Consider the following 144,179-nt stretch of genomic DNA (forward strand, 5'->3'; position numbering starts at 1 on the left):
TTTTAGGGTTGGGGAGGTCTGGGTTGGGTAGGCTTGAGACCGCTGAATGTTTTTGCTGGGCGGGTGGGTGCCGCTGCTGTCGTCCCTGCAATGCCTTTGTTTCTTCCACGCCCACCCCAGAGCTCCAGCGACTGCCGCCCACCCTCCAACTGAACACTTATCACAGCATGTAGAAAAAAAGTGAAAAATGCAATGAAAAAAGGTCAGATAGCATATAAAACATTATGGTGGAAGGTTATACAGCCAGGAGACAGCTTTAAGTGAGATGTATAGGAAAATGTGTGTATATTGTATATTTAGAAATTTAAATAAATGAAAATCAATATAAAGACCCAAGTTAAAACTAAACTAAAATTTAATTGCTTGAATGTGAAGATAAAAAAAAAAATAACTTGGTTTCTAATATGATTATTTAAAAAGAGAAAAAATTATATGTATACACAAAGCATATTCTCGGAGGTGTCAAGCTAAGCCAAAAAAAGAAAAAAAAAAGAAAATATATTTCCCCTGCAATTACACTTATACAGAGGATGTCACCCACAATACTCCCCTCTCTTCCTCCATTACCTACTTTCAATAAAATTAATAAACAACATACACAATAGCCACAACACTCATGTTCTGTTATCTGTGAACCAGCAGTGAACTTTGATTTTATAAAAGATAAAATAAATACCATCACTCCTATTTCATAAAAAAAAAAGAAAAGAAAAAAAGAGAGAAATGTCTTTATAACTGCCGTCATGCCTATTTCAGAATGGCTTTAAAAACATTTTTCCAGAAAAATAAATTCCAGTTTGTAATATCAGTGCTATCTATAACAACTATGAACTATGAACACTATCTTGGCAACTTCTGCATGGGATTGCAGGTTTCATGAAGTTGCCAATCTCAGTCTGACTAACTAAAACCAAATGAGCCAATGCAGAGCCAATACTAAAGATTTAGGCCAAATGTAAAAAATTTACATAAGATTATTGACCCAGGTAAATTACTTATAACATGCCAATCATTTAATCACATTCAGTACTCTAATGGAATCACTGGACCAGAGGAACAGCCATAGACTCAAAATGTGAGTTTACACTCACAGGGTCATGCAGTATTTTCCAAAGGTGAGAGGTGTGCCCTGTTATAAGAGAGCAGATTTATTTAGCTCATAGCATCCTTGTTTTAATGACCCTTTTGACAAGTGTGAAAACAGGACGAATAATAATCAAGAAAGGTGGTCCCTGTACAGTGTGTTTACAAGTATTTCAACCTTTTTCTTTTGATGGTCATTGTCTCGTTTTCCTGCTTCAACATTACCATAGCAATCCATATATTAAATGCAACCTGTATCAAAATGTATAGATTGTAAAAAACTGAATGTTGGAGAGATTAGAAAAAATTATGGCTATTCATAACAAAAACACTTACAAGTGAATTCAAATATACAAAAATTATGAAAACGTAAACAAATGTAATGTTTTGTTTGTAATTACTAATTTTGTTGGCAGAGGGCTACTGGACAAACAAATCAACTGTAATAAAGTAATTTTAGTAAATTTTGGTTTTATCATTTGTATGCTTTAATACATTTGTCTGCTTTTAAAATCTACGTATAGTACTATAAGTGTAAACTTTCCTGAACATCCTTTTCATGAGGATTTTTTCATTGATTCCCCTTTCGAACATGGTGCTTTTGAATTCAGATAATGAGTCCAAAAATTTGAAAACCATCTTGCACACAGAGAATTGCCTCACTTGCTCCAACTGAATTTGTACCAAAAAAAAAAATAGATGGTTAAATATAGCATCTAATAGTATGGGCCAAGCTGTCAACATAATAAAGCCCCTTGCCAGTCAGTAGATGTCCTTTTTGTCTTTCAACATGTTCTTGATCTCCATTTTGTTCCCTTTATCTTCCATGGTGCCCTCCTAACTCATTTCCGCACAACTGTGGTTTTCACAACAAATTTCACAAAATAATACTTAAACGCAAAATTAAAACAAAAGTAAAAATTGTGTCATTAATTACTAACCCACATGACGTTCCAAACCTGTAAGACCGTTTTTCATCTTCAGAACAGAAATTAAGGTATTTTTGATGAAATCAGAGAGCTTTCTGACCTGGCATAGACAGCAAGGGAACTACCACATTCAAGGCCCAGAAACATAGTAAGGACATCATTAAAACAATCCATGTGACATCAGTGGTTCAACTTTAATTTTATGAAGCTACGAGAATACTTTTTGTGCACAAAGAAAACAAAAATAACTTTATTCAACAGTTTCATCTCTTCCGTGTCAGTTTGGAATGTCATGAGGGTGAGTAATTGACATAATTTGCATTTTTGGGTGAACTATCCATGTAAACATGTACTGTGCCTTTTTGTAGGAAGTTTAGCACTAACAATCTACTATGATCTTATGCTTCTCTCACTCAGTGTGTATAGGATCTATTCCAAGTAAAATCCTCCTGCTCCTCTTCAAGTGTGAATGTATCAGAGGGAGTTGAGATTGGCAGTCTTCATGAACCTAAGATGGGCCCTTTCTTTCCAGACCAAGTTTGTTCTTCTAGACAGCACGCCACTGTTGCTACAGTATGCCTCAGACTCTGGCTGCCACATTGTGCAATAACATCTTTGAAGCCTTTCTTCTCCTCTACCCTGAAGAAACCGGCAACTACCCTAAAGTATTCCAGCACCACAGAATGACTCCAGGAAGTAGTACCTCCATGACCATCCACATGCATAAAGCCGCAGTGTCCTCCCTGTTCCGTCACAGCCAGCAAGAAGTAAGGGCTATTATGAAAAAGTCCCTCAGGTACAGTGGAGAGAGGTGGAAGAAGAGGGTCATCTTGGCTATACAAACAGAGCACTGGCACTGCAACTTCATCTGCATCTCGTAAAGGTTCATTCCTCTCCCAGTAGCTTGGCCAGTCAGGCTTCATTGATAATCTGTGATCCGACTGCTTAGGAGCACAGAATATGAGCTCTTCCATATCTCTCAAGGAGTTGCAGTATAGAATTTTTGCTATATCCATCACAGAGCCCAAAGCAGTGGCGTACCTGTGGAAAGGGTCAAATGTATAAATTCAAAGAGCTTGTAATCCTAGTTGCCCTTTTCATGTGGTAGTTTTGCACTGTGGCATCTTGCAATGCCCTAACTTGGGATGCAGTTCTTGTCAAGATTCAGATAACCCAAAAATTAAAATTTGTCATGTCATTCCAAACCACAGATGTTCTTTTGTGGAATGCTATAATGATGACTATACATTATCCAACTCAATTGCAGGTCCTGTCTTTAAAAAATTACACATAGTGATTGTTACTCACATAAACGAATACAGACTTGCTTAAGATTTCCAAAAGTTTCGTTAACTGTCTGTGGTTGAAAAATCAGGGCTAAAATTTTGTAGTGGGCACTGGACAGCATAAAAGTCCATGTTACTTGTGTGCCAAGTGATTGCAAGATTGGAATTAAGGATTTACATTATGAATTGTCTAAAAGGGTTTGACATTCAGCATAATGGCATAGGATAGCTCTCGAAGTGCAGATGCAAGTTTAGCACAGGACACAAGATGCATGAGCGAATTTTATAGTGGTTTCTTCCATTTGTCATTTTTGGGTGAACTTTTCTTTAACCCAGGGGTGTCCAATCCTGCTCCTGGAGGGCCACTGTCCTGCAGAGTTTAGCTCCAACCCTAAATATACACACCTGAACTAGCTAATCAAGGTCTTACTAGGCATACTAGAAACTTCCAGGCAGGTCTGTGAGGCAAGTTAGAGCTAAACTCTGCAGGACACTGGCCCTCCAGGACTGAGTTTGGATACCCTGCTTTAACCTGTACTTATACAGCAGTAGATTCTGCAATACATAACAATTTAGCATAGATCAGTCAACATTTGTGAGAAATTTTCTACCTGTTTATTTGAAACTTGCGGTACATGAGGGCTATCCAGTGATAGAGCCAAGGTAGCTCATACTCAAACCACAGTTGTCCATGAAACACAGGAGAGATGCAAGCAACGGCTGTCGGGTAAGATGAAGAGCCACAGGGTTGCCCTCTGTCTCCTCTGCTCTTTGCTTTAGCCATCGAGCCTCTTTCTATCACCTTAAAAACATCTCCGTCTATATGTGGGATTCATAGGGGTGGCACGGAACATCGGGTTTCTCTGTATGCTGATGACTTGTTGTTGTATGTTCAAGATCCAGTTGGCTGTGTGAATGAGATTATGCACTTGCTTGACACCTTCAGCTCTTTTTCAGGTTCCAAATTAAACTTTACAAAAAGCGAATGTTTCCCTATAAATGATATGGCTAAGAAAATTTCTAAAAGCGCCCTACCCTTTCATTTCTCCCCTGCAGGGTTTCGATATTTAGGCGTAAACATTTCATACCCTTTCAGTTCTCTGTTTAAGAATAACTTCACAAATTTGGTTGATCAAATTAAGCTTGATTTAAAACGATGGGACAGCCTGCCCCTTTCTCTTGTAGGAAGAGTGGAGACCATTAAAATGAATGTTTTGCCACGACTTTTATTTCTCTTTCAGTCTCTCCCTCTTTTTCTACCTAAATCTTTTTTCAAATGCTTAGATAAAATCCTTTCTTCATTCATTTGGGCAGGTAAGATTCCTAAGGTTAACAGATCTATCCTTCAACGAAACAAATGTGACGGAGGTCTGGCCCTGCCAAATTTTATTTTTTATTACTGGTCCGCTAATATTTCTAAGATTTTCTTATGGTGTAATGCACCGGAGGTCAACTGGTGCACTCTAGAAGCTACTTCTTGACTTTCTTCTTCCCTCCCAGCACTAGTCTTTGCTCCTTTGTCTCTGCGTCCCTCTAGTTATACTAAAAATCCCATTGTGTTATCGACATTAAAAATTTGGAAACAATTTCGACAACATTTTCGTTTGGAGTCACTATCCGTCTCAAGTCCTATTTGCAATAATCACTTGTTTTTGCCACCAGGTATTGATCACACCTTTAAAAGATGGCGAGATAAGGGCATTGTTTGTTGTTTTCAGATCTTTTTATTGATAATTCTTTTGCTACATTTACCAATCTTATTTCCAAATTTAACTTACACTCTACAGGTTGTTCAGGTATTTTCAACTCCGTAATTTTGCTAAAACCAATTTCCCCAGTTTCCCTCTATTACCAGAAAAATCTCTGCTTGAGAAATTATTGTCAGCTTCTACAGGTGGTAGTCGTATATCCTCTATCCATGCCATGTTACTTTCATCTAGTACATCTTCTCTTAACTGCTTGAAGATAACCTGGGAGAATGAGTTGCAAATCAAGTTATCGCAAGAGCTATGGTCTGAGGCCCTTGCTAGAGTTAACTCTACCACTGTATGTGCTCGGCTAAGTCTCATTCAGCTAAAAGTTTTGCATCGAATTCATTTGACTAAAGCTAGACTTCATAAATTGTTCCCACAAACAGAAGACTCCTGTACCAGATGCTCCTTCTCTCCCGCTGATCACACTCATACGTTCTTTAGCTGCCCAAAATTGGCCTCATTTTGGGCTTCTTTTTTTGACTTCATGTCTAGGGCTCTGCATGTTTCTTTATCTCCATGTCCTATAGTTGCCATCTTCGGTGTGTCTCTCCTGTCTTCTATCACAAGGCAGAAAGCAGAGGTTATTGCCTTTGCTTCTCTTATAGCTAGAAGGTGCATCTTGTTGCATTGGAAGTGTCCAACCCCTCCCCCAACTACCTCTTGGTTAAAGGATCTGATGTCATTCCTTTCACTTGAAAAATTGAAATATGCTACTCGGGGCTCAACTGATAAATTTTATAAAACTTGGAACCCGATTCTAAATCTTTACGACTCCATGTCCTCTCTAGATTCCGACTAATTATATAAATCATGGGTGTGCAAACATTGAACTGATTTTTGAACCGGTATATGTGTGTATTGTTTTGGATGCATGTGTGTATGTTTGTATGCTTCTTTATACTATTTCCAATTAATACTTTACCATCCATATATACTATTGGTATAGTTGATTATACTTGTTTTTCCTTTTCTTTTTTTCTCCCTCTTTTTTATTATATGCATCTTATAAGTATAATTGTATACAAATACAATGTCTTATATTTTCTAATCCTCCTGGGGGTTCTTAGGGTGGGGGGTGGCTATGTCTATTTATTTATTTTTATTATTCTCCTTGTCTCTTTCCTCATTTAGTTATATGTGGGAAAGAATTGTGTAAAAAGGAAAAAAGTGCAGACACAGTTTTCTCTCTTATGATTGTTTGTTTTTCATTTTGTCTGTATAATAAAAATTGGGGTAAAAAAAAAAAAAATGAAGAGCCACATTCCCCCAGATAGGACAGCAATAACCCTGATCCAGACCTAGTCACTGCAAGCAAAATTGAGGTTGGATGATGACTCCGCAAGTATGCTAAAAGGTCAGAAGCATATTCAAACTCCTGGTAGTGTGGAGTAGTCAATGGTCACACACCAAAACAAAACAAAAAAATCAATATAAACATAGTTACTGGTAGCACAACATAAGCAAGTGTGGTGTTACTCTGCCTATGGCATTGGGAATTATAACAACAATAGCAGGATTACTAGAGTGATGGCCCAGAAATCTTCCTTCAGGATGATGATCCCTTTTGGCATGAGATTGTTGGTCTGTCAGACTCACAGCCCAATCCAGGGCCACAGTACCCCCATCCTTTAGGAGAAGGTAATCCCGTGTAAAGGACAGTTCAGCACCTTCCTTTGTGGGCCACATTAGTTTGGTTATTATCAGAAAATGAGTGTCAGCCTGACCCAGCAGCAGAGAAGGTAACAAGCAGAGGAATAAGTCCCACATTGCTCTCAAATCTGTAACCTATAGGTCTAACCAAGGCCACAAGGAACCTACCTTAACAATGAGGTTGGTGGACAATGGTTTTCTCAAAAGAGCAAACGGAAAAACTAAGTTGTTTTTGTTGTTTTTTAAAACCAAATTATCTGTTCTACTATCACTAGTGCATCAGCTTAAATGGACGTTCACCTCCTCCCCTACCCATAGCAGTCATTCTTCAGGAATCATTAACAATACTTTAATCAACAGTCTGTTGTTAGCTATAGGAATAGCAGTCCAATACCACTCTAATGGAAATAATTGAGGTTTTGCCACTTGGATGTCTTGAGATTCAAGTAATTCTTTCCCTTACTACCTTCAGACTCCACTTCAAGTGCTACAGAGGTAGAATGCATTGAAAAGTGACCATTAATAGCTCACCATCTGAACAGGGAAGAGACCTTGAGGCTATTGCAGCCAAACCAGTACCCTTTATTCCGGAGTTGTTTATATAATTAAACTGTGCTAGCTGTATGGTCCTGTAACTAAAAACTGAACAGAGACACAGTTTGCTATGTGCCTAGTAATAAATTAGCAATTCGCAGAGAGAGTAATTAACCATGGTGAATGTGTCGTGTGTGTACATGCATTTTTATGAGCAAGTGACTGTATGCAACACTGGCAACATTTTTAATACAAAAAGTTTTATTTAAACCATAATACTCACAAATTATCCTCTACATAAACACAAAACAATGTCTTTGGCTTTTTTATGTTTTGTTTTTTTATATAATATTTACATTTTGAAATGTTAAACAGAAGCCACATGAGTTTTAATTGGTTGGTCAAAGCTGGAAATGCAGAGGTGTGTAAAATGAGAGATTAGTAGCAATTTAAGATTCAATAATGCAAGCACTCTTACAAAGAGAGACAAATAGTGATGTTGTCTATGCAAACATCCTTTTGCTTTTGTTAAATCATTAGATTAACATTTGATATCTTTAAAGATTTCCAGGATCCACCTGCATCTGCCTTAAGGAAGTCCACCCAAAGATGAAAATTCTGTTCTCGTTTATCTAGAATGTTCAGACAGTTTTTTTTTATGCAATGAAAGTGTATATTGATGCCGTCAAGCTTCCAAGTTTTACAAATGTGAAAACAACAACAAAAACAGTATAATACTAATACACACACCATCACACGCATACACCATATGCAAAGTCTTCTGAAGCTATATGGTCTATATATAGTTTTGAATGAAGAACAGACCAAAAGCAGTTATTTTTAATTCCTTCAGCTGTAGAGCTCAAATGTGATACTGTATGTGCATGTTCTGATTTAAAGATGTTTAAATATGTGAAAACAGTTGTGCGAGAACGAATAATCTTTCATGTCGCTGATGGCACGATGCAGTTTGTGCTTGTTCCCCACAGTTATGTTAAGTCTTCAGAACATTTGGAATATAGACAAACAACCACAAACCAATTTTATGTTATTTTTTAATCACTCATTATACTTTTTGGGTGTAATCACTCATTCATTGTATGGAAAAGAGCAGCTCGGACATTTAGCAACAACTTTCTTATCTACTGAAAAATAAACTTAATAGTTTGGAACAATATGAGGGTGAGTATATGAAGAGTATATACTTTTTGGGTGAACTGTTCCTTTATGATAAAATGGCATGAAGTGATGTGCAGAACTCTCAAGCCGGGTATACACTACACTACATTTTGGGCCTGATTTTTATGGAGATCAGCCTTCATTCTGAGGGAAATTGGTGCTCGTTCATGTGGGTGACTATCATATAGTGTGAGGTCATATAGTGACGAAAACACTGATGCCTGAGAAGTAATTAGCAGGCTACAACACATTTCACTCTGCGACTTGCAGAGTAAATTGTGTTTTGACTAGAAATGACATTGGCGACGACTTGCAGCCAATGAGAGAACAAAATATAGTGCAAGAGAAGTCATTTTCTCAACCAGTCTCTCCTCCATATTTTTCTTTTTTTGTAGATCACAAGCTTCTTGTGGTTTACTATTTTTATTTGAAGAATTTGCAGTCCCATGCCGGAATTTTGTTCATACATGATCCTTCATTACCTGGCCTGTATCTCTTCTCGTGAATGCGTTTTGTAAACGAAACTGAGTTGTCGGGGATTCTTACTAGTGAAATTGTGACGTGTGACCCACAGTCACCGACACGTTATGTGCAAACCACAGCAACTTTGTGATACCCAAAAAAGTTAGTGTAGTGTGGCAAGAACAGCAATCCGATGGCTTGAAAATTGTGTAGTGTATTGGCAGCATTACTAAGCTCACTACTGTCCTGACATATCAAAGTCATGCCATAGATGTTGCATGTCCAGACCTGACCAAATAAGAGCTACATATGCTACCATCTGATCCCAAGTCCTGGTCTTTACAATGAAGTATGTTCACACCACTACCAAAGACACTGTGACTTTTAACCACTACAGAAAGCCACAGTTACATTTCTTCTGTCATTATTTGTCAGCATTTAACGTTAAAAAGCAGTAAGTACATTAAAGGATTTGTAAATCCTAAAATGAAGGTGGTTTTGCCTACCTTTTGCATAGCTGACATAAATTCTTCCTGATATGATTCCTTAAGCATTTAAGGAATAAAGCTAATATTGTGTACTACTACACAATATTAACAATTTTTCTACAAAGCATCAGCACGAGCATTATAAGTGCCTTTGCCAAATTAAATCTCCTAACTAAACAAAATGTAACTACTGTATAGGTGATTTATTTGCATTTAGAAAAAGCCTGTGAAGTCAAGAAGTCACCGGAGTTACGGTGTTGATAAAAGCTGGTGTGAGTTGAGGTGGCTTGGCCTATTTGTGCTCATACTTAAGTTGTAAGGGGTTAGCAGTGAATTGGGGAGTGTGCACTGGATGAGTTAGCTTTATTCAGACTGTACCATTAGTGTACTTAGAGAGCTTATTCTCTAAGTCACAGATTCGTTTCTCCTGAGAGAGAACTGTGGCCTTCAGATTTTGAATCTCCTCAACAAGCTTCTCCAACAACTGAGGCTAGATTTAGAAAGAGATTGAGAGAAAGCAAAGGAGAAGATGGCAGTTGGAAAGAGGAAATAGAAGAGAGAAGCATATTGACAGTAGAAGGAGGATGAATAGGAGCAAAAAAAAGAGGGAAAAAAGCAAAAGAGAAAGTCAAGGACAGGCTTAATTTGGAAACGAAAATAAATTTCTACCTCCAATTAACACAAATCAAAATAAAAAAAATGGTTTCAGATTCAGATTACACTTCCATTTATACACTTACACTGTGGTTTCCACAATTCAATTCTTCAAAGTACCAAATTTCAAACAATATTTAGTACAAGAGTCACAAGGTGTCACCAACTGATTCAGTGAGTTATTTTGTGATAGTGTGATAGAGTTATTTTGACTGTTTCATTAAAAAGAACCAGTTCATTTAAGTTGTTTTCTTATGATTTGAACTGATACACTGTATGTTTTTTGTTCCATGGACAATGTATTAAAAGACATAAAGTTTCAGCTTAAACATTCATCTGCCGTAGCATTATAGATTAAAAACCACAGAAAACATTGTTAGGGTATATTGTTATAATGTTCCAATGTATTTTCATAAAAAAATATATATATATTGTTTTTAAATGAACCCGAATCTGAATAAAATTCCCAGCCCTATTTGCTTCTTGAGAAATGTCAGAAAAGGAGGTGATGCAGGAGCAAAAGCTATGAAAGAGGATAAGCAACATATTCTACTTACGGGCAAACTACTTCCATCTATGACAGACATGCTTCTACGTGTTGCAGGTCTGGTGTCTAGAACATTCTTCTTGGCCACCTTTAGCTCTCTACTCTTTGGAGGAACATAGCCATCCCTCATGGACACTAATATGGGGTCTGCGTCTCGTCCATCCATCCATTCTTCAGGTTCCAGAGCTGGCTCTGGTCCTGCTGTGTCTGGGTACAGATCATCCTGGAACAGGTCAGACTGGCATCATAGCAAAAGAAAGAAATATGTAACTGGATGAACAGATTTTACATTCTTCATCATCATATAATCAACTTTTGGTTTCCAATACTTCAGTTTTGTTGGATTTGTGTTCATAGTGGTTCAAGATTGAAATAACCCTCAACAAAGAGTATGTGCTTACCTTTCTGGGTACTGTCATCATAATAGGCTCACACTTTCTTTCATGGAGTTTATATAATCTATATGAGGAATAATAAAAGTTTCAGCAATGCTCAATGTGAATGTTTAGAATAACATATACTGGTGAATTGTGCACAATAAGACACAAAATGAGTACTGAGAAAGTAAAAGGATCCATTTTGATTTCTTGTAGAGAAAAGTCCTTTCAAAAACAAGAAAATGTTTGAAAAGACGACAATGACACCAACTTCTATACTTTCCCTCGAAAAAAGTACATTGATTAAAAGTATGAGGAAGTTAAGATATTTCATTTTTTCAAGGCTACATATACAGGTCCTTCTCAAAAAATTAGCATATTGTGAAAAAGTTAATTATTTTCCAAAATGTAATGATAAAAATTAAACTTTCATATCTTTTAGATTCATTGCACACCAACTGAAATATTTCAGGTCTTTTATTGTTTTAATACTGATGATTTTGGCATACAGCTCATGAAAACCCAAAATTCCTATCTCAAAAAATTAGCATATTTCATCCGACCAATAAAAGAAAAGTGTTTTTAAATACAAAAAAGTCAACCTTCAAATAATTATGTTCAGTTATGCACTCAATACTTGGTCGGGAATCCTTTTGCAGAAATGACTGCTTCAATGCGGCGTGGCATGGAGGCAATCAGCCTGTGGCACTGCTGAGGTGTTATGGAGGCCCAGGATGCTTCGATAGCGGCCTTAAGCTCATCCAGAGTGTTGGGTCTTGCGTCTCTCAACTTTCTCTTCACAATATCCCACAGATTCTCTATGGGGTTCAAGTCAGGAGAGTTGGCAGGCCAATTGAGCACAGTAATACCATTTACCAGTGGTTTTGGCACTGTGAGCAGGTGCCAGGTCGTGCTGAAAAACGAAATCTTCATCTCCATAAAGCTTTTCAGCAGATGGAAGCATGAAGTGCTCCAAAATCTCCTGATAGCTAGCTGCATTGACCCTGCCCTTGATAAAACACAGTGGACCAACACCAGCAGCTGACATGGCACCCCAAACCATCACTGACTGTGGGTACTTGACACTGGACTTCAGGCATTTTTGCATTTCCTTCTCCCCAGTCTTCCTCCAGACTCTGGCATCTTGATTTCCGAATGACATGCAAAATTTGCTTTCATCCGAAAAAAGTACTTTGGACCACTGAGCAACAGTCCAGTGCTGCTTCTCTGTAGCCCATTTCCTGCACACGCCTGTGCACGGTGGCTCTGGATGTTTACTCTACTCCAGACTCAGTCCACTGCTTCCGCATGTCCCCCAAGGTCTGGAATCGGTCCTTCTCCACAATCTTCCTCAGGGTCCGGTCACCTCTTCTCGTGCAGCGTTTTTTGCCACACTTTTTCCTTCCCACAGACTTCCCACTGAGGTGCCTTGATACAGCACTCTGGGAACAGCCTATTCGTTCAGAAATTTATTTCTGTGTCTTACCCTCTCGCTTGAGGGTGTCAATGATGGCCTTCTGGACAGCAGTCAGGTCGGCAGTCTTACCCATGATTGCGGTTTTGAGTAATGAACCAGGCTGGGAGTTTTTAAAAGCCTCAGGAATCTTTTGCAGGTGTTTAGAGTTAATTAGTTGATTCAGATGATTAGGTTAATAGCTCGTTTAGAGAACCTTTTCATGATATGCTAATTTTTTGAGATTTCATGAGCTGTATGCCAAAATCATCAGTATTAAAACAATAAAAGAAATGAAATATTTCAGTTGGTGTGCAATGAATCTAAAATATATGAAAGTTTAATTTTTATCATTACATTATGGAAAATAATGAACTTTTTCACAATATGCTAATTTTTTGAGAAGGACCTGTATTTGATAAAAAAAAACTGTGAAATAGTATTACAATTAAAAATAACTGTTTTCTGTTTAAATGTAGTATAAAATGTATATATAGTTTAAAATGTAATTTATTCCTTTAATGGCAAAGCGGATTTTTCATTACTCCAGTCGTCAGTGTCACATGATCATTTGGAAATCATTCTAATATGCTGATTTGATGCTTAAAAAAATTTCTCATTATCCATACTGAAAATATTTGTGCTGCTTAATATTTTTGTGGAAACTTTTTTTTTTCTTCAGGATTCTTTGATGAATAGAAAGCTCCACAGAACAGTATTTATTTGAAACACAAATCTTTTGTAACATTACAATTATCTGTCACTTTTCATCAATTTAATGTGTCCCTGCTAAATAAAAGTACAAATAAATCTCACTGACCCCATGGTATTTCTTTACACCACATTTTAAAAGTAACTAACACATATCCAAATTAACCAGTATAACCATGCAAATCTGACCTGGCAATCTCACACTTGCTGACATCCACTCCTCTCTTGGGCATGAAGCCCATTCCTCTCTGTGGCTCCTTGCTACTGAATGTGCTGATGTAATGCACATAGGGAGGCTCCTCTGTGATCTCAAAATATCGAATACTGCTGTCACCCTGTGGAGACATGGAAACAAATTAACAGCACCAGCCTGAGTACGATAGCAAATGGAGATGAAACATGGAGTCATACCTTGCCGCTGAGATACACAATGTTAGTGTCTGGATCATAAAAAGGCAATAAAACTCCATTACTTGTGTCCAACTCCAATAGTGCTATGGGCTCTTCAAAATTAGTCTAAACGATGACAGAAATGAACACTGTCAGATATTAAAAAGAAAAAAACCAAAGAAAAAAAAAACATAAAAAAATATAAAAAAAAAAAAAAAAAAAAACAAAAAAAACAAATATTAAATAAACCTAAAACAGATAAATGAACATTTTGTCACCATTTAATCACCCTCATAAATATTCCAAACACATAAAACTGGTTAATTGAGACACAAATTAAGGTATTTCAATGTAACCTGAGAGATTATTTTCTGTCCACTGAAAGTCCAGGTAATCAAAACTTAGAATATCCAAAAAGGCCGCAAAGGCATTATAAAAGTAAATGTTTTAAAGAGATATGATCACATATGGAAAACAACAAGCTCAAACATGTATGTGTTACACAGGAGAACCAGTGAGGTTTGATCTATCATTTGAGACACACACAAGCTTCCATGTTTACCTTATTTTATGTGCTGTTTATATTTACATTTAGTCATTTAGCAGACGCTTTTATCCAAAGCGACTTAAAAATGAGGACAATGGAAGCAATCAAAAACAACAAAAGAGCAATGATATATAAGTGCTATAACAAGTCTCAGTTAGCCTAAACACAGTATACGTAGCAAGGGCTTTTAAATAATATAATAAATAAAAAGAAAACAGATAGAATAGAAAAAGAATAGAGCAAGCTAGTGTTAGAGGTATTTTTTATAATTGTATAATAAATTAAAAGAAAATAGATAGAATACAAAAAGATTAAAAATGTAGTTAGATTTTTTTTTTTTTTTTTTTTTTTTTTTAAATAGAATTAGAATAGTGAGTGAAAAAGTTAGAGGGTCAAATAAAGATGGAAGATATGTGTTTTAAGCCGATTCTTAAAGATGGCTAAGGACTCAGCTGCTCGGATTGAGTTGGGCAGGTCATTCCACCAGGAGGGAACATTTAATTTAAAAGTCCGTAAAAGTGACTTTGTGCTTCTTTGGGATGGCACAATCAAGCGATGTTCACTTGCAGAACGCAAGCTTCTAGAGGGCACATAAGTCTGAAGTAATGAATTTAGGTAAAGGGGTGCAGAGCCAGTGGTGGTTTTGTATGCAAACATCAATGCCTTGAATTTTATGCGAGCAGCTATTGGTAGCTAGTGCAAATTGATAAACAGAGGTATGACATGTATTCTTTTCGGCTCATTAAAAATTAATCTTGCTGCCGCGTTCTGGATTAATTGTAAAGGCTTGATAGAACTGGCTGGAAGACCTGCCAAGAGAGCGTTGCAATAGTCTAGCCCGGACAGAACAAGAGCTTGAACAAGGAGTTGTGCAGCATGTTCGGAAAGAAAGGGCCTGATCTTCTTAATGTTGAATAAAGCAAATCTGCAGGAACGGACAGTTTTAGCATTGTGGTCTGAGAAAGTTAGCTGATCATCAATCATAACTCCAAGGTTTCTGGCTGTTTTTGAAGGAGTTATGGTTGATGTGCCTAACTTGATGGTGAAATTGTGATGAAACGATGGGTTTGCTGGAACCACAAGCAGTTCTGTCTTGGCAAGGTTGAGTTGAAGGTGATGGTCCTTCATCCAGCAAGAAATGTCTGTTAGACAAGCTGAGATGCGATCAGCTACCCATGGATCATCAGGATGGAATGAGAGGTAGAGTTGAGTGTCATCAGCATAGCAATGGTATGAAAAGCCATGTTTCTGAATGACAGAACCTAATGATGCTATGTAGACAGAGAAGAGAAGTGGTCCAAGAACTGAGCCCTGAGGCACCCCAGTAGTTAGATGTTGCGACTTGGACACCTCACCTCTCCAAGATACTTTGAAGGACCTATCTGATAGGTAAGACTCAAACCACTGGAGTGCGGTTCCTGAGATGCCCTTTGTCAGTAGGGTTGACAGGAGGATCTGGTGGTTAACAGTGTCAAAAGCAGCAGATAGATCAAGCAAGAGAAGTATTGAAGATTTGGATTCCGCTCTTGCCAGTCTTAGGGCTTCAACAACTGAGAGCAAGGCAGTCTCAGTTGAATGTCCACTTCTGAAGCCAGATTGGTTGCTGTCAAGGAGGTTGTTCTGTGTGAGAAAGGTAGAGACTTGGTTGAATACAGCTCGTTCAAGTGTTTTTGCAGTGAAAGGAAGAAGGGAAACTGGTCTGTAGTTCTCTAAAAGAGATGGGTTGAGGGTGGGTTTTTTAAGGAGTGGAGTTATACAAGCCTGTCTAAATGATGAGGGGAAAACACCTGTATGAAGGGATGTGTTAATGATGTGAGTGAATGCAGGTACAACTGCAGGAGAAATGGCTTGAAGGAGATGAGATGGAATAGGATCAAGTGGACAAGTAGTAGGATGATTAGAAAGGATGAGTTTGGAGACTACTGCCTCAGAGAGTGAAGAGAAGGATGTGAATGAGTGTATGTTTGTTTGTGAGATGTGCTTGATGGATTGTGGTGTGGAAAATAGTGCACTGATGTTTTTAATTTTATTAATGAAAAAAGTGGCAAAGTCGTCAGCTATTAGAGATGAAGCAGGAGGGGGAGGAGGAGGACAAAGGAGTGAGGAAAATGTTTTAAAAAGCATGCAAGAGTTAGACGAATTGTTAAGTTTGTTATGGTAGTATGTCTTTTTAGCAGTGGAGACATTAGCAGAAAAGGAAGAGAGGAGTGACTGATACACATTAAGGTCAGTAGTATTTTTGGATTTGCGCCACAACCTTTCAGCAGCTCTAAGCTTAGAACGGTGTTCGTGTAGAACATCAGATAACAAAAGGGCTGAAGGGGTGGTACGGGCTGGCCTTGAAGACAAGGGGCAAACAGTGTCTAAACAAGATGTAAGAGTGGAGCAGAAAGTATCAGTAGCACTGTTAGCATCAAAAGATGCTAACAGTTTAGGGGAAGGAAGCGAAGATGAAACCATTGCAGATAGCCGGGAGGGTGAGAGTGAGCGTAGGTTACGTCGAAAGATGACATGTGGAGGGGTAAATGATGTGTCAGGAACCATCTTGAGGTTAAGAGTGAGGAGGAAGTGATCCGAGGTGTGCAGTGGAGTAACCAGTACATGATCAGTGGAGCAGTGTCGTGTGTAAATAAGGTCCAGTTGGTTGCCTGATTTGTGAGTAGCAGTAGTTGACACTCGGTTGAGATCAAAAGAGGCAAGCAGAGTGTGGAAGTCAGCAGATAGAGGTTTATCTAGGTGGATGTTGAAATCTCCAAGCATAACTAGGGGAGTACCATCCTCAGAAAAGGTTGAGAGCAGCACATCTAATTCATCCAAAAAGTTACCTAGTGGTCCTGGGGGTCGATAGACAACTACAAAATGTATTTTAAGAGGGTAGGTAACTAACAGAATGAGATTCAAAGGAACTGTTGATACCCAAAGATGGTAAAGGATTAAATTTCCAATCATTAGAGATGAGCAGACCAGTACCTCCACCTCTTCCAGTCAAACGGGGGGAGTGGGAAAATGAGAAATTATTAGAGAGGGCTGCAGGTGTAGCAGTGTCCTCTGGTTTGATCCAGGTCTCTGTCAGGGCCATGAGATTTAACTTTGAATGACTTATAATAGAAGTAATGAAATCGGCTTTGTTTATAACAGACTGGCAATTCCAGAGACCAATAGAAAAAGATAGTGTATTAGCAGACATAGGCAGAGTGTGCAGGTTGTTAGGATTGCGTTGCCTACATTGTGTGATGCGTGGTTTGCGAGTAGTAGTGATAGTAGGGATCTGGAAACACATAGTAAGAATTAGTTATACAAACTGAAACAGAAGTGAAACAAGTAGAAGGAAAAAGGAGTAATCAAAACAATACTTATATCCCTTGCCGGTCTCCCTACCCGGTGGAGTCACACGGTAGAGTCGATGGTCTTTACACTCTTCGGTCTTCACACGAGGAGGGCTTAACAGCAGGGCTGCCGCGACCGCTGCCGCGGTTTACTAACCTTTTTTGTATACCCGTCAGACAAAACGGAAATTGAATTCAGCTGAACACACTTTACTGTTTATCACAACAAAGGTCTAAGCAAGCGCACGAAAATGACAACGTATGCGATAAAGTACGAGAACAAACGCAGCACGTCTCAAAACGGTAAACAAACAAGTGTTTCCTAGCAACGACAACCTGCGCTAAACACTAATGAGACAAGAAATAAATACACTTATGATCTGCTTTTAACTTCCGCTGATTTAACTGCTTCTCTCAAAGGGTATTTCTGTACACTGTCTTTTGCTAGCGCTTGAACACACTTTACTGTTTATCACAACAAAGGTCTAAGCAAGCGCACGACACTGACAACGTATGCGATAGAGTACGAGACCAAACGCAGCACGTCTCAACATTATATATATGTGATATATAATATAATATATATATATATATATATAATATATAATATAATATATTATTTATATGTGAATAAAATCTTATAAAGATATCATATCTCTTCTTAAGTCTTGGATTAAACTGCTCAATTCATACATATTAATTTTATAATGATATGTAATGTTTTATTATTTTATAATGGATCTTCAAAGTTTCGGGTACCTGGACCTTCAGTGTAGAGACAGAAATTTCTCAGGTTTTACTAAATATATTTTAATTTGTGTCGAAGATTAGCCAAAGCAAACTAGGTATGGAATAGCATGAAGGTAAGTAAATGAACTATCCTTTTCATTTTGCTCCATTACCGGATCCCACAGGCCAAGCTCTCTCTGACTCATCCTGGTGAAACCTGTTGTGAAAATGTTGCCCTCTTTGGTAAAAATGGCTCTCATTGGCCGGATACCCTCATGTGGGCACAGTCTTTCCTACAGAAGAAAACAATGTCCATAATGTCCAAGTTTACCAACAGCCTTGAGGTTTTTCTTCTTTTCTCTACTTTAATACCTACCGCCACCACCTCGTTTTTCCGGGGATCGCACACACGAAGGCGACGGTCCTTGCAAGTGGTACAAAACAGGCTACCGTTGTAGTTCCAGCTGACGTTATAGATGAGATCAGGATGGTCATCCATTGTCATCAAGGGTTCTCCAGTGCCCACATTCCAGATGATGATCAGATTATCACCGCCTGAGACAAAAGCACACTGAATGGAAACCATCTGCATGGTGGGACAAGGACTTTCCACTGCTTTTAATTTATTTCCAATGCAATTAAGTATTCTTATTGTTATACAACACATTTAATGTAAGAAGTTGGTGTCAATTGTACTGATCATTACCTGCAGTGAGGAGTATGTTGCGGGCAGTAGGATGCCATTTAATGATGCCCACACGTTTAGAGTGACCCTCCAGCACCACAATGGGCTCACTGATGGGACGAGAGGGAGTGTGGTCAGGGATCTGCCATACCTAAGTAAACACAATTCTATTATCGAAACGGTTCTCACCTGGAGTGCCTCAACAAACTTCCAAGAATTCAATATTTTATTATAATCATTTTAATATTTTTTAGATCATCCTGCAACCTGGATTACAAAAATATATTTGTATTTTTTAACATAATTACTAAAAAAAATTTATAAACATAAAATAAATATTGTAAAGACATACAGACATGTTCATCTGCTTTAAACATGTTAGATTGTAGAAAAATCCCACACACGACTCAAACTTCATCAAGCCTGAGGATGGCTGATTGACCACAATGTTGCTTATAAACTTTTGTATTGATGCTAGTTGTATATATTGCAAATTCTTTTTTTGTTTACATTTTTCTGAAGTAACATAATACGGTAATTAAACAAGAATAATCAATTAGCCAAGAAAACCTTTGGTGTAGAAACAATTTTCCAATAATCTTTGTTTCATTTACAACTTCAAACCCAATTTTTTTTTTTTTTTTTTTTTACAGTGTACAAATTAAACTGTCGGGGTATACCTATATATTGGCTTGAAGATAAGTAGTATCATTCCTTTGGTATCCAGTGAGCACAGCAGCAATGCCAGCACAGATGACAGCTGCAATTAACCTCCTGTAACAGCAGTGCATGCAGAGCATGCCATTCACATTTGTAATGTAATGTAATGTAATGAAATAGCAGTAATAGCATCCATCCATATATTATAATCTGCATATTGTCTAGCTAAACTCTGGGGAAATGCATCCCACATCCATTTTCAATAGATTACATAATACTTTCAGCATTTATACTCAGATTTAAAATGTATGAATGTATGTAACTTTGATTTTATTTATTTTTATCTAATACAATGACATTTATACACAGAATTAAAACTAAATTACCCAAAAACTTCAAGAGTTCACTGAAAACAAAATTACTCATGCATGAGGACACGCACAATGACTCATCCCTATAGACAACTCAGACCCATCATTCCTTGTTTGTCATTACCACTGGCTCATTTGTGAGCAGGTTTCTGGCCAAGAGTGCTCTTCTAATATGTGTTTATAAATACCAGACCTGTCCCATGCCCAAACCGTTAACTCCAGTCATCACCCTTCATATTAAAACTATTGTCTGTCACTGTGATCTTTCCCTCCAGTGTGAGTAGGTATATATGGAGACATGCTTCATTTGTTAGCAAAAAATGCAACTGAAACATGTCCATGACTACAAGGCTAGCGGCTGGCAGGCAGTGGAGATGTTTATGAATGTCTGTCATGATGATTACCATAGCAGTGGTGTCTTCAGAGCAGCTGGCCAGGATATTGTCATTGTGAGGACACCAGTCAATGTCCAGAACAGGCCCTGAGTGTCCAACCACTAGAGGGTAATTTTTGTCCACTCGACCCACCTATAGCATAATAAAACAAGGAAAAAATGTTAATGTTAAGCACTGAGACACATATAAAGTCAGTATATGGTCTTAATATATATTTGGGGTCAGTAAGACTTTTTAATCTTAGTCTCTTATGTTCACCAAGGCTGCATTTATTTGATACAGTAAATACAGTATAAAAACTAATATTGTAAAACATTTTATTCTATTCTATTTTAAAATGTAATTTATTCCTCTAATGATATCGTTGAATTTTCAGCAGCCACTCCAGTCTTCAGTGTCACACGATCCTTCAGAAATCATTCAAATGTGCTAATCTGACGATCAAGAAATATTTCTTATTATCATAAATATTGAAAACAGTTGCTTAACTTTTTTTAAACAACTATACTTTTTTCAGGATTCCTTGAATAATAGAAAGCCCAAAAGAACAGTATTTTTTTCTTAAAAAAAAAAAAAATTGTAAGTTGCTAAATAAAAAATATATATATAACGGTAATTGATCTATCATTTTTTGTCGTCTTTTTAGCTGTATGCACATTTGCCATGCGGCCCTGTCACCGAATAATTTCCCCCTTAATAGAAATCAACATTTTCTGTAACTTCTTTTAATGTTAATTTTTTGTGTGTGTCTGTTGAAATGGTGTGAGCACGTGTTGGTTCTGTGTTCAGCTGCTCCTCCTCCAGTCATTCTCTTCCTCATCCTCCTTGTGGGTATTTATAACCCTGTGATGAGGCGTTGAAAAGGGAGTTTTTCTTTTGGCCCGCCTGAGACTGAGTACATGGCTAGCTGAGTATTTATAGCGTATCTTTCCAGGCCTGCTGATATATGCTCATTACTCAGCAGAGGCTATACTAAAAGGGCTTTAACTGATGATGGACCCTTAGAGAATCAAGACAAACTCACAAAAAAAAAAAAAAGATTCAATAATGTGATTCACTGCTGTGGATCAATATATTACCCTTGACTTTGATTCCACAAAGGTCACACATGCATTAGCAACAACAAGAAGTAATTTAAGATACTTTTTAATGTCAAACTCAGTATTTCTATAGTTTCTAATGTGGAAGACCTGTTTGACTGTGTAACCTACATCAAATTCATAGAAAAACTTTATATAGTAGTCCCAAATGTAGCTATTTGAATGCTTAAACTACATTTAAAAATACCAAATAACAAAAATATCAGACCAAGTGGCATTTATTATAAAGAAAGATAGCACACTCACACTTTTCAAGCAAAATGATACACACAATAAGTAGCTTACTATTTATAATTCATTCAAAACTCTTTGTCGAAAATTTAGAGAGTCTTTGGTTGTCAAATATCTGTTCATCTGTAAATATGATAAACTACACCTGTGGGAACAATCGCTAAAATGACCTTAGGCCCAATTGAGAGGAATTTCTAAAAAGAAAAAATTAAACTGGACAAAAAAAAAAAGAAAAGAAAAGTGTGCCATTTGTTGAAAAAGCTGTAATCTAATGACATTTAGGCATTTTAAGTGTCTAAAGACTTTTTTAAACAACCTTATCTGTGAAATGCATTTATTTTAAATATTTTTTGTATTATTATACATTTCTTTACTGTATTTTTTTTTATCAATTTGATCATCTTACTGACCTGAAACTTTTGAATAATATATGTATACATTTTGTAATCTGAATACTTTATCCCATATTTGACATTTACCAAGGAAGTACTTTTATTTGGTCCTGTTCTTTAGTTCAGCTCATTTTTTTACCTCAAATTTTACAGAAATTGAAGGCTGTGTTCATCAAATTCAACTATTCAAGCCTGTTACCAAAATATATATTAAAAAAAAAAAAAAATTAATGCATGAGAAATAACTACTCATTATACTGTATTTGAATCTAACCTATATATTATGTGAAATAACGAAAAGAAAGAATATATGAACCTATATGATGACATACTGGTGATATGATCTTCAAGAACTTTCTTAGAGATCTGATGTTGTAAAACATGCTTACTATTTTCATAGTTCCATATGTGAAAAAATTTCCATTGGTTTGCCGATACTGCAAATGCAAGCTGCTAAGTAACAGATAAGAAGAGATGGCAATGCATGATGGGGATTACATCAACTCAAAAACGCTTACTTATCATCTCTAAACTCAGCTTCGGTATGTCACAGAAGAAGATTCAGACAACACATGCAAGTTGTGTACCCTGTTTCCATGGGGTTCAAAACTTTGCCTCTATGAGGGTGAAATGGAAGCCCTGTGGGGGATGGGCACCCTTAACATGAGCCACGGCTAAGGCTCTTGAACAAACATACCCATAAATATAGCCCCATGAAGATGAAAGAATAGACAACGGTTGTATGGTTGTACATTTTTCAGTAGTTTTCTCCTCAAGCCACTCACCTTTGAGAGATGCAGAACCAGAAAAGCCCCGCCTCCACTGGACTCCACTATAACTGCCAGAAACTTTGGGTTAACTGCACAGAAGGAACTGTCCCATGTGACTTTGGAAACCCGGATATCATCATAACTTTGATCCGTTTTCACTGCTTGCCCAAATACATGTCGGAACTTACTCTGGCGCACAATGCTGCGACTCATGGCTGTGAAAAACAGAGACACATATTGAATGTTTATAAAATAGCCTAAATAATACCATTGAATGATCTAATATAAAACAAAACAAATAAAATTAAAAAATTATTTAATTATTTGGTGTACAGTACACAGTACACGCTGCTTAGTAATCACTATCAAACTGTTAAATATATATTAAATGTATATATTAAATGAAGATTTGATTGCAACTGGCTTAATAATGTATAATTCAATTGTAATTATTGATCATTTGTTAAAAAACTTATTTGTTAATGAAACTTAAAATATAAAATATTGCTTTACATTAAAATCACATAGATAAGAAATATTTTCTGCTATACATTACTAACAAAAAATTAATAACAATACTGGCCTGTTTAAAGTTTTAAATACGCATCTTTATATTACGATTCATTCATTCATTCAATGCTATACATATTATGAGGATTGTTATAATTATTAATAACGATTATCATAATTTTAAAAAATATGATGAGGAAATATGATGGTGACCTGTCATAAACATATTAATGTACATTGTAAAGTAATTATATTTCCTTAAAATCCTTATTTTTTTCCCAGTTGTCATTTGAGAGAGAATTATTTGTCAAAGCAACAGATGATTGTCATAAACAAACAGACACACAATCTGCATAATCAACACAAAAGCACCCTAAATATCTCCTATTGAACAATAGAGAACACAAGCCATGGCTGGACAAGAGCTTAAAAACATTTGAGAGATCAGGAGAGTTGTAGCATGGACTGAATGATAACGCTGTCAACTTAAGCAATTAGAAATGAGCCACAGGGTTGAGATCATATGTGAGCACCACCTTCCTGAGGTTAATATAAAGTTAATATAAAGGATTTACAGAACAAAAAAAAACAATGCTGAGTTAAGAAAGTAAAAGTAAACTTATAATATGATTTGCTTTCGTGTTAATCACCCTAGAATGAAAGGTCTTTGTGACATTATTGGTGCTCTGCAGTGATACAGTGATTTTAAGACAAATCCTACATAGACTCTGACATAACAGAACATTGCTATCCAACAAAAACAATGACATTATTGGTGCTCTGCAGTGATACAGCGAACATAATTAACAATACTGATATCATCTGATACATCACAAATTTAAGGACTAGAAATAGCCATTTTTAATTTATATTAATCAGAACAGGTATCATCTGAGTCAGCAATTTGGCTGTTTTTAATTAAAATGTAAATAATAAGTATGTAAATTAAGAATCATAATAAGTAGTAAGAAAAAAAAACGTTTTAAAAATTTACATTTAATAAAACAACCAAATTAACAACAACAATCCATCCACGTAAACAACAAAAAACATCATTACTTGTACTTGCCTTTAATTTAAACATGCACAAGTTGTAGAATTTTAACTAATTTACAGCAGACGATCTCAAAGCCTGAGAGACATTCTGGATCGATCCCCACTGCACAAATTTGTGAAATCACAATAAACAGTTATTATTCACTTTAAACTAACAATGCAATTGACACAGATACTACACCACATTGGTAGAGTTGTTAACCCCCATTCAGATTGCAGTATCTTAAAACCACACAACAGTTTGTCCCATGTGAGAAGGCCCCCCTCACTGTCTTCAGACACGTTCACTTTCCTAATATAGTCACCTCTGTCCCCTCAAGACTCTACCCCTCCATACCCTCACAAAACAACATAATTAAAAAATAAAAAACCAACATAAACAAAATATACCAATTCTAACCAATAAACCCCACATTCTTCTCAACACGCTCCGCGCACATCTGGCCTTTAATTATAGATATTCCTACGGCAACTCAATGAACGAGCAGAACGTGCTGCACCATACATTATGATGATGTCACAGCCTATTCTTAACAATAACAAAACAGAACTTTACAAAAACTATACAACGCGCGTGTCGTCACAATGCAGCATTCTATGATGAGGAACTACGTAACTGTCAATCAAATTAATCACTTACCGCTGTTTTGAAAACATAACATAAAACTTCAAATCTTCCCCCCACCTCAATAAAGACTTAATAATCCTCCCCACACTGCGCTCTATTGTTAGAAGTGTCTCGTTTATTCCAGGTCACAAACTTGGTAAAGTGAGTTCCTCCTCACTAGTCGTTCCTGAACATCGAGGGAGAAGAGAGAGAAATTGGTTGACGGTTTTGGGGGGCTGGGGGTGACATGGTGTACATGTATGGCAAGCCATTTTAACAAATAACCCTCACGAATAAGTATTAGTATCTAAAATATATACTAGTAAGTAGTCCAATAGTGACTAGCATCTACCTTTAAATGTACAATACTTATAAGATTACATTCTATCACTTATTCTAATAGTGGCTAGCATCATTCAACTAGTCACTTCTATGTATTATATACTAGTACTTATTCCTTAGCTTCTAGTATCTAATAAGTACTGTGTGCAATAAACTCTAGCAACTATTTGAATATTACAGTAACTAATCAGTAACAGTAAATGAGTAGTTAGTGAAGTGGTTATTTTTGTTGTAACTGAGTTAACAATGTACAAGACAAACAATGCAACATTACAATACAATCAAAGTGTTTTATGTAACTTTTTTTGACTGTACTAATGCATAAAAATACCACAATATGTTTGCAGATATTCAGAAACATGCTAAGTTCATATACTTGTTTCTCCAAAAAACAATGTTACAGCCAGTTATTCTACTTTGCAATGTGCATTCCATTTTGGAATGTTTGTTTTGGTCTGTGTGATTCTGCACACCGAGGTCTGCTTTCTGTACAGAAAATATCAGATCTTGGGATGCCAATCAAGTCAAGTCAAGTCAAGTCACCTTTATTTATATAGCGCTTTATACAAAACAGATTGTGTCAAAGCAACTGAACAACATTAATTAGGAAAAAAGTGTGTCAATAATGCAAAATGACAGTTAAAGGCAGTTCATCATTGAATTCAGTGATGTCATCATTCAGCTCAGTTCAGTTTAAATAGTATCTGTGCAATAATTTGCAATCAAGTCAATGATATCACTGTAAATGAAGTGTCCCCAACTAAGCAAGCCAGAGGCGATAGCGGCAAGGAACCAAAACTCCATCGGTGACAGAAAGGAGAAAAAAACCTTGAGAGAAACCAGGCTCAGTCGGGGGCAGAAGAACCACCCTTTCCCGACGAAACCAGCAGTTCAAATCCAGGCTGCAGCAAAGTCAGATTGTGCAGAAGAATCATCTGTTTCCTGTGGTCTTGTCCCGGTGGTCGTCTGAGACAAGGTCTTTACAGTTGATCTGTATCTGGGGCTCATCTAGTTGTTCTGGTCTCCGCTGTCTTTCAGGGCTGTAGAGATCTCTTCTAGGTGCTGATCCACCATCTGGGCTGGATACGTACTGGATCCGGGTGACTGCAGTGACCATCTGATCTGGATACACACTGGATCTGGTGGCTACGGTGACCTCAAAATAAGAGAGAAACAGACTAATATTAGCGTAGATGCCATTTTTCTAACGATGTTGCAAGTACATAGGGTGTTATGGGAAGTGTTCCTGGTTCCGGTTTACCTAATTAATGCAGCCTAAAATCCTTTAACGGATTTGGATATAAGAAGCGTATTAGTGTGTTATTTGTAAACCAGGTTAAAGAGATAGGTCTTTAATCTAGATTTAAACTGCAAGAGTGTGTCTGCCTCCCGAACAGTGTTAGGTAGGTTATTCCAGAGTTTAGGCGCTAAATAGGAAAAGGATCTGCTGTCCGCAGTTGACTTTGATATTCTAGGCATTATCAAATTGCCAGAGTTTTGAGAACGCAGTGGATGTGGAGGCCTGTAATGCAAAAAGAGCTCCTTCAAATACTGAGGTGCTAAACCACTCAGGGATTTATAAGTAATAAGCAAGATTTTAAAATCTATACAATGTTTAACAGGTAGCCAGTGCAGTGTTGACAGAACCGCGCTAATGTGGTCATACTTCCTGGATCTAGTAAGAACTCTAGCTGCTGCATTTTAGACTAGCTGGGGTTTGTTTATTAAGCGTGCAGAACAACCACCCAATAAAGCATTACAATAATCTAACTTTGAGGTCATAAATGCATGGATTAACATTTCTGCATTTGACATTCAGAGCATAAAGTAGGTCATAATTTAGATATATTTTTGAGATGGAAAAATGCAGTTTTACAAATGCTAGAAAACTTGGCTTTCTAAGGAAAGATTGCTATCAAATAGAACACCTAGGTTCCTAACTGATGATGAAAAATTAACATAAAAACCAACAAATCATGAACAATCCACTATTTTACAACAACTATGCATTCCATTACCTATAATTAACACCTCTGTTTTTTCAGAATTTAGTAGTAAGAAATTACTCGTCATCCAGTTTTTTATATCGACTATGCATTTCGTTAGTTTTTAAAATTGGTATGTTTTGCCGGGCTGCAAAGAAATTTAGAGCTGACTATCATCATCATAACAGTGAAAGCTAACACCATGTTTCCTGATGATATCTCCCAAGGGTAACATGTAAAGTGTGAAGAGTAACAGCCCTAGTACTGAGTCTTGAGGTACTCCATACTGCACTTGTGATCGATATGATACCTCTTCATTCACTGCTACAAATTGATGGCGGACATATAGGTACGATTTAAACCATGCTAATGCACTTCCATTAATACCAACAAAGTTTTCTAGTCTATGCAAAAGAATGTTGTGGTCAAAAGTGTCAAACGCAGCGCTATGATCCAATAGCACTAATAGAGAGATGCAACCACGATCAGATGATAAGAGCAGGTCATTTGTAACTCTAAGGAGAGCAGTCTCAGTACTATGATACGGTCTAAATCCTGACTGGAAATCCTCACAAATACCATTTTTTTCTAAGAAGGAATATAATTGTGAGTATACTTCCTTTTCTAGTATCTTGGACAGAAAAGGGAGATTCGAGATTGGTCTGTAATTAACTTGTTCTTTGGGGTCATGTTGTGGTCTTTTGATGAGAGGCTTAATAACAGCCAGTTTGAAGGTTTTGGGAACATATCCTAATGACAATGAGGAATTAATAATAGTCAAAAGAGGATCTATGGCTTCTGGAAGCACCTCTTTTAGGAGCTTAGATGGAATAGGGTCTAACATACATGTTGTTGGTTTAGATGATTTAACAAGTTTATACAATTCTTCCTCTCCTATAGTAGAGAATGAGTGGAACTGTTCCTCATGGGGTCTGATGCGATACTGTAGCTGACGGCTGCATGGTTACAATTTTATCTCTAATAGTATCGATCTTAGAAGTAAAGTAGTTCATAAAGTCATTACTGCTATGCTGTTGGGAAATCTCAACACTTGTTGATGCTTTATTTTTCGTTTAATTTAGCCACTGTATTGAATAAATACCTGGGGCTATGTTTGTTTTCTTCTAAAAGAGACGAAAAGTAATCAGATCTAGCAGTTTTTAATGCTTTTCTGTAGGATAGGTTACTTTCCCGCCAAGCAATACGAAAAACTTCCAGCTGCACTCCATTTTCCAAGCTGCTCTCTTTAGGTGTGAGTGTGCTCATTATACCATGTTGTCAGACTGTTTTCCTTAATCTTCCTTAAGCGTAATGGAGCAACTGAATTAAAAATGCTAGAAAAGAGAGAGTCCATAGTTTCTGTTACATCATCAAGTTGTTCTGAGGTTTTGGATATGCTAAGGAATTGGGATACATCAGGAAGATTAGGAATCAGAATCAATTATTCCTGAGAACCGTGTAATACTTTAATAAATACTTATAACTATATGATTACTAACTAGAAATTAAAATTAATGTTAAATCATAATGTTAAATGTAAAATTGGCTTGCCATAGTGTATGGGCAGGGGTGTCAAGGTGGTCTGGTCTATTTTCGAAATGGCTGTCGGTGTCGGGCTATTTCTCAGGCCGGTGACAGGGCTATAGATTGAAGTGAGAGCACACACCGAGGTCAGGTGGCCGTGAGCAAACAGCATAAGTATAAATATATTGTATATACAATCAATCCTACAGGTAGTCAGGCGATACTTTTGCTGTAGCCCCCTGCCATTTGTTGATACCTTCTGAAGAGTTTGTTGTAGCTTTCATGCAATACTGTACACTGTAAAAAACAGTTTTTTTTTTTTTTTGTAAAAACCATTTTGTCAGGTTTAAGTTAAAATGTCTATCACTACATAATCCTGACTATATTTGGTCTATTATGACTGATCTGATGTGCAGAGATGTTCAACTTTTAAACTTCACTTCAATTTATTTCAACTTAAAGTTTAGCAAGCATCAGTTAAACAAGATCTGTGTCATGAACAGTAAGAACAAGCAATACTTTCAGAGTAATACAGGGTTCCATTTCCTACAGACTGGATCAATAGAGAGTGGACAAACAAGAGCAATCTCTGCCTGACTAAATATTTTAGATTTTAGAGATGAAAATATCGTTTTATATTTTGAAATATATATATTATATTATATATTTATATATATATATATATATATATATATAATATATATACTATACACACTTCCCAAAAAAGTTTTTTTCCAGTCTTACGACAAACAAAGACATATTTCAGTTTTCTTTCTTTTGTCCATTTGAAATTTTCTTTATTTGTCACAGTTTAAGCACAATAGAAAGATTTTTTTCCAGTCTTAAGACAAACAGAAAGACATATTTCAGTTTTCTTTCTTTTTTGCTCTGTACAACATCCTTACTAGCAACTCTAAAAAAAAAAAAAACCTTAAAACAATAATAAAAAGTGACATTAAAATCCCCCCATGTCTCTTTTTTGTTTTTAACAAAACAGAAAATGCTGAAGGAAGTTGAAAACAGACAGAAAGTACAAACACTCATGTTTAAGTATACATATACACATCCACAAAATATACATACACTGAAGCCCATAAAATCTACATTCTACAAGTACCACAGAACTGATCCCATTCTCATTAAACCAACATGCACACACACAATAATCTCATATCTGTAATAATTTTACAAACACAATTACATGTTATTCATTTCTGAATGCATTTAAACATACTCCTCTATGGCTCTCCTACAACCCTTAACACACGCACACACACACTCTCCCCCTCTCTCCCTCACACACACACACACACACACACACACCTCCAGAATCCAATTCAGCAGAGAACATTGTGGTTTTCATTAATAGACTGAAAACGAAAAGGATGAAATGGTAATGTATTACCACAGTATGCAAAGAATGACCCGATAAACACTGTGCAAAAAGTATATCAGTCATAACATTTCATTGTTCTTTAAGAGCAGCAATTGTTTTCTACTCAAATGATGGGTTAGGATAACATGATTCCTATTCTATGGGCCTTCAACCCCACCAAAAACATTCAAATCACATTGTGCTGTAAAATATCCACATTGATTTCCAGTTGGATAAGGTATGAGGTATGCGTGGCAAGTTAAACAGATAGTTTCACCAAAAAATAATTCTGTCATCATTAACCCACCCTCATGTCAACTCAAATCTGTACAAATTTGTTTATTCTGTGGAAAAACAAAACCAAAATGGGGGGGGGGGGCATTTTTCAAAATATCTTCTTCTGTGTTCCACAACAGAAGTCGTCATACAGGTCTGGATAACCAAGAGGGTGAGTAAATGAAGAAAAAAAAGAGAGACATTTTTTCTAAATATCTTCTTTTGTGTTCCATAGAAGAAAAAGTCATACAGGTCTGGATATTTTTGGGTGAACTATCTCTTTAATCACAAACTCACAAAGGCAGGCACAAACACAAACACACGCACACTCACACATACAGAATAAAAATCACATAGTGTGGTAAGGGTCAATGGTCCGTTTCTTCAGCCTCTGCAGGGGATGTGTCCTCCCATATTGTTGGCGCGTTGCCACAGGTATCAAGGCAGAAGCGGGTAACGGGGCGTAACCTGCCTCCTCCTGTGCATTATCCTGCCTCCAACACTGACTGGAGCGTGGGGAGAGTGGCAGTGGCATGGGCACGACATTACAGTCACTATATTCTGCCTCTTCAGTCTCATCATCATTCTTTGCGTGTCCGAGCATATGAGATCCAGAGGAAGAAACAAGAGAGGCAGAAGAGGAAGGGAGAGCAGGAGTGCAATGGGGCAAAATGCATTTCTTTTTTGAGGTATCATCACTACACAAGTGGGAACGTGGCTTATTGGTGGGAGCAGAGAGTAAGGCAGGACTTAAGTCAAGCTCACTCAGGTCAACAGGCGAGAGCTCAAAAGACCCAAGTTTGGCCAACGAGGCTGAGCGCTTCATCATTGAGGGTGGGGTCAGGCCAGCCTGCCGGATCCTAGCCTCCACCTCTTTGGTCCTCTCTCGCGCAGCCCAGCCCTTTCTTTGCTCCCTTCTGGACCACGGTTGGTTGAGCCACCTGTCCGAGCAGCCACTCACCTGCCAGAGGAACGCCCCGAGTTCTTTCAGGGTCTCCCAGGTTTCCCTCATGTCTTTTGGACAGCGTCCCGGTGGACAATCAGAGTCTGTGTAACTCTCCTGCTCAGTGATTCCCTCCAGCTGTAGAACCATGGCCAGAGACGAGCTAGATGAAATGGAATGGCTTCGTCTTGAGTGCGTGAGGCCAGTGTTCATGCGCTCTCCCTCCCTGAGTCGTCTCTCGCACTCTCTTCCAGTTCTGTCCTCATCAGCCGAAAAACTCTCGTCTTTCTCCACCTTGTCCGTGTTGTTCTGAGGCTGGTGATGGCGTGTTGACACAGTGCTTGGATCAGGTGTGAGGTGTGTGTGATATGAGGTCTCCTCAGTTTTCTCTCTGCTGCTGGTGTTGATGGGGGAGCATCGCAAGGGACACACGGGGGACAAGGATGCCAGTGTCACTGACGAGACCTTCTGCTTGATCTTCTGCTCAAGCTCCCTGGTGGCTTGGCGCACGGTGCCCTTTGGCCAGTTGCTTTGCTGGTCTTTCCCATGCTCCAGCTTCTCCTTTTCAGCTTCCGCTGATGTGGCTTGTGTGAACTCCTCTTCTTCACTGCTGCCACTGGAAATATGTTGGCTGGTAGGAGGAGGGGGAGGGGTTACACTGTGCCGTATGGTCTCCTTTTCTGAAACTGTGTTATGGACTGAGACACTGCAGCTCTCCTGTAGCAGAAAAACAGGGACATAGGGTGGTTATTTGTATTTAATATTTACCTTCAATTATTTTGTGATTAAAAGGTGAAGTGTACAATTTGTATGCCTATTGTGGCACAAAGTAAAATTGCAAAACTGTGAGTGGTGCTTGACTGTGCTAAGCTAAGCCTTGATGTGAGGGTATTTGAAAGTTGCCAATAAGTTACTGTGTAATTTCTATGTTACTCTGGGTGGTGGAATAAATTCCTAGATGCGTATAAAAAAAAGCCATGTGACTCTGCGTCAATGAGTCGTGTGACTGAATAGTTCATTCAGAGAATAAAAGAAAACATGTTTATCTGGTTATTTTGAAATGCAGGAGCCAAAGCATGTCAAATAACTACCCTACCAGAAATGAACACAAGACATCTGCTGACTAGAGCTAGCAAGCAGGAAATTCATCAGAGCGTTCTAACCTGCAAGTCATTTATATAATTTTAAATGTATTCATTTATTTGAATATTGTTATTCATTACATAAATTACATTTAATAAAGAGCCACAGTGGCATTTCCAGTGATGCCAACTTCCATTGGCATTGATATTTTGCACTAATTTTCAGAGAAGTGACAAATTTGTTCTCTTGAGCACATTGGATGAAAATGCTGTTTTATTTGTAAACTGTTTTTGCAATGTTTCAATTTTTTTTTCCCATATAGATTAAATTTGTAACTTGCATGAAAAAATAGCTATTGTTAAACTTTTTAGCAAGTCAATATATGATTGCTGTACTTTTAGTTTAAACAGGAACATTAAACTGAAGCAGGAATAAGCATTTTACCATCAAAAAATTACACACTTCACCTTTTACTCTAATTGTGCATGAAAACTGAATGCAACTGGAGCAGAATTATCAGCACCATGACAGATGAATGAGCCCATGCAACATTTCTCATCAACAGTGGGTGGCAGTGTGGGACATGACTTCATTCAAACATGATTATGGTGAAACACAGTATGGGAACTGAACCTGATTTTAATAAAGTTTCACACACACTCACAAAAATCATTACCCCCTCTCCACAATAATAAAAAAATTAAAACAAGACAGATGCATTCAAAGCTTTGTCCAGCTGTCTAAAAAGCATTTCATTCATAGAGGTTTAATTTATTTAATTGAGAATTAACATAAAAGTAAATAAACTATTTATTTATGCATTTCAAAAATTATTTTTTTAAAGGGATAGTTTACCCAAATATGTTTTGGGTAAACTATATCTTTAAGACATTGTTGAAGCGTTGTAGGGTTAAATGGACATTTCACCAAAAATTCTGTCATCATTTACTCACCCTCATGTGGTTCCAAACCTGCATTATTTTAATGTCTTTATTGTTCCACAGAAGAAAGTCATACAGATTTGGAATGACATGAGAGTGAATAAATGATGAAATTATCAATCCCTATTAGGGAAGTTTCCAAAACTACACCAAGACTGCACGTTCCCACAATTTTTTAATACCCTCTTGCCTTTTTCTGTTCCTCCTCTTTGATAGGGTTGTCAGGAAGTAGCTGTTTGGTTTCTATACTTGGGCTTTTGTCCCGTGGTGTCTGCTGCACTGCCTGCTCAGAAGTCCCACGGATCTGACCCTCTTGAGAAAGGCCCTGGAACTTCTCTCTGGCACTGAAGAAGTCAATGCGGTCTGTGCTTAGAGTCAAGGGAGGGGTGGTAGAGAGCCCTGCTCTGTGTAATGTGGCACTGGGGTGGTGGTCTTCATCACTGATGTAACTTAGCCCCACACAGTCCGTGTCCATGTTAGGCACTTGCTGGTTGATATCCTGCAGCCCTGAAGAATCCGGGGTCTGTGTGCATGGCTCAGGAGTCCTACTCCTAACGCTCACAGATGAGAGCACCTTTGGACTTGACTTCTCCAAAGGCACAAGAATGGACACCTCAAGCTGCTCAGACAGACCTTGCTTGGCCTTTGCATCTGAGAGAAGCCTAGGGGACGATGGTGGATTATGTACAACAGTGGGTGGGTGAGGATGACCCAACGGGAAAGTCTCTGCAATAGTCACTGAGATAACATCGGATCTGGCCTCTGGGACCACAGTGGCAGCCCTGGGTCTGGGGAGGGAAGACGTCTCTGTGGGTTCATGGAGGATGTCATCTGGGTTGCCCAGGCCATTGTAAATGTGGATATCTGGCCAGGATGTCGTATCAGGCTCTATCCGCCCCTTAGCCTCAGCAGCACTGGCCGAGTTGGGTGTGAGAGTCTGCAGTAGCTCCTGTATTGAGGGTGACGTCTGGCCAAAGGTCTGGTTGCGGGAATTGGAGCGTCCAAGAGACTGTGCAGCAGTGGCCTTACAGAGCGGCTCAATCACCACCCAAATATCAACACCACAACTTAAACTCCACAAGTTTCCTATTATGTCTCTAAAAACTGAAATGTAAAATAAACAAAACATCCAGGTAGCCCATAAAACTATATTAAGAAAATTTGATTTTAATTATTGAAAGTAATTAAAGTAGAACATGTGGTTCTCAAACTCAATTCCTGGATGGCCACAGCTCTGCACAATTTAGCTCCAACCCTAATCAAAGGCACCTGATTTTAAATCAAGGTTGAAAGTCAGGATAACTAGAAACTTCCAAGCAGGTGACGTGATTCTGGAGCTGGTGTGGAGCTAAACTTGCAGAGCCTGTGGCCCTCCAGGAATTGAGTTGAAGACAACTGAATTAGAGGTTACAATAAGGACCTTGGGTTGCTGATAAAATATTTGATATTACGAAAAACTGGTATTTAATTATTAAAGCATGTAGATAAAGTGATTGTGTGTTGCAATAGCTTTGTGATTCAGTATTTTTTTTTCAAGATAAGCATGTTAATATTTTGGTGGAAAAAAATGCTGTTTTCGAAGCAAAGTAGCTAAATGAATTATTTTACAGTATTGCAGGTTGCTGATAAATTATTTGAGAGTAACTCACAGCAAATTGTTAATTTCATCACCCTATTAACTCTTGTGTGCTAAGAAATACTGACCCAAAGTAACACTTTATTTACAGTATATATATTTTTCGGCTTGTGGTAAAAATGCTGTTTTTGACAATGTCAACTACTAATGAATTACTATCAACAACTCAGGTGAGTACAGCTTTATTCATCTTACATTTGTCCTTAAATGACAGAGAAATGTCAACTGTGGCTGAGTGAATATTGACTGTAACAACACATTTTTTGCAGTATATACATGCCAGCTTGTGGCGTAAGTCTGTTAAATGACAGAGAAATGTAAACTGTGGTGTAAATGACTACTGAAATTCACTGGTTAAAAAAAAATCAAGTTAAATTGTCCATATCATGAAGACATATTATTTTATTTTAAATTGCAAATACCAAAATACTGTTTTAAAGATTTTAAATTGTAATTTATTTTTTGTATGTTTAAACTGACACATTTAATCAATTTAATATAAAAATATAAAAAAAAAAAAAAAAAAAAAAATAAAAACAAAAAAAAATAAACAAAATAATATACCCTTAAAATAAAAAAAATAAAAAAATAATAATAATAATAATAATAATAATAAAATTAAACAAAATTTTAAAACCCCAACTTTGAATGGTAGTGTATCTTTTATTTTTAAAATGCAAACCATTTATGCAAACAAAGCTGCAAAACTTTTCAGCTCTTTTACTAGTCTTAGTTATGATTTTAACAATCGTCACTCTAATATGATAGTTTAATTGCCTAACATTCAAAAACAATTAAGTATTTAGCAACAAGACTCGCCACCACTGTGTGTCACAAATAAAATTTTTAACTGCTTATAATGGGTCAGAAAGACGATGGAAAAGGGTGTAAAACTAAATTATGAAAGCTTGGCTGTCAAACAGACGTCAAAGAAAAATGTCACAACATGTATCTTTTAAAAATATTTCACAGCTTGAGTGGTTTTGTCCGACCTAAAAAAAAGTGAATAATCCCATTCAGTGATTTTACAGGAAGTGCAAGTGCATTGTTGCACATGCATACCCACCCACACCAGAGCCCATATGCACAAACCTACAACCTCTGAGACGCAAGCACACAATCAAAGATGCACAAGTTGCTAAGTGGAATGTGGTCGAACAGCCACTGTAACTTCTCAATGAATACAATCAGAGCCCTGTAATCAACTGTGTAAAGAAACATGTCATTAAAATGGAAGTGAACGTGTCTGCAGTCATTAGAGTGAGTGGCATACCTGCAGGTTTAAAAAATATATTACACAAAAAAAACACCTCCTACTAACAACACTACACACACACAAACAAAACACACACCTACCCATCAAACAGGATTCCCTGATACTCTTCCAGCTGTCTCATGAATGATGGGTTGGGTTTAGTGACAGCTCGCCGCTCTTTAACATACTCAAAGGCCTGCTTCAGGTCCCAGCCGTACTCCTTCATGGCGTATGCGATCACAGTGGAGGCCGAACGACTAACGCCCATCTTACAATGCACCAGACACTTTGCCCCTGCTTTCCTGTAGGTATTATATTAGTCTTGTGTTAAAAGAAATCTGTAGTGCTAGTACTGTCAATATGACGTTTTTTGATGAAGCAAAACTAAAACACAGGTTAACAATGAATTTGAATTAAGACTTTATCTGAAACCAAGGAGCAGAGAAAAACAAAAAGACACTTTAAACCTGAATCATTGGTTCTTTTATACTAATACTAGTGTTCACATTGCATCAGAATTACAGTCATTTCAACTTTCTTACTGAAAACCTTTCATGCCTTTGTTGAACCTGTAATTTTAACTGATGAAAAATCTGAGTTCTTCAGAATTCATATTAGTGTATCTTTATGATTATTCCTTAATGTTTTGTAATGGATGTTACTTGAAGTTCTTAATCATTTGGATTTTTAACAATTGTACTGTTCATTGGTTTCCTAATGTAAAATTCCTTAAATGAAAAATCAGATTTTTGTTTCACTTCACTGTTGTGACGTTATGTTAAAAGAACCCTAGCAGAAAAATGGCAGCAGCCTCAACAGTAAAAGCTAGTTAGATACAGTGGGGAAAATATTTATTTGATCCCCTGCTGAATTTTTTAAGTTTGCCCACTAACAATTAATGAAGGGTCTGTAATTGTTATGGTAGGTTTATTTTAACGTATAGAGACAGAGGTAAAGCATGACTTAGTACTTGGTGCAGAAACCCTTGTTGGCAAGACATTTCTTGCAGTTGGTCACCAGGTTTGCACACATCTCAGGAGGGATTCTGGTCCACTCCTCTTTACAGATCCTCTTTAAATCCTTAAGGTTTCTTGGCTGTTGTTTGGCAACTCAAAGTTTCAGCTCCCTCCACAGATTTTCTATAGGATTGAGGTCTGGAGACTGGCTAGGCCACTCCATGACCTTAAAGGGATAATTCACCCAAAAATGAAAATTCTGTCATTAATTACTCACCCTCAAGTCATTCAAAACCTGGAAGACCTTTCAGGAACACAAATTAAGATATTTTTGATGCATTCCGAGAGCTCTTTGACCCTCCCATAGACAGCAAGGATACTACCAAGATCAAGGTCCAGAAACGTAGTAAGGACATCAGTAAAATAGTCCATGTGACATCAGTAGTTACTGATGTAAGCAGCAGTGCGATGCGCACAAAAAATATTCTTGTAGCTTCAAAAAATTAAGGTTGAACCACTGATGTCACACCGAATATTTTACTGATTATTATTTATTCATTTTAGATGTTTACATTTGGAAAAGCTGTGCTTACTGCATAAACCTGCCCGTGTTGGTTTGGCTGTAGCCTGTTTGACTTTCTAAATTCAAGTTATATATATTTTGTTCTATTTGTGTTAAGTTATTTATAATAAGTGAAGTGAAGTTTTACTGTTAAGTGCACTGATGTCAGACTCATTTTGAATAATAACGTTTATTGTTAAATTGTTAAATACCCTGCCTCCACTACATAGGCCTATTTTAGTCATATCATTATAAGTGTTTGATCACCACATTTGAGTTATCATTGCAAAAAATGTGTTTATCTATATATATTGTTTATGTAGGCTATATACTGTATTCTATATATATGGTACCAGTCAAAAGTTTGCACACACGAATGGGAAATATGTCCAAACTTTTGACTATACTGTACTATAATATAGCCTACACATAAAAAATATAGGCCGATATATTGGTATCAGTAGTTTTTTTCACTCCCTAATATCGGTATCGGTGCCCAAAAAACCCATATCGGTCGACTCTGGCCTCCAAGGCTATTGGCGCAGACTTAAAAACATAACTAAATAACATTTAACAATATCTCAAAATAAATTTCCATTTTTAATACTGTACACTATTGTGAAGCCCAAAATCACTTTAACATTTAAACATTTTTGTTTTTATGTTTTGAATTTTAAAATTGCACTAATATTTAATATAACAAAAACTATTATAATTATATTAGCTATTAGTTATATTTTATTGTCTCATTGGTATTGAACAAAATTTTAATACATACATATAATGATGTACTGATAAAGTGTTTTCTTAACTTTAGCAACACGACCATAGATAGATCAATTTGCAGTTATGAGCGAAACCAAAATGATTCAGAGCAGAATCTCGCAAATGTAATTCTGACATAACAAATGTAGCATAAGTCTTGAGAAAGAGCACAAGTTCTTTGTTAATAAACATTTTTGTACAACAATTACAGCTAGAAGACCAGAGTGTTTTACTCCAAAGCATTCGGAGGTTATTCATACTCACTTGGCTCTAGAGATGAATTTATAAGTGTCATTCCAGTAAGCCAGCAAGTCTGTGGCCTCTTCATCGTAAACCCGGATATTGTGGTACTCAAATAGGCTTGGGAAGAAGTTATCGATCTCCCTCGTCACATTAAGGATGTATTGCACCCTGATAGTAAACACAAAGATATAACCGAAAATCTGTGTAATTATTTACGCCAGGAAGATATTTCAAAGAGAATAATAAAGGATATCACAGGCTTATGGCTAAAACTCACCCGGTGTTTTGTAGCTCTTCCAGATTAGATGCATTCCATTCAGAACCCTATAATTATGTGCAATTCAAAAATGACTTACGGTACAACGTAACTGAAATGTATATTTAAAATGTATTTGTGACATAACTCTCACCAGGTAAACATGCTCAAAAATCTCTGTGGGCCTGTCCATCTGCCCCAAGATGACGATCATCTCATTATCAATGTACTCCTTAAATTCCCGTAGATTACACACCATCTGCATCTCCAGCTCTGTGCGGATCTAAACAGAAGTGTGTGTGCAGGTACAACTTGTGAGCTAAGTACACGTGAGAAGATTCTACTGAATAAATAAATCATTCAGGAAGTGATTTTTAGGATGTGTATTTGCATCATACATCTTTAGAGGTGACGTTCTCAAGGTCCTTCTGCATCATGATCTCTCTCAAACGAGTTTTGATAAGTCTCTCTGTTCTTTCTCTCTCAGTTGGCCTGGAGACACAAAGCAAAAACAAACAAACAAAAAAACCCACTCATATTTCTGTTAACATTTCACCACTTGAAAAAAAAAAATATCAATGATTTGTGCAAATCTAACACATCCACTGGTACAACTTTGCAAGCAAAATATATATATATATTAGATTGTCTATTAGGAATATTTAGAGATAGAGTCTTGTTCTAAATATAAAGTTCCATGATACATCAAAATTAGCATCAGTTTCCTCAAATTGCAGGACCATTCACAAATTATCACTCACACTTCAGAGAAGAGCACAGGTGAGTCTGCTCGGTGGGACACAACGTCCTGCATAGCGTTCCACTCATTGATGAAGGCCTGATCTGAAGACACCCGGCTCTGGTAGTAACTAACCCAGGTCAGGAAGAGGCTACCTGGAAAGTAGCTATGACAGCGGGCCACTTCACAGGCCTTATGAAGAGACTGCAGGGCAGACCTAAGAGAAAAAGGTGCTCCATATCAAAACATGCCACCATATCAGGGTTGGACTGATCCTAAAATTGTTTACTAGGCACAATATCAGCCTTTAGTACCCCAGTATAAATATTAGATCAAAACCTTAGGCAACAAATTAACAGCCAAGGGGTGATAAGATGACATGAAACTAGATTTAACAATAACTTATTTAATAATTCAATGATTATAAGCTCTCATATTGATAATTGTATTATTTTTTTAAAAAAAATATGTAATTTATTATAAAATAATTAATCTATTTTTTTTGACCATGAATGCATTCAGTTTGTTTTTATGATAATAAAAATAAATCATATATGTAACAAAACATAAATAATAAAAAATAAGTTAGTGGAACAATTACATTTTTCAAAAAATAGAGGGCAAATAACTTTTGACTATGATTATTTAAAAAAAAATATGTAACAGTATCTGATTAAACATAATAATAATACATTTTAGTAAAAGTGTTGAAAATATTCACGCACCAAAATTTAAATAACTGATAATGTCCGACAGAAACATAAAAAAACTCTTTATTTTCAATTTAATAAACTGAAAACTTTAATTTCTTTATATATAAATATATATATATAATTATTTATATCAAAAAAAAATCAAAAAAAAACAAAACACACCCACCACATATACAGCACTGAAAAAGTCTATAATATTATCAATCTCAGGAAAAAAAGAAAGGCACCCACCACATGGCTTGCACTGATACAGGCTTGAATATGTGTATCTTGTTATCTGTAGACACACTAAAACCCCTGTGAAGAAAATAGAACAGTGAAACACTCTCTGAACTACCTGCAGGAGAATCAGATGTGTCGGTTTTTAACAGATTTGTCACACATACCCGTCACCATCCAGGTGGATACGTGTGTCACTCCACAAAGGAAGCACCATGCCTATCGAACAGGAACTGCAACGAACATAAAATGTAATAGTTATTGTTACTATATTTGATTGGTTTAAATTAAAAGTAAAGGTAGAAGCACACACAAACCTGTCGGAAGGGCTGAAGTCCATGCCCAGCAACACACTCTCTTCTGTGTCCTGTCTGCCATTAGTGGAGACCACCACCATGTAACGGGTGCACTGCGGGAAAACGCTCTCCAACCGCACAGCCTATAGGAAGAGAGAATTAATTTAGAAAAAACATAGCATCAGTATTTTAGATAAGCCTTTTGAATTTTTATGCTATGATTTACATTTTCCCCATTTTGGATTCTTCTTGTATGTGAAGGATTCAATGTAGTGTAGGCTGATTTTGGCCAAACTGTGGCCAAAAATGTGCCCTCCATGAGCAGCTCACTAGGTTGAGCTAGTTACTGTGTGTGTGTGTGTGTGTGTGTGTGTGTGTGGTGCTCACCAGACGGATGTTGTCCTCTGGCCGCAGTAATGTGAACATTGTCTGCAGGTGCTGCTGAAGGTCTCCTGCTCCAAAAGTTCAAATCATTTATTAACTACTAATATTCACATTCTTTTTATTGCCCATTTTGTACATGTTGTCTAACGGATGCCCTTACCTGCATGTTTGCTGCGTTGCGCTGTGATTCTGGAGGAGCAGGAGGAGGAAGAGGAGCCATTCCCACGTGGAAGGAAAAGAGCAGCACCTTTTACTGTTAGGAAGCTTTCACTGATGCTGAGGACAGAAAAAGAGAGAGAAATTTAAATATAGTGTATATCTGAATACATATACATATCCGTTCCAAAGTCTGGGGTCAGTATGTTTTTTTTTTTTTTTTTTTTGACAGTAAAGACATCCATAACGTCACAAAAGATTTTATATTGAAAATAAATGTTCTATTTATATTTCTATTTATCAAAGAATACTGAAAAAAGTGCAGTTTAAACAAAAATATTAAAGGGATACTCCATCCTAAAATGAATATTTTGTCATTAATAACTTACCCCCATGTCGTTCCAAACCCGTAAAAGCTTCGTTCATCTTCGGAACACAATTAAAGATATTTTGGATGAAAACCGGGAGGCCTGTGACCGTCCCATAGACTGCCAAGTAAATTACACTATCAAGGTCCATAAAAGGTATGAAATTCATCATCAGAATACTCCATCTGCCATCAGACGTGCAATCTGGGTTACATGAAGTGACAGGAACACTTTTTGTAAGCGAAGAAAACAAAAATAACGACAACAATTCCTTTGTCAACAGTCTCCTCTGTGTCTCTCCTTATCACCATATGCTGCGTATGCTCTTCTGTATCATCCACGCCACAAGGATGCGCTGTTTTCTTTCAAATTAAAGCTAAATACACGTAGAAACATCCTTGTGGCACGGCTGCTATGGAGAGACACAGAGGAGACTTTTGACAAAGGAATTGTTGAATAAAGTCGTTATTTTAGTTTTCTTCGTTTACAAAAAGTGTTCCCATCGCTTCATATAACCCAGATTGCACGTCTGATAGCAGATGAAGTATTCTGATGACGACTTTCATACCTTTTATGGACCTTGACAGTGTTATTTACTTGGCAGTCTATGGAACAGTCACAGGCCTCCCGGTTTTCATCCAAAATATCTTAAATTGTGTTCCGAAGACGAACGAAGCTTTTACGGGTTTAGAACGACATGGGGGTAAGTGATCAATGACAAAATTTTCATTTTGGGGTGGAGTATCCCTTTAAGCAGCACAAATGTTTTCAACATTTATAATAATAATAAAAAACGTTTCTTAAAAATATGAGGAACATTAAACATAAAATTAAGAGACAGAACCTGAAAAACTACAATACAGAAAAACAAATGCTTAAACTTCAATCTCAGAGGTTATTTTGTGAAATTTTAAAAAGTAGTTGAATGCATTTAGAAATTAGTTTATTCTTAAACAAGCCATGAGAGGAAGACATCCATCTTAACTGTGTCTATTATGTGAAAGAAACAAAAAAACATTATGTGAATTCTGATGGGTTTTACATCCCGAGTGGAACATGAGACACTGAGTTCAGTAAGGGAATATGGGAGGACTCCTTTTTGAGGGCATTATCTCACACACCGAACTCTCTGTGCAGGACGCAAACAAGAACACTCTGTTCCCCATCACTGCAACAGCTGGGGGATCTATGTGTGCGAGTTTCTGTTCTTTGAATAATCCCATGCAACATATCTCCCTCCAATCAATGACATTCAGACTATGCAGACTGTAAAACAAGAGCGAGTGTAAATAGCAGAGAGAACAGAGAAGTGAGAGAGGCACGGATTTATTTAGCGCATGTGTGCCTTTTGTTTTGAATCGACAACCATATGTCTTTTTATGATGGTGTTATTGTAAGTCGACTTAAAAGCGTGAGAATGAAGTATTATGGGAGTATGTACATGTGACTGTGTCTAAAGTCTGTCGTATCTCTTTAATGATCTTTTGTTAATCATGAACCTGTTACGTTATTTTTATAACTACTATAAACGATTGTTTCTTATAAGATTTTGTTTTTGCAGCATATTTGGCTCAAGAGCTTTCTAAATATTAACAATATATCAATACACAATTTTTTTGTGTTAAAAATATATTTTATATATGTACACGTGTATACACTCACATATTAATTAAACAAATTATTTAAAAAAAAAAATATTATATATATATAATATAATATATATATATATATATATATATATATATATATATATATATATATATATATATATATATATATATATATATATATATATATATATATATACACACACACATCAATTACTATTTATTAGAACAAAACCCAAACTGTACTGTAATATGTATTTTAACAACGTGTTATCATATGAACCAGTCAGTAGTTTAACGGGATAGTTTGTGTTTATGATTTATTTATACCTTTTCTTCTGTATTGTGACAAGTAAAACTGATTATCAAAAAGAAAAAAATATTGGATGGGGTCTTGCTTCCATCCAACATCCATTGGTGTTGTTGATTGGATGGAGGCAGATATAAATGTGAGCTGTTGTTTCAACAGAAGATCAAGTTTTGTGACATTTTGATTTAAAAATGATGAGGTCTTTAAATTTCTGATTGTTCATCACAAAACAAAACTGAATGGCTTCAGAAAACTAGAATACAAAACAAAGAAAACACAAAAATATAGATTTTTGTGTCATTTTGGAGCTGGACAGAAAGAAAGGTATACAGGTTTGTAAGAGCAGGACGGCAAATTAATGATGAAATATATTGGCTTCAAAAAGGAAATATACACAGTAACTGTTCTTAGCTTATTTGGGGTGGGACATCATAACCTGTGGTTCAGAGAGTGAGTGAGCAATCTGAATGGTTTCAATGAGGAAGTTCCCAGTTAAGTCCCCAAAATCCTTCTACCCTGGAAAACAATTTTTGAAATGTGCAAACTATTCCATGAAGGCCCACCACAGTAACTAACTCAGAACAGCATACAAATAAAGTGGCAGTTTGACAGGGCTCAAGAACTGTCCAACCACACTTCAATCTACGGTCGTCTGTCTCCTCACACTGTACGACGAAATACTAACACACATGGTTTCATTTAAGCAGTGGTTTGCGTGTTACAGCAGGAAAAGGGAGGGGAAAGAAAGAAAGACAAGATGACGAACGTGTAATGGTGAACCGAACACTCCATCAATGTGTGTGAATTGACAGCATCAAGACAGAGTCATTACTGAAAAGAGCCCCCCACATTTCTGAATCAATTTTGATCTTGTTGATTTATATGAATCAAGACAGTCTGCATATTCAAAAGAATGTTTTTGAGAGGGTTTCTGTATATATAACAGCTTAATAACAATATTTATGTAAAGACAAAAAAGCCTCAGATCACACTTTGCAACAATGCTATACTTATTTACATATACATACAAACACTGGTCAAATTTAAGATTTTTTCCACACTTAAAAAGTGATTGTGTGATCTGCAGTATGCTTAAACGGAAAATGATTTGTTTTTGCATAATGATAAAAAAAAGTGTGTGGCAAGGACTTCCTGTTTACTGAGGACAGGAAGATGATGTAGGAGTGATGTAAGGTGAAAGACTATACTTTCTTTGTTTTGACTGCCTCAATCACCATGTGACACAACATGCGCAACATACATGTAACATGCTTCTCAGATTGAAAAATCACCTGAATATAGTTTTTATTTGGTTCCCTGATAAACTGAACATCCTTCATTACAGGAAGTAACAGTACTTGGAATGGAATTGCAATATAACTGAAAAAAATAAATAAACTTTGGAATTAGTGTGTGTGTGTGTGTGTGTGTGTGTGTGTGTGTGTGTGTGTGTGTGTGTGTGTGAGTAAAAAAAGAAAGAAAAAGAACTGAAATGAATAAAACTATTAACTTAAAATTAAATAAAGAATTAAGTAAAAGAAAAAAGAAAAAAGAAAAGAACTCCCAACATAACCAAAATAAAATAAAAAGATAAATTATTATAGAAAAAAGAAAGAGAAAAGGGACTTTGAAATTTGCACAATAAAATTAAAGAGAAAACACAAAAGAGAAAAATTAGATAGGAAAAAAGACTCTGGTATTTTTTAAACTTACAGTTGGTTGATGTTGTCCTGGTACACTAATCCACTTTGCAGCAGTATTTGTATTCCATTGTGTGTAGACAGGCATTCTGTGGAGGTGCTTAAAGCAGTCACCAAACCACCTAAAGTATCCTTTATGTCAGACAGAGGTGAGGAAACCCTCACTGAAGCTTTCCCATCCTTTTACCACATGCTGAAGAAACAATTAAAACACACGGGAAACTACTCAAGTTCCTTCGAGCAACAGAGCGATTGGACAAATGTATTCAGAGCAAATTCAGCGGTAACTCATTAAATAGCTAGTGTTGTTTTGTACAAACTCTCTCAATAGTACACACCCCCAGTTCATCCAACCGCTCTTCAATCAAACACATCCACAAACAAATACAGTCAGACAAATCATAGTCTTAGTCAGGACACGTGCTCTGGTGGACAGCAGACTCCTTATCAACCCACAGAGTAAACACAAGTGAACTGGATTTAGAGCTTTCGGGAAACTGATTCCAATATTACAGAAAATGAAATATACACTCACTGGCCACTTTATTAGGTACACCTTGCTAGTACCGGGTTGGACCCCCTTTTGCCTTCAGAACTGCCTTAATTCTTCGTGGCATAGAATCAACAACATTTTGGTCCATATTGACATGATAGCATCACGCAGTTGCTGCAGATTTGTTGGCTGCACATCCATGATGCGAATCTCCCATTCCACTCCATCCCAAAGCTGCTCTATTGGATTGAGATCTGGTCACTGTGGAGGCCATTTGAGTAAAGAGAACTCATTGTCATGTTCAAGAAACCAGTCTGAGATGATTTGAGCTTTGTGACATGATGCATTATCCTGCTGGAAGTAGTTATCAGAAGATGGGTACACTGTAGTCATAAAGGGATGGACATGGTCAGCAACAATACTCATGTAGGCTGTGGCATTTAAACAATGCTCAAATGGTACTAAGGGGCCCAAAGTGTCCCAAGAAAATATCCCCCACACCATTACACCACCACCACCACCAGCCTGAACCGTTAAGACAAAGCAGGATGGATCCATGCTTTCATGTTCTATACACCAAATTCTGACCCTACCATCTGAATGTCACAGCAGAAATTGAGACTCATCAGACCAGGCAACATTTTTCCAATCTTCTATTGTCCAATTTTGGTGAGCCTGTGTGAATTATAGCCTCCATTTCCTGTTCTTAGCTGACAGGAGTGGCTGCTTCAGGGTTCGACGTGTTGTGCATTCAGAGATGGTATTCTGCATACCTTGGTTGTAACGAGTGGTTATTTGAGTTTCTGTTGCCTTTCTATCATCTCTAACCAGTCTGCCCATTCTCCTCTGACTTCTGACATCAACAAGGCATTTTCATCCACACAACTGCTGCTCACTGGATATTTTCTCTTTTTCGGACCATTCTCTGTAAACCCTAGAGAGGGTTGTGGGTGAAAATCCCAGTAGATCAGCAGTTTTTGAAATATTCAGACCAGCCCGTCTGTCACCAACAACCATTCCACATTCAAAGTCACTTAAATCTCCTTTCTTCCCTATTCTGATGCTTGGTTTGAACTTTAGCAAGTCGTCTTCACAACATCTAGATGCCTGAATGCATAGTGTTGCTGCCATGTGATTGGGTGATTAGCAATTTGTGTTACCAAGCAATTGAATAGGTGTACCTAATAAAGTGGCCGGTGAGTGTATTTTCAATATTTGCATGACAAAGTCTTTTTAAAGTAATTTGCAAAATGACTATTAATTAGTCTGACAGAATCATTATAGTGGTTGCGATAAATTTAAAATGAGCTGAAGAAATCATTAAATATGTAGACTGTGTCTACAGTCTAAACTGCATTTGAATTAGTCTAAATAAATACATGAGTCTAGGGACCATGTAATGTAATTATCTCAAACAACAATGCTTATTTGATGTGAGCAAAACACTGAATGATAATAGCCTTAAACTACATGAGCCCTACACACTGAAACACAGCTATACAATGGGGGGAAGCTAGAAATAAAAGTGAGGAAACTGCAGTAAGTGCTTTTAAACAAACTATTAGCTCTATAAGGGTGTTTGTTTGATCAAGGCTGTCCTATTTTCAGGTAAAAGAGGAAAGATGATGGAATTTCCCTTGGTAACGATAGCAATCATAGGAGCCCTTGGTAGGGGACAGCATAGGTCTTTTCCCATGGGTCGCACTCGCCCTTTGTACTACCCAGTTTCCCCTGTTGTGACTGACTAAGCTACTGAAATCCTAAACCAAAGGTGAAACACAAGGCCTGTGTAAACATTTAGGTTGACGGTCATGTGACAATGTGCTCTGGCAATGTATTTAAACCAGTAACGGTTGCTATGGTCATCAAAATACAAATACTGCTTTTCTCAGTGAAACTTGTATAAACAATAAAAAATTACTAGCAGAGCATTATTTGTTGTCAATTCAACTGCAGCAAAATTGTTCTGCTCTGAATTTTGATCACAAAATAACAGTTTTGTTCTGTACAAACCTTGATGGAAATGAACAGGGACTTGATTTAAAAATGGCATCAAAATGTCCAAATTCAAGATAAAGGGGAAAAAACACATCTGCACAATAAACAAAATCTATTACGGCTGTCGTGATTAAAATAAAATGTGAGAAAGAATGAGAAATGTTGATTGGACAAACGATCAAACCTGTTTCTGATGAGCTTACAAATTTAATGGCCAATTAGAGGCATTTGGATGAACCATAACAAATCTTTTCTTTTTCTTTTTTTTTTTAAATCAGCCGTACTAGTCTGAGTTGTCTGAATGAATTGTCAACTAAGTGGACTTGAGGTAGTCCTTAATAATTTGCTTATTTTTAGGTTCATATCAGACTTATTAGGTTGTTCTTATGTTTAAAGAAAATTATTTACAATTTAATGTATGTTGCAAGACATTGCAACAGCCAAAGATGACTGCTTGCATGTATGCCCTTAGCTGTGATGTTTTAAAGGCGATGACTTTTCAGAGAGGGATTAATTAAAGGGTTAGTTCACCCAAAATGAAAATTAGACTGTGTTTTACTTACCCTCGAAGCATCCTAGGTGTATATGACTTTCTTCTTTCAGACGAATCCAGTCGGAGTTATATTAAAAATTGTCCTGGCTATTCCAAGCTCTATCATTGCAGTCTGAGGGTGTTGCAGTTGAACAGTCCACAAGTCGTCAAGTAAAGCTTGCCCATTCATAATAAAAAACATCCCGGAGATGGCTCCAGGGCATGAATATAATTTATATAACTCCGACTGGATTCGTCTGAAAGAAGAAAGTCATATACGCCTAGGATGCTTTGAGGGTCAGACGACCACCGGGACAAGACCACAGGAAACAGATGATTCTTCTGCACAATCTGACTTTGCTGCAGCCTGGAATTGAACTGCTGGTTTCATCTGGTCAGAGGAGAACTGGCCCCCCGACTGAGCCTGGTTTCTCCCAAGGTTTTTTCTCCATTCTGTCACCGAGTTTTGGTTCCTTGACGCTGTTGCCTCTGGCTTGCTTAGTTGGGACACTTCATTTACAGCGATATCGTTGACTTGATTGAAAATAATTGCACAGATACTATTTAAACTGAACTGAGCTGCATGATGACATCACTGAATTCTATGATGAACTACCTTTAACTGTCATTTTGCATTATTGACACAGTTTTCCTTATTAATCTTGTTCAGTTGCTTTGATGCAATCTTTTTTGTTTAAAGCACTATATAAATAAAGGTGACTTGACTTGACTTAAGTAAAACAGTCTAATTTAAATTTTTGGGTGAACTAACCCTTTAAGCAAAAACAACAAACTAGTCAACTTTAAACTTCAACTTTATGCAACAGCTAAGGGAGGCATAGAAGGACGACTCCAGAACCTGACTTCCATCATCACAAGCTTTGCGACTGAGATGTTTGGTGTTGGGGAGCCAAAGTCCAGCAAGTCTACCTACACCGAGAATTGCAGGGCAGATAAGATCCAGCAATTTCGGAAAGAGCTGCGGATGCTGACGAAGAAGTTCAATGCAGCAGCTAAAGAAGAGAAGCCAACTTTCGCTGAACTTTGATATACCATCAGGAAGAAGCTAATGACCCTGCGAAGGGCTAAATGGCACAGGAGACGTAGGATTGAAAGAGCTAGGAGGGGAACCTCCTTTTTAGCCAACCCCTTTGGCTTTACAAAGCGGCTATTAGGGGAGAAGCACAGCGGGCATCTGGACTGCTCTAAGGAAGAGATAGATCACTTCCTGCACAACACCCTGAGTGATCCAGACAAAGAGCAAGAGCTAGGACCGCAGACAGCTCTCCTAGATGTACCAGAACCCATAGTGGAGTTTAACATCTCAGAACCCACCTAGAAGGAAGTTCAGGAGGTGGTGACAGTAGCCAGAGCCAGTTCTACTCCAGGGCCCAGTCAAGTACCCTATAAGGTGTACAAGCGCTGCCCAGGGCTGCAAGGTATCCTTTGGACGTTACTCAGAGAGGTTTGGTGTAGAGGGACCATCGCAAAACAGTGGAGGCAGGCAGAGGGAGTCTGGATCCCCAAAGAGGAGAATTCAGCTAAGCTCTAACAGTTTTGATCTATCTCACTCCTAAGCGTGGAGAGTAAGATCTTCTTTAGCATCCTAGCTAGAAGGATGACAGACTTCCTACTGAAGAACAAGTACATTGATACATCAGTACAGAAGGGTGGTATTGCTGGAGTGCCAGGGTGTCTGGGACATACAGGAGTGCTCACACAACTGATCAGAGAGGCACGAGAGGAAAATGGAGACATAGCAGTGCTTTGGTTGGACCTTGCCAATGCATATGGGTCGATGCCCCACAAACTGGTTAAGACCACCCTAGATCGACACCACATACCTTGTAAAATCAACAACCTCATCCTGGATTACTATGGGAACTTCAGACTGAGAGTTACATCAGGGAGCATAACATCAAACTGGCACCCGCTTGAGAAAGGGATCATAACTGGCTGTACGATCTCTGTGATCCTTTTCACCCTCGCCATGAATATGTTGGTGAAGGCCGCTGAGGTGGAGTGCAGAGGCCCCCTGTCCAAGTCTGGAACCCAACAGCCCCCCATCAGAGCCTTCATGGATGACCTGACAGTAATATATATATATAAGAAATGAAAATATGCTTTAATGGCATGATTATTCTTTTTCTTCCTATTTTTTCCCTCCACTTGTTATATTGCATTGTTAGGTCAAATCATGGTCATCATGGGCTGACTTTGGCCAACTCTGCTTTACTGTAAAGGAATCAGTCTATTTATTTTGCAAACAGCAGTTATGCTACATGAAAGAACGCCCATAAAATCCCTGAGACATCTCCAATTATGCAAATTTTATGGTGTGTGTGACAGGGATTTCTCAGAAATTGTGGGAATATTATCTGTAATACATATAAAACACAGCTGTTCATACAAGAAAAAATTTTAAATAGCACCTATAGACCATTAAAAGGCTGTTCAACTAAAGGCCATCAGCATATTTTCAGAACCTACGTGATTGACCCTGATGTGTCAATATGTATTTTACACAGAAGAAAGTTTCTATTTATACACCTCCAATAACAAATGGTTACAAATATATATATATTAGAGGTGGACTGATAGTGGATTTTGCCGATACCGATATATACACAAAGGCTATAGAATTAAAATTGTTTACATATATTGTATGTATACTCTCACACTTTAACTGCTTCTATTCTTGAACACTTGATGATTATCTAATCAAAATAAAAGCACAGCACTGAATCTAGGAGAAGTCACTGGTTTCACACACACACTCCGGACACCGTTCAACCGTCTAAAACAATTATTTATTTTTTTAATCACCAAATGGACACATGCTTACTTCAAGAATGAACAATGAGGCATAAAAGAGTTTGAAGTTCAGTGTTTAAAAAATGAAGCAAACAGAAAGAGAAAGCGCTATCTATATTATTGCTCTACAAATGAAGCATACAGACTTTATTAGAGCCACAGAAAGACAAACTTTCACTGAAAATGCACAATACACAAATCATTATGTACATTAACAACGATTAATGTTTCATCATCAACAATTAACAATGACAAATATAATGTAATTTAATGGAAAAATATGTGAATGGTGTGGCAGGATTTTCTGTCGGCTGCATTTAAATCTTCATCTGAAGCTTCCCGCTCTGGGGTGCGTTTCCCAAATGCGTTGTTAGTTAATTATGGTCGTAAGTTCCACTGAACTCTATTGGTAACGACGGAACTTGCGACCATAGTTGCTTTTGGGAAACATACCCCTGTTCAGCGTGCAGTATCACGTCTAAACAAATAGCAAGTGCTGTCAGTGATTTCAACCACTAGAGACCGCTCTCGCTCTGTGTAATGACAGCAGACCCTTCATAGCTGCTCCACCAATGGACGCAACCCGGAAAACTATCAACATGGATTTTTGCCGATAACCGATAGTTCCATCATTCAAATACCGGTGCCGATTAATCGGCAAAACCGATACATCAGTCAACCTCTAATACACACACACACCCACCCAAATATATATATATATATATATATATATATATATATATATATATATATATATATATATATATATATATATATATATATATATATATATATACACACACACACACACACACACACACACACATATAAAAAATGTATGTACGTATATATGCATTTAGCAGATGCTTTTATCCAAAGCGACTTACATTGCATTCAGACTATTCATTTTTTACCAGTGTGTATATATATAGAGAGAGAGAAATAATTTAAAAAAAAATCATTTCTGCAATCCACAAGGGAGTGAAATCTAAAATAAATAAATAAAATGAATGACTTTTGTTATGGGGTAAGGGTGTTTGTGGAATTTTTTTTTTTTTTTTTCTTGTTCTTTTGTCGGTGGCAGGAGAGATGAGGATCACCTGTTCCAATTAGGAAGCAGGAGACATAAGTATTCGGGTTACCGGAATGAGAGGAGAGAGACGGGTGGAGAAGTGACATCATCGCCACCTGGTGTTGGATTGCCTCGCTTGACTGGATCTGTGGTTTGCTGTCTTCGTGGACTTTTTCAAATTGCAGTTTAATGTCATGGTATATTATGTAAATCCCCTAGAATGATTTAATAAACTTTGGGTGTTATTTTGATATTTTTGGTGGATGGTTCCTTTGTTGTTGCGGCCATGAGCCAGCCATAACACTTTGTACACTACTGTTTAAATGATTTTTGTTTGTGGTCTGTAAGATTGTTCAATGTTTATTTTTTTAAAAAAGCTCTTATATTAACAAAGATCGCATTTATTTGACCAAAAAAAAAAAAAGAAAAGAGAAAAAAATTCAGCATTCTTCAGTGTCATATGATCATTCAGACATCCAATATGCTGATTTGGTGCGTAAAATTTTTTATTGTTATCATCAAAATTTGAAAACAGATAATTTATTATTTTAGAACAACAATTTATTTGAAATTTATTGAAAAATAAATTAAAATGTGATTTTTTTTTGTAACATTACAATTGTCTTTACTGTCTCTTTTGACCAATTTAATGCATCCTTCCTAAGTAAAAGTATTCATTTCTTTTTTTTAAATCCTCAAAAAGTAGACAGGCACAAGCTAAAATGACCTAGAATATAATCTATTTTTTCTTATAGAAAAAGCTTGATTTACTCAGTTAGATGTGTTGATTGAAATTTCCAATTAAATACTCAATTCTGCAATGGAAGATTTATTTAGTTTATTAATATATTTTATTAATATTAAGGGGGGGAAAATCCTCTTCTGAAACCTTTTTAACACAGCTCATCAGACTTGCTTAAACAAGTATTATTTTTCTTCAGGCCAGTCTAATGTTTCCTGCTTAGAGACAAGTCAGACAAGTAATTCTCTTAAAGTAAATCTATAATAAAAAGTAAAACAATTAGTATACACTGACTTACACCTTTGCAAAAACATTGTATGCTAGATCAGTCATGAATGTATTTTTCTAAGCTCTGCAATACCCAACAATATTTATTCTAACCATCTCATCCTCTTCCCTACCATGACAGCTGTCTCAATCACTGTTTTCATTTGTTTTAAATGCAGATCTACTCACCCTTCTGGTGCCCTTGGGCAAAGACTATTAATACCATTCCAGTGGAAAGACATTGCTTGTCCTGTTCTTCATAAATCAGAATATAGGCCTATTGGCCATGTAAGTGATATACTGACATTTACTGAAATTATGTTAAGGAACCAACAAGACAAAAATGTGACAAAATTCCAGTGATTTGGTTTTGTATAAAGTTTCATTTGAACCCATCTATTACCTACAATTTATTCTAATGCTATATTAAGTGGAATAAAATGAAGTAAATATGCAAGCACAGTAAAACTGTTTGAGTTGGAGATAAATTATTACACACACAAACACACACATATATGTTACACAGCATGTCTGTGTTTTTACAGAGGTCTGATGGCATATTCAGTGACACTGACATATAAGAACTTCTCATCACATTCGATACTCTGCCAAAAAATGGAAGTGCACTTTTAGTCTTTTACATTTTAAAGGTGACCTATTATGCCCCTTTTTACAAGATGTAAAATAAGTCTCTGTTGTCCCCAGAGTGTGTATGTAAAGTTTTAGCTCAAAATACCCTACAGATAAAAATAACAACATAGCTGGTCTCATGGTGCCATTGCGTGCTAACACAAACTTTATCAGTCACACATATGATTATGAGCTTGACAAATTCAAGTGGTAGATTTCACATTGCATTCATATGCAATTTGTAACTATCACATTCCTATCACGATCATTCTAGTAGCATGTGAAGGCAGCGTCAGTGAAAACAGACAGACAATAGATCAACTTCTGTGGAGTTAAGGGGCAATTTTCTTCGAAAACAAAAGTTTTCCACCTCGTCTTCAGCAGCTCAGATAGATTTCGGGAGTAGATGGAGAGAGCTATGTGGATTAATACATCCAGCTACAGAACACCTAAATTGCTTGGGAGACATTCTCGTCAGTGCAGCAATGGCGGACTGTGTACAACTCGCTGTGAACTCGCTCAGGACGGTTCTAACGGCAGTGTCTGTCAACATTCGTGGGCGGGGCCTGTGACTAATGTCACATCACATCAGCGCCAATTCTGAAAATAGGTCATTGGGAGACACTGCTTATGATTTAGGGGAATTAAATAAAAAAAGGAGTGGCTGGATTTTTATCATTATAGGGTGGTTGTGTACACACACTTCCAACACACATTTATGTCCAAACACCTTTCAAAAATGAATTTTGCATAATAGGTCCCCTTTAAGGATGTCTGATTAAAATTTCACCACTTTGCAACACAGAAACAATATGATGTACGTGTGAGATAACAGCAAGTGACGTCTCAGTTTAGGACAGCATGCTATTGATTTCTTACATAGCTACTGAGCTATAAAGATCTGAGACACCACAGAGATATAGCTTTAGAGAAAATGATCTTGTAACATTGTAACTGCCTAAGGGAAAGATTTTGTTACATTATTTCAACTTTATAATGACACCATGAAAGTGAGAGACTCTCTACCAACCCACAAAACAAAAAAATAACCATAATGCCATAATGCAACACTCCATCAATCTATCTATCTATCTATCTATCTATCTATGTTAAAACTTATTAATATATTGAAACTACCGGATTAATATAAAGTACACATCAAGCATTATGCATGTTTTGATTATGTACAATTGATTGTTTTATACTCCAGAACTGATACACAAAACCAAGCTTTTTGTAATATTATTATCTCTTCTGAGGCCCAGTGATACATAAGAAAATAATGAAAAAAATAAAAATAAAAAATGAAATTCTGTGATAGACAAGCCAGCACAATTATTGTGGCAAATTACTTTGACTCATATGGCTTTATAACTATGGCTCCATTGAGAAGGTTTTCTTACCTTCTGGGCTGGGATTGACGGTCATCTTCCCCACTGCCAGACTCCTTTCAAATAAAATAAATAAAAGGAAACAGATTTATTATTAGTATTGATCTGCATTCTACCTCTAGTTGTAACATTCAGGCTAAACAATACGATGAAAATGCATTGTAAAATTTAGCATAAAATCAATCTTTAATACTGGGGTCTTAAAAAAAATTAGTTCATGCAGAGGCAGAGCATCCACTAAACTTGAGTGTTGCATTTTAACTTCACAAGGTTAGCTTTGGTTGAAGTTAACTTAATGTTGTATTTTTGCTTAAAAAAAAAAAAAAATATTTCAAAAAAAATTAAATTGAGCTCAAACACTGATTGACAGATGCCCTGCAGTATCGCTGTCATACTCTGTTGATAACCCCTTACCTTTAATAATATTAATACATGTGTGCTTATAAATAATAATAATAATAATAGTAATACATTTCTGCAGTATGATAAAATTTCTTGTTTTTTTTTGCACACCGATTATTTTGCGTGCAAAATACTGAAGCAGCCATCTTGCATCATAAACTGAAAAATAACCGGAGCAAGTGAATTAACTGGTTGTTTGGGTAATGTCCTCCTACTATTGATCCGTACAAGAATTTAAGCAGCTTTCTTGCCAGTGATCAATACATTTTAAAGGAACAGTTCAGAGTAGCATAGCATCTTTATTCCAGACAGAAGAACATAGAAAAACACAATATCATATTAAGAAATAGTGTGATAAGGCTGACAGGATATTTTAGAGGATTCTTTTTCATGACACAGCAAGCTCTGCAAACACTGAAGAAATTTCCACCAGCCTACTTGTATGGGAATAATATTTCTATTGCAATAATAAGAGTCGCACCAGTATTAGACCTATTTTGAAATACAAAACAACTACAAGCAAAACATTACACACAATACCAAATACACTGAATGCAAAAAGATGGGTTATCACTGAGCAAATTATTTCAAGCAACTCATGACAGACATGACCCTAGATGGGAATGATTTTTACATAAACACAAATGAAAGCTCAGTGTTTTGCATTTGGTTCAATTTAATCATTTGGTTTTGAGCAGCAAATGACTGCCATCCCACAAAACAAAAAAATATCAAAATCAAACCCAAACCATAGTCATAACAACACACAAAACATGATCAAAGAAAAACAACACAACAAAAAAACAAAACAAAACTCCTAGCATGTATAGTATTAGCTTGGTGCACAATAGAAATCAAACTTCAGGAGACTCACAAAACACTCTCACACAAGATTTCTCACAGACATCAAATGATAAAAGATCTTAGAAAGACAACAAAATAGCCTATTATGAGATCATATTTGTCCACTGGTTACTTAAAGGATTCAAATGATACTACATGCACTTTTACAAGTTGTTTGAACTGAAATGTGTGTTGGCAGTGTGTGTACACGACCACCCTAAAATGATAAAAACCCACCCAGTGTTTTGTTTTTTTATCTGCTCAAATCTTTAGCCCTTTCTCAAATTGAGTCGATCTCGGATGCTTGTCTGTGTGATGCCACAAAATCAGGCCCCTCCCACGATAGTTTGATTGACAGTAGTGTTTCAGCACAGACTGGACTGACGTCTTACCTTAGACCCTCCCTCTGAGTGAGCTGTAATCAGTCCACCATTGTTTCGACGCCGGAGCAGATGTGGACAAGAATGACTCCTAACCGACTGAGGTGTGCTGTTGTTGGATTTAATAATGAACATAGCAGTCATCATTTACTCCCGACATCTGAGCCGCTGAAGACGCAGTGGATTAACGTTACGTTTGTTTTTGAAGAGAATCCCCCCCGATCTACATAAATGCATTTTATGTTCGCGCAAATCATTCATGATCGAGCTTCAACTACAGAAGAAGTGAGTGTAAGGTTTTTTTTTTTTTTTTAATGACTCTTTGCAAATCTCCTTTCCTAATAATGTGCTAGTTAGGAAGTTTCACAATGAATGCGGCTAAAGTAAACAGTCCCTCAGAGAGCAGCTCGGAAGAGAGGAGAGGGGTCATCAGAGCTCATTAACATTTAAAGTTAATGTTCCTAGCTCTATCTGTCAGTGGATCACCAGCTTTCTGACAGATAGGCAACAGCTAGTGAGACTGGGGAAATTCATGTCAAACAGCCGCTCCACCAACACTGATGCCCCTCAGGTAGGGGTGTGCGATTAATCGAAATCGAATCGAAATCGTGATTTGAGACGTTGAGATTTGCTAATCGCAAAAGCCTGCGATGTGGACGCGATATTTCTCTGTTCCAGAGCATATGCATGACAGTAAGCCTTGAGTGGCAGCCTTACTAACCAATAGAGTGAGCGCACCTCTGTTCTCCCCAATCAGCTCTGCTCTAGCTAACTGCGTAAATGCCCACCATTTAAAAAAAAAAAAAAAACGGGCCCGGGAGAGCAGTAGTCCCTCACTGCACAACACAAGATCCAGGGGGTGTGGTTGGATCCACATCTAGGGGGTGGAGATTGGTAGGTTTAGGGGTGGAGATGGGTTGGTTTAGGGGTGGCGGTGGGTGGGTTTAGGGATCAGGTGGGTGGAGACGGGTAGGTTTAGGTATATGTAAGGTGGGAGGAGTTGGATCTGGATCCAACCACGCCCCCTGGATCTTGTGTTCTGCAGTGAGGACCATCTCCGGGAGAGAGCCAGAGTGGGATAATGGCGTCTACAGGGTCAGATCAATAGTTAGGCAAATTAAAACTAAAGAAAAACGTTATGTAACTTACGATTCGAAACGACAGACAATGAACAAGAAAAACGTTATGTAACTTACGATTCGAAACGTCAGACAATGAACAAGAAAGGTAATTTGCAAGAGCTGCGTCACAATGCATATCAAGAGCATCCCTTATTGCATGTTCGCTATTCCCAATTCAGAAGACCGCACACACAGCCGTTCACACTTGCCGCACTCACGCAGCCTGTTTCGTAACGCTCGGTTATATTCGCGCGCGGACCTGCACCGCAAATTTCCATGAGCGCATCTGGCAGTATGGATAAGGCTTGACGCATGCGCGCAACCCGCGTCGACTCGCGCCTGGCTCCGCGTTTAAAACGAATGTAAATTCAGTCTAACTGCTTGCTAATTTCACTTGGATGAAATTAGACATTCAGCACATTTTCCACTTATTCTTAAAATCCCAAATACAATGTAACAAATGTAATACTGTAATAATTGACTAAAGAAATACAGTTCTTTATTTATAAAAAAAATAAAAAAATAAAAAACTTTCCAGTGAAATTCAGTAATGAAGTTAATTCTGTAAAAGTAGTTACAGTAGGTAGATACCATTATAATCTTGTCTGCTGAAAAAAAAAAAAAAAAAAATTAAGTTTTTGTAATGGTTTAACGGAAATTGTAAGAATTTCTGCTTTTTTTCAGCAGGGTAACGATACTCATACTGTGCTGCACATTATTGACAATATTGAGCTGAAGCTTGACTTTGCAAATTTAAAATCGCAAATCAAATCGCAATCACAATATGTCAAAAAAATTGCAATTAGATATTTTCCCCATATCGCACTGCTCTTCTCCCTCTACACCCACGACTGCACCTCAAAAGACCCCTCTGTCAAGCTCCTGAAGTTGCAGACGACACTACAGTCATCAGTCTCATCCAGGACGGTGACGAGTCTGCTTACAGACAAGAGGTTGAGCAGCTGGCTGTCTGGTGCAGTCTTAACAACCTGGAGCTGAACACTCTCAAAACAGTGGAGATGATAGTGGACTTCAGGAGAAACCCCTGCACTCCCCCCACTCACCATCATGAACAGCACTGTGGCTGCAGTGGAGTCATTCAGATTCCTGGGAACCACCATCTCTCAGGACCTTAAGTGGGATAATCACACTGACTCCATTGTTAAAAAGGCCCAACAAAGGTTGTACTTCGTTCGCCAGCTGAGAAAGTTTAACTTGCCACAGGAACTGCTGAAAAAGTTCTAATCAGCCGTCATTGAGTCTGTCCTGTGTACTTCAATAACTGTCTGGTTTGGTTCAGCTACAAAATCAGACATCAAAAGACTACAGAGAATGGTTCGGAATGACTAAAAGAGATATGCCTAGAGTGAGGAAAGGGCTTAGAAAATCAAAACATACACATAAAATAAAAGGCCACATAAAATCACTAAAAACCACCAAAATCCAAGTTACCCCCCTTTTGAACTTTTGCCTTCTGGCCGGCGCTTCAGAGCTGCAAATACCAGGACAGCCAGGCACAAGAACAGTTTCTTCCCCCAGGGAATCTACCTCATGAACAGTTAAATGTTCCCCACTTATGCAATAAAAATGTGCAAAATCCTTATATTTATTTGTTACCCCTCCATCCTAGTACATCCCTGCATCTCAATCTATTCTATTCGATTATCATCTATAGCACAACTTGTCATACAATTTATTTATTTTTCCATTTATTTTGCAATATTTGTCTTTTTTTGTGTGTGTGTGTGTTGTTGTTGTCGTCTCTGTGTACTGGAAGCTTATGTCACTAAAACAAATTTGTTGTATGCGCAAGCATACTTGGCAATAAAGCTCTTTCTGATTCTGATGAAAAGAAAATGCTGAAAAAAAGTTTTTTTACACTACCATTGAGAAATTTCAACCAAACTATGTTACAGACTTTTCATTAAGACCCTAAAGAATCATATCAACTTGTGGAAAATGGGCATCCTATGACCCCTTTAAAGTGCATATTGCAGGTTAGAGACCCAGTGAGTCAATGTATAGAAAAATAATGTAGGAACAAGATTTTGTTTAAAATATACTTAAACATATGCTACTCGAGGCTTCTGGAGTCTTTTTTTATGAGAAAATTTTACTTCCGCATCTGAAAATCGCCAAAACCAGAAGTGATGCAATGGGAGGAAGTGCGGTTTATTCATAGTGGTATAATGGACCACAGCCATACAATTATGAGTCTGCTATGCGGCCAAGAGGGCAGAGACAGGCCAGGATTATTAATTAAAGTTTATCTTTGCCATTGATCCTGGTGACCACAAACTCGACTACGAATAACTTTGCTAAGAGGTCTTTGTGTCCGCGCAAAGAGAGGCTATTCATTCCTTTCACTTCGCAATAATAATAATAATAATAATAATAATATAAAAAAGTCAATACAGAGAGAAAATACAAACTCCACATAGATGTTTTTTTGTTCACAATAAACTACAGAATACATAGAAAACCGAATCTATAGGACTAATAGCGAATCGCACTTTGGTTCCTACTTTTCCTTTAAAAAGTCACTGCAGCCTAGTTACAGTGAAAAACTCATTTAGGTTTTATTATATATGTATATTTAATGATTTAATGTTATTTAAATGTTATACACAGTCATTTACCTCACTTCACAATAATTATATAAAAAAAACACTGGTGTCATACATCTCAAAAAATTAAGGTTCTGCCTAAATGTAAGCATAACAATTACTGTGCATAATTTTTTTTTAGAACTGCAGAATACACACACACACACACAAACATCTGCATTAATCTAAAAATAAGCTAATTTGTTCTGGATTTGAATACTGTGTGATAAGATATATTTATTATACTACATTAAAATGAACTGTCAGAGATAGCGATGCATGTGGAAAACAGCAGAATTGACTCTGAAATATATCATTTGTGTGTCATGTGAAAAACCCTGCCCCATTATAAAACCTATATTAAAGGGGTCATATGATGTGATTAAAATTTTTCCTTTTTCTTTGGAGTGTTACAAGCTCTTAGTGCATAAAGAAGATCTGTAAAGTTGCAAAGACTAAAGTCTCAAATCCAAAAAAATCCTTCTTTATAAAAGTTAAGAGTCAACCATGCCTACCTAAATCGGCTCATATTATAGCCTGTTATACTTTCCGCATGAGCAATCAGGACGCGTATTTGGACAGCACGGACGTGGACTAATTGTATTTATACTACCGAAAGTGTACGCTGATGGTCCGCTCCGCGGCAAACATGTGAACAAACAATTGCCCAGAATTATTGCACATCTGGCTGTCTTTATATTGTTTTATTAAACGATTGTACAGGTTCGAGTAGCAACGGGCTTCTTCACACAGCCTGCGCATGTGCAACTGGTGCTTTTGAAGCCTACTGACCATGCGTATTTGTCAGCACAGTCACAAAAAACTGGAGGCATGCGGATGTCCGATCAGAGCCTCCGCGCACACTCTCCGATGTTGATTTTTACGTCACGCATGCCATAGCGGACACTAGCGGACGCGGAAAGTATAACACAGGCTTAACACGCCCCCACATGTCTACGTCACAATGTGGGAAGATTTGCATAAGGCCACCCAAATGTTTATGCAAAGAAAGAAGGCTTAACTTTTATTCTTGCTGTTGCTGCCGCTGCCATGTTGTGAAGACATTGTGTGCGTTTCATTGTGAAAGTGAAACTACTTTGTTTGGTCTCCCAAAAGAGGACACAAATCAGTGGTTAAGTTGTATTTACAACACTGTTCCAGAACAGTTCAACTTAAATATTCAGATGTGTGCTGCGCATTTTATGGAGGACTGTTTCCTGATCCTGGGAGAGTATACTATAATGCCGGTTGTTCTGACTCACAGTCTGTAAATACGTTTACATATTTAAAGGATTTGCCACTGACGATTCAAACGTGAGTTTTGAGCAATAGAGTAGCACTTGTTGTTTGTCGCTTCTCCGATCACAAATACAAACATGGTTTTATGTTTAAGCAGCGCGATGCAACGCAATGAGTAAAAAAACAGTATAAGTCAGCGGTTCTCAATTCCAGTCCTCGTGCCCCCCTGCTCTGCACATGACGATAATCGCTTCAGATGTTTGTTCTATTCGAACTTAAGTGCCCTGCGAAGTGGACATCACAGGATATTCCGCCATGATTCCAGTTTGAAGCAAACTTATATATTCCATTCAAAGTGAATTGAAGTGTGCGAGATGTGCGCATCGCAAATCCTATCTAATCGTAATCTCTATATAACCTGTCCGTGTGTGAATACGCTGCGCATCGCAAATCCTATCTAATCGTAATCTCTATATAATCGTGTATGTGTCGAATAAAAAAAATATCTTGAAATCCATGAATGAATGTTCCGAAGTGAAGTAAACTTCAACAGATTTCCCCTGCTCAGGGAGTAGGGAGCAATTAACACTGTCTAGGAACCATGTCAATCGGAAAACAGTTCATGCACGGAGCTCACTTCTAACGAGCTGATTATCTGAATCAGGTGTGTTAACGAAGAGACATGCAAAATATGCAGAGCTGGGGGGCGTAAGGACTGGAATTGAGAACTGCTGGTATTGTCATTTTAATCTGTAATTATGTCCCCACTGGATGCAACAAATGCCTTGTTTATAATTGGTTTAAATGTTTTTGTCTCGGCGCTCTGGGACACACAGTATAGTAATGGGCATAACGTCCATCACACGCTTGAGGTATTCGGCCAGTCACACTGCACTGGATAGCTTTCCAATCAGAGCACACCTCACTTTTCAGAACGATGAGCTTTGTAAAGGCAGGGCATAGAGGAGAAACGATAATGTACAGTATGTGGAAAATAATGTGTTTTTTTAAACTTAAACCGCATAAACACATTGCAATACACAAAATAATGTTCTTTTATTTCATATTTTATTTCTGTATATCATATGACCCCTTTAATTTTTCGCTGTAACTAGGCTACAATGACTTTTTAAAGTCGTTCTAAAATAGGAACCAAAGCACAATTTGCTTTTATTCCTATAGATTCAGTTTTCTAAGTATTCTGTAGCTTATTGTGAATAAAAAAACATATGTTTGGAGTTTGTATGTTCTTTCTGTGTTGACTTTTATTATTATTATTATTATTATTATTGCGAAGTGAAACGAATGAATAGCAATTCTCTCTTTGCGTGGACACAAAGACCTCTTAGCAAAGTTATTCGTAGTCTCCATAGTCGTAGTAAACTTTAATTAATAATCCTGGCCTGTCCCTGCTCTCTTGGCCACATAACAGGCACACAAATGTATGGCTGTGGTCCATTATAGGAGTATGAATAAAAATTTACAATTTCCTCAGTCTCGGAACTGTCATTGCGATCCATTGTTTTCCTATTGTTTAAATTGACCGCACTCCCTCCCGTTACGTCACTTCCAGTTTTGAAGGTTTCCAGATGTGGAAGTAAAATTTTCTCAGAAAAATGACTCCAGAAACCTCAGGTAGCGTATTTATAAGTATATTTTAAACAAAATCTAGTTCTTATATTATTTTTCTATACATCGACTCACTGGGTCTCTAACCTGCAATATGCACTTTAACAGAACATGTTTAGCAAACAGGTTGTAATATTTTTAAGTGTATTGCTCAAGAAGATAACAGTGAAAGTAGATATTGGTTCCTAGGACCTGAAAGCGAATCTTCAACCTCTGTAATACAGACCCAGATTTTACCAGCACCATCATGGCTGCAGTTTCAGCAACTGAATAGAAAACACTTAAAATATCATACAACTCGCATTTTAATAGGTCTTGCCATTTACCCATACATACAAAATGACCTACAAATGCTAACATTTCTCTAGGCCAAGTGATTTTAAACAGTAATATCTGAGAGATTTTGAATGTAAATGTAAATTTAAATGGTTGTCAAATTGTCTTAAATATTTATTAAGTATAATTAACCACAAACAATTTATAATAAAAAAAAAAATATTCATCATTCCCTACCAAACAAAATAAAATGGGAAATTATAATTAATCACAATGATTTTATTATATAAAAAGACCTTGTTTTTAGTCATGAGGAAACAAAGTAAAAAAGTTATATAATTTAATGAAGCAAGTATAAAACCTATAGAATAAAATAAAAAGTGTATTTGTGTTGAGTAACTTTCTAAATTTTAAATTATATTTATTTTGAAGAGCCACACAAATAAATCTGAACTAAACTGAATTTCTCTTTAGGATAATACATTTAATAATAAATAAATAAATAAATAAAAGAGAGAGAGAGAGAGAGAGAGAGAGAGAGAGAGAAAGAGAGACCAAAATGTGTTTAAAAAAATGAATAGATGGAAAATATATAGCGGGGGTGCTTGACAAGGGAATCGTTATTTTATTTTTTATAAAACCTTTGCTTTACTTAGTTTAAGCAAAAATGCTTCCTCCTGCCATGCAGTCTAGTTTCCGACATTCATAATCCCATTTCACTATCCTACTGTTTACTATGACTACTAGATCAGTTTTTAAGGAGACAGCTTCCTGGTTCTAAAACGACTTTCGTTTGAAATCATCATCATATTCGTCAAATCCGCATATGATTTTGAACTATCTGATACATTGTCAAAATGGAGCTTTTGAATTATAGTCTTTGGAGTCATTTGAACAATTATCAAAAAAAAAAAAAACGTCCTAGCTGTGGCATGATGCCACTGCAAACAACCAGTAGATTTACCATAAAATGTTCACGAATGAGATACAACCCATGTCTCTCGCTCGCCAGATATTTGTTGAACCATATGGACAATAATGCTATTCCGAGTCTATATTTCACGCATGCGTATTTTTTATGGCGTCTGAGGACAAACGGACTATAGGAAAGAGCGGAAATGAACCCAAAAGTAACGAGGCAGTAGAAGGTGTAGGAGAAAAAAAGATGCGAGTCACTTACCGAAACGCAAGGACTGGATGTTGCGCTTGGAGTAGGCGACCGCTGCACAGTTACCAACGCCATTCAGGCTCCGGTAAACGGACACCTGAGAGAAACTGGCAGTGGCGAGACAGACATAATTGTGTCAGAGGATATCAGCCGCAGATCGTCCGTTCCTACTGCTCTGTCGCGCTTCCTCTCTGCGACTGCTCTGCGCATGCGCCGAAACCACCAGCTGTCAAGACTCAGTGGCCTCACTGGCCTCAAGCCATGATTAACTGTATGTACTGAAGAAGCATGTGAAATTTTGAGTTAAACGCCATTAAAAAACAAAACAAAACAAACAAACAAACAAAAAAAACCTAGTGTGTTTCTATTATTATTTTAGTCTATTAAACACACACATACACATAAATTATAAATAAATACAATGAATAAACAAATAAAATAATTTTAGTAACCAAAAATGTTTGATAACCAATGTTCTTCAAAACATCTTGTGTGTTCCATAGAAGAAAGAATTTCATAAAGGTTTGAAACGACATGACGGTGAGTAAATTTGTGCTGGTCAATTATAAACAATAGGTAAAATTGAACTAACAAAAACTTGAGAGAAGGGCCACTGCTGCAAATATTTGAGTGGCTCCTCCCCTAACAGATGTAATCTCACTCCAAACTTTTGATATAATTTGAGTGCTCTGGATAGATACATACATACATACATACATACATACATACATACATGTAGGCTACACAAACGTACATAACATCTCTGTTATCTCAGATGATGTGTGCAGACAGGAAATTGGTTTACAGACAAGCTGTGACTTTTCTTTAGCTCGTAACCTCCACTCCCACAATACTGTTTCACACATGCCAAATAAAATGCAACATAGTTCTTTATAGCCCATGTTATACTTTAAAAGATGAACAGATAGTACACAGTTTTGCTTCATGGCCCTAAGCATCTGACACACACAACTTCACCCAGTATGTTAGTGGAAACTTTCTCCTACCTTATTTTGCTCTATTTGCCTCTAACCATTCAACCACATCCATGGATCCACTGTTTACCTAAGTCTCACTGAATGACATTAACAGTGAGAGTAGAGAAAATGAAATTAGGGTTACAGCAGGTATAACAGAGTTTGGGTTAATGGTGGGATACAATAAAAGGAATGCAGTCTGATGTATTTAACTACCTTAAAATAATTTAAAATACTCAAATCAGCATAACACACATTACAGAAAAAAAAAAAAAACGAAAAAAAAAAAAAAAAACGAAAAAAAAAAACACCAGTACATTTACAGAATACCAGCAAAAATGTGGACTCTTGTTTTAAAATGGGCAAAAATCATATCATGGACATGTAGTCTAAATATGCTTGTTTATCTATACACATAATAGAAATAACAAATGTTGTATTCAATAACAAGCTACAAACTATTAAAAAAAGTAGACCAACCTTTAATTAAATCAAACTTTGTAATATGTATAGTAGGCCTATATACATGGTCCCACACATTATATGTGCCAAGCCAAGCACAGCCAAGTTAGTGTCATGCTTAAGTCAAAGGATGACTTTAACAAAAGCATGACACTAACTTGGCTGGGGTGTGGTGTTTGTTGATTTAGTGCAATACTAAAGAGATGGTCACCACCTAGTGGCAACCTGTTCTGTATCATTTTGAAGAGTTCATGTTTAGCATACAATGAATATTTGTCGTGTATATGGAATAAATAGCTTAAATGTATTGTCATATATACTATATTAATATTTATTCAATGTAATAAATATTAACTGGTTATATTTACAATTTCATGAATTTATTTTCTCTAAATTCCATTATTTGTACATCGAAACATTTCATTAAAATATTTTTTAAACTCTTCTTTCATTGAAAGCTTTATCAAATGGTGAAATTGTAGGCGGAAAAAAATTGGTGGTGCGGACTCTCAAAAAAGTCAAATTTTAAAAGGAACAACATTCAATTCACATACGGCACTTTCATAGCAATGTAAACGGAATCATTATGGCTAATTTACGATCATGCAAAGAGTAATTTATATTTATAGCTGTTTTGTAAAATAATTGTGATTAATTGCCTTCTGTTTTGTTGTTTTTACACTGAATCGGTTTTAAGTTATCGAATCTGCTGTACGCCAGTTATTTATCGAAGAAAGATGGCGAGCTCTGGTAAACAGTAAGTGCCCCATGCTAACTTACAGTTAATTTGTCCAATTACACAAGACATAGTTAAATAATTTATTGAGTATAACGATGGACATTGTACAATATTTGTATAAGCATGTTGTTAAGCAGTATATTGATAAGAATGAGCTAATCAAAATAGTCCGAGCCAGTGAGCTAATACTGCTAACGTTATCCCCAAAACACGAGCATTCATGCACATTACCCACATTATAAATCGAAAAGAAACTGTATTTACATGTTGCATTTTACTAAAACCTCTAATTCGTTTGTTTGCTAACTGTCCTTATATGAAATTGGTAGCGCATTGCTTGGCTTACCCTGTTGGAGGAAAAAAATCAGCTAATGGTCATTAGTGCTTTCAAATGGACGTAGCTGGTTTAATCTGGTGTCTCAGCTAGGCCAAACTGGCTTTCAGCTGGTTGGCCAAGTAGTCAAAACCCCTCTAAAACCAGGTATGACCAGACTCGGAGTCAGCTAAGACCAGCCAACCAGCATAGGCTGCTTTTAACGTTTTTCATGAATTATTATTTGCATCACAAGAAACAGCTCATTTTGAAAGTGTTAAACTAAGTCTTAATTAACCATCCCACATAGTAGACAGTTACTAAGCTGTATTCATGCATGCTTATGTGCATTTCAGGTATGGGCTCATTTTGCCCCGGAAGAGTGCATCAAAATCTGCCCCTCTCTCGCGCCCCTCTGTGTTTGGAGATGATTCTGATGATGAGGTGACAGCTCCTATGAATCCACACAAAAAAAAGATTACGAAGCAGGTAAGAATGGAAAAACACAATCTCTTATATTGTAGACCTCAGTTGGGGAGAGCTTGCAAAAGGAAGCAGTCAAAAAGAAGATGATGAAGCAGGTAAGGATGGAAGACATCCCAAGAACAGTTGCATAATTATGTAGTTTGTGGTGTTGAAAAGGTTTTTTTTTTCTTTCTTCAATACAGACCCGTCTTGAGATGCAAAAGGCCATTGAAGAGGACAGCACTGTCTATGAGTATGATAGTGTGTATGATGATATTCAGAAACAGAGATTGGAAAGCAATAAGAAATTGCTAGGTGGCACAGAGAGAAAGGTATATTTTACAATATTATTATTAAAAAATATTTTATTTATTCAATATAGAAACATTTTTACTCTAACCCAAAATAAGTCTTAATAGCTTTTATATTATGTTTTGCAGTCATTTTTTGTAGTAGGACATTGTAATTCCTAATTGACAACAATAAAATTTGTGTTGTTCTTTTAGCCCAAGTATATTAACCAACTGCTTCGTGCAGTCGAAGAGAGGAAGAAAGAACAGGAACGTCGTGATGAGAGGAAGATCCAGAAGGAAAGAGAAGCAGAGGGCGAGATGTTTGCTGATAAAGAGGCTTTTGTTACCACAGCGTATCGCCAAAAACTCAAAGAAAGACAGGAGGAGTTGGAGAGAGAGAAAAGGGAAGCAGAGTTAGAAGGTGAGTTCTTGTAGTATAATGCATTGTTGTAATGAGTATTAAAGTGGATATACTTCTTAGTTTTCGTTTCCATTTTCAGCTGCACTGGATGTCAAGAAGCAGAAGGATCTCAGTGGATTTTATAGACATCTTCTCAACCAGACAGTCGGAGAGGAGGCAGTGCCTGATCGTAGTGCTCAAAGGTGAGACATATGTTTGTAGTGATTTACTGATTGATAACCACCTTATTTTGCAACACGGACAGTGGTGCAAAAACAGGTTATGCAGTATATGCAGTGCATGGGGCGCCATTTTGCCGAAATAATTATGTGAAAAACTTCTTTAATAAAACATTAAAAATAATAAAAAGCTTAGTTGTTAAAAATAATGTAATGAAACATTTTTTTCATTTAACGTTTTTTTCTTAGAATTTTTTATGAGTTCAAAATGTGTAATAAACTGAGTACATATCAACTGCTTACCCTTCAACACATTAGGTTTACTGGTACAGTTGTGAATTGGCCATTTGTGTGATTTAAGTAGATCCAATGAGTTTTTTTGAAAGCTCTTGCTACTTCATACTTCGTATAAAACAATGCTGAACTTTGACATGAAGTGATTTTTAAATCTTATAATAGTGATTTTAATGTCTAAATATAAATCCAAAATCAAAACATGGGGAAAGCGCTTTATTACAGTGTAAACCGTAAATGAGACAATGAATGATCCTCTGCTGCCATCTAGTGGTTAAAGTGGGAATATCATGACATTCATTTCAATAGTATTTGTATTTCTACCAGGTGGCAGAAATCTTCCACTTAAAGGGTTAGTTCACCCAAAAATGAAAATTAGGACATAAATTATACTCACTCTCAAGGCAGGTGACTTGCTTCTTTCAGACGAATCCAGTCAGAGTTATATTAAAAATTGTCTTTGATTTTTCAAGCTGTTTAAAGGGATACTCCACCCCAAAATGTAAATTTTGTCAGTAATCACTTACCCCCATGTCATTCCAAACCCGTAAAAGCTTTGTTGTCTTTGGAACACAATTTAAGATATTTTGGATGAAAACCGGGAGGCTTGTGACTGTCCCATAGACTGCCAAGTAAATTACACTATCAGTGTCCAGAAAAGTATCAAAAGCATCGTCAGAATAGTTCATCTGCCATCTGTGGTTCAACTGTAACATTATGAAGTGACGAGAATACTTTTTGTAAGCGAAGAAAACAAAAATAACGACTTTATTTAACAATTCCTTTGTCAACTGTCAACTCTGTGTCTCTCCACATCACCGTAGTGCCATTTTGGAGAATATGAGCTGAAAGTAGGCAGCGTACGCTCTTCTGTTACAGCTGTGCCACAAGATATGTTTTCTACATGTATTTACACTTTGATTTGAAAGAAAACAGGACATCCGTGTGCGCAGCTTACACAGAACAGTGTACGCATTTACAGGTTTGGAACGATATGGGGGTAAGTGATTAATGACAAAATTTTCATTTTTGGGTGGAGTAACCCTTTAAGCGCACTCAGTGGGTGTTGCAGTGCTTAAGTCCAAAAGAAGTGAAATTAAAAAGCACCCATCCATTAAAAAAAAGTGTCTCTCATGGCCCCGGGGGGTGAACAAAGTCCTCCTGTAGCGAATTGATGCGTTTTTGTAAGAAAAATATCCATATTCAAAACGTAATAATCACTTTAATCTAGCTTGCGCTCACTGTTGTAAACTCCCCTCAGAAGTGATGAACGCGGAAGCGCAGAGGAGAGATCAAAACAAAACAACGTTCACTAATTATAAGTACAAAATGAGGATTTGTAAAGAAGGATGTCAGAGGATTTCGATATAAGCGAAGAGGAGACTGGTTTTCCTTTGCTAAAGTAAGGAAACTTTTTTTCCTTTGCTCTTGTTAACAAACATTTGTTTTCATGAGACTCACTGGCGCATACGCAATGCTGACCTCATACGTCATCTGCCCTGAGCTGCTTCAGTGTACAACTGTTGGCGCAAGCTAGTATAAAGTGATAAATACGTTTTGAATATGGACATTTTTCTGTATCTGTTTCCTACATTGTTGTGATTTCTCTTAGCTTTGTAAAATTACGGTTGAACCCCTGATGTCACATGGATTATTTTACAGATCTCTTTGCTATGTTTCTGGACTTGGGAACATTTCAGTTTTATTGCTGTCTATGCAGGATCTGACAGCTCTCAGATTCCATCAAAAATATCTGAAGATGTTCCGAAGATGAACAAAGGTCTTACGGGTTTGAAACGACATGAGGGTAGAGTAATTAATGACAGAATTTTCATTTTTGGGTGAACCAACCCTTTAATGGTCTTTTGCTCACTGACTTACAGAAGGTGTTCTGTGGGAGTTAGTGTTAGGGGCTAGAATACAGGGTGCGCCAACACTGATCTTACATACCCTTCATCAAATGTGCAGTTGTGCCGCTGAACACGGAAGTTACTGTACATTCCTGTGAATGTGTGAGACTTTAAATTCATTATCCGCTATAGGTCAATAACTAGAAGTATAACAAAGTGTTGTAATCAATAAAGCTATTTCTGCTACAAACCAGTATGTTTATGATTATGATTACATTTTTTATATAAAAGTAAAAGAAAAAATTAGGCGGATAAATGTATCATACATGACTGCAAAACAAGCACAAACTTCAAGTATAAAGTGCATAAAAACACAATTAAATCTAGATTGTTACAGATAAATGTTCTTTTGGTACAGTTCTGCTCATAAGTTTACACCCCAGAATAATTCATCCAAAAATGAAAATTTACTCACCCTCAGGTAAGAGAAATTTAGCATTACATCTGTGGATCACCAGTGGATCCTCTGCAGTGAATGGGTGCCTTCAGAATAAGAATAAACAGCTGATAAAAAATATCACAATAATCTACAAGTAATCCACACAACCCAATTATTTCCATCTAGGTGTTTTTAACTTCAAACTAGGGCTGGACAATAATTCAATATAAATATGTATCGCAATATAATTTTTTTCAATAACGGTGATATGATTTTTAAACACATTTCCAATATTTTGATATACATTAGCAGTATTTCCCACACATTGATTTATTTGTGGTGTTTGACTTTGTTGAATAAACATGAGCACTGCACGTTTCAAAATCAAAACACATCGTGGGTGTTTTATATAAATGTATATCCTAGGGCAGGGATCTCCAACCCTGCTCCTGGAGAGCTACCATCCTGCAGACTTCAGTTCCAACCCTGCTCCAACACACCTGTCTGTGATTATCAAGTAGCCCTGAACACCTTGATTAGCTGGTTCAGGTGTGTTTGATTGGGGTTGGAGCTGAAATCTGCAGGACAGTAGCTCTCCAGGACCAGGGTTGGAGACCCCTGTCCTAGGGAAACCGACTGTCTTCAGAAAAGTTTCAATGGCATTTTCATTTTATCTGATAAAGAAGCGAAGCTGCTTTGATTACAGCCCTTACTAGAGAAACCGCTGGTTCTATACAGTCTATGGTTGTACTGCACTCACAGCGCCTCCTGCTGGCAGACAAACAGTTTAAGTCCGTCTCCAGCTACATGCTTTTTTTTTCCTCTGCAGCAACTCGATCACTTTTCATACTCTTTATACTGCTAAAGCACATTTGTTTCAATCTATAAGAATAATCAGCTTACAATACCAGTCAAAAGTTTTTGAACAGTAATATTTTTAAAGGTTTTAAATGTTATTTTTTTGTATAATGTTTTTCTTTTAAAGAATTCTTCTGCTAACCAAGCCTGCTTTTATTTGATCGAAAGTACAGCAAAAACAGTTACATTTTGAAATATTTTTACTATTTAAAATAACTGCTTTATTTTAAAATGTAGTTTGTTCCTGAGATCAAAGCTGAATTTTCAGCATCATTACTCCAGTCTTCAGTGACATATGACCCAGAATGGTTTATAATATGCCGATTATCAATATTTAAAACAGTTGAGTACATTTGATTTTTTTTTTTTTCAGGATTCTTTGATGAATAGAAAGATCCAAAGATAAGCATTTATCTGAAATAAAAAGCTTTTGTAACATCATACACTATTCCATTCAAAAGCTTTGAGTCAGTATGATTTCTTTCTTTCTTTCTTTCTTTGGAAAGAAATTATAGAAATTTTTATTTAGCAAGGATGCTTTAAATCGATTGAAGGTCATGATAAAGACATTTATGTTACAATTTCTATTTCAGATAAATGTTGTTCTTCTGAACTTTCTTTTCATCAAATAAACCTGAAAAATTCTACTAAGCTGTTTTCAGCATAATAAATTATTTTTGAGCAGCTAATCAGAATATAAGAATGATTTCTGAAGGATCATGTGTCTGGAGTAATTATGCTAAAAAATATAGCTTTGAAATCACAGGAATAAATTCAAAAATATTTCCAAATATAAAACAGTTATTTTAAATAGTAAAAATATTTCAAAATGATACTGTTCTTGCTGTATTTTTGATCAAATAAATGTAGGCTTGGTGAGCAGAAGATAATTTTTTTAAAACATTAAAAATCTTACTGTTCAGAAACTTTTGACTGGTAGTGTATTAGCCTATAGTTTGAAGTTAAAGATATTAATATTAATTAGGTGAGTCTGAGATGATTATTTGACAGTGATTTCAAATGTATTGTTTAAATGAAGGCTAAATACAACAACAATAACAACAAAGTTGAACATTAACTTATTTGTGCTGTTTTTTCTTTTTTCTAAAATATTATATGGTTTTAAATGAGGTGTCATAGACTTGGCATATTCATTTTTCATAAGTTTGTATGCACAGAGATCTGTTGTGGGCGATTTTGGTAGTTTGTATGGGGCTTTTTAAATTGTGTTCATATCGATATTGGAATTATATTGTATCAACCGAAATTAAGAAATATATCGTGATATAAATTTTGGCCATATCGTCCAGCCCTACTTCAAACTTTATCCATATTATTGCTTTCTCCAGTGAAAACTTCTGACATTTACAAGTGAAAAAAAAGAGTTTCAAACAAATATGTTGGTGGATTTTAATGCACTTTAATATTATGGATTATGGACTGGTATTTTGGCTGGAAGTAACAGGTTAAAGTTTAAACAATCTGTTTCTTTCAAACATGCAGCTTTTCACTTCACAAGACAGTAATAGATTGACTGGAGTTAAATAAATTCCTTTAGGATTTTTTTTTTTTTTTTTAAATGCAGAAAGTATTTGTAGGTCTGTGTAGCTATAATAAAATTATTATTAATCAACTTTATTTTGTTTTAGAGAGGAGAAAGCTACAGGCTCTGCAGCAGCAGAACGGTCAACGACCCCAGAACCCACAGTGAAACGAAGAGAGAGTGAGGCAGAATCCCACAGCGATGAGGACCAGAGTGATAAAGCTTCCTTCACGAAGACCACCACAAACAGCAACCACTCAAAACGTCACTACAGACAAAAATCCCCTCATTCAGATAGTGACGATGAGCAAGAGCGTGACAGGAAAGAGATTAAAGAAAGGAGTCACAAAGAAAGAGAAAGGGATAGAGCAAAGGATAAAGATCGAGAAAGGGCCAGAGACAGAGAGGACAAGCACAGTCACAGAAAGGAGGACAGGGACCGCAGAAGAGAGAGGGAGCGAGATAGGGACAGAGAAGACGACAGAGGCCAAGACAGGAGGGACGGATACAAAGATGACAGACATAGTAACAGGGACAGAAGAAACAACAGCCCGAAAGACAGAGAAAGATATTGTAAAGGAGAACGAGAGGGAGACAGACATGATAACAGCCCGAAGGACAGAGAACAGGACCGCAAAGGAGAGAGAGATCAGAGGGACAGAGAAAACCAGAAAATGGACAGCAAAAGGAAAATCCAGGATGAGGAAAAAACGAGTGAGAGGAAGACTGACAATGATAAAGAAGAAAAGGTTGTGGAAACTGAGGACAAAAGTGATGCACAACAGAAACCTAGTAAATTTGCAAAACGCAGCAGTGACCAGACTCTAAATTCAGCCAGAGAGAGATATCTGGCCCGGCAACTTGCTCGTTTTGCTGCAAAGGCCTATATTGAAAAAGATGATGACTAGCAAATGGATTGACCATTGTATCTTCCTCTTTTAAGCAGTGCATGGGCTGGGGGGGTACATTTCACTCTATTGTCAGTTAATAAAATAAAAAACAACCCTACATGTTATTAATTGTGGCAAAGCATCTTGGTTGCAGCAGTGCACTAAGAGAGGTTCTTCCATAGTTTAAGGCATTGGGTTTGAGTGAGGCTTTTAATAGTAAACAAAGACCTCGTGGCGCAACGGTAGCGCGTCTGACTCCAGATCAGAAGGTTGCGTGTTCAAGTCACGCCAAGGTCAATAAGTTTTGAGGCAGCTGTGGCCTAATGGTCAGAGAGTTGGACTTGTAACCCGCAGGTTCGAGTCTCTGTGCTGGCAGGAGTTGTAGGTGGGAGGGAGTGAATGAACAGCGCTCTCTTCCACCCTCAATACCCATGGCTGAAGTGCCCTTGAGCAAGGCACTGAACCCCTAGTTGCTCCCTGGGCGCTGGATATAGCTGCCCCACTGCTCCGGGTGTGTGTTCACGGTGTGTTCACTTCTCACTGCTGTGTGTGTGCACTTGGATGGGTTAAATGCAGAGCACCAATTCTGAGTATGGGTTACCATACTTGGCAAATGTCACGACTTTCACTTTCAAAGATGGGGAAAGGTAACTTTATTAGCCAGTTCACCCTTATTTAAAAGCAGTATTTTCCATTGTGTGCAATATGCACATCCAAAAGTTCAAAAGTGTTAACATGTCAGTAACACCCACAGAAACATGATAAATGAAGAAAACAAAATATTTGAACAAACAATAACTTTTTAGTTGAATTTAGTTGCAATAATACAGTCATGGTCAAAAGTTTTGGCAGTGACAAATTTTGTGTTTAGCAAAGTTTGCTGCTTAAAGTGACTGCATTTACCAGCTGCTTTCTGTCTTCAATTTTAATATATAAAAAACAGAAAATCATTCGTCTTGGCTGCTTTTTTTGTATGTGTGTATGTATTCAATATATATTTTTTTCTCTAACAAGAATTAATCTATATTTAATTAAATCGATTACATGTTATTTTACATTTGATTTGTCAGTTTCTGCATAAAAACACCTATAAACTTAAAACATGCACTATTAAACTATTGTTAGCTATTTCTTTATCGTCCAATTTAACTGGTGTACACTTTTATTTTCATAATAAACTTGTTTTTTTTTAGATTATAGACAGTTACAGTGGTCTATAATAAATATAACAGTTTTTGTTCAATCTGCTTAAAATGTTTGAAGTAGGCTAATTTTTTAAAATGTAAATCCTAAAAAAAAAAAAAAACCTTGGAAAACAGCCATATTTATGAAAAGGTGCTTAACCTATATATATATATATATATATATATATATATATATATATATATATATATATATATATATATATATATATATATATAAAACTATGAATTAAATTAGTGTTTAATTTTTAGAAATCACCATTTTTGTTGTCATAAAAGCCTTCTTCATTACAATACAAAAAACAATTGTCAGTAGTAAATATTATGAAAACAATAACTGTTGTACTTTTTGCATCATTATATAGTTTATGTATTATAATTGTAAAAACAAAAACAAATTTAGCAACTCACATAATAATCATTCAACACTGCTTAAAATGTAAGTTGAAAATTAAACTCTTAAAGCATGAAATAAGATACAGAACTTAAAACGAATAAGTTCTAACTAATGATAAACTGATAAACTAATCATTATATATTTGTAATTATTCAAATAATATTGGCCCCTTTCATAATGTTGTTCAGAAATGAAGGCCACAATGCTAATGTTTTCCCACACGATGGCCCCACAGGATAGCAAATACTTCAAGATCTGTTCAAAGACTTGAAAATGTTTCATTTATGTGCATAAATAAAAAATGCGTAATACATTCATTATTTTTTCATAAACTTTAATGAAGCCCAATATAGTAATTATGCAAAAACTATCATCTCCTAAATACCATTACTTTTTTATCTTATTTTAATAGTATTGACAACATATTTCTCAAGTTATCACACATTACTGAGAAACTGAAGAAGGGACACTATTTTTTTTATCTATTTTCATGTTGTGCATATAATAATTCACTTGAAAAGAGACACGTCCATTGTGTAACTGCATCATCTACACAAACCATTGTGCTTGGACCCCTTATGACCCCTTGACTTACACCACATTGTTTCAGTTACCTTCTGTGTCTTTGCCCACAACACTTCAGTGACAGGAATGTGAAATAGCAAACGGGAAAAAATAAAAGGCATGACTTTATTTGCATCCAGCTAGCCAATTCTATTACAGATGTTCCATAGCCAAGACATTTATTAGAATAGAAAATAGCAAGGGTTCAAATAAATAGATTATTAATCATTTAATTTCACTTTATTAATGAATATTGTTCTGTGTATGTGATTTCAAAGTCTTGATGGTTCGGATTAACCCTTTAATTGCCGTATCCCTAAAAACCTGACTGCCAGAGAGTTACTGTAAATGCATGTGCCAACTGGGCACAGTTTACCTGATGCCACCGGGGTGGCGTTTGCACTGATGGCTTGAGCCCGCCATCACTGCTTGCAGCTATATTTTAGATCTTGTACTTCGGCACACACAATGTCTACCGTTTTCTTCAGCCCTTCTATCTTCAGAGCATTGGCGCTAATCATTCCTTCAAGTGCGTCAGACAGAGTATTGATCAACGAGGAGAGTGTAGAAATGATGGCACAACAGGAAAAGCATAATTGTGGACATCCATACTGATGTCGACAATGTCTGATCGCTTTTTGCATTTGTCAAATGGCATATTTATGCTCTTAATTGAATGTACTGAAGTCTGATCTAGTAAATGTAATGAAATAATACGTTGATAGACTTTTTAACTCTGTAAAGTTTGGTCAGGAGCTCTGAAAACTTCATCTTAACAAGGTGCCATTTTGGACCTCCCCTTCCGTAGTTCTTCCGGTTCCTTTTTCCTGTTCCCCTATGCCCGATCAGCTCATTTCTGCCAACTACTGGAAAAACCTAAGAACTCATTAAACCTAGAACTCATCCTTACTCTCAACACTGTAAATCAGATCGTATGTTTTAAACAAGTGTTTATCCGACTTTAACTGTATGATTCTTAAATAATAAGTGAGTGAGTGATATAAAGCCAAGTAATGGGGAGCCATACTCAGAATTCGTGCTCTGCATTTAACCTATTTAAAGTGCACACACACAGCAGTGAACACACACTCGGAGCAGTGGGCAGCCATTTATGCTGCGGCACCTGGGGGTTCGGTATCTTGCTTAAGGGCACCTCAGTCGTGGTATTGCCGGCCCGAGACTCAAACCCACAACCACTAGATGTTATTATTATTTTATTATTATTTACTTAAACACGTTTGTAAAGGAACTAGATTGCTTCTTTCGAACAACCTGTATATTGACCTATCTGTGCATTAATTATGTTTAAAATTTGTCTTTAAAAAATGTCAAATTGCTATGGACTTGTTATATTTAATAGGCCTAATCCTATAGTTCATATTAATCTTTCCAAATGTCCAAGGGGCATGCTTATAGGTTTCCAGGTTGGACATTTGGCTTTATGAACAGTAGTAATGATACAGGAGTACACATACCAACAACAACATATTTTCCTGAACGAACATTTATATAAAAACATCCTCCACGTGCGTGTGGTACATGAAAAGGCGAATTGGAAGAAATAAACACGTGATGCGTGATGACGTCTAGGGTCTAAATATGACGCGGTTTGCTATCGGTTAGCTAGCTAGCTACATTGTTTCCCTCCATCAACACTGAGCAGAGATCGAAGTTAGAGAGTTGATGTCCAAAACTGACAACTCCAGATTCACCTTTGCCATAAATATCGAGCCTTTCGAGTGAGGAGTTATTTGCTGGACGTTTGATAAACCAATCTGCAGAATAAACGGTAAGTCTGTTTAAATCTGTTTGTTGGATAAAGTGCGTTTCAAGCCTGATTGCTAGCAAGTTAGCATTTGTAGCGAGCCATGTGAATTTGAAAGTAGAGACTTTGCGTATGACATTTGTATATCTGTGTGGTAGATTAAATTAATCGAAAGGTTTTTGAAATCGATTGATAGCAGCTCGTTAAAGCTCCAGATAATTGTATTTGAAATAGAAACTTTAATGTAAGTTAAGCACATGACGGCTAACGTTGTTTCGCACTTGTTCGTGCAAACTGATTCTCTCAGGTTTAATCCAGCACAAACCAAAATATATAATGAAATGTGTTGGTGAGCGGAGAATGTTAATCATAAATCTAACAACACAATTCCACAGGCCCTAAGTCAACTGGCACATGAAATTTCTGGCGCCCAACAAGTCAAAACTAGCATGAATAATAACAGATATCACAAGTTATTTAACAATACCCGAGACATGTCTCTTTACTGCACATCATATGTATCTGACACATGATGTTTGTGTTTATGCTATTTTGAAATTTATGTAAGTGTTCTCGCATTTCTCCCTGCTTTACTGTAGGTTTTAAACCTGTTTACTGGCACGGTTAGAATTCTCGTGAAAGCACATTTATTTCTGTATAGATATATGAAGTAGGAAAATGAATTATGCAAATATAAATATTCTTATTGAATACGTAGCTGTAGTATCTCAATATGTCCAGTTAGACTTTGTGGTTGTGTAATTATAGAAAAATTACATAAATGTTATTTAAAGTGCTTAATATTGAAAAAGTAGTGACAATAAAAAAAGAAACAATCAGTTTACTTAACATAAGTATAAGCAACCATTCAGAGTTCATAAATCAACTTTATTAACCCTGCAAAGCCTGAAATATGAAACAGTTAAAATAAGCAATTCCTTTTAAATGGGATGGTTTGTTTAAAAATCCAAAAAGTTTGTGTATGTTTTTATGTATTATACAGGGGGGTATTCCAGAAAGCAGGTTATGTGACATACGTATGTTTAAGAGTAAGTAAGCGGATAACCTCAACTTTCGGTTCCAAAAACGATATGTTAGTAGTCAGCAACAATCTCTCTGAACTTAACCTGCTCCGGAGCAGGTTATGTGCCAGGGTTAGTTCACTTCAGCAAGCCTAGTCAGCAAGACTTCAGCAAGCCTTATATAGGGGGCGTGAATAGCGCCTACAACATAATATAAATATTATAATATATATTATATATAGATATATATATATTTATATATATATATATATAAAACACAATTTGCAATTCCATTTGAAATTAGTCCGCAAAAACATACAAAAAAAAAAAAAAAAAAAAAAATATATATAAAACTATAAAACGTTTGCATTTTCGCTTTCGCGAACGCACAGCAAGTGCCAAATTTCAAATGAAAAAGCAAGGTCCATTTGCTACTGTATTTCCCATGTCTTACGAGTTATGAGCCTGTCATATTTAAATAGCAATATTAATTACCACATTTGCTTTTTCATTCTCTCATGCATTGCACATGTAAACTGCCAAAACTCAAATGGAATCGCAATTCCTTTTGCATTTGTATTTCCGACGTCTACACGGAGAGCTGTCAATCAATGTGAGGGGGCGGGACTATACTACGAGGGTGTGTTTGTATAGGGAGGTAACGTCACTCACAGATGGCCGTGCCGAATCTTTAATAAGTGGAGGAAGTCGGTAAAGCTTCAGCCAATCAGTTCGTGTCTGTCAACGAACAGACAGCCTTCTTGGCACAATACATAATTCTGTCTTTTTTACCCCAAATGCAGCGATTATACCCTGCTTACAGCGGGAGCAAAAACGGTACGCACAACAGGTCAATATTCACTATAACCCAAACGCTTTTCACCTGTCTCAACATCTCTCACTGTTTCTTTCACTCCGATTGACAAAAGTGAGTAAACAGACAATTCTGCGCTTATTACAGTACATTTTGAGTTAAGTGAGTTGAATGACTGAATGAAATTAACTTTTCCATGACATTCTAATTTATTGAGATGCACCTGTATCTTATAAAAAAAACCCTCAGTTTTCAGAAGCAAAATTATGCAATTTGTGCATTTGCTGTTATTTTACATGTTAAAACATATAAAGCAATATAATACAATAATGATTACATTTTAACATGGTTTTTCTTAAAAAAAAAAAAAAAATAAATTGTGAGTGGGAAGATGTGTGGATAATAAGGTAAACCTACATTGCTTCAGTCCAGTGCATGTTCATATTGAAATATTACTGACAATATAAAATATATTCTTGAATTGACTTTAAAAACCTTCAAAGATTTCTTAATAAAAAGAAGTGTAACACAATATTAATTAACTATTAGGGCAGAAGGCATGTGAAAGATTGTGTACAACAGGTTTTTTACTCTTCACTTTTCATCTAATAATTTTCACCATTTATCCCTAGCAGGAACACCAGTCAAGGATATTTATGGAAATAAACTATATTAGCAGGGTTTTTCCTACATTGAAATTTTTTTGGCGGCCGCCAAAACAATTTTTTGTCCCGCCAAAGCCTTATTTGATCTGTAATTATGTTTTGTGAGTGAAGCAGGCTACAGACAGAGTGACGGAGAGAACGAGCACAGCGCCCCACCCCCACGCGGGCACTCTCCGTCTTCAGTTCTGTCTTTGCTCTCTCCCTCGCATCAAAATCAACTGATCCTAAAGGTCGGAAGACCGAATCCATGTTTCACGTGGTGCATTCGGAGAATATTTTTGCTGAATTACCGCTGGGTGTGAATTGCAGTCAAAAAAAAAAGTTGCCTTATCTTCTCTTACAACTATTCCAAGCATTCCGCACATGCAGCTGACATAACTTAAAATAAACACAAAAAAAATTACACTTTTACACCTTTTAACGCTACGTTTTTAATGCTACTTTTTAATTGATATGATTATACTAAAATAATTATCAGGTCTATCAAAAAAGGATTTTATCTTTCAAAACTATGAAAGCCAGTCGTGGAAAAATCACAGCTTTTTTGCAAAGAGGGCAAGAAAGGATGACAGTGAGAGTGACAGGTAATATCTGTGTCTGATAATTGCATAATTTGTAAATAGATAAATTGTGATACCTTTGACATTTCAAATATACTTTCGATGATGTTTACATGTAAAATAAGTTGTAATCGCTTTCTTTTACTATCTAGCCTGACAGTGATCGTTTTTTCATGAATAAATAGGATAAGAAAATCACAAACTGTTTCTTTGTATTTATTTTAAATGTAACATTTATTGTCAATATTGGGCTTGCGGATCATGTGGGTACTAGGGTCCTCTTTGCTCTGTGTGGATGACCATGTCGGTCAGCCACCACCGAAGACCAATTTTGACCCAGGAAAAACCCTGTATTAGTCATTGTGATATTGGCACAGGCCATAGGAAATAAGTCTAAAGATTAAATGCAATATTCAGCATGGTAGTGATCAAAACCATATTGGAACACCTAATAATAATAACCATTTAGATATTGAAAAGATTGATTGTTAGTAAAGCAGCTGAAGTGTATTTGCTGTGCTAGAAATTAAAGATTTTGTCTTTTGTGCAGACATATGCAGGCTCTATAGCAGTGCAAGATGTTCAACAAATCTTTTGGCGCTCCCTTTGGGGGAGGGACAGGAGGATTTGGGACTACTTCAACATTTGGGCAACAAAGTAAGTTTGTTTATTAGAAAACCAAGAATTAATATTGTACAGAGACAACATAAGAATTTTGTGGGGGTTTTTTTTAGACACTGGATTTGGAGCAACAGGGGGCTTTGGATCTTCAGCATTTGGGACAACAAACAACACAGGAGGACTGTTTGGGACCACCCAGAACAAACCTGGTATGCTGTTTCTGTAGCAGAAAAAGTTATTTGCTTTGTAGTTGAGCCTTATCTAAAGCCCCTTTCACACTACATGTTAGACCCGGAAAATTGCCGGAACATTGCTGGATCACCTTCTGTGTGAACGCAAACACGTCCCGGGATTGATTCCGGGATTGATCCCGGGTTGGGGACCTAGTAACAATGAGCACTGTGTGAACAAAAGCCAGAACTAATGCCGTAAAGGGTGTGTTGTAGTGATGATGCACGTTATTGCGCGACTCCTTTAGCGGGTGTTTTGAAAGCAGATCAACGTTCATGACGAGACGAATATGTGCAAACTGTAACAAAGCAGAGATCAGTTAGTTCCTCACTTTCCATGCTGAAGCTGAGATCATTCGCAAGCTTAAGAGAAAGTTAACGTGCCTAGTGTTTTCGACTCGTACATTACACGTCACACCCTGATATCATGTGTCTTCACGGGACCTTCACGGGTTGTGTGTGAAAGTACGCACATATTCTGGGTAATCACTGGCAGTGTGAAAGGGGCAAAATCTAGCGACCCAGGAACAATTGCCGGGACACATTACTTGTGTATTTTCCGGAATCGCAGTGTGAAAGGGGCTTAAGATTGTGCTTTCATTTATATGTGTAGATGTAACATGGCAATGCAATCCTGCAGGTTGGCTTTGCAAGACCAGTTGTTCTCACTGATTTGAGCACTGGAACAGTTCTTTTGTTCTGTTACAGCTTGAGTCACCACAATCATGCTCTACTTTGCAAATGTTTAACATGCAGAGTATTGTTGTTGACTAGGGCTGTGCAATTAATCGCATGCAATTGTCACGTGCATCTCATCAGTAAAGCCGGTCCTGTGAGTAGCAGTAAATCTCCATCACCTGCTTTCAGATGGAGTGGCATTTACTACACAGAGTAAATTCACTGACAAGCTACGCAATATCGTGTTCAGTATCGCAGGCGATTTGACCTGTGATATTGCCTAATTGTCGGTGAACTATAGCTCTGTGTAGTAGGGCTGAACAATTTTGGAAAATAATCTAATAATGTTTTTTATTTTATTTTTTTACCAAGATTGCAATTTAATGTGCAATTTTATTTTTATTTTTTTAAGCTCTTTATGTTCTGTATTATTCAACAAAGACGAGCTAAAATCATTGCATAGTATGACCAATACAATATTAGATGGATTAAACAGAAATGTTATTTTCTGTACGCCAGGCCTATATGTTACGATGTAATTAGGTGATGCATGAATTTATATGAATGACGTTTTTATTTAAAAAATACTATCATAGTAGTATATTGATCTGATTTGTTGAACATCAACCTTTTTAAGCATGTAATAATTATGACAACATAAAGCATTGATAAATATGCCTGATGTAAACATTAATATACAAATCACAAAAACTAAAGTAGATTGCAGAAATATAAAAACAAATGTTGCTTTACACACTACTTTAGGTAATTCAAAGTCACTTTAATAAACATATGTATACGTGGACTGCACTTTTTAAACGCTGTCTGTTAACTTTAGACCAGTGGTTCTCAAACTTTTTTGGTCCACCAAATAACCTAATTTCACTAAACATTATGATTTTTTTTTTTTAATTTACAAAACCTACAGGGAAAAAAACACCTGCATCACTTGAAACATTAAAGAATAAATTTATTATTATTATTCTCTCTGTTATTCATTTATTTATTGTGGGTTTCATGCTGTCCGCTAAGGATACACACAGGCTTTCCTCCTCACCAACAACATTAATCACCGTGTGTACACCGGATGCGAGCCATGGCAAAATACAGTAAAACCAATTATAACGCTGTCTACACTGGATGTGGCGTGGTACAACGCGACTTGACAAATCCCGACATTAAACTGGTGCCTTGTTCTATTTATGACGTACTGACACAAAGTTAAAATGATTTGCAATGGTTGCTTTGTCGTGTCCAGTAGAGCTGTTGCAGTGTGACTCGACAACTGTAGCATCCGGTATAGACACAGTGAGTGAAGCCAAGAGCAAGATATGTCTCGTCATATTTTCTGCATTTAGCTTTTGAATGACCAGCATCTTCCTGGGTCTGTGTGACATCATCTACCGGGCTCCAGACTAACATTTGAGAGCAGTGGCACCAGCGCCACTAAGTTCTACAGATGGTGGCACCAGGAGCAGATTTGGTAGCGCTGGGGGTGGTTTGTGGGGGTATTCAAAATAAAGATCATTTAATCATAAAATTAATATTGTTTTGCATTAATAAGTGCAGTTACTAATAACATTTCATGTTCATTTCTTATTTATTGTTTATACAGATTTGACAGTAAAGCACTAAGCTTGAGTTAAGATGCATACAAAATTAATTTTTATTAATAACAGTAACGGGTGCAAAATCTACTTTTTATATACAGAAAATTTATATATTCCACTCTTATTAAATGTACCATCCATATTCTTTTAGCATATGGAACTGACCAAGTTCAGTGATTATGTGTGATTAAGTAGCAAATTGAAGAAAAGTTTGTGACTTTTCTTACTTTATATACAAAAAAGTGTAAAATTCTGACAAAATCAGATTTCTTGATGATTTGATATTTTATAATAGTGATTTTATAATTTCAAAATATAGAGAAAAAGCATAAATGAATGACTAATAAGCCAATAAGTGCTCCTCTGCAGCTGTCTACTAGTTATAATTTGATGTGTTTTTTTAATTTTACATAAATGTTTAACTACAAAGTATATTTTGTTCATCCCATTAAAAATTACATTCAAACTGGATAATTTTAGAGATTTAAAGCGCTGGAAACAGTTGTGTGAAATGCTTGAAAGTCACTGAAAAGTGCTGTACAAACCCTGAAATGAATTATGTAATACATTTGACTATTTCTACCACAACACCATGGTTACAGTTAACGCTACCGCTTCTGGTTTCCTGACGTATGTCAGCGCTGTTCATGACAAATTTCTGTGCAGAATTTGAATGATTCTCAGTAAATCTCGCAGCAATCTTATCATTGTGCGGCGAATTCAAACGCTTCCCACTGGATCTCGCAGCACTGTTGCATCTGTGCAGTAACAGTGTTGAGAAATCAACTTTGGCTCCCAAGTAAAGCTGTTCTGAGCTCAGACAAGTTTGTTTGTGTCGCGATCTGAGCTGAGAAACGGTCTGTTGCATCTGAGAGACATCAAATGACAATGAAATGAAAGCGAAACTAAACCGCGCTACGTTTCAGCTGCACAGCGCGGTTTAGTTTTGTTTCGTTTGCCGTTTGATGTTTCTCAAATGCAACAGAAACGCCAGAGCTTATGAGCTGGGCAATGCGGTGGTCGCGCCAGTGCGACCACTCACAAAAATTAGTCTCACCGGCAGAAAAAATGGTCGCTAAATGTGACCATTTGGTCGCAGTCTGGAGCCCTGATCTATGGCTTTTCTCTTCCCTTTCACAAACCGATCCATCTCCCATTCTAAGTTACGTCCTTTGGCTGTTTACTGTTTTATTTATTTTCTTTTTCTGCTGATAGACCGTGCACCCCCTGCAATACTTGTGCGCCCCACACTTTGAGAACCACTGCTTTAGAAAGACTTCAAATAAATAAGAATATATGTTTCCTTTTTATATGTTATAATTAAGGTCGAAGTCTTCAGTAATGAAATGCACCGTAACACTGTTACTGCTTGAGTAATTTCATGTGCCGTTTTGAACTATGTTCATATTATATACGCTTTCAAAAACATTTCTGCGTGTAGCATGCCAGGGTTGCCAGGTTTTCACAACAAAACCCGACCTATTGCTACTCAAAATTAGCCCAATTAGGGGGTCCTCCAGTATTCTGGGGCGTAAAATGTTTTATTTAGGGCTTTCCCGAACCGCGGAACTTGGCTACACTAGCGTGCCAACTTGATGCTTCCTCTGAAGACTGCTTAGATGTGTTCTACTTGAAGCAGTGCTGATTAGACCGATCATCAAAGTGTGTCATCAAAGTACTTTGAGAGCTATAAGAGAGCGGACATCTCCTTATGTTTTCTCTCACTGTACTTTGATGTCATACACCAATCGATCTTCAAGTCCAGTCGAACACACCTCTTTACTCTTGCAAGTCACGTGACCGAGTGTAAATGCAGGCTCTGCGATAATATTTTTTTTTTTTTTTTTTTTTCTTATCTCGACATCGCAAATGCAATTAATCGTTCAGCCTTACTGTGTAGTAAATGCCGCTCTGTCTGAAAGCAGGTGATGAAGATTTATATATATAATTATTTTTTTTTATTTTTTTTTGACAAAAAAATCCGATTTACGATAAATCAACATCCCCCCCCCCCCCCCCCAACCTTAAAATCAATGATGACAAAGAAATCTTTCAAAACAAGTTTTAACTTTTTGTTTTGATTTTTCCCTTCTGGGATTTGATCTGGATTTCCCCCTTGGGGTTAAAGTGCAATCAGAAACAACAAGCCAATAAGGCAATATGGCAGGCTCTGCCATGGTAAACAGTGAAAATGTAACGTAACATAACATTAAATTATGTGACTTTTTTTTATAAGTTCTCTTTAAACACAAGTTTAACATCTTGCTCTTCAGTAGATAGGAGGTAGTTCTGATTAAGTGCAAACAAAACATTCAACAGCATTAAATATCAGTGCATGAGAGCACAAGGTGCTTATTTGTTGTACTGTTTTTAGTTTGGACATCCTTTCTTTTTTCTAAACATTCTTAGCCAGGAAGACAAGCCTGTCTACTATCTCTGGCTTGAGGCATGCACGGTGGCATGTAACAATGCTCCCCCCTCCCCCCCACACACACTCACACACTCTCTTAGGGGGCACTCATTGCTGGGACCGAGAGGTATTTTTTTTGCCAGATTGCTTAGCCTTGGAAAATTCTGTTGGTGGTGCTTCCACCACTCAAGGGGATCTGAGTCTGAGTCTACCTCAGGGGTCAATAAGTAAGTTGTCACTCAGTCTCTATCTTTACTGCCTCTGACTGGTGGGGAGATGACACTGCTGCATTCTTTTTGAAGAAGGCAGCTAAAGTCATCTTTTTCTTGGGTGGAGTCTGTGCTGCTTCTTGACGCACCTGCACAGCTGGGCCAGGCTGCTGTGGTGTACTGTTGTTGGCAGGAGCAGGTAGAGACATGAGCTCAGCTTCAGGGACAGCCCTTTTTTTTTTTTTTTTTTTTGACTTGTTCCACCTTGTCTGGGTCAGTGTAGATTGTGCGAAACCTTGGGTCCATCAGTGAGGACATGTCCAAGGGTTCATCCTTCACAGGGTCGCTGTATTTGTCATAGAGGTACCACAATTTTTTTTTTTTTTTTTTTTTTTTTTTTTTATTGTTTTAGTGAGCTCTGTGTCTTCCTCCTATGGCTGTAGGATACTGGTTTTGAACAGATGGAGCACCGGTTTAATGTATGAAATGCTGTCATAAGACTCCCCGGAGAGTGCATCAGTAAAGTCTTAGAGTGGTTTCACAGCTTTATTTATGGACTCCAACACATCAAGATCTTGCCAAGTGGGCACAAGATGACAACTTTTCTTGTCTGAACCCAGGACATGGACTATGGCCCTCTCCTGTTTGAGAAATCTCTATCATTTTTTTGGCGTGAACCACATCTGGTCGGGGACTCCGTTACTAACTGATGAGTGGGTAGCCCAAGCTCAGCCTGTACTTCAGTCATGTCTCTTCTTTTTTTTTTCCAGCTTTAAGAAAAGGCAGACACAGCCTTTTTACACACCCCAACGGCATGTTCAATCCGTGGGTCCTTCACACCATTCTTTGAATAAATAAAGATGCATAATCAAAACACATTTTAGTGGAACATGACAAATTCACAAACTTGTCTTTTTTTTCAGCTTTCTGCATAATATTATTGCACAAAGGGCACACACTCATACACACACACACACGGGGCATGCATACCATTATAATTATTCATGCCAATTTTGTGTGTATATATATATATATATATATATATATGGTATATATATATATATATATATATATATATATATATATATAGTTTGATATAATGCATTAATTACATCATGCATTAATTAGGCTGTTCTCATGTCTTTTGCCAATGGGAAAATATATATCACTTGAATGCATAGCCATTAGACTCCTACCTATAGCATGGTGCAATCTGTGTCCAAAGCACTGGAGGTTGGGCCACTCATTGTCTTTCAGAGCTGTGATCATGTTGGTGCTGCTGTCTGTAGTCACACAGGTGAGTTGGTCTTCAGCAAGGTTCCAGGAGCTCAGCATCTTTTAGTCCCTGGGCAATTATTTTGCCTTTGTGATCGTTGGGAATGTAAGTTATTAAGAATGTACATTATTATCATACTGGATACAGTTTGTAAATGTTTGTAAGACTGTAGGTTGTTTTTTGGCTGGTGTGCTTGTGCTGCCGTGGTCTTGTTCATTTCGTAGGGCACAACATCTCTCCCACTCAGCAGCAGGCCTCTGTTTGAGGTGCAGCAGTAAATTGGTCCTACTGCTACCTTTGCTTGCAACAGACTTCAAACACACTTTGCAGTGGGGTGTTGTTTGTTCTGTGTCTGACGCAGCAAAACCGAACCAATTCCAAATTACAGAGGACACTGTGCCTTTCTTGGGAACGAGTTCTTCCCTGCTCGCTGCCATGTTGTTTGTGTATCTCTAATATGGCAAACACACAGGGGGAGGGCTGAGCCCATTCGGAACTACGGGAGCCCAGAGGGGAGCATTGGCAGATATTAATAGCCGTATTTCCACTGTCGGGCCAGTGCGAGCCAGGGCTTAAAACGGGCCGGGCGGGGCTAATAGCCTCGGGCCAGTAGCACCGAGGCCAGAATAGCGCAGCGTTTCCACCGTCGGGCCAGAAGCTCCGCTGCGTGTCACTAAAACCCGCCCTTTACACGCCTCTCAGGAACAACGTCATGCAACCCCATCATTTCACCAACAAAGAGAAGTTATTAGAAAACTAATAAATAAGTCACTGGAACTAGCGCGATCACAAAACGAACATGATAACAGCGGCCTTTTGTTTGCATGCTTTGTTAAATATTAAAATTCAAATTCAAAAGCATCAACGTTTTACTATAAGTGATACATTGAGCATAATGAATCAATTTATAAGGACTCAAAATTAATCACACAGAAATAGGCCTAAATGTATTTCTATTTTATTTATTTATTTTAAACGCTTATGAAAATAGCCTGCTTATTCAATGGAGTCTGTTTCTGTTTATTTGTAGCCACAGGAGCCTATATACATCACATTTAGAATGAATGATAATAACTCTATTTTTATAAAAGCTCCCGAACAAAAAACATACGTGGAGCTAAGCTCTCGAGACGAGACTTAGGCTATGACAGATAAAATATGTTACTAAATAAATACACAATTGTGATGGAGAATAAGAAGCTGATGTCTGATTTCTTCGAGTGGTTGCATTTAGCATGTTTATTATGGTAACTTTAATGTTTAGCGTGCATAGTCTTTTGCATCGCTTATAAATATTTCTGCCTTGTTTAGTAATTATAATCCACATCGGATCAAATTATTTCAAACACTCGCTGCTGACTGAAAGTGAGTTTTGAGCTCAGCTTATTTTTAAAAATTTTTAATGTTGATGTTATAGCTGTTATCTTTCTGAAAATAACGGCACTGACACTTTCCAGACGCGGAGAAACTCCGCCTTTGTTCATAACCACTCCTCTAGCCCCAGCTGGCCTGCTTTGGCCCAAGGTTTTTGTCGGGCCAAAAAACCCTGGCCGTTGGCCCCGAGGAAGCCCCGACGAGGCACGATCAAGCCCCAGAAGTGACAGTGGAAATGCGACTGGCCCTGGCACGCACTAGCTCGCCCGCTTTAAGCCCGACAGTGGAAACGCGGCTAATGAGAAAACTGATTTTCATTCAAACAAGTTTATGTAAACTACACATTTGAGTTAATCAATTTATCGCCCAGCCCTACTGATGAGATGTGCGTGACAATCGCATGCGATTAATTGCACAGCCTTACTGTTGACTGTCATCTCTAAAGTGAATTGGCTAATGATGAACAAATCAAATTCAGTCAAGTGGTGACTCACTGAGAAGACTTAGCTGAATATTATTGATTTGAAGATGGTTTTGAAAAAAGATTGCATTACAAACTGATGTGCTATCACATAAGAAACGAGTTGTCCCATAAGAATGTTGTATTTGGTCAACAGTGTGTGATTTACATTGAAATATTTGTGTCTGTCCTCGGTGGCCTATTTGGCTCAAGCACCTTCAGTCAGCCTGTTACATCCTCCACCAGTAGTGGGTTTGGGTTTGGTGCCACCAGTGGCACATCAAACAGCCTTTTTGGAAGCACCAACACTGGAGGTGGAGGATTGTTTTCCCAGCAGAATAATGCCTTTGGTGCCAACAAACCAGCCACTTTTGGCAGTAAGTTTCCTGCAGCATTCCAGTTTAGCTATAAATTGTTTGATTTGTTGTAGAAGTTGTGTCTTGGATTAAAAGAATAGCTCAAACATAATGGACCTAAGTAACTTTTAAATGATTTGCAGCTTTCGGTACCAGCACCAGTAGCGGTGGATTATTCGGGACAACCAACACAACATCCAATCCTTTTGGAGGAACATCAGGCTCTTTGTTTGGGTCATCAAATTTCACTGCTGCTCCCCCTGGCACAACAATCAAATTCAATGTTCGTTTAGAAATGATTATACTTTTTATTCTTCTTCATACTGGTAATTTAGCTACCTGTTTTTCATACATGATTTTTAACCAAAATCTTTTGTGTTTTGTTGCAGCCACCAACTGGGAGTGACACAATGGTAAAAGGAGGTGTGACAACCAGCATCAACACCAAACACCAGTGTATCACTGCCATGAAGGAATACGAGAACAAATCCTTAGAGGTAGTTTGAATTCTCTTTTTGTGATAGTTGTTTTAGTACTTGGCAGCCTGCTGAAATAATTGTCAAGCACTGTTTGTCAGGTGCTTTGATAAACTGTCTGCAGAGAAAATATGTAACAAATTTTTGAGGATTTCAAGCCATGATGAAAGAAATACACCTTTCTTTTCTTGATCTTAGGAATTAAGGCTTGAGGATTATCAGGCAGGAAGGAAGGGTCCTTCCAACCCCATGGCAGCTGGCACAGGTGGTCTCTTTGGAGCGGCAGCCACAGCTACTCCCAGTACTGGCACTGGACTTTTTGGACCCTCAACTCCAAACACTGGCTTCAGCTTCGGCCAGAACAAGACCTCATTTGGCACAAGTAAGTGGTTGTACTTTAATAGTTTATTTAGATTTTTTTTTTTTTTTTTTTTGTCTTAAGAGTGCTAAGTGTTTGCACTGCAGGCACTGGGGGCTTTGGTACAACCACAGGAAGTTTGTTTGGCCAGCCGCAGCAGCAGCAGCAACAACAGCAGCAAGGTTCCAGTCTTTTCAAACCATTTGGTTCAGCTACCACCACCCAAAATAACACTTTCTCCTTTGGCAACAGCAGCAGCATGGTGAGTTCCAGCAGATGTAGTAAATGTCTACCCTGATTTACTAAATATTCTTAACTGATTTTATTAATCTAGCATCAGGTTAATTCTTTGTTTAATCCAATATTTTATTTATAAGGGCTGTTTGGCAACACAGCTGCCTCTCAGGCTGGAGGACTGTTTGGAAACACTAACACAAGTACTGCCACAGGATTTGGCACAGGAATTTTCGGCCAAACTAACACTGGCTTTGGGAATGTGGGTACACAGGTGACTTCTGGAGAGGCTACAGTTAGCTCTTGTTTTTTCCTCTTTTCTGTATTTTACAAAAGTCCATTTTTAGATTTTCAACATGGTCAAATGTAAGTTACCTTTTTTTTATTTTTATTTTTATTTTTTGCATTGTTTTTACATTGTTTTTGTAAATGATTAACTTGCTCTTAATAACAAACAAACTCTTAAACCAACAAGACTGCTCCACCACCAACAACAAACACCACCATTGCAACATCCACTGGAACATTCACAAATAAGTTAGCAAATAAGCCTACACTCACTCTAGGGGCTAACACGAACACCTCAACCTTTGGTAAGTCTTTGTTAATGCTGACTAGTATTTGCTGTTATCAGATTCATTCTCAGTTTTGGTGGTGAAAGTGATGGGCTTCATTTCACCAGTATGCACTTAGATCTGATCTAGAAATGTCAATATATTTCTTCTCAAATGTCAATGTTGGTGTACTTTAAAGGATTTGGTGCAACTGGTACTGGTGGGGGTCTCTTTGGGAACAAAACTGCTACGACAGGCCTGGGAACAGGACTGGGAACTGGCTTTGGAGGAGGTATGTTTTAGGGTGCATGATTTTTGTTGTCATTTGTTATTGTAAGAATGAAAACATTGCTTCAAAGTATTAGTCTGTATTTTCAGCTGTAGGAACTGGCCAGACATCATTGTTTGGGAACAACCAGAAAGCTGGGCTCCACCCTAGGTCACTGGGCACCTTCGGGACTGGAGGCTTCAACACTGGAGCCAACACTCTGAATTTTGGTGCTCCTCAACAGCCTGTTGGTCAGTGCAGATGCTTCATAAATGATTTAATTCCCATAACTGATTGTAATCATGTTAAATTGAGTACTTCATACTAGACAGATTTCTTTGAAATTCTGTAAAATAAATAACTGGTATACTATGTTTTGTTCACAGCTCTGACTGACCCCAATGCATCAGCTGCGCAGCAGGCTGTCCTCCAACAGCAGATCAATGCATTGGCCTATTCTCCTTTTGGAGACTCACCCCTCTTCAGAAATCCACTGTCAGACCCAAAGAAGAAGGAAGAGGTTTGATTTTACAGTTTACATGGTCCTTATATATATTGGTTATTTGAAAAGATTAGTGAGTGGCTCAATAAAAGATGACTTGTTTCTTACCATTTAGCACAGTACATGCACTGCTAACATATCTTCTCCATCATTAGCGTCTAAAGCCCACAAATCCAGCTGCCCAGAAAGCCCTGACTACCCCTACTCAGTATAAACTGACCCCTCGTCCTGCCACCCGTGTTCGTCCCAAAGCACTGTCCTCATCAGGCTCCTCCAAATCTCAGCTCTTTGATGGACTTGATGATGATGAACCCTCTCTTAACAATGGAGCCTTCATGCCTAGGTAAGAACCTGACTTCATAACTCCAGCTACTCTTAGTGCACATATAGCTCAAGATGTAGTGTGCTAACTAAAGTGTTCCTGTCTGTGTGTTTTTCTTTTAGGAAGAGCATAAAGAAGCTTGTTTTGAAGAATCTGAATAATAGCAGTCTGTATAACAGCCCTGTGAACAGAGAGGCTGATGACTTGGCCTCCCCTTCAGAATACCCACAAAATGGGCTCAGGTAAGTTTACACTAGTTCTTAACTGCTGAAGTTAGTAAAGATTCAACCATATATTTCAACGTTTTCCTGTCACACATCAGTCTGAGTATGGATGGAGAGACCAGAGAAGTAACTGTGGAGAGAAGTGGGGAGGATGATCTGGAGGTCTCCAAGTTCTACACAAACCCGATCACCAAACCAATTCCACACGCCCAGCCGAGCCCCTTGCTACAGGACACAATCTCAGAGTTCAACATGCGGGGAACTGCCAGTCATCGCAATGGCCTGGAGGCCAGCAGTGAGGACATCTCGCTGGCAGAGGATTCTATTCAGGAGGAGCGAGATGAGGAGCTGGAGGCTCAGAAACCTCCTCACCCAGCTGGTATGCTTGTCTCGGTTGACATACTTCAAAACATACTGTACACGACAATCTACGAAACTGATGAGAAGGTATTTCTGTCCTCTCTCAGGTATAGTTCTTACCCGTGTGGGCTACTACACCATCCCATCAATGGAAGAGCTAGGAAGGATGTTGAATGAGAATGGGGAGTGTATTGTGGAGAACTTCACGGTCGGCAGGAAAGGTAAAAGTATTGCATGAAGCACCATGGTGCACCAAGAACAAATGATAATCTACACTAGTCAACATTTGAAGTGGATCAAAATCTCCTAAAACCAAAATGTTTCCTTGTCTTAAGACAACTTTTAACTTTTTTGATCTACTTCAAATGCATAATACTTCTATTATCACAAGATTAAACCAACAAAAATTAACCTTTATGAAATTTTTTTTTGCAGGCTATGGATCAGTTTTCTTCTCTGGTGAGGTGAATCTCACCAACATGAACCTGGATGAGATTGTGCACTTCAGGCGTAAGGAAATAATCGTGTACCCTAATGACAAAGACAAGCCTCCTGTTGGAGAGGGACTAAACAGGTAATGTGCATCGATTGCTTTTGCCTCCTCTTCAACTGCATTGGTTGCTCTTTAAAATTGAGTTGTTGCAATGTATTTTGTTTCTTGTAACACACAGACGTGCCGAGGTGACTCTAGATGGTGTGTGGCCCAATGACAAGACAACATGCTCTCAGATTAAGAGTCCAGAGAGGCTGACTGAGATGAACTACGAGGGTCGACTTGAGGCAGCCTCGCGTAAACAGGGTGCCCGCTTCTTGGAATACCGTCCTGAAACTGGCTCCTGGGTCTTTGAGGTATGTGCGTCTACTCCACATTCCATTTACTGCTCTATAGTCAATCCACATTTTATTTTTTGACTGATCTTGTGTTACATAGTTAGCTGTTGTCATGTGTAAATCTTTACAATGTAACCAAAATCTCCTCTACAGGTGGCCCACTTCTCAAAGTACGGACTCCAGGAATCTGATGAAGAAGAGGAAGCTCCCCCCACCAAGCTTGAACTGAAGAAGCTGAAGACAGGTGTTCCACCTGTGATCCCACAGCTTCCACTGACCCAGCAGCAGATGTCACCACAGGCTCAGGTAGACTGAGGAACGCACTGGGTCTGACACATTGGTCTTCGGGTGCCACTCAAGTTCACATATACCTGCTGTGCTCCCCGCAGTCCAGATCAATACTAGCAGCGGGGAGAGAGCAAAGAGATTTAGTGGTTCAAATGCTTTTCATTTGTGATGCCAAGAGATTGGATGTTATTGAAATGCTGTGCACACATTTTAAATATTAAGAGTTTACAGAGAAAGTTTATATAATAAAGGGAGTTGCCTTTTATGTAATATTTATAGTTTGTAACGTTGACTGTATTTCTTTGCAGCTGTGATTAGCAGGTGCTTAAAGTGTAAAGACTATACTTTTCATTTTCAGTGAAATTTAAATTGTTACAATTTATTTAATGAAAATATTGCTTTTGTTTACACAGAATGAAAATACAAGGGCAATTCTGAATGTGTTTTGAGTGGAATAAGATGCAGCCAAGCATTATGCTTGAGGTTCTTTCATCTTTGCTGAATTATGAAGTATGTTTGTGTGTTATGATATTTGTGACTTTTCACAGGAACACAATAAAATAATCAGTTTAACCAATTGAATTTTAGATTAACATTAAACACATTAATTAAAAAACACTAAATTCAGTAATCAAAAAATTATGATTTGAGAGATTCTACAAATGAGTTTGTGAGATTTAAGATTGTTTTAGTTGGAAGTATAGCAGTGAAACATGTATGAGTGGAAGTGTGTGAATTTGATTTGATTTTTGTCATGTATTTTATTGATAAATAAAGATACAATAAAGATAAAATGTTTGTGTCAGGACATTTCATGGCTAAACAATGCTTTCATGGCAATGTTTTGAATAGGCAACAACTAGAATCTTGATGCCTGTCGAATTATTTAGGTAATAATGTATTTCTGTTTGAAAGTTTGCTTTCTGTCAACTTTAACATTGCCGAAGAAGTATCACTTTGTATCAAAAAAAAAATCAAATCAGTTCTTGACCTTATCATCCACTCATATCAATAATAAAGACTTGATTTGATCTCTTTGTATCCATGTGTAGAGCACAGCAGTTCTTGAGCTGCTCAGCCATGTGTCAGAGTTGGACAGTGACATGGCTGACATTACTCAAGAGCACCCAGCAGACAGTGTTTTGGGTGAGGGGGATGGAAAGAGGACTCTGGAGGAGAATAAGCTGAGATCTGAGACTCCTGCCGAGCGCAAGCCTGTGTCTGCATCAAGTCAGATTGCTTCCTCAATGGGCATCAACCCTCATACCTTACAGGTAGTGTGTATGTGTAATCATCGTGTCATCATTTGGAAACCCATAATTTTCTGTTGTTTTAATCAATTTTGATTTGTTTTCTAAACCGATTATGAAGGCCTCTCTCTTTGCAGAGGATGATGAATGTGATTTGTTTCAAGAGCATGGTTCTTCAAAGCTCATACAGGATGTGGCTTCCCCTGAAGTTTTGCTTTCTGGAGCTGGTCGGCAATCAAGTATGCCAGCCTAATGCATATAAGGCAGTTTACATACTTGTGGGAAATATACTTCTTTAAACATGTCTGATATTGTGGCTTTTCTATCACAGTTGGAGCCCTTTTACAAACCAAGTTCAACTCAGGAGGAGGACTTTTTTCCCAGTTGCCAGAGGCTCCTTTTAGAGGAATACCTCAGAAGCTTAGCAAGTCACTAGCATCAGAATCTCCATGGCCATCATTGGGTCCTTCCTTCCTGTTGCCGGCCCCTCCCCCAGAACCTACTATTTGAACTGTGGGGACCCGCAGGCTAGGGGGGCCAGTACCTCTGGAAAGCTCCATAACTCTAGGAAAAGGCCGTCTGCTAATGGATGCTGCTTTGTTCAGAGGGCGATCTTTCAGAGTGGGCTGGGGTCCCAACTGGACACTGGTGCACTGTGGAGATCAACTTAGTGTCACAGAGGCAATGAAGGAGCAGTCGGCAGAGATCATGGGATTTGGCTTCTTACCCAAACCTACCAAAAGCAAACCGTAAGTTTAGCTTCTCTATAGTTTATCAGTGCAAACAATGCACAACTAAAGTTCAGCAGAATTTTTTCATATTTTTCTTATTGTTGCATCATACCAGGATCACTGAAAGTCCATTTAAAGTGCATATAGAGCAGGTGGTTGGCCTGAAGCCCAAACAGTCAGCAGAAAGCCTTGCTTTATATCACAAACCACTGGAGATTGGTCTAAAGCACAGCACAATCAACATGGAGCATTCCTGTCCCTTCATCCAGCCAGCAAAAGGAGTGGATGCTCTGCATGGTTATGCAGAATGGATTGTAGAGGTCAACAAAGATATAGGAGGAGGGGATGGTATGCAGTTTTATAAATGCTGTTTTATAAATCTTAAAGGGGTAGTTTCCCCAAAAATGAAAATTCTGTCACCTAGAAGATATTTTGAAGATTGTGAAAGTGAAGTGACATTTAGCCAAGTATAGTGTCCCATACTTGGAATCTGTGCTCTGCAGTTAACCCATCCAAGTACACATACACACACACACACACCGTGAACACACACGGAGTAGTGGGCAGCCATTTTTGCTTTGGCGCACGGGGAGCAATTGGGGGTTCTATGCCTTGCACAAGGGTCTCACCTAAGTTTTGGTATTCAAGGTGGAAGCGAGCTCTGTTCATTCACTCCCCCCACCTTCAATCCCTGTGGTACCGAGACTTGAACACCTGACCTCTGGGTTACAAGTCCAACTTTCTAACCCAGGGGTCGCCAACTGGCAGACTCTGATCTGAATCTGGACCGTGAAATGCGTCCATCTGGACTGCTAAGCTGCTAAGCTAAATAAATAAAATTTTCTAATAAAAAATTTACATCAAGCACAATAAGGTCAGCTCAGTAGAGCCGTTTGGGTCCCACAGGGCTACAGGTTGCTACTACTTTTAAGTTAACTGCTGCTTAACGTTCAGATATGCAGTCGTGTGTGCAGTGAAGAGAGCAGAAAATGGCACACAGACAGATGAAACTTTCAGTGAGTGAAAAAACAATGTCATTCCAAAATATTTGGAAAGTTGACAGGTCCTTAAAAAGTCTAATATTTAGCTATCAAATTTAAGGCCATATAAAAGGCCGTATAAATGGTACAAGAAAGTCTTAATTATGATTTTAGAAGGTCTTAAATTTGGGGATGGAAAGACAAGAATTGCGATATGTTTAAAGTGACGATTAAATTTTGAAAGGCTGTGATTTCACTGAATAAATAATATGAACGCTGCATGTTTCATCCAGCTTCTGCATGCTTTGTGTACTGCCATTACTGGGAAAACTGCTGACAGAAAGTGCCTCCTACTGGCAGAGAATGACTTGCATTTATAAATATAAATATAAATATAAATCTCTAAGGCTTTGCCTGTGCTCTTTCCATTTTAAAATTAGAGGCAACCACTGTATTTTTATCATGATCCAAACAAAGATGAGCAGGTTTTAATCTATATTAGATTTGTATAATTTTGAAATTGGAAGCAAAAACAGAATGGTTTGACTTTAGATTTGTAATACTGTACCACATAAAACAAAAAACAGGCATGGGCTGAAAGAAAATGCAAATTCCCTTTCTGATAGCAGGTGGTACTTGTAGAACAGCAGCAAAATAGCTTTTCCTTGTTTACAGCTGTAAACAAAGCAGCACTGCATTTATGAACACTACTTTAATATGTATTATACAGATGTGAGATAAGAAGAAAATACCATCTAAACTTTTCTAAAGACCGTTCCCCTCAGAAATACATTCATATAAACTCCTACCCCCAATTGTATCGTGATTTAACATCTCAAACGCTACAATTTCAATTTCTAAATTAATAAATTCTGAATGCAGTTCTTTTAACTTTCTATTCGCTTTTTCAATCATACCAACCTTAAGCTTAGACAGTAGTGTTTGTGTGTGTGTGTGTATATATATATATATATATATAAGTTATAATAAGTATGCATATTATATATTAAATCATTTTAATACCCCAATTAAGATACTAAGAATTATATATTAAATCATTTTTATTTTCCACGTGCTGGTCTGGCCCATTGGCGCCAAGTTTGGACTTTGTGTGCTGCTCTTTTTGGTCATTTGGATGACCTGGATGTGGAGACTGAGCAATACTCAGACTACCAGCAGCAGCTTGAGAGGCGAAGGAGCTTCTCGCACTGGCTCTCTGAGTGTGCGGCTGAATGCATTGAGGAGGAGGTGGGCCGAGCCCTTCAGCGCAACCATTCTGAGGCCATATTCAGTTACCTTACCTGCCACTGCATAAGCAAAGCCTGCAAACTGTCCCAGAAGAGTGGTGAGTGTGCACATTTTTTTGATCCTAAAAGCTTAATGTCAAGTTGCATGCTGTACAACAACATATGTGGTTCTAATAAAGGTGGTGTGTGTGTGTGTGTGTGTGTGTGTGTGTGTGTGTGTGTGTGTGTGTGTGTGTGTGTATGTAGGGGACCATCGTCTGGCTCTGTTGCTGTCACAGGCTTTGGGCTCTCAGTTTTGTAGAGATCTATTGGCTCTACAGCTCAGTGACTGGAACAGCATGCAGACCTACTCCTTTATAGAGGAGGAGAGGCTGCAAATCTTTGCTTTGCTTGCAGGCAAACCAGTAAGTAAATAAAATGCCATAAAATCTAGATGTTTTTGGTTATAATTTTACCAAATTTTTTATTTTATTTTCTGTAATAAAGGTGTGGCAGTCAACAGACGGCTGTATAAACGTGTGCTCTGAGCTTGATTGGAAGCGGTGTGTTGCAGTTCATCTCTGGTACATGATGCCTCCTACTGCATCTGTAGCTGACATCCTTTCCAAATACGAATCTGCATTTCAGGTACCTCACATCACACTCTGTAGTTTTTTTATTAATATATTAGTTTCTTTGACAAAATTATATCATTTCATAATTCGAATGGGCAAGGTAAAAAAAAAATTTTAAGAATTAACTTATGCTTACCAAGGCTAAATTATTTGATCAAAAATAATGTAATGCTTTGAAATATGACCATAAAAAAAGAAAAAATGTTTTCTATCTTTATATATTTTAAATTGTGATTTTATGTAATGTTATGTAAGCTGCTATTTTCAGCAGCCATTATTCCAGGCTTCCGTGTCCATGATCATTCAGAAATCATTCTAATATGCTGATTTGAAGCTCAAGAAACTTTTTTTTTTTTTTTTTTTTTTTTTTTTTTTTTTTATGTTGTAAAAGTTGTTAAAAAGAACAGCATTTATTTGAAACAGAAATGTTTTGTAACAAACAACTTTACTGTCTCTTTTGATCAATTTGATGCATCCTTTCAAAATTTAACAACTTACTGACCCTAAACTTTTTTTCTTTTTTCTGTTAAAAGCCCTTATGTCAAAGAGTTTTGTTAAAAGGGGTCATCTGAGGCAAAATTCATTTTTTTTGTTGTCTGAATATAAATGTGTGTTGGAACTATGTCTAAACATCCATCCTATAATGATAAAAATCCACCCAGTGTTTTTTTTTAAATTCCGATTTTAAAATCTGGTGCAGGGGAAGACAAGAATGTCTCCGATTAAGCGATTGAGATGTTTTGTTGTTGGATGCAATAATGAACATAGCAGTCGTCATTTTACTCCCGACATCTTGAGTCGCTGAAGACGCAGAGGATTAATGTTACTTTTGCTTAGAAGGGAATGCGCTGATCCCTGATCTGCCTAAATGCGTCTGTTCACGCGAATCATTCATGATCGAGCTTCATCTACACAAGAAGTGAGTATAAGGTTTTTTATGAATCTTTGCAAATCGTCTTTCCTAATATGTGCTAGTTAGCAAGTTTCGTGGCTAAAGTAAACAGTACTGCTCTTCACCCTACAGAAGAGAGGGGGGGGGGGGGGTCAGCAGAGCTCATTAGCATTTAAAGCAACATGAACTAGAATCGTTTGCTAAATACAGAGCTCATTTTGACAGGGTAAAAAAGGTGTTTCTTACACTACCATTTATAAATTTTAATCAAAGTATGTAATAGATTTTCATTAAAGGGATACTCCATCCCAAAATGAAAATTTTATCATTATTCACTTACCCCCATATAGTTCCAAACCTGTAAAAGCTTCGTTCGTCTTCGGAACACAATTTAAGATATTTTGGATGAAAACAGGGAGGCTTGAGGACTGTCCCATAGACTGCCAAATAAATAACAGTGTCAAGGTCCAGGGAAGTATGAAAAGCATCGTCAGAATAGTCCATCTTCCATCAGTGATTCAACCGTAATGTTATGAAGCGATGAGAATACTATTTGTACATGAAGAAAACAAAAATAACGACTTTTGTCAACAATTCCTCTCCTCTGTCTCTCCAAATCAGCGTAGTGCTATTTTGACAAATCTGAGCAGTATGCAGGTGGCTTATGCTCTTCTGTGTCAGCCGCGTGACAAGGATACGTTTTTTATGTGTATTTACGCTTCGGTTTGAAAGCAAACAGTGCATGGGTAGAGCGCGGCTGATACAGAAGAGCATACGCTGTCTGCATACTGCTCAGAATTGCCAAAATGGCGCTACACTGATTTGGAGAGACACAGTGTTCCAATCTACACAGTGTTCATTGCTCCCTACTCGCCGAGCAGGGAAAATCTGTTGAAGTTTACCTCACTTCGGAACATTCATTCATGGGTTTGCACTGTGCAGTGTCTTCACACACGGACAAGTGTGACATCATATACCTCTGTAAATAAATGCAATTTAAATTCATGTCTCGCACACTTCAATGCACTTTGAATGGAACCTATACGTTCGCTTGGAACTTGAATCATGGCCAAATATCCTGTGATGTCCACTTCACAGGGCACTTACATTCGAATAGAACAAATGTTTAAAGCGAAAAGAGAGACATACAAAATGTGCAGAGCAGGAGGTCGCGAGGACTAAAATTGAGAACCGGTGCCCTAAAGAATCATATCAACTTATATCAAATGGGCATCTGATGACCCCTTTAATGTAAATGCAATAAGAAAGTGTTTTTGAAGAATTGGATTTAATTCTAATAGAATTACGCACCATGGGAACTAGCAACAGCAAATACACCATGTTTCTGCACCACCTTGTCGATAGATGCCACTGATTCTCGATGAACTGTGTAATTATATATTCTAAAATGCTGTATTTGTCACTTTAACTGTATTTGTGTGTTTCAGGGTTCAGAGGAAGTGAAAAGTTATGCTTGCCCTCCTTTACCTCCTTACATAGATGAACTCGAGTTATTGGGTTTGGATGAAGAGATGGATGAGACTGAATCCAAAAAGCCACTCTATGACATCTGCTTCCACCTGCTCAAACTTTACAGTGACAGGTTTGTAATAGTGTCCTCTTTCTTTCCTTGTTTTTAATTAAAGATGTTGTCCACTGCTGTGTATTTATGCAGGCTGATTTTATCCTCTTTTCCTCTCTTTAGGCATTATAGCCTACAACAGCTACTTGATCCCAGCACATTAACTGCTGATCATCTGGACTACCGGCTGAGCTGGCACCTGTGGAACGTATTGCAAGCTCTTAACTACAACCACCTGTCCACCCCATGCCAGGGCTTGCTGCATGCCAGCTATGCTGCCCAGCTTGAGAGTGTGGGATTATGGGAGAAGGCTATCTTCGTGCTGCTGCACATACCTGACTCTGGGTAAGTGTCTGCTCGGAGTACTCATTTAGTTCTATAGGTTTGATAGGATCAGGATGAGTTGAGTGACTGTACATGAGATGACTTCCATTTTTTGTAACTGCTTGCAGGCGTAGAGAGAGTGCAGTGAGAGAGATGATCAACTTGCATTGCTCCCTTGAGGAGACGGAAGAGTCAATGGAAAAAGAGCAGTTTCTCACAGAAAAGTTGCTGATCCCCATTCAGTGGATCCATCAGGCCAAGGCAATCCGTGCTTGTAGAGAGGGAGACAAACGTAGTGAAGCTTTGCACCTTTACAAGGCTGGCCACTGGAATCACTGCCAACGGCTTGTCATCCAGCACCTTGCCTCAGGTTTGAATAAACCAAAAGCACACAAACACACTTTAAATTCCTCTCAAAAAAATGTCACATCTGCAGCAATGCAAGCTACACATTCATTTTCCTGCCCAGTTCTAAACAACACATTTACATTGTAAACATAAGCCGAACTGCAAGTGGTATTACCACTGAGCCTTTCTTTGCTGTATCAGACACTGAAGTCATCAGGAAAATAACTGTTAAATGCACTGTAATGTATAATAATTTGCAGTATAGGCTTTTATGAAACAAAAAAAGTAACTACTTGTTAATTGTTAAACTCAAACAGCACTTTCTATTCAGAAAATCTGACTGAAGCTGCATGATTTAAGCATTATTTTTAGCTATGTTTTGGAGTTTGGGTTGCAACTTAAATTAAATTTGGTCCCCCAGTTTATGAAAATTAGACGCTATACTTATTGTATTTCATAGGTTTTCTCAAAGGAAAAATGTTAATTAGGGGTGCACGATAAATATCGGCCGATAATTAATGCGCATCTCTATGTGAAATAACGCACCTGATGGAATTTACCGCTGATTAGAGAACCGGCTTTACTGACGAAATGCGCTTTAATTATCGGCCGATATTTATCGTGCACCCCTAATTTAAATATGTACTTAAAGTTCTGTTCTTTAGCAGCTGCTGATGAATTCTGTATAAAACTGTATGATTGTACTAACTGTACAGTCGTGGCCAAAAGTTTTGAGAATTACATAAATATTGGAAATTGGAAAAGTTGCTGCTTAAGTTTTTATAATAGTAATTTGCATATACTCCAGAATGTTATGAAGAGTGATCAGATGAATTGCATAGTCCTTCTTTGCCATGAAAATGAACTTAATCCCAAAAAAACCTTTCCACTGCATTTCATTGCTGTCATTAAAGGAGCCATGTGTAATGTCTGGCAAAAAAATCAAGTCATACTCCACATTCCATACCAGATGGGGGCAGTATGCCTCAATAAAGTGAATTGGTCTACTCTAGAGTAACAAACGAGAAACGGCATAGTCTCTATGCTCCGCCCCTACCTTCACAACAACCCTAGAGCCATAGCCGAAGCCTAAGAGGACGTTTTGCCTCCAGAGGAAAGTTGGGTGATGTCAAGTGATTTTGAAACTTGACATCTTCAAGCTACTCCCCTTCACCTTTACCAGTGAATATGTTCATATTTCATATTCGTTATGTTCATATTACATTTTGAGTTGTATATACACATTATTTGAATTAAATTAATTTGACAGACAGCATTCTGTCAACATCAGACAGCTGATGTTGACCAAGCTAGCGCCAACCAACGTAACCAGAGCTGCCAACTCTCAAGCATTCACCGTGAGACACACGCAATTGACTCTTTTCACAGGCTTTCAAAAACTTGACCGCTCTGAATATAGTGAGTGAGTGCGCGCGCGGGCGGCCGGGCGGGGCTCTCTCTCTCTCTCTCTCTCTCTCTCTCTCTCTCTCGGGTTCATTATCATCGAAGACATTTCAAGCTTCTTAGGTAATGTTACATTTTAGCATCAGCTTGGTAGAGACGGGCTTTGGTAGATAACAGGTGAAAACCGGATCGGATCTGTGGGTAAGTTATAGCTAGCTAATTATCAAACGCAGCTACGGTTAGCCATCGCTAACATTAGCACGTTTATCGAACAGCCTTCGATACATTTCTATGTTATAACTTCCCGAAAAAAAAATACGCAAACATATAAAACAAACTTCTAGCGAAATACTAACAGCATCTTACTTACCAATCCAAAAGAAATGTTGCAAGTTCGGAGTCGAACCTCATTTCTTTCAAGTCCATCAGTTGTCTCCAGCGATGGAAAGCAGTGCCGATGTTTACTCTGGTTCGGCTCTTTTTCTTATCGGATTTGATTTGTGATTCCGAGCGCGGTTGTTTCCCTGTAGCGGGTGGTGGTGGTAGGTGTCTCTTGCCAAGGGCTTCAGCCATCCTTCCGCTCTCTTCCCTGAAATGAAATGAAGTAGTGGGCTGTACCTTCCACACGATTGACATCAGGTTCCAGTACGCCCACAAGCCGTGCGAGTTATTCCGTGTATTGCAGGTGGCTGGTGGTTATGTTGCCCGCATACCGCCTCCCATGGCCGAAACTGGTATTACGACACCTGTCGGGCCGTGGCTAGTAATGCTAATGCTAATTAAGGTTGATATCTCTGCAGCACTATAACTTGACATTTTTTTAATGACATCATCGCCCTTATTTCTTCTCATTCTTTTGATGCGTGTAGGTCATTTTTTGGATATTTTTACCTCAATTTTTACACATGGCACCTTTAAAGGACCTGCTGAGATCATTTCAGTAATCATCTTGTTAACTCAGGTGAGAATGTTGACGAGCACAAGGCTGGAGATCATTATGTCAGGCTGATTGGGTTAGAATGGCAGACTTGACATGTTAAAAGGAGGGTGATGCTTGAAATCATTGTTCTTCCATTGTTAACCATGGTGACCTGCAAAGAAACGCGTGCAGCCATCATTGCGGTGCATAAAAAATGGCTTCACAGGCAAGGATATTGTGGCTACTAAGATTGCACCTAAATCAACAATTTATAGGTTCATCAAGAACTTCAAGGAAAGAGGTTCAATTCTTGTAAAGAAGGCTTCAGGGCGTCCAAGAAAGTCCAGCCAAGCGCCAGGATCGTCTCCTAAAGAGGATTCAGCTGCGGGATCGGAGTGCAACCAGTGCAGAGCTTGCTCAGGAATGGCAGCAGGCAGGTATGAGCGCATCTGCACGCACAGTGAGGCGAAGACTTTTGGAAGATGGCCTGGTGTCAAGAAGGGCAGCAAGCAAGAAGCCACTTCCCTCTAAAAAAAAACATCAGGGACAGATTGATCTTCTGCAGAAAGTATAGTGAATGGACTGCTGAGGACTGGGGCAAAAGTCATATTCTCCGATGAAGCCCCTTTCCGATTGTTTGGGGCATCTGGAAAAAAGCTTGTCCGGAGAAGAAAAGGTGAGCGCTACCATCAGTCCTGTGTCATGCCAACAGTAAAGCATCCTGACACCATTCATGTGTGGGGTTGCTTCTCATCCAAGGGAGTGGGCTCACTCACAATTCTGCCCAAAAACACAGCCATGAATAAAGAATGGTACCAAAACACCCTCCAACAGCAACTTCTTCCAACAATCCAACAACAGTTTGGTGAAGAACAATGCATTTTCCAGCACGATGGAGCACCGTGCCATAGGGCAAAAGTGATAACTAAGTGGCTCGGGGACCAGAATGTTGAAATTTTGGGTCCATGGCCTGGAAACTCCCCAGATCTTAATCCCATTGAGAACTTGTGGTCAATCCTCAAGAGGCGGGTGGACAAACAAAAACCCACTAATTCCGACAAACTCCAAGAAGTTATTATGAAAGGAATGGGTTGCTATCAGTCAGGATTTGGCCCAGAAGTTGATTGAGAGCATGCCCAGTCGAATTGCAGAGGTCCTGAAAAAGAAGGGCCAACTGCAAATACTGACTCTTTGCATAAATGTCATGTAATTGTCGATAAAAGCCTTTGAAACGTATGAAGTGCTTGTAATTATATTTTCAGTACATCACAGAAACAACTGAAACGAAGATCTAAAAGCAGTTTAGCAGCAAACTTTTTGAAAACTAATATTTATGTAATTCTCAAAACTTTTGGCCACGACTGTAAATTCCATCGTCCTGTCTTTTTTCCTCAGACTGCATCATTAACGATAATCATAAGTACCTTCTGGAATTCCTAGAGGGGTTAGCAGTGCCAGAGCGCAGTGTTAAGATTCAGGACTGGGACATATCTGGACGAGTCTATCTTGATTACATCCATGTCATTCAGACGCTGCAGGACATCCAGCAGGTATTCTTGCTGCTCAGGATAGTATGTTGTTCAACAAGAACAAAAGTTTAAGAAACTACTAATGTGATTGTCTTCTACTTTTATCTCTATATGGAAAGCCCAGGTTATGAGCTGGAGCGACTGCATACGGAGGTGACGTCGCTTTGCAGTAGAATAGAGCGCCTCCCCTGCTCCAAAGCTAAAGACCGACTTGCACAATCAGGTCCGAAAATCATTTGCTGTGTTTTGTGGGAACTTTAATACTGCAATAATGTTGATGTTATGTTCATTTCTAGCCAGTTCCATAAATTGAGGAAAGCAGTTGAAATTATGTTCCTCAGTGCCTTAAGTTTAAAACCTCATTTGATTTACAATTTGAATCCACGTAATTGATGTAGAATTCTAACACTTCATCTCTCTTGCCTTATAGAGATGGCCAAATGTGTCGCTAACATCCTTCGGGTGGTCTTGAGTCTCCAGCAAGGTGGTGAAGGCACCCCAGATCCCCGACACATCCCTCTTTGCCAGCTTGCTCCATACATTGGACGTCTACCACTGCCAGAGGACTATGCTTTAGAGGAACTCCGCAGCCTTACTCAGTCATACCTGCAAGAGTATGTTATCAGTCACTGAATATCAAGATAAGTTTCACAATCAGTTCTGCAGAAATAACATGAGTCTTGATTGGATTAACCTTCAGCACTACAATTAAATGGCTGTTTCAGGCCGTGGTTGAATTTTCGATGCATATTTAGGCACAATATTTGTGAAAAAAAAGCATTCTCTTCTGTGTTTGTGTAGGAGCTTCTTCCCCCGTTTTGTTTTTCTAGAAATGAATGTGAGTGTATTTTAATTATTAAAGTATCTCGTTGAATACACCTGTTGATTTCATCTGCCCGAGATACTTAGAGGGAAAATGACAGATTTGAGAACTTTTACATTTGTCTATTAAGTTAAAAAAAAAAAGTTACATTGTGAACTATCATCTGGTCCATTCAAAGACAAAATATAATATTGTGTTGTGTGTTTAGAGCCTAAAGTGTACTCTGGCCACCAAACAATACATAAAGACTTTAAAATGTAATCATTTTCTTTTGACTATTCTTTTTCAGTCACAATGTTTTTAAGTCTTAGTGTAACTGTGTGTATACCTTACAAGTACAGTACCATTAACTCCCCCATTCAATAACTTACAATCTATAACTTCCAAGCGTGCAAATGATAAATGTAAACTAAAAATGTCTCACAACAAGGCTTATTATTAAGTTTAGGACTTTAACATATGATTTTAAAAAATTTTTTTTTTTTTTTTTTTTTTTTAAATCTCTTGACACGAAAATATATGTCAGCATTTAAAAATATAAAAGTGTGGGTATATCTATTTTTGTATGATCAAGGTTTTAATTTGGAAGACCTTATTGTTAAAGGTTTGTCTAATGGAAAATAAATTAATTCAGTGCTATTTATCGAAGAGGTTCATAGAAATATATTTTGTTTCTAAAGTGTTCAACAATATGTGACTGGTGATTCTTATAAAACTTTAATCAAAGTCAACCTGACATCTCTTCTAAGATAGGGTTTTGCTGATGTAATTACATTACAGCATTATGTGAACCCTTCATCCTCTCAGTAGGTTTATTTTTGTTGTTTTGTTTTGTTTAATTTAGTGCTACAAATGCATCAGCCACTAGTAATGTGCTTGTTTCCTGTAATGTTTATTTTCTCAAAACATTGTTAAAGGGTTAGTTCACCCAAATATTAAAATTATGTCATTAATGACTCACCCTCATGTCGTTCCAAACCCGTAAGACCTCCGTTCATCTTCGGAACACAGTTTAAGATATTTTAGATTTAGTCCGAGAGCTTTCAGTCCCTCCATTGAGAATGTATGTACGGTATACTGTCCACGTCCAGAAAGGTAATAAAAAACATCATCAAAGTAGTCCATGTGACATCAGAGGGTCCGTTAGAATTTTTTGAAGCATCGAAAATACATTTTGGTCCAAAAATAGCACAAAACTACGACTTTATTCAGCGTTCTCTTCTCTTCCGTGTCTGTTATGACCGCGTTCACAATACTGCAGTTTAGTGATATCCGGTTCGCGAATGAATCACTCGATGTAACCGGATCTTCTTGAACCAGTTCACCAAATCGAACTGAATCGTTTGAAACGGTTCGCGTCTCCAATAAGCATTAATCCACAAATGACTTAAGCTGTTAACTTTTTTAATGTGGCTGACACTCCCTCTGAGTCAAAATAAACCAATATCCCGGAGTAATTCATTTACTCAAACAGTACACTGACTGAACTGCTGTGAAGAGAGAACTGAAGATGCCGAGCCAGATAACGAACGAAACATTGACTCGTTCTCGAGTCAAGAACCGGTTGCATAGGTTTTTCGGATCACTAGTATTGATGGGAAGTTCTGTTCTTTTCCGCGAACCGGTTCTTTCAGACAGTTCTATTCAATAAACTGGTTGAAGAAAACGGTTCACCAGTTCTTTTGCGCTCAACGTAATGACTTCATTGGCGATGACTGCCCTTGATTCAAGCCTTCGGTTTACCCGCGCTCATAACATTAGTAATCAGTTCAGAATCAATCATCAAAAGAACCAGTTCGGTTCAGACGCGCTGTGTGTCAGTCTGAATCACGCATGCGCAGTATCATCAGCGCCTCGGTTCTCGAATCGGACGCGTCCGACAGAAACGGTTCTTGACTCGAGAACGAGTCAATCATTCGTTCGTTATCTGGCTCGGCTCGATGTTCATCTTCAGTCCTCTCTTCACAGCAGTTCAGTCAGTGTACTGTTTGAGTAAATGGATTACTCCGGGATATTGGTTTATTTTGACTCAGAGGGAGTGTCAGCCACATTAAAAAAGTTAACAGCTTAAGTCATTTGTGGATTAATGCTTATTGGAGACGCGAACCGTTTCAAACGATTCAGTTCGATTTGGTGAACTGGTTCAAGAAGATCCGGTTACATCGAGTGATTCGTTCGCGAACCGGATATCACTAAACTGCAGTATTGTGAATGCGCTCATAACAGACACGGAAGAGAAGACAACGCTGAATAAAGTCGTAGTTTTTGCTATTTTTGGACCAAAATGTATTTTCGATGCTTCAAAAAATTCTAACAGACCCTCTGATGTCACATGGACTACTTTGATGATGTTTTTATTACCTTTCTGGACGTGGACAGTATACCGTACATACATTCTCAATGGATGGACTGAAAGCTCTCGGACTAAATCTAAAATATCTTAAACTGTATTCCGAAGACGAACGGAGGTCTCACGGGTTTGGAACGACATGAGGGTGAGTCATTAATGACATAATTTTAAAAATATCTTTAAAACAACCTTTAACATTAAGTAGATTATGTTTCTGGTAATTAAGATTCTTTGAATGGGTGTTTGAGGCTGTCTGATTACTGCTGTGCATTAATGTGCTTAATTATTTTTGAAAACTCTGAATAAAATAATTTTCAATTAGAATATTATGTTTAGATAGATAGATAGATAGATAGATAGATGGTAGATAGTGAGGTCCAAAACTCTGAGACAGATGTAAAAATACATAATTTCTTAATATTTATGTCTTTGAGTGATACTTTTAATGACAAACACACGAGCAGACATGCCGGTGACTCACGTTTACACACTCGACACTATAATACTATACTTCAAAATCGTTTTCGTAGTATTTTCTTAAGTACTCTTGTCTCGTAACTACCACAACGCTCTCACTTTACCATATGACACATCTTTCTCTTGAGCTCGAGTAACAGTAGCCTACTCCATATCTAGTACTGACATTCTTCGTCATCACTACTGTAACTAGCGCGTGACACTTCTCTATCGCCTCGCGAGTTGCGCGTGGATCTTGCGCTGCCTGGTAACAAAACGGTACTGAACTATGGGAATACCTGAGAAATGCTGCATCTGCCTTTATAAGACCACAGAAGAGATTTTATTCGTCTTTCACGCCACAAAATGAATCCAAGTGTCATTTTGGCTTCTCTTCATTTGTTCATCACCAGTGGTTTTATTTCAGGTAAGACTACGCTCACTTTTCATATTTCGTAGTTACATTTATTTATAGAACCAACTATATTTATTTATTTATTTATTTTTTACTCATGCTGGCTATATGTGTTTCTGTGTATTTATTTATTTTTTAATTGCAAATTTTGGCCCCAGAATTATGATTTTGTGTTTTGGTGTGTTTGTTTGGTTATTTGGTAGATATAGACATATTAATGTGAATTTTTAAATTTTACACTTGATGAAGATGAAAATTCTAAATTAAGCTGATCTCGAAATCAGTTTTCACATGAACATCCCTCCAAGAGATTCTGAGATTGACATGTCCCACACTAATCTGGACCATCTGTGGATTCAACCCTAAAGACAACAGTGAACAGATGACAACACTGATCTATAACTTACAATTTGTGTTGTATTCTCATCAGCCTGATATGTTGTTCAAGAGAACTGACCCAAATAATTAGTTTATAATACCATAGAGGCATGTAGACAAAGACCAGCAGTCCCAGGAATACCCATAATTGATTACATTCCCTTTGGAGTATTATTTATTTTTAATTTATTTCCCAAATTATTATCAATTATGTGGTTTGTGTGTATTAGTGTCTGAATTTATGAAGAAATTGTAATTTACACACTTGACTTTGAGCAATTTTTCTTATTCTCAAGTCCACACATTTTCTTTTTCTTTCTTTCTTTCTTTCTTTCTTTCATTAATATAATGAATGTACTATTATATTTGCTATCTTAAAAAATTATTTTTATATGTGGAAACTACCTTAATAGTTACTATATATGACCCACAAATTCCATATACATTTTTGCATTTTGTCTAAAGAAGCATCTTTAATACCAGTGTTTTTGCTTACAAGAATTTGAATACTTTCTGCACATTTGCTCAGCTCATGCTGCAGGACAGCAGCGCAGCCAGCTGGATCTCACGCATCTTTTTCACACCACAGTCTCCATTTTTATCTTTCATTAGAGCGCTATTTTGTCTGGCACTTGGAGTGAAATGATTCGCTGGTGAAAGTGCTGACCACACTCATCCTCAGGGACCTGGAGAAAGTAATTGAGTAAACGTGCTTGTTCACAAGAGTTCCACTGCTGCACTTGGTGTGGCCATAGTTCAACTAAATATATGTTGCAGTTTGAAAGGTTATTGTAGCTCTCCTGTTTCTGTCCCTAATGGTGTTATTCTTGTTTATTTGTTCTAGTCAAATCCAGTTGTCATAAATAATCAGGGCATTTGAGAAATCAGAACGGAATAATTTCACTTTCTTCATCAAACAAAAATAAAGTAAAATTGTTTGTGGTTTGACTGTAATTGTTCAGAATTATTATTTTTCAGAGGGGAACCATTACTGACTTCATAGCGTGCTGAAGGTCTGATGGGCTTATTGCCATAGAAAAATGAACAAATGCCTCAAAAGTCAAGTGCTCATTTTTCATCAGCTCTGGACACACTAATCTATCATCACAAGCCACCAAGCTTATTAAGGACATGAGAATAGCAGTTTTACTGAACATACTCAAGGAACCAGCTGACTTTGTGTCTTAATGGATTAATCAATGTAATTAATACAAATCAGCCAAATGTAAATCCACTCTCTAATTTTTCTCTTCCTTTTCGACAGTCTGTTTGTGTGCTCAGGGTAGATATCCATTCAAACTGCTGAATGATTTATTTGTGAATTACACCAATGCATTGAGGCCTGTGGAGGACACGGACAACATCATTAATGTCACCTTACAGATCACTCTCTCCCAGATCATCGACATGGTAATGACTCACAGTCAGTCAATCATACATTCATTCTCAGTCTCATTTTCTCTGATGATTTTTGGGCTCATTTTGCTGCTTTGCCCTAGCTTTGCCCTTTTGAGTTCTGCTATAATGTTTTCAGTGTGGGGAGGACGGACATTACAAAAGAAACTGCTCAAGGTCCCCCAGTCCATTTACAAGTCCCCCTGCAAATACTGTGACCAAAATGGAGCCCCAAAGTCAAAATCTCTCAGAGCAAGCAGAGCAAAGTCCATTCATTGTACATGTAAGCAGAGCTGAGAGTCGAGGGCCCAGTTTAATGATCTTGCTGACTGTTGATGGCATACCTGTTAATGCAGTTATAGACACGGGTGCTGAGGCCACAATCATGTCTGAAGAAACATATAGCAAATTACCCGATAAATCACCTGCAGGACTGAAAAAGGTGCGTCTCCGAAATGCAGAAACTGGAAGGGAGATGTCAGCAAAAGGTGGAGTACAAGTGGAATTCAGAATTGGCACAAAAGTATTGGAGTGGATAGTTTGCATTGCACCAATTCATGATGCCCTGCTCCTGGGTTTAGATTTCTTAAAAGCTGCCGATTTGACCATTCATGCCTCTGGCAAAGTTTTCATGGGCTCAGAACTCATCCCAGCCTATCTGTAGGCAAGGGGCCAGACTACGCCATATCGAGGGTGATGTTAGAAAGTGATTTCACTGTGCCGCCAGAGTGTGAATGTTTAGTTTGGGGTGTGATAGACGACCCAAAACCAGAACTCCCTGCTGTTCTAGAGCCTGTTAGCCTGGCTGATGGAGTGTCTTCAGGCAGTATCATGATTAACATGGAACAAAGGATTCCGGTCAGGCTAAGCAACATCACAGCTTCTAGTAGACCCTTATCAAGGGGAGTCTGTTTGGGGGTGCTCATCGAAGCATATCCTGATGCTCAAGAGGAGGGAGAGAGAGCATATACAGATCCAGTTGAGGTACAGTTTTATGCAAAAGGTGGGGACTCAGTGCTACAAGACCCTAACAGTGAGCCTCCGGATGAGCGCAATGTAATGAGGGTGTCGTCACCAAACCCCCTTGACCTTCCAGAGCACCTCAGACAGTTGTTCACATCTGCAAGCAAAACACTCACGGAACATCAACAAAAGATGTTAATAGCTCTACTGAATGAACACCAAGAAATTTTTGCAGCAACTGATGATGATCTCGGGAAGTTCTCTGCTCTGCAGCACAGCATTGATACAGGAATGGCTAAACCTGTTCGACAGCCAGTGCGACGTACCCCTTTAGGATTCTGGAATGAGGAGGAAACACATCTAAAAAAAATGCTTGAAGCAGGTATTGTGAACCCCTCAAGCTCTGAATGGGCATCCCCTATCATCCTCGTAAGGAAGAAAGATGGCGGGGTCCACTGGTGTGTAGATAATCGCCAGCTTTATGATCTTACCATTAAGGATGTGTATCCCCTACCAAAAATAGAGGAATGCCTGGATGTGCTGGGTGGCGCAAAGACAAAAGACATTCTCGACACTTGACCTTCAGTCAGGATACTGGCAGATTGAAATGAATAAAAAAGACAGATCCAAGACTGCTTTCGTGACAAGGTATAGATTATATGAGTACACCAGGATGCCATTAGCCATATGTCCTGTAGGGCACTGGATGAAGGACCTTGTGACTGTTATCAAACAGGAAAAGAGCTGGATAGCTTGCCATACAAGGGCTGTCCGTTCTGTCAAAAGCTGCACCATTAATGGGCCAGATTCGAGGAAGATGTTGATGATGTTATCCCCTTGGTGTTAAGATGCACACACTCCGTTAATTGTCAGAATGAGAGCAGTTGCACTAACACATCCAGTCATGTTAAGTAGGTGCTGACAACCCACACTTTAGTGCAGCAGACTGCAAGATCCTCCAGCGGACAGTGAACACAGCAGCAAAGATCATCGATGCCCCTCTCCCCTCCATCCTGGACATTTTCCTTACATGATGCTCCAGCAAAGCCAACAGTATCGTGAAGGACCCCACCCATCCCTCCAACAGTCTCTTCCAGCTCCTACCATCAGGAAGACGGTACCGGAGCATCAGAGCCCGCTCCGCCAGACTGCTCAACAGCTTTTCCCCCCTGGCTGTGAGAGCCCTGAACTCAAACCACCCCGCCCTCCTCTGAAACCCACACAAACCCCATACCTCCTGAAACATGGTCCATTTCACCTCCTCCACCCCCACACACCCCCAACCTTACCACATCACAGAAAAACGGTCTGAAACATTATTATTTTGTGCAATTCTCCTCTATGCGCACTAGACACTTTTCATACACACTCTTGTGTTTACATAATCCCACAAAAGACTCAAAGATGTGTTTACATGCTCATGCACTACAAATCATCTTGCACTGTTCCCCAGCCAGCCGCTTGACTTACGATGTACGATGTACAGTATTAAGTGAAGCATTCATATAGTCTATATATTTTTCCTTTTCAGTCTATGTATAGGTACACATTTATATATAGTATATTCATATTCAAAAATCTGTCAGTAGGTTAGTTGTGTATAGGTACATCGTTTATGTGTAGCATATGTATAGTTGTTTGTATTTTCCTTTTTTGTTTTAGTTTATGTTTAGGTAAACATTTATATATAGTATTTAAAGTCAAAATCAGTCAGTAGGTTAGTTGTGTATAGATTTATTCTGTTTTACTTCATTGTTGTATGTCTGTATTTATGTAGCACTGTGGTCCTGTGAGGCACGACATTTTATTCCACTGTATGTCCACACATGTAGCGGAATGACAATAAAACTTGAACTTAAACTTGAACTTTGAGAGCTCACTGTTCAATGAAGTTTGTCGCCTGTTACAAGTCACCAAGACCCAGACCACACCGTACCATCCAGCATCAGACGGACAAGTGGAAAGATTCAATAGAACATTATTGCAGATGATACGATGTTACGTGGATCAAATTCAGCGGAATTGGGATGAACATCTTCCCCTACTCACTGCAGCATACAGGAGAACTGTGCATTCAGTGACAAGTTTCACAACCAATTCAGCTGATGCTGGGGCGAGAAGTTTTCCAGCCACATGACATTTGGCTAAGGACAGCTGAAGTTACCAGGGAAGATAGAGAAACACCTGAGATTGTTCATGAACTGCAAGCTAACCTGCAAATTACTCATCAAGTAGCGCATCAGAACTTACACTTTACTCAGATTCACCAAAAGAAGGTCTATGACTTATGAGCTAGAGAGAAGTCCTACCAAGTGGGTGATCTTGTTTTAGTGATGGTCAGTAGCAGGAAAAAGGGGTACAGTCCAAAACTTCAAGCTCCATGGCAGGGGCCATTTGTTTTGTCACAGAATGCCTTGGACCAGTGCTCTACCGATTCAGAGACAGACGAAGTGAGAGAGTACTGCATCATGATCATTTACAACCCTATCTAACTGATCACATCCTTACCTGGATGCAGCGGATGCAACGGAAATACACTGGCACTGAGGAAGGCTTTTTGGTTCCAAAAACTACCCAGAAACATGTAGTCACTGCGACAGAAGTCTCAAATCCTTCATCCTCCGACAACTCTTTGTCAAAAGAGCCTCAGACTCTTCTCACAATGGATTCTAACAGTGATCCAGATCCCTGTGGAAAAGAGGGGACGAAGACAAAAAGGGGGGACTTGTTCGGGTCCCAAGTCGTTATATGGACTAACAAGAAAAAAAAGAAAAAGAAAAGTAACTATTTACCCTCAGTAGTGCAAAGGGGACTCTGCCAAGCTAAAAAAGCTTGTAATAAGAGTGTAATAATCCTGCAACGGATTATCTTTGTTGTGTGCTTCTCTTCACACCTCCACGGACACTGATAGACTAACGTTACAGATGAGAGCACAACAAAACTACCTCAAAAGTAGTTTTCGTAGTGTTTTCTTAGGACTCTTGTCTCATAACTACCACAACGCTCTCACTTTACCATATGACACATCTTTCTCTTCTCATTTTTCTCTAATAGTGAGAGTTCTTCCTTAAAAGTGTTACCAAAAAACTATGGTTTTGCCTGTAGTGTCTAGGCTTAAATATTTTAAAACACACGTTAAGAAATGTAATTTTTGCAAGTGTGTTGGATCCATATATATATATATATATATATATATATAATATAATATATATATATATATATATATATATATATATATATATATATATATATATAAAATGCTATTTATAACAGATATTTTGATTTAATGATTTTAAAATGCAAGCTTGTACAATCAAGTCAATATTTTCCTTACACCTTGAATACACATGGAAGCACCTTGTATAGTATATCATTGTCATGATCATGTTTTGTAAACAAAAGGCCAAAATAAACTGAATGTCATTGGTCCTATCTAACCGCTGGTGTTTCAGCGCAGTCAGAGTATGGTGTCAGAGCATGTTCAGTAAAAATGAGCTCTCTGATTAGATTCCATGTGCGTTGCCCTTCCCAGAGAAGGATGATTTCGTTTGCTAACACTTGTGCCACTGTGTCTGTGGTTTTGTTGCAACGAAAAAGACAAAACTTAGACCTTCCCTTGTTACAGGGTTGCAGATTAATGAAATCAAATTTAAAACATCTTATAGCCTTGGATGGATTTGGTCCATTCAAGATATTGCAATCAGATTAATCTAAATTCTGGACATGTTAATTTTTCTCATCAAAGATTTTTGCACAAATAGAAGATAAGTTCTTTTCTCATTAGTTTGATCATTCCTTTCATTTTCCTTTCCTAAGAGTTTTTGCTTCTAACCACCTTCTGTTTTCTCTTTCCCCAACACTAATTGTGCTTCCAACTTCTTTCTGTGTACGCATTCCCTCTTTCTACATTCTGATCATTCTACTTATTCTTCTACAACTTTCTTTCTTCTTCTAAATGCTGAATCATCATGAGATTAAATGCCATTTCTGGCCATTGTAATATAATATATTATAAGGTTGTTATAATATAAATTATATTACATTAAAAGTAGGATAAATTAAAATACTTTTATTACTGGTCTCTGGAGGGCCTCCTGAGCAAATTGTTTAGAATCTTGCAGATCTTATTGAAGATACACTGTTGATTTGGCCCTGTAACTACAGCAGTCCTGACGTGCATTGTGTGCACAGCAGCAGGCCAAACTGGAAACCAGTGAACATTTAATGAACTGCAAGCACATACTGAGAGCATGGGTCGAATCATTGCTCAGTTTGAAGATTTTTGTGACTACAATATGGGATTGGACACAATTTTCTTTTGTTTCTGAGCTGAGATTTCACTAGGTGCATTCTTTTGAGAATCTATTTGAATGTGAGAAAGTTTGGGGGTTGGGCAAACCCAGAGCAAATGCAAAGTACGCATGTTTTAGATTTATGGTCTCTTCATATTTGTCTGTCTTCTCAAAGACAAAAACTGAGAATCATACAAGTGTGTAGTAATTTTTGTAAAATCTAAAATAAAACCAAGCTATAAGCTGTATATTAAGTCTGAACTTTGAGCAGTGTTGTTGAGCCAAATATTGTGAGATCAGAGATTTTACTACTATTGAGTGATTTTCAATACATTTAATTTGATTAATTTGACTGTTTGACTATTTCTCCCTCAGGAGAAGTTGTGGATGTCCTCTGAATGGGTTTAACCCTCAGGGTTGGCTACAAGCCTCTCAATAGCATCAAAATTATTGTTAATTGCATTACAGTTTTAGATTATGAATTTCTAATGTCTCCTCCTTTATTCACAGTCACTGGGACTTCTGCATGGCAGCAGTATTTATCGGGGACTGAGACATAATTTTTTGCCTGATTAGAGTTTCTTTTTAGATTCTCTATTCAACTTCACTTTGACGAACAGAGCATTATATACAAATAAGTGGCAGTAACAGATACAATAAAGGTAGACAGTGTTAAGAGTTATAAGTATTCATAAGTAGTCCTGAGGTACTAATATGATTATTTGGGTAGAGTGGAGTCTAAAATGATGGCAGTGTGGCAAACACGTGATGAGCAGGGTGAGTGCGGTCCTTGATGATGCTGCGAGCCTTTCTCAAGCAGCGAGTCTGATAGATGTCCTGTAAGGCTGGGAGTTTATGTCCAATGATGAACTCTGCAGTTCTAACCACTTGCTGAAGAGCTTTGTGGTGTTTTAAGTGAGCTACACCCTGCATGCTCATAACAAAAATGTCCTTTTTCCTAAACCACAGAGCTACACCGTGTTAAGTCAGCGACAGTCAGAAATCTGAAGCCCTTAATGGTGTTCCCCATGGTTCATCGATTGGTGCTTCAGTATGATCTGTCCTGAACACAGATTTGTGGAAATACCACTACACATTAATCTACTTAAAAAATGATTTCAGAAGAGATCAGAATAAATCAAATTTAGCAATTTATTATTTGTCAGGTAAAATTGTATCATGCCAATTACATAATGAAACAATTAGAAACCAATTTAGAAAAGATAATGCAATTGTGAATCACACTGTAGTCGGTGGCAAACCGCTCCTGTACATAGACACTGTAGCCATATGGGAAAACAGCCAAGAGTTCCACACAGGAGACAAACAAATTTAACATAGTCACACATGTTACAGTTATCCTAATTTAAGACACAGTCTAAAATGCATAGCAAAGCTCTCAGGTGTTTTAGAGAATAAACTTAACTAGCTTATGTGCACATGTAGTAGCTAAAACTACTATACAGTGTGCTCTATGGGCACAATGTGTTTAACACAGTTACATTTTTAAATCATACCTGACAGCAAAGAGACACACAGCAGCGAGAGTTCTGGTGCTGAGCTCCAGAGACTCTCACACACTGCATGGGGGTTTTTCTGACTACAGAATCCCCCTGCAATGTTTTGTCACTTCACTTATATACTCAGACCAGACAACAAAGAAACACAAAGCCCTTTTGGTGTGTTAAGTTTTCGTGTCCCCAGGGTCACACCTGGCTTAAAGATAGTTAGATAGTTAGACACAGACCCCTAAAGGGGACCCACCCCCTCCTCAGCAGAACACAATTCTACAAAAGTTTTCAATCTTTCTTATAATACAAGTGACTACTGTGAAATTGAGACCAATTTACCAATCGCACAAAGACCTTTAAAATGACACCAAACATGAAAAGTTTACGATCATGAATCCTGAAGATATAGTAAATGTTTTATGTGAGCATAGCAAAAGGTCAAAGTCATCAATCAAAAGTCAGGGGCGTAGGAATGAGTTTAACATTGGGGGGGACACATATCGGAAATCTGACAGATCCGTTAATGATTGCTATTAATATGCTGTATTAATCTAAGTTAATAAAAATACAGCTGTTCATTGTTTGTTCATGTTACTTCACAGTTTATTAACTATGTTAACAAATACAACTTTTGATTTCAATAATATAGGCTTTTAGTAGCCTAAATATTGAAATTAACACTAACAATGCTGTAGAAGTGCATGTTATTAATAGTAAATGTTAACTAATGTAGTTAACTAGAGTTTAATAAATGGAACATTATTCTAAAGTGTTACATATTTTTTATTCACCGATTCTCGTGAGTTCAGTGTTGGACAGATCAGTTGTTTTAACCATTCATTAAAGTGAATCGGTTGAAATGAGTCATTAGTTCGCGAAACATGTCATTAGCGGACTATGGTACGCGTTGTGTGACTATCCCGGCAGTTTAGGAAATCGCACAAGATTTGTGTCAACACAGAAAACATTTAATCACTGGATAGGTTTTTTTGTTTATTGAAATTATAATTTATGTCAGCTGAATGTGCGGAACGCTTTTCAGAGAAGATAAGGCAACGTTTTTTGCACAATTGTCACACCCCGCAGTAATTCAGTAGAAAAAAATATCTAAATGCTCCACGTGAAACTTCGGTCTTCCGACCTTTTACAATCATGTCAACTGATTTTGATTAATATGCGCGAGGGAATAGAGAACAAGACATTGCTCGCGCTTGTTTTTTTTAACTTAAAGACGGTGAGAGAGTGCGCGTGCGGCTGGGGTTCTCTCTTTGCTGCTGCTAGCTATTATATGCGCCCTGCCAAGCTCAGCAGTCATTCTATTTCGATCAAATAAGGCTTTGGTGGCAGTCAATTTTTTATTTTTATTTTTTTAATCACACAGATTAAATTTAAGGAGCATTTGCGACCAAAATGGTTGCAATTTCGAGCCTTGTACAATCTTAAATACTGTTTTTAGTGTCAAATCGCTTTTGTCCATTACGTTACTGGAAAGTGCGCCATATTTTTGCCAGCCAGCGTTGGCTAGTAACGTTAATAGTAACAACGTTTACCTAGCAAGATACTAGTTAGATGTTGAATCACAACATCAGCTTAACATCAATAAGTCTAACGTTAGACAGAAAATATAATTATCCTCCAGGACAAAATTATTACCAACTCACATTTCCTTTCTTTCTTTTCTTCCCCATGATAAAGAACTTAAACTGAGCTGCTGCTGTCTTTTCATCTTAACATCTATGTCGCCACTTGGCAGCTGCAAAACTCCTGCTTCCCAAACAGCCTGAGCCGTTGAGGGGGCGGGCCGGTGACAAGACGCTGTGTTGCGCTTTCAAAATAGAAGCATGCGAGTTAAAGATTTCAAAATCAAATTAATTTTTTCTGTGAGTTGTTCCAGCTGATTTCTTAAGTCTGTGACTGTTCTCCTATCCTCACGTGCTGCTGCTTCAACGGAATCGACCCGGTCCTGTGTCTGCTTTGCTGCGTTAGCTAGCTTTTCAACTTCTGCTTTTAGCTCTTTTACAGAGTTGTTGGTCATTTGTATATCCAAATGTAGATCACGGAGTGCTAGGGTCAGTACATAGTCTATTGTGTCTTCTTTACTGTATATGTTTTTTTACTGAGTGGGAATAGTATGATCAGCATGATATATCTTGTTAGAACTGACCCCAAGCTCGACATTCCTACGTATTTTTTCCTTCATAATTTGTCATTTTCTGATATTGTGTACACTTCAGTGACAATTCCCAAAATGCTGTCAGTGTTCCTGGCTGATGACAAAACAATTTCTAAGGCAGGATGCCTCAAACAGAACAACATTTCTCTCTCTTTTTTCAACTGGAGTGACAGGGCGTGCTTTGTTGACCGTGATGGCTTTTGACTGGTACATTGCAATCTGTAACCCCCCTGCGGTGCATACTATCATGACCAGGCAGTATTGTATTCTTTTGATATTTGCTTCTTGGGGATTTGGGGCCTTTATGGTGCTGCCTACAACTATTTGGGCTACTCAGCTCCCTTATTGCAGACCTAATATTGTTAGGCACATGTTCTGCAGTCATTTCTCTGTAGTGAGCCTTAGTATTTACACCACCAGGAATGGCTTTTGGTCCCTTACAAATGCCCTTATTGCAATTTATAGAATGTTCCTTATCATCCTAATTTAGTATGTTTGTACTGGCAAAGCTATGAGAAAAATTAGCATGGCACAGCAGCTCAAAGTTGCGGCCACTTCTGTGTCCCACCTGACAGTGGTGTGTATCTCGTATATTTCAGCCTCCTTTGTGTATATCTCATATCGTGTAGATAAATTTGACCCAGATGTTCGTATAGTCATTGCTGTACTGCACTCTGTGCTGAAACCTCTGCTGAATCCCATCATTTACAGCTTGAGGAATAAAGAACTACAAGATGCAATGAAGAGAGCATTTTGTAGATGCACTATAGCCTAAAAAACCAAAAAAAAAAAAGCACCCAATTTATCCCATTAAAAATCTGTTATTTGTAAAATCAATTCAATTTATTAAGTTAACATTATGAACATGGTTCAAATATGACTAGCTGTGGAATAAGCAAGATTAAATTAGTTACAATGTATGAAATTCAAGATTTAGTGATGATGAATGTATAAACCTGGTTTTGTGTATTTAAAACACATTAAGTCTAGTACTCTTACAGAAATCTTATTCTTGGCTTATTTATGGCTGTTAAATATAATAATAATAATTCATTACATTTATATAGAGCTTTTCTGCTTTTCTAAGCAGTCAAAGCACTTTATATTGTGAGGGGGTATGCCCGCCACACACCAGCTTAATGGTGGAGAGGAGACAGAGTTTCATATGCATATTAAAGGGGACTGCAACGATCACTTATTCGTGTACATTTTATGGAGCTAATTGCAAAATTTTAGGGGTGCTGAGTTGTCATCTCAGTCTATAGTCCCCCTAAAAATGGCCTAGCAACGCCCATGCTTTAGATTATTAAATGGTTCTTCACATTAAGAAAAAAGTGTTTCTTTTATGAACTGTTCATTGAAAGTTTCTTAGTGAAATCCAAAATGGCTCTTCACTGAAAACAGAAGAAAACATTGTGAATTTGCATAAACTGTTGTTAATGCCAATTATTTTTTTTCTGTTAGTGCATATACTTTAAAGATTAAAGCATCAAGATGTAGCATAAAACTGCATACAGACCATGGTAAATCACCACCAATGTGCAGCATTATTGCAAGTTGCACACTGTAGAATAAATCTTATGGAATAAATAGATTTTTGATTTTACTGTTCTTTCTCACATATATTTTCTTGACTAGGTCATGATCTGGAGGCTTGCATATCAGCACAATGAATGAGTGAGTGAGTGAGTGAGTGAGAAGACTTTATTAATCCTGAAAGGGAAACTGGTTTGCCACCAACTTAAAACATACAGCCAACAAGCACACCACACAGCTAACACACATACATAAATAATTCAACATTTAAAAACTATGAAAACATGATTATAACAAGATACAGTTACACAATTCAGAAATGCAAGGCAAAGAACAGACAGTTCAACAGTTTGACAATCAAAGGTGTTCATTAAAATATCTGACCGCTGCAGGAACAAAAGTCCTTCTCAATCGCTCACTGGAGCACCGAGGCATAATTAAACGCTCGCTGAAAGAGCTTCTGAGTCCATTAAAAACACTGTGTAGTGGATGGCCTTCAAAAAACATAACAATTTTTAATTTTGACCTCATCCTCTTCTCCACAATGACCTCAAGTGAGTCTGGGATAAGACCAATAACTGAACTAGCTCTCTTTTTATCATCAACAGATAAGCTGCACCCCCAGCAAAGAACAGCATAAAAACGAACACTAGCCAAGATCCTCTGATAGAAAACATCTAAAAGCTTTGTACTAACGTTAAAAGATCTAAGTTTTCTCAAGAAGAAAAGTCTTGACTGAGCCTTCTTTATTAAAACATTAGTGTTCTCTTTCCAATTAATTTTTTCATCCAAATGGACACCTAGAAATTTATATGACTGAACAATTTCAGTGACTGAACACCAGCAGACCTGAATAGCTGACTTCCTGTTGGGTGGAACTTATGACATAGAGTGCAACAGTTGTTCAGCTCAATGAGATCTATAAGTGTACAGAGTTTCATTTAAATACATGCAAGTATGTGTGAGCTATGGTTCAAGATTTCTGACTGTGTTCCAGGGGGCGCCGTAGACCCCCTGTGGCACGCCCGGGTCCCAGCCTTTGCGGCGTCCTGATTTTCAAGAGTTTTTGAGTATGTTAAGGCTCCCCAAAAACCCCTGGAAGGTTTAGGGAAAAAAAAAATAAAAAAATAATAATAATCCTTACGGAAACAAGAGGGCCCTGCACCCATTGGCTCGGGCCCTAATAATAATAAGAATCTTTAGGAAATTAAACGCTCGCTGAAAGAGCTTCTGAGTCCATTAAAAACACTGTGTAGTGGATGGCCTTCAAAAAACATAACAATTTTTAATTTTGACCTCATCCTCTTCTCCACAATGACCTCAAGTGAGTCTGGGATAAGACCAATAACTGAACTAGCTCTAATTTTATCATCAACAGATAAGCTGCCCCACCAGCAAAGAACAGCATAAAAACGAACACTAGCCAAGATCCCCTGATAGAAAACATCTAAAAGCTTTGTACTAATGTTAAAAGATCTGAGTTTTCTCAAGAAGAAAAGTCTTGACTGAGCCTTCTTTATTAAAACATTAGTGTTCTCTTTCCAATTAATTTTTTCATCCAAATGGACACCTTGAAATTTATATGACTGAACAATTTCAGTGACTGAACACCAGCAGACCTGAATAGCTGACTTCCTGTTGGGTGGAACCTATGACATAGAGTGCAACAGTTGTTTGGCTCAATGAGATCTATAAGTGTACAGAGTTTCATATAAATACATGCAAGTATGAGTGAGCTATGGTTCAAAATTTCTGACGTGTTCCAGGGGGCGCCCCGTAGACCCCCTGTGGCACGCCCGGGCCCCAGCCTTTGCGGCGTCCTGATTTTCAAGAGTTTTTGAGTATGTTAAGGCTCCCCAAAAACCCCTGGAAGGTTTAGGGAAAAAAAAAAAATAATAATAATAATAATCCTTACGGAAACAAGAGGGCCCTGCGCCCATTGGCTCGGGCCCTAATAATAATAAGAATCTTTAGGAAATCAATAGGGCCCTGCGCCCATTGGCTTGGGACCTAATAATAATAATCCTTAAAGGAACAAGAGGGCCCTGGACCCATTGGCTCGGGCCCTAATAATAAATGAAGCAATTCCAATAGGGTCCTCACACCATCAGTTCTCAGGCCCTAATAATCCTAAGGAAATCAATAGGGCTCTTCGCCCCTTCGGGCTTGAGCCCTAATTATAAATAATTATAAATAAAACAAATAAATAAATAAAAATAAATATTTTCTATTAATATTTTGAGTTTTAATTAAATTGTATGAAAGCAAGTAAAGAAGGCCCCCTTTAAAATCATTGAAGTTGTCGTTTAATGAAGCTATTTTTTTACATTGTGTACACTTTGTTGATTAAAATGAGAGAACGTGAGTTTAAACGTGAGGACATTTTATTAATCTGTCCATTCTTTTCAATTTCAATGATTTAGCTAAATTGTGGCCAGCTTTAATTTATTCGTTTCTTGTTTTAGTTTGGCCTAAATAATGGGAGCAAAATTATTAATTTTACTAAAATAATGGAAATAATTTATAAAACAGGCAACATTTTTTTAGTCAGTGTACAGACAGATATCTTTTCCACAAGAAGTTATCTATCAAAATAAATGACAGGTAACGAATAACAAAGTATGTGCATGTTTTATTCTGTTTTATTCATTCTAAGAAACAAACATAACTTATTAAGTAGGCTACTAATGTTTCATCTGTGAATATTAAATATTTAAACTACAGTGTTTTTCCTTCATTTTCCTCTGACTGCAGAAGTCAAATGTAACACATCAGCGAGGCAAAGCTGACGGTTATTTGTGAAAATGTGCTTTGATGCGCTTGTTTGATAACTTGTGGTTAAATCGCCACTCAGCGGTCAAAAGCTGCAAATGCACTTTGCAGAGGCGGTGGCGGCGGCACTCGCAGTGGTAGAAAGCACACTCTGGTTGGCCACCTACTGTAGCAAACTGTCATCACTCAATGGCTGGATGTCTAAGTGTGCCCGCAGAATAACATAGGCTCCATAGACAATTGGACGAGTTTTTGGGGCAGACCTGACCTGTTGAAAAGAAATGGTCTTCATCCCTCCTGGGGTGGTGCCGCTCTTCTGTCTAGAAATATGGCACATAGTCTTAGAGTTTGTACTTGACTAACTGGGGCTCAGGTCAGGAAGCAGACAGACTGGCTAAACCGACCGTCTGCTAGCCGCCTCATTTCACAGAAATCAGTTAATTCTCAACACATAGAGACTCTTTCACCTAGATATCACACTATAGAGACTGTGTCTGTTCCCCGAACTAGAAAAAAAAAAAAAACAGTCCATACCAATTTAAGGGTAACAATTTAATTGATGTTCAACAAATAAAAAACAGATGCAATACGGATAAACAAATGATAAAACTTGGTTTATTGAATATCAGGTCCTCTACAAAAGCACTTTTTGTAAATGATATGATCACTGATCATAAACTAAATGTGCTCTGTTTGACAGAAACCTGGCTTAAACCTGATGATTACATTATTTTAAACAAGTCTACCCCCCAAGTTTATTGTTATAAACATGTGCCACCAGTGTTGGGCAAGTTACTCTGAAAATGTAATCAAATTACTGATTACTGATTACTTTTCTCCATGAAATTTATGAAATCCCAGCATACACGCTCCCGATAAATATTTGTTGTTAAATCATCAACAATCACAGAACACTGCTATTTTTAACTAAAGCAAGCTGCTGCTGCGTGCATGGTTTGGAAGAATGCCAACAAAGAGCGCTGCATTTATAATCTCTAAAAGACATCTCAGTTCATCGCAATCTCACTAATCTCTGTTATAACACAATAAATATATGCATAATGGATATTTTATAATGTCTACAATTCGTGTGTTATAATGAGAGGATTCGTGAGCACGCATATTTCAGTGCTGCATTGCTCAATGCTGCAAACACGTGTTATAGCCTAAATAGAAACTCTGCATACGCTTGCTGTTAATCGTTTATATTTTATATTAGTTCATGTTGCTTTTTGCAATAAATGAATAACAATTTATTTGGTTTAGATATTTTATGTTTAGATATTTATATTTTGCTAGAGTCTCATGAATCACTTTATTCTCCTTCATCCCGCACACACAAGTCTCTAAACTCGCCCATCACATTTTGTCCCGTGCCACGCTCTGTTGTTTCGGGTCTCGCGGGCGCATGTCTCTAAACCACTGAACGCAACTGACTTGCCATTGTTGGCATTAATGGAAGTGCCATTAGCATGGTTTAAATCGTACTTATATGACCGCCATCAATTAGTAGCAGTGAATGAAGAGGTATCATATCACAAGTGCAGTATGGAGTACCTCAAGGCTCGGTACTTGGGCCGTTACTCTTCACGCTTTACATGTTACCCTTGGGAGATATCATCAGGAAACACGGTGTTAGCTTTCACTGTTATGCTGATGCAGCCCGGCGAAACATAGCAATTTGAAAAACTAGCGGAATGTATAGTCGATATAAAAAACTGGATGACGAGTAATTTCATACTACTAAATTCTGAAAAAACAGAGGTGTTAATTAAAGGACCTAAAAACTCTGCATGTAATAGAACACTGGAACACTGCCTAAGACCCGATGGCTGCTCTGTCAATTCTTCGTCATCAGTTAGGAACCTAGGTGTGCTATTTGATAGCAATCTTTCCTTAGAAAGCCACGTTTCTAGCATTTGTAGAACTGCATTTTTCCATCTCAAAAATATATCTAAATTATGACCTATGCTCTGAATGTCAAATGCAGAAATGTTAATCCATGCCTTTATGACCACAAGGTTAGATTATTGTAATGCTTTATTGGGTGGTTGTTCTGCATGCTTAATAAAACTCCAGCTGGTTCAAAGTGCAGCAGCTAGAGTTCTTACTAGAACCAGGAAGTATGACCATATTATCCCCATTCTATCAACACTGCACTGGCTACCTTTTAAACATCGTATAGATTTTAAAATCTTGCTTAATACTTATAAAGCCCTGAATGGTTTAGCACCTCAGTATTTGAACAAGCTCTTGTTACCATAATAGTCCTCCACGTCCGCTGCATTCTCAAAACTCTGGCAATTTAATAATACCTAGAATATCAAAATCAACTGCGGGTGGCAGATCCTTTGTCTATTTAGCGCCTAAACTCTGAATAACCTACCTAACATTGTTCGGGAGGCAGACACACTCTTGCAATTTAAATTTAGATTAAAAACCCATCTCTTTAACCTGGCTTACACGTAACACACTAATACGCTTCTAATATCCAAATCCGTTAAAGGATTTTTAGGCTGCATTAATTCGGTAAACCGGAACCGGGAACACTTCCCATAACACCTGATGCACTTGTTACATCGTTAGAAGAATGGCATCTACGCTAATATTAGTCTGTTTCTCTCTTATTCCGAGGTCACCGTAGCCACCAGATCCAGTCTGTATCCAGATCAGATGGTCACTGCAGTCACCCGGATGCAGTACGTATTCAGACCAAATGGTGGATCAGCATCTAGAAAGGACCTCTACAGCCCTGAAAGACAGCGACGACCAGGACAACTAGATGAGCCCCAGATACAGATCCCCTGTAAAGACCTTGTCTCAGATGACCACCGGGACAAGACCACAGGAACCTGTTGAGTCCTCTGCACAATGTGACATTGCAGCAGCCTGGAATTGAACTGCTGGTTTCAACTGGCCAGAGGAGAACTAGCCCCCCGACTGAACCTGGTTTCTCCCAAGGTTTATTCTCCATTCTGTCACCGATGGAGTTTTGGTTCCTTGCCGCTGTCGCCTCTGGCTTGCTTAGTTGGGGACACTTCATTTACAGCGATATCGTTGACATGATTGCAAATGATTGCAAAGAACAGACAATGCTGCGCTTCCACTGTCGGACCAGCACTACTCTTAAAGCCTGCCCTTAACACACCTCTCTGAAGCAAACAGCACACAACATCATTTCACCAGTGAGGGGAAAAATGAATGAAAACTATGGCAAAACGAACTTGACAGAAGCGGAGTTTAAAAGTTTAAAAAGTCTCCAGCATCGACATTTTACCAATGATTTATGATTAAAAATGTTACAGGGACGGTAATTTATTACTTTGTGTCAGAAGTGCACATCTGTGATGCTGAATCCAAATGTGTTTAATTATTTCACATAAAATGAGAAAACACATGCTTGTTCAGTCACAGCTGCTCCATTTATTTGTAATCACAAAAATGCATAAAACAAGTCATTCCATTTAAATCCAATGGCATACACGTATAACACAATACAAAAACACTGATAAACACGTTTGCATCAAATTCTTTAGAAAGATGGAGAATTCATATAAATTTTCAAAGAAATAATATAATGTGAGGATGTTTGGGTGCTGTCCTGTTTCATATAGACTACTGTTATCCTTTCAGCCAAATTGTGTGAGGTGCAAGAGCATGTCAGGAGATGTACAATAATAATTAATTACAAAACAATACCTTAAAATGAAAAGAAGCAGGTTTTTGTAATCATTAATGGAAACCGATAAATTCCTACAGTCCAGTAATCCAGTAAGCGAATTCAAACCGTTGGACAAAATAGCGCCAATGCAGAGAAAAAAAAATGGCCAATTTCATCAGAGATTGTGGAGAGAATAATGAATCTCGCCCAGATGTCAATAAATTATTATTTTCATTGTGTATTTGGATTAAAAGCAAGAATGTTTTATAATGGATGCTGGCTGGCTAAGGTGTTATGCGGTGGTAAGAAATTCAGCCAATGTGAATGTATCCAGTGAAGGTTTAGTAGTCTTTGGTGTCTCCCTGTGGCCCTGTTTGGTATCGCAGCTTGACTTGTGGTTATTTGTATTGAAAATGTTTGTTTAATTACTGATGGATTGTGGCACTATACATAGCCTACATTATGAATAATGAAAATTAAAAAGTAGTTATTTAATATTAAATAAATAAATAAGGGGGCATTACCGGCACTTCTTTTTTTGCACTTCAAGCACTGGTAGTAAGATAAAATTCTCTGTGAATATGGCCACATATTCTGCCTTTCTCTTATTTTCTGAACCTTACTTAAAGGGTTAGTTCACCCAAAAATGAAAATTAGGCTGTGTTTTACTCACCCCAGAGGCATCCTAGGTGTATATGACTTTCTTCTTTCAGATTAATACAATCAGAATTATATTAAAAATTGTCCTGCTATTCCAAGCTCTGTCATTGCAATCAGCGGGTGTTGCGGTGCTTCAGTCCAAAAGAAGTTAGATTAAAAAGCGCCCATCCATAAAAAAAAGTGTCTCACACGAAGATTTGTATAATGCTGTCCAAATGTTCACGCAAAGAAAGAAGACGTAACATTTGATTCTCGCTGTTGCCGCCGCCATGTTGTGGAGATGCTGTTTCGTTGTGAAAGCGAAATACTTTGTTTGGCCGTCCAAAAGAGGACACTACTAGAAATCAGTTGTATTTACAACACTGTTCCAGAACAGTTCAACCCAAATATTCAGATGGGTGCAGCACATTTTATAGAGGACTGTTTCCTGATTCTGGGAGAAAAGATTACAGTGCTGGCTGTTCTGACTCACAGTCTGCAACTACCCCCACATATCTAAAGGATTTGCCACTGATGATTCAAACACAAGACATTAGCAGTGTAGAGCAGCAGTTCTCAATTCCAGTCCTCGCGCCCCCCTGCTCTGCACATTTTGTATGTTTCTCTTATGGCTTCAGATGTTTGTTATATTTAAAAGTAAGTGCCCTGCGAAGTGGACATCACAGGATATTCCGACATGATTCAAGTTCAAAGCGAACGTATATGTTCCATTCAAAGTGCACTGAAGTGTGCGAGACGTGAATTTAAACTGTATTTATTAACATAGGTATATGATGTTACACTTGTCCGTGTGTGAAGATGTTGTGCAATGCCAATCCATGAATGAATGTTCCGACGTGAGGTAAATTTCAACAGATTTCCCCTGCTCAGTGAGTAGGGAGCAATGAACTATGTGTATGGACCATGTCAATGGGAACACAGTTCATGCACAGAGCTCACTTCTAACGAGCTTATTATCTGAATCAGGTGTATTAACAAAGAGAGACATGCAAAATATGCAGAGCTGGGGGTGCAAAGACTAGAATTGAGAACCCCTGGTGTAGAGTAGCGCTTGTTGTTTGTTGTTTCTCCAATCACAAATGCAGACATGGTTTTATGTTTATGATGCGTGATACAACGCGTAAAAAGACTAAGTCATTATAATCCATAATTATGTCTCCACTGGATGCAACAAATGGCTCGTTTGTAATGGGTTTTATTGTTTTTGTCTTGTCGCGTGGTGTTCTGACCAGGACACACATCACAGTATGGCAAGGGGCGTAACATTTCCGTAACATGCTTGAGGCATTGATCGGCCACTCACAAAGCACTGGATAGCTGGGCAATCAGAGCACACTTTGCTTTTCAGACTGATAAGCTTTGCAAAAAATTACACGTTTCAGAAAGCTGGGGCATAGAGGAGAAACAATAACGTACAGTATGTCGAAAATAATGTGTTCTTTGAACCTTAAACCGCATAAACACATTTCATTACACCAAATACACAATATAACTCCGACTGGATTCATCTGAGAGAAGAAAGTCATATACACCTAGGATGCCTCGGGGTGAGTAAAACACAGCCTAAATTTCATTTTGGGGTAAACTAACTCTTTAAGATATCAAAAGGAAGATTCACAGTTTGTGGCCACCATCAAAAAAAGTCTGGGGTGACCTATTAAATTGTCTATAAAATTAATTGTTTAATTATTTAAACAATTATGAAAAAAGATGAAAATGAAGAAGTTTGGGAATGACTGAGGAAGGCAGCAGTGAGGGAAGTAAGTACTCATCAGAATGTAAGTTCTTTGAGAATATGTGCAATGTTTATGGAGGTGTATTTTCATTTAAATGTAGTTATGTACACTGCTGGTCAAAAGTTTTAAATATTTTATAAAATGTAATTTATCCCCGTGAATTAAAGCTGAATTTTCATCATAATTACTCCAGTCAAGTCAAGTTAGCTTTATTTATATAGCGCTTTTAACAATAGATTGTCTTAGAGCAGCTTTACAGTTTCAAAATAGGAAAATAGTGTGTCAGTGCAAAAGGACAATAGTAAACACTCAATTTTCAGTTAAAGGCAGTTCATCACTAAATTCAGTGATGTCATCATCCAGCTCAGTTCAGTTTAAATAGAATCTGTACAATCAAGTCAACGATATCGCTGGAAATTAGGTGTCCCCAACTAAGCAAGCCAGAGGCGACAGTGGCAAGGAACCAAAACTCCATCGGTGACAGAATGGAGAAAAAAACCTTGGGAGAAACCAGGCTCAGTCGGGGGGCCAGTTCTCCTCCAGCCAGACAAACCAGCAGGTTGATCCATGCTGTAGCAAAGTTCTCTCTGGGGCTCATGTACAAACCCGATTCCAAAAAAGTTGGGACACTGTACAAATTGTTAAAAGTAAAATTGAGTAAAAAAGGAATGGAATAATTTACAAATCTCATAAACTTATATTTTATTCACAACAGAATATAGATAACATATCAAATGTTGAAAGTGAGACATTTTGAAATGTCATGCCAAATATTGTCTCATTTTGGATTTCATGAGTGCTACACATTCCAAAAAAGTTGGGACAGTTAGCAATAAGAGGCTGGAAAAGTTAAATGTACATATAAGAAACAGCTGGAGGACCAATTTGCAACTTATTAGGTCAATTGGCAACATGATTGGGTATAAAAAGAGCCTCTCAGTGGCAGTGTCTCCCAGAAGTCAAGCGAAAAATAGTGGAGCAATATCAAAAAGGAGTTTCTCAGAGAAAAATTGCAAAGAGTTATCATCATCTACAGTGCATAATATCATCCAAAGATTCAGAGAATCTGGAACAATCTCTGTGTGTAAGGGTCAAGGCCGGAAAACCATACTGGATGCCCGTGATCTTCGGGCCCTTAGACGGCACTGCATCACATACAGGAATGCTACTGTAATGATAATCACAAAATGGGCTCAGGAATACTTCCAGAAAACATTGTCGGTGAACACAATCCACCGTCCCATTCACCGTTGCCGGCTAAAACTCAATAGGTCAAAAAAGAAGCCATATCTAAACATGATCCAAAAGCGCAGGCGTTTTCTCTGGGCCAAGGCTCATTTAAAATGGACTGTGGCAAAGTGGAAAACTGTTCTGTGGCCAGACTAATCAAAATTTGAAGTTCTTTTTGGAAAACTGGGACGCCATGTCATCCGGACTAAAGAGGACAAAGACAACCCAAGTTGTTATCAGCGCTAAGTTCAGAAGCCTGCATCTCTGATGGTATGGGGTTGCATGAGTGCGTGTGGCATGGGCAGCTTAGACATCTGGAAAGGCACCTGTATTAGACAAGAATGGGATAACATTCCTATTCCTAAACTTGAGCAACTTGTCTCCTCAGACCCCAGACGTTTGCAGACTGCTATAAAAAGAAGAGTGGATGCCACACAGTGGTAAACATGGCCTTGTCCCAACTTTTTGAGATGTGTTGATCCCATGAAATTTAAAATCAACTTATTTTTCCCTTAAATTGATACATTTTCTCAGTTTAAACATTTGATATGTCATCTATGTTGTATTCTGAATAAAATATTGAAATTTGAAACAACAACATCATTGCATTCTGTTTTTATTCACAATTTGTACAGTGTCCCAACTTTTTTGGAATCGGGTTTGTAGTTGTCCTGGTCTCCGCTGAAATTCAGGGCTGTAGTAGTCATCTCTAGGTGCTGATGGGCTAGGTGGGCTGGATACGGACTGGATCTAGTGGCTACAGTGACCTTGGAATAAGAAAGAAACAGACTAATACTAGTGTAAATGCCATTCTTCTTATGATGTAACAAGTACATCGTATGTTATTGGAAGTGTTCCCAGTTCTGGTTGACCTAATTAATGCAGCCTAACAATCCTTTAATGGATTTGAGTAATTAAAATGTGTAAGTGTGTTATGTGTAAGCCAGATTTAAGAGATGGGTCTTTAAAGGGGTCATATGATACTGCTAAAAAGAACATTATTTTGTGTATTTGGTGTAATACAATGTGTGCAATGTGTTGACAAGAGCAGCTTCCTAATCCTCAGTACTCATCTTGCTGGATCAGACTGCTGCTTTTGACACAGTTAACCACCAGATTCTCCTGTCCACCCTCAGAAAGATGGGCATCTCTGGAACCAAACTCCTGTGGTTTAAGTCCTACCTCTCAGGTAGGTCCATCAGGGTGTCTTGGAGGGGTGAAGTTTCTAAGTCACAACTTCTTGCTACTGGGGTTTCTCAAGGCTCAGTGCTTGGACCACTTCTCTTCTCCATCTACATGACGTCATTAGGATTTGTCATTCAGAAGCATGGCTTTTCTTATCACTGCTATGCTGATGACATTCAACTCTACTTCTCATTCCAACCAGATGATCCGATGGTAGCTGCTCGCATTGCAGCCTGTCTGAGAGACATTTCTAGCTGGATGAAGGACCATCAACTTCAGCTTAACCTTACTAAGACATAACTGCTTATGGTTCCAGCTAACCCATCGTTTCATCACAACTACTCTATACAGCTGGGTTCGTCAACCATAACTCCTTCCAGGACAGCCAGAAATGTCTTGGTTACGTACGTAACCCTCGTTCCCTGATGGAGGGAACGGAGACGTTATGTCGAACGACATATGGGGTCTCACTTGGGAGACCAATCATCTCTGAGTTTAAGAGAAAACGCCAATAGAAATTGGCTAGTGGATTTTACATACCTGAGCCACTCCCCATGCCTATGGGTATAAATAGGACACAGGTGCATCCACTCATTCAGGTTTTACGCTGAGGAGCCGAGAACATGTCCCGGCAACAGCGAATGGTTCAAGGTTGTGGCATGGGGACATAACGTCTCCGTTACCTCCATCAGGGAACGAGGGTTACTTATGTAACAGAGACGTTCCCTATCTGTCGGTCACTACGAGTTATGTCGAACGACATATGGGGTTCTATGGAAAACGGCACAACCTGAACACCATCACAACCCTGTGGCGCTGCAATTGTCGACAAGCCGCAGCGTGTCACAAAAGCTACGCTTAAGGTCGTGACCTTCCCAAAGCCCCAGCGCAAATTCACTGACCTTGGTACCGAAGGGGACCAAAAGGGTGAGTACATCGCTGCTGGAGAAGGCCATGCTGCTGTTCCGCCCACAAAAAGTTTTTGGAAGGGATTTCAACCTTCAGTGAAAGTTTGCTTCAAATCTTTCCTATTTGTTCTTTCAGCTTGGCAGAACGAAGGGGAAGCGAGCCTTAGGAAAAAGGTCGATACGGAGACCACATCCTACTCGTAGGGAGGTGACATGTGGAGACACTGATATGGATTGACCCAGGGGGCAGTACTACATATGGAATGGGTCTCTGAGGCAGGTCCTACCTTGGAGTAGGGAGGAAAGGAGACTGACAGAGTGGTCTGTCAAAGGTAAGACACAGCTTCACCAAGAGGGAAACCTTACCGTGGAAGAATACACATATGGGATTACCCGTAGGGAATCAAGCCATATGGACACCTAGCCCAGTACAGGGGCTGACCGGAACTCCGGGCATGCTAACACCAGTACTGGGCCTGGCGCCAGACTGCTCCACCAAGTCTGACCGCCGAGGGTGCTGGAGGATGCTTGACCGGGGCACATCAACCGGGGAACTCTACTGGGAGAAGAAAGGCGCTCGCATCCCCGTGTTAGGGGGAATGGCACAGCAAGCATGACACAGAGCCAGTCCTTCCCGCCAATTACCTGTTACCCAACACACGGGAAGAAACTGGCTCTACACGAAGATTGTAAAACCTTGCGAAGGTGTTAGGTGTCGCCCAGCCCACAGCTCGACAGATGTCTGACAGAGAGGCGCGGCTCGCCTTGGGAATGGTACGCCAAGGCGATGGCATTCACTATCAAGTGGGCCAACCTCTGCTTGGAGACAGCCTTCCCCTTCTGCTGACCTCCAAAGCAGACCAGGAGCTGCTCAGAGCTTCTGAAGCTCTGGGTGCGGTCCACGTATATGCGAAGCGCTCTTACGGGACACAGCAACGCCAAGGCTGGATCTGCCTTGCTGGATCTGAACAGACTCCACTTCAAAGCATAGGCCTGCCTTGTAGAGGGGGCTCTAGCCTGAGTGATAGTGTCTACCACCGCCGTCGGCAGATCACTTACGTCTGCCGCGTCCCATTCAGAAGCCACACGTGGAGGTTCCAGAGATCTGAACCAAATGGTGCCCAGCCCCTGAGAGAGGAGGTCCCTCCTCAGGGGGATGCGCCAGGGAGGGGCTGTCACGAGGAGCATGAGTTCCGAAAAACCAGGTCCGGGTGGGCCAGTAAGGCGTTCCTCGTCCTCCCAGACCTTGCACAGTGTCTGTGCGAGCAGGCTCACTGGGGGAAACGCATACTTGCGTAGAGGCCGAGGCCAGCTGTGTGCCAGTGCATCCATGCCCAGGGGGGCCTGGGACAGGGAATAGTACAGCTGGCAGTGGGAAGCAAACAGGTCTACCTGGGCTTCCCCGAATCGACTACAGATCAGCTGGACCGTCTGGGGATGGAGTCGCCATTCCCCGGGGAAAGTGAGCTGAGAGCGCATCGGTTGCACGATTGAGCTCCCCTGGGATGTGGATAGCGCGCAGCGACTTGAGCCGCGTCTGACTCCAGAGGAGGAGATGGCGGGCGAGTTGAGACATGCGACGTGATCGTAGACCGCCTTGTCGGTTGATGGACGAAACAGCGGACCGACACGTGCTTGTCTAGCAACAACGGGCGAAACCGCCGTAAAGCTAGATGCACTGCCAGCAACTCCAGACAGTTGATGTGCCAAAGCAGTCGAGGTCCTGTCCAGGACCCTGAAGCTGCCTGCCCGTTGCATGTCGCGCCCCAGCCCGTGTTGGAGGCATCTGTTGTGACACGCCGGCCTGTAGAAAGACAAGGACCGACCAGGGGCTGAATAGGCGGTGACACATCGGTGTAATGGTGACACGATGTGCCATGCCCATCTCGGGACTCGGGAGTGCAACCAGTGCTGAAGTGGCCTCATATGAAGCAACCCGAGCGGCGTGACTGCGGCTGCGGATGCCATATACCCCAGGAGCCTCTGAAAGTGTTTCAGTGGTACCACTGTCCCGCCTCTGAAGGAACTCAGGCAGGTCAGCACTGACTGGGCACGCTCGCTGGTGAGACGTGCCGTCATACTCACCGAGTCTAACTCCATACCGAGATAAGAGATTCTCTGCGCAGGGGAGAGCTTGCTCTTCTTCCGGTTGACCTGAAGCCCCAACTGACTGAGGTGCCGGAGCACGAAGTCCCTGTGATTGCACAACTCCTCTCGGGACCGGGCCATAATGAGCCAGTCATCGAGATAGTTGAGGATCCCGATGCCCACTTCCCAGAGTGGGGCAAGGGCGACCTTCGTGAAGACACGAAGAGCCCGAAGGGGAGGGACCTTGTACTGCCATGCCTGACCCTTGAATGCAAACCGCAGAAACGGTCTGTGACGAGGGAGGATCGAGACATGAAAGTATGCGTCCTTCAGATCGATCGCTGCAAACCAATCCTGGGCTTGGACGCATTTGATAATACGTTTCTGCGTCAACATCTTGAACGGGAGCTTGTGCAGGGCCCGATTCAAGACTCGCAGATCCAGGATAGGTTGAAGGCCACCGCTTTTCATGGGTAGGGTGAAGTAGGGGCTGTAAAACCCGCTCCTCATCTCGGCTGGAGGGACCGGCTCGATTGCATCCTTCGCCAGCAGGACAGCAATCTCCTCGCGCAAGACAGAGGTGTACCAGGCTGCCACCGAAGTCTCGAGAACACCATTGAACTTGGGAGGTCGCCGGGTGAACTGAATTGCGTAACCGAGTTGAACCGTCCGAATGAGCCAGCGCGACGGGTTGGGCAGTGCAAGCCACGCCCCCAAACTCCATACAAGTGGCACCAAAGGGACAGTCGACATACCCGCAGTGGTGCAGCGATGGGGAGATGTGTTGGATGGCCCAGAAAGCATCGCTTTCTGAGTCATCACAGCAAAACTCCCCGTGTTCCCGGAGGAACTGGCCAGAGACGCGTGGAGAGGCGTTGCATCTCCGACCTGCGACCTCTTGACCACTGGCGAAAGGGGGCGTCGTGGGTGAGAATGAGTAGGCAGTGCGTCACTCATTGTCAACCCACGAGCCTTGCAACTTGGAGGAAAGGGAAATTGCTCTTTTATTGAAAATGTGGGTACCGCCGGCCGTTGGACCAGCGGCGGAACAGAAAGAAAAGAAAACTGAAGATTCTCCACCTGGCCCTCCTCCAGGGGAAGGAGTGGCGCTGTCTCCGCCAGCTCCTGAAGAGCAGTCTCCCACATCTCCGAGTTGCCCGTGTCAGGGCCGCTTCATCGTCTTCTTAGAGGATTTAGCGGCCGGCTGTGACACGGGGGGCGCCGCTCTCCTGCGCGGGGCTCGACGCGCCCGCCTCAAAGAACTCTCAGCACGGGGCAGAGCTGGTGTGGAGGACGCAGGGGGGCCCCCACGGCGACGAGCAGGCTGAGGCACTGCCCGCGACAGAATGGTGGCAACCAGAGGATCACGTCGGGGCAAGATGTGTTGAATGGCCTCAGTCTGCTTTTGCACTGCCGAGAACTGCTGGGCAAAGTCCTCGACAGTGTCGCCGAACAGGCCCGCCTGGGAGATGGGAGCATCGAGAAAGAGAGCTTTGTCGACGTCTCTCATCTCGGCCAGGTTTAGCCAGAGATGGCGCTCCTGGACCACTAATGTGGACATCGCCTTCCCGAGGGACCACGCCGTGACTTTCGTCGCCCGTAAGGCAAAGTCAGTTGCCGTGCGCAGCTCCTGCATCAACCTCGGGTCGGTACCACCCTCGTGCATTGCTTTTAGCGCCTTGGCTTGATGTACCTGCAGGATAGCCATGGCATGCAGGGCAGAGGCTGCCTGGCCCGCAACACTGTAAGCCTTGGCAGCCAGAGCCGCTGACAGCTTACAGGCCTTGGACGGGAGACGCGGACGATTCCTCCAAGTGGCGGCGTTTTGTGGGCACAGGTTCACCGCAACCACTCTCTCCACCTGGGGAACGTCAATGTACCCCCTGGCCGCCCCGCCATCGAGGATAGCGAGGACGGAGGAGGGAGACGAACGGCCATAAAAGGGGCCGTCCACGACTTTGTCACCTCTTCATGCACCTCCAGGAAGAAAGGAACCGGAGCAGAACGCGGTTGTGAGCCGCCAATCATCCGAGAAGTCAATCTTCCAGCCGCGAGCGCTCAGGGCTGGGCGGTGTAGTCACCTCCAGCCCGATGCTCAAGGCTGCCCAGGCAAGAATGGCCGACAACTCTAAGTCAGATTTTGCAGCAGCGGCAACACCCGAGGTGGGCAGCTCCGCCGAATCCTCATCCTCAGAGGCCGATAGCCCATCCCCCGATGCAGCAATCGACATCTGATCCTCAGGCGGCCCACCGAAAGACACGCTGGGGCCACCATGAGACGGCCCAGCAGAATCAAACGGCAGCCGCACGGGACATGCGCTGCGGGAGGAGTGAGAGTGTGTCATTCACCGGTGACAAAACTATATAGTACAGTTAGTAAAGTACTACAATACCAAGAAGAAAGGTCGGGTTGTTGATGTTTGTCTGCACAGCGTATGCGAACACACTGATGACGAATCCTGTCTGCGCAGCAATCAAACATTTTTTCAAAATTACTGAAATCATGAATCCTATACAACTTGACAGTTTAAGAAAGATGGAATTTTAATGCCCTATTTTATCACGCCGACCAGGAACAGTCTCTCTGAACACAAAGATGAACTGGCTTTGTAGTGATATCTCATCAACTACTCGGCTCCGAAGCAAAAATCTGAATGAGTGGATGCACCTGTCGCCTATTTATACCCGTAGGCACGGGGAGTGGCTCAGGTATGTAAAATCCACTAGCCAATTTTCATTGGCGTTTTCTCTTAAACTCAGAGATGATTGGCCTCCCAAGTGAGACCCCATATGTCGTTCGACATAACTCGTAGTGACCGACAGATAGGGAACCTAGGAGTTGTGATCGATCATCAGTTATGCTTCACAGACCATATTGCTACAATGACCCGGTTCTGCAGATTTGCCTTATACAACATTAGGAAGATCAGACCCTTCCTGTCAGAGCAAGCCACACAACTTCTTGTCCAAGCTCTTGTTCTCTCCAGACTGGACTATTGTAATGCTCTCTTGACGGGCCTTCCTGCATGTTCTATCAAGCCTCTGCAAATGATCCAGAATGCATCAGCGAGAGCTGTCTTCAATGAGCCAAAAAAGCTCACGTTACTCCTCTCCTCATCAGGTTACTCTGGCTACCAGTAGCTGCTCGTATCAAATTCAAGGTACTGATGCTTGCCTACAAGATGACCACTGGTGCGGCACCAATATACCTTAACTCACTAGTTCGAACTTATGTGCCCTCCAGAAGCTTGCGTTCCAAAATCAGACCGAACATTGTGGCCCCAACCCAAAGACGTTCAAAATCACTCTCACTGACCTTTTCCTGGACTGTGCCCAGCTGGTGGAATGACCTCCCAATCTCAATTCGAACAGCTGAGCCTTTACTCATCTTCAAAAACATCTAAAGACACAGCTTTTTCGCCAGCACCTGACCAACTAATACTAGCACTTACCTTTTCTTTTCTATTCGATTCTATTAAAAAAAAAAAAGCATAGCTACGTGTTCTGTGCTAGACTAACTGAGACTTGTCATGTCACTTGTATACTGTTGTTGTTCTCTCGCTGGTTGCTTCCATTGTTCTCATTTGTAAGTCACTTTGGATAAAAGCATCTGCTAAATGATTAAATGTAAATGTAAATGTAAAATGTTTATGGTTCAAAAAACTAATTATTTTCCATATAATGTACATTATAGTTTCTCCTCTGTGCCCCGCCTTTCTGAAACATGTTGATTTCTACAAAGCTCATCGATCTGAAAAAGCGAGGTGTGCTCTGATTGGCCGGCTATCCAGTATGTTGTGATTGGCTGAATGCCTCAAGCGTATGACGGAAATGTTACGCCCCTTAACATACTATGCCGTCTCCCAGGCCAGCAGCACGAGACTCAGTCCAGCTGCTCTGCTTGTGCACGTCCAATCATTGGTTCTCTTTTAGTTTTTCAGTCAAAGTACTGTTATGAGTAACTGAATAACTATTAGTTAATATTGGTTAATATTTATTTTGCATCAGAGAGAGTGTCAGGCACGTTTATATAACCGAATAACTTAAGTAATTTGTGGATTAGTGCGTACCGGAGACACAAATAGTTTCAAACGATTCAGTTCAATTTGGTGAACTGATTTGACTGGTTCACTAAGAAGATGCGGTTAAATAGAAAGATTCGTTCGCGATCCGCACAACACTAGATAAGACAAAACCAATAAAACCCATTACAAACGAGGCATTTGTTGCATCCAGTGGGGACATTATTACTGATTATAATGACTTTTTATGCGTTGCGTTGCATATTGCGCTGTGTAAACATAAAACCATGTCTGCATTTGTAATCTGAAAAAAAAACAACCAACAACAAGCCTACTCTACTGCTCAACGCTCACGTTTGAATCATCATTGGCAATTATTTAAATATAAAAAACATACTAACAGGCTGTGAGTCTGAAGTGCCAGACTGTCCTTGCAACGTTTGAACTGCCCACCTTTATAGAAACAGCCATTGTGCCACAGACGCATTGCAGGCTACTGGTTCAGGAAACAGTCCTCATCCTCAATAAAATGCGCAGCTCACATCTGAATATTTGGGTTGGACTTTTCTGGAACAGTGTTGAAATACAACTTAACCCTCTGAGGTCTAGGGGGTTTTGGGGGCCTGGAGAAGTTTTGACATCCCCTGACTTTTGTGATATTTTCAGTTGTCAGTAAGTCTAATAACACTGTAATCAGTACAAACTGAGCTACAATAATATGTAAATAGCATGTATGTACATGATTGTGTTTTTGAGAAAACAACGTTTATGCGTGGTTAGTTAAAAACTAAAATTTTGAAGTCACTGAAATAAGGTCATAAAACACATACAAAACATTTGTTCACAAGACTGTCAAACCTGGAGCTTGTAGCCTAGAATTTTTGCTTCAAAATGATGTGAAAATCATTTAGTTTACTCACTCACAGAAAACAATAGATTGATTTAAATTTTCTAAGACACTTTTTGTTTCAAAAGGGCATATGTGAGTAGTCATCAACTATCATGAATATCTGTGTGATTCACACCTGAGAAGACAACGGCCCGCATAATGAGGTGCATAATGAGCCTTTCAGCCAGGTGTGTGACTGAGAGAGAAGAGTTACAATAAAGAATGTGAGGACAAAATAAATATATATATTTTTATGTTTGTAGTTTATTTAAAATATATTTAATTATCCCACAAAATAACTTGAGATTCACTTGCAAGTGCAGTTAAACAGTTTATTAGGAACAATCAAAGCTGACTTTCAAAGCTGAATTTTTAGCATCATTACTCCAGTCACACGATCCTTCAGAGATCATTCCAATATTCTGATTTGCTACTCAAAAAAACATTTATTATTATTATTATTAATGTTGAAAAGAGATTATTTTTTTTAATTAATTGAAAGAACAGCATTGTTTCTAACATGATTATTGTATTTATCATCACTTGTGTGCTAAATAAGTGTGTATATATATATATATATATATATATATATATATATATATATATATATATATATATATATATATACATACTGTATATAGTGGGTATGGAAAGTATTCAGACCCCCTTAAATTTTTCACTCTTTGTTATATTACAGCCATTTGCTAAAATCATTTAAGTTAATTTTTTTCCTCATTAATGTAAACACAGCCCCCATACTGACAGAAAAACACAGAATTGTTGACATTTTTGCACATTTATTAAAAAAGAAAAACTGAAATATCACATGGTCCTAAATATTCAGACCCTTTGCTCAGTATTTAGTAGAAGCACCCTTTTGATCTAAAACAGCCATGAGTCTTTTTGGGAAAGATGCAACAAGTTTTTCACACCTGGATTTGGGAATACTCTGCCATTCCTCCTTGGAGATCCTCTCCAGTTCTGTCAGGTTTGATGGTAAACATTGGTGGACAGCCATTTTCAGGTCTCTCCAGAGATGCTCAATTGGGTTTAAGTCAGGGCTCTGGCTGGGCCATTCAAGAACAGTCACAGAGTTGTTGTGAAGCCACTCCTTCGTTATTTTAGCTGTGTGCTTAGGGTCATTGTCTTGTTGGAAGGTGAACCTTCGGCCCAGTCTGAGGTCCTGAGCACTCTGCAGAAGGTTTTCATCCAGGATATCCCTGCACTCCCCTCAGCTCAAATTTCCTTCGATTCCAACCAGTCGTCCTGTCCCTGCAGCTGAAAAACACCCCCACAGCATGATGCTGCCACCACCATGCTTCACTGTTGGGACTGTATTGGACAGGTAATGAGCAGTGCCTGGTTTTCTCCACACATACCACTTAGAATTAAGGCCAAAAAGTTCTATCTTGGTCTCATCAGACCAGAGAATCTTATTTCTCCGTGTTTTTTAGCAAACTCCATGTGGGCT

General features: G+C 38.4%; 6 protein-coding genes and 1 non-coding gene across 7 annotated transcripts; 4 read left to right on the forward strand and 3 right to left on the reverse strand.

Annotated features, from left to right (window-relative positions):
* Positions 1–2,233: 2,233 nt before the first annotated feature.
* On the reverse strand, positions 2,234–8,501 carry LOC109081905 (protein ABHD15). The gene is given in 4 exon segments (XM_042711068.1): positions 2,234–3,053; positions 3,910–4,051; positions 6,313–6,486; positions 6,489–8,501. Coding segments are annotated over 4 exon segments (1,275 nt in total). The 5' UTR covers positions 6,820–8,501; the 3' UTR covers positions 2,234–2,425.
* A 1,210-nt stretch (positions 8,502–9,711) lies between these two features.
* Positions 9,712–22,946, reverse strand: coro6 (coronin 6). The gene is made up of 10 exons (XM_042711066.1): positions 22,719–22,946; positions 20,220–20,342; positions 18,806–18,935; positions 18,476–18,654; positions 18,273–18,392; positions 13,519–13,623; positions 13,297–13,442; positions 10,968–11,025; positions 10,577–10,804; positions 9,712–9,855 (listed from the first exon to the last, which is right to left on the reverse strand). Exons 1-10 carry the CDS (start codon positions 22,914–22,916, stop codon positions 9,733–9,735), a joined length of 1,410 nt encoding a protein of 469 aa, XP_042567000.1. The 5' UTR covers positions 22,917–22,946; the 3' UTR covers positions 9,712–9,732.
* Positions 22,947–30,644: 7,698 nt separating this feature from the next.
* Positions 30,645–65,371, reverse strand: ssh2b (slingshot protein phosphatase 2b). The gene is made up of 15 exons (XM_042711507.1): positions 65,126–65,371; positions 55,462–55,505; positions 41,530–41,645; positions 41,373–41,437; positions 41,007–41,128; positions 40,857–40,922; positions 40,702–40,767; positions 39,780–39,974; positions 39,417–39,510; positions 39,173–39,301; positions 39,040–39,086; positions 38,784–38,930; positions 36,338–36,538; positions 33,536–34,412; positions 30,645–32,038 (listed from the first exon to the last, which is right to left on the reverse strand). The coding sequence occupies exons 1-15, from the start codon at positions 65,186–65,188 to the stop codon at positions 30,728–30,730; spliced, it is 3,543 nt and encodes a 1,180-aa protein (XP_042567441.1). The 5' UTR covers positions 65,189–65,371; the 3' UTR covers positions 30,645–30,727.
* Positions 65,372–67,158: 1,787 nt separating this feature from the next.
* On the forward strand, positions 67,159–75,149 carry nsrp1 (nuclear speckle splicing regulatory protein 1). Its single transcript, XM_019081384.2, has 7 exons — positions 67,159–67,309; positions 67,961–68,048; positions 68,129–68,185; positions 68,273–68,401; positions 68,576–68,783; positions 68,863–68,965; positions 74,032–75,149. Exons 1-7 carry the CDS (start codon positions 67,290–67,292, stop codon positions 74,831–74,833), a joined length of 1,407 nt encoding a protein of 468 aa, XP_018936929.2. The 5' UTR covers positions 67,159–67,289; the 3' UTR covers positions 74,834–75,149.
* On the forward strand, positions 75,041–75,112 carry trnaw-cca. Its single transcript has one exon. It is a non-coding gene; the product is annotated as a tRNA-Trp (tRNA).
* Positions 75,150–78,569: 3,420 nt separating the features above from the next.
* nup98 (nucleoporin 98 and 96 precursor) lies at positions 78,570–108,339 on the forward strand. Its single transcript, XM_042711069.1, is given in 33 exon segments — positions 78,570–78,767; positions 82,355–82,461; positions 82,539–82,633; positions 90,866–91,049; positions 91,172–91,311; positions 91,418–91,525; positions 91,703–91,886; positions 91,970–92,124; positions 92,239–92,391; positions 92,572–92,689; positions 92,850–92,942; positions 93,029–93,169; positions 93,305–93,438; positions 93,576–93,763; positions 93,865–93,984; positions 94,065–94,345; positions 94,434–94,547; positions 94,762–94,900; positions 94,998–95,175; positions 95,311–95,463; positions 96,498–96,719; positions 96,817–96,934; positions 97,027–97,444; positions 97,542–97,774; positions 99,482–99,751; positions 99,900–100,057; positions 100,140–100,280; positions 102,608–102,762; positions 102,865–103,086; positions 103,194–103,435; positions 107,132–107,286; positions 107,377–107,488; positions 107,696–108,339. Coding segments are annotated over 32 exon segments (5,406 nt in total). The 5' UTR covers positions 78,570–78,767; positions 82,355–82,382; the 3' UTR covers positions 107,899–108,339.
* A 10,766-nt stretch (positions 108,340–119,105) lies between these two features.
* Positions 119,106–122,796, forward strand: or6at1 (odorant receptor, family 6, subfamily AT, member 1). Its single transcript, XM_042711508.1, is given in 3 exon segments — positions 119,106–119,114; positions 121,917–122,156; positions 122,158–122,796. Coding segments are annotated over 3 exon segments (888 nt in total).
* The last annotated feature ends 21,383 nt before the right edge of the window (positions 122,797–144,179 follow it).

This window comes from Cyprinus carpio, chromosome A21 (assembly GCF_018340385.1).
Source record: "Cyprinus carpio isolate SPL01 chromosome A21, ASM1834038v1, whole genome shotgun sequence".
Lineage (NCBI taxonomy): Eukaryota > Metazoa > Chordata > Actinopteri > Cypriniformes > Cyprinidae > Cyprinus > Cyprinus carpio.

Bases quoted from the DNA above. Each gene is read 5' to 3' on its own strand.
- coro6 (XM_042711066.1), bottom strand. From the start codon at position 22,916: ATGAGTCGCAGCATTGTGCGCCAGAGTAAGTTCCGACATGTATTTGGG. The intron at 18,936-20,219 runs GTAATCATCATG...GTGTTTACTTAG, and splicing joins CTGAAGACACCACTGCTATG to GTATGGCAGATCCCTGACCA. The intron at 10,805-10,967 runs GTAAGCACATAC...CTATGATGCCAG, and splicing joins TGATGACAGTACCCAGAAAG to TCTGACCTGTTCCAGGATGA.
- ssh2b (XM_042711507.1), bottom strand. From the start codon at position 65,188: ATGGCGTTGGTAACTGTGCAGCGGTCGCCTACTCCAAGCGCAACATCC. The intron at 39,087-39,172 runs GTGAGAGTTATG...ACATAATTATAG, and splicing joins TTTTTGAGCATGTTTACCTG to GGTTCTGAATGGAATGCATC. The intron at 32,039-33,535 runs GCAAGAGGGTAT...TTTCTGCTACAG, and splicing joins AAGAGGAGGAACAGAAAAAG to GAGAGCTGCAGTGTCTCAGT.
- nsrp1 (XM_019081384.2), top strand. From the start codon at position 67,290: ATGGCGAGCTCTGGTAAACA. The intron at 68,186-68,272 runs GTAAGGATGGAA...TCTTCAATACAG, and splicing joins AAAAGAAGATGATGAAGCAG to ACCCGTCTTGAGATGCAAAA. The intron at 68,966-74,031 runs GTGAGACATATG...ATTTTGTTTTAG, and splicing joins CCTGATCGTAGTGCTCAAAG to AGAGGAGAAAGCTACAGGCT.